At 32.0% G+C, this 144,179-nt stretch overlaps 6 protein-coding genes and 1 long non-coding RNA gene across 17 annotated transcripts; 4 read left to right on the top strand and 3 right to left on the bottom strand.

Annotated features, from left to right (window-relative positions):
* Positions 1 to 27,512: 27,512 nt before the first annotated feature.
* LOC148627027 (ribitol-5-phosphate xylosyltransferase 1-like) lies at positions 27,513 to 59,555 on the bottom strand. Its single transcript, XM_088565884.1, has 6 exons — positions 59,254 to 59,555; positions 51,678 to 51,857; positions 40,321 to 40,420; positions 34,364 to 34,669; positions 33,743 to 33,913; positions 27,513 to 32,585 (listed from the first exon to the last, which is right to left on the bottom strand). Exons 1-6 carry the CDS (start codon positions 59,390 to 59,392, stop codon positions 32,171 to 32,173), a joined length of 1,311 nt encoding a protein of 436 aa, XP_088422010.1. The 5' UTR covers positions 59,393 to 59,555; the 3' UTR covers positions 27,513 to 32,170.
* Positions 59,556 to 59,568: 13 nt separating this feature from the next.
* LOC148627026 (tRNA (guanine(6)-N(2))-methyltransferase THUMP3-like) lies at positions 59,569 to 77,880 on the top strand. Of its 2 annotated transcripts, XM_088565863.1 has the most exons (9): positions 59,570 to 59,785; positions 62,160 to 62,237; positions 63,651 to 64,474; positions 64,724 to 64,793; positions 68,951 to 69,066; positions 72,778 to 72,865; positions 75,596 to 75,609; positions 76,312 to 76,435; positions 77,544 to 77,880. In XM_088565863.1, the coding sequence occupies exons 1-9, from the start codon at positions 59,603 to 59,605 to the stop codon at positions 77,781 to 77,783; spliced, it is 1,737 nt and encodes a 578-aa protein (XP_088421989.1). In that variant the 5' UTR covers positions 59,570 to 59,602; the 3' UTR covers positions 77,784 to 77,880. The 2 variants fall into 2 exon arrangements, with proteins under 2 accessions (XP_088421997.1, XP_088421989.1); XM_088565871.1 differs by lacking the exon at positions 62,160 to 62,237 and having other exon boundaries at positions 59,569 to 59,785.
* Positions 77,881 to 80,198: 2,318 nt separating this feature from the next.
* Positions 80,199 to 89,503, bottom strand: LOC148627025 (uncharacterized). The gene is made up of 3 exons (XR_015919488.1): positions 89,345 to 89,503; positions 82,588 to 82,685; positions 80,199 to 82,191 (listed from the first exon to the last, which is right to left on the bottom strand). It is a non-coding gene; the product is annotated as an uncharacterized LOC148627025 (long non-coding RNA).
* A 3,822-nt stretch (positions 89,504 to 93,325) lies between these two features.
* LOC148627024 (uncharacterized) lies at positions 93,326 to 94,267 on the top strand. Its single transcript, XM_088564808.1, has one exon. The coding sequence runs from the start codon at positions 93,326 to 93,328 to the stop codon at positions 94,265 to 94,267; it is 942 nt and encodes a 313-aa protein (XP_088420934.1).
* A 3,467-nt stretch (positions 94,268 to 97,734) lies between these two features.
* Positions 97,735 to 119,570, top strand: LOC148627023 (DNA repair protein complementing XP-C cells-like). 8 transcript variants are annotated; one of them, XM_088565767.1, is made up of 23 exons: positions 97,736 to 97,811; positions 103,546 to 103,631; positions 103,957 to 105,145; positions 105,562 to 105,652; positions 105,974 to 106,058; positions 106,758 to 106,970; positions 109,130 to 109,192; positions 109,417 to 109,506; positions 109,924 to 110,288; positions 110,532 to 110,659; positions 111,224 to 111,274; positions 112,223 to 112,315; positions 112,809 to 112,964; positions 113,860 to 113,917; positions 114,213 to 114,324; positions 114,933 to 114,977; positions 115,496 to 115,540; positions 116,134 to 116,223; positions 116,537 to 116,618; positions 117,161 to 117,254; positions 117,663 to 117,756; positions 118,429 to 118,530; positions 119,325 to 119,570. In XM_088565767.1, exons 3-23 carry the CDS (start codon positions 103,981 to 103,983, stop codon positions 119,457 to 119,459), a joined length of 3,357 nt encoding a protein of 1,118 aa, XP_088421893.1. In that variant the 5' UTR covers positions 97,736 to 97,811; positions 103,546 to 103,631; positions 103,957 to 103,980; the 3' UTR covers positions 119,460 to 119,570. The 8 variants fall into 8 exon arrangements, 7 of the variants coding, with proteins under 7 accessions (XP_088421936.1, XP_088421893.1, XP_088421910.1 ...); XM_088565784.1 differs by having other exon boundaries at positions 97,753 to 97,811; positions 103,439 to 103,631; XM_088565801.1 differs by lacking the exon at positions 97,736 to 97,811 and adding an exon at positions 97,834 to 98,044.
* Positions 119,571 to 124,389: 4,819 nt separating this feature from the next.
* On the bottom strand, positions 124,390 to 131,747 carry LOC148627022 (ubiquinol-cytochrome c reductase complex assembly factor 6-like). 3 transcript variants are annotated; one of them, XM_088565842.1, is made up of 5 exons: positions 131,513 to 131,747; positions 128,728 to 128,802; positions 127,745 to 127,941; positions 127,418 to 127,480; positions 124,390 to 124,783 (listed from the first exon to the last, which is right to left on the bottom strand). In XM_088565842.1, the coding sequence occupies exons 3-5, from the start codon at positions 127,850 to 127,852 to the stop codon at positions 124,742 to 124,744; spliced, it is 213 nt and encodes a 70-aa protein (XP_088421968.1). In that variant the 5' UTR covers positions 127,853 to 127,941; positions 128,728 to 128,802; positions 131,513 to 131,747; the 3' UTR covers positions 124,390 to 124,741. The 3 variants fall into 3 exon arrangements, with proteins under 3 accessions (XP_088421968.1, XP_088421959.1, XP_088421978.1); XM_088565833.1 differs by lacking the exon at positions 128,728 to 128,802; XM_088565852.1 differs by lacking the exon at positions 128,728 to 128,802 and having other exon boundaries at positions 131,687 to 131,745.
* A 129-nt stretch (positions 131,748 to 131,876) lies between these two features.
* Positions 131,877 to 142,634, top strand: LOC148627021 (uncharacterized). Its single transcript, XM_088565754.1, has 8 exons — positions 131,877 to 132,000; positions 133,534 to 133,617; positions 133,977 to 134,160; positions 135,210 to 135,279; positions 137,019 to 137,151; positions 138,126 to 138,208; positions 138,560 to 138,636; positions 139,516 to 142,634. Exons 2-8 carry the CDS (start codon positions 133,535 to 133,537, stop codon positions 140,617 to 140,619), a joined length of 1,734 nt encoding a protein of 577 aa, XP_088421880.1. The 5' UTR covers positions 131,877 to 132,000; position 133,534; the 3' UTR covers positions 140,620 to 142,634.
* Positions 142,635 to 144,179: the final 1,545 nt, after the last annotated feature.

The following is a 144,179-nucleotide window of genomic DNA, read 5'->3' as shown; positions in this document are numbered from 1 at the left end:
TACAATTACAACAAAAAATATAAAATAACCAAAACAACACATACAGAATAGCAAAAGTAAATGAGCAACTCGGATTCCACTTAAAACTGGGAAAATGGATCAGGTAAGCGTCCTCTGCTTTTCTAGAATCACTCGCCGAGTTGCTCATAAAAAGTCAAGACGGGGGAGACAAAAGAGGAAAGGAAAACTAAGACACGTTGAACATATCAGTTTTCATGGTACAGATGGACCATATTTGAATGGAGAGTTTTTGCGAGACCAGTCAAGTGGTTTAGCCTTGACGTCCTAAATCTCGAGGTTATGCAATAGCCTTTTATAATTGAAAATTTTGGATGCAATTGGCAAAGTATAGGAATATTACATACTTGTTATTGATTTGCCCTTTAAATATGGGGAATTTTGTTGGTAACGTTTTTTCGATGGCGGATGTTAGCCAAATTAATTGCATCTATACCATTGTTGACAAAAGGTAGTGGAAGAAATGATCGTTTTTCTTGATCTTGACCTTTTACACAGACTGGTTTTATGAGTCTGTGGAAACCGATATCCAAAATTATGGCGACAAGTCTGTATAATGATGAGGTAGGTTCAGAAACAGGTTTGTCACGACTTATTTTGTAAAGGGAGTGTGGTAGAGTGAGAGGTTTAGAATAGAGTTTAGTTTGAAGTCCAAGCGGTTTTTGTATGAAAGGAAGAAGTATGTATCTTCGGTGACATATAGTGGCGATGGCCATGACTTCTTTTCCGTCTCGGATTTTTGTCAAATAAATTCATCACATTTATACTATTGTTATATTGACTGGAAAGGTTTCGTATACTTTTGATGTTGTCATTGAACCTGCAAGGTATTGCATTACCTAGACTGCATATCCAGTATTCCTCTCTTGCCCTACGATAGTTTTTTACTTAGGACGGGACTGTTCGTTGGATGGTAAATTTTTTTTTTCGAGAATACGAGCTTTCATAGATAGGATTGAACGATCTTGTTGATTAAATCGTTGAAAAACTGTCGGGAATTTGTTAGTATTAATTCCCGAATGATGACCGCACATTCGTTTGTTTAATCGTTCTTGTGTTTCACCGACATATACTAGACCGCATATAATCCATATATCAAGTTTGTCAATTTGCAGCTGAAGTCATCGTGACTGCTTGTGTGAAAGGTTATGTTCGTAAGGGTACTAGTGAAGAAAAAGTCGGTAATTAAAACGTTGCAAGTTTTAAAATGTATGGCATACTTCATTAAATCAAACACGGGTTGATATATTCATATTTTCAATGTTGTAGTCTTTTCGCTTTAAATTATGTAAATTTGAATTTTCTATACTCTCTGTGTTTTCAAAGTTACTATCCGGCTTGGACGAAACAGTGGTAGACTTTGTAGCCTTTGTTTTTCTGGTAAGTTGTAGGGAAATCCTCTCTGATGTTTTTTGAGAATTTGATTCGATACATATTTAAAATTCGTTCATTGCATATGTATGCTGCAAATATCATTATCCCTTGCATACTATTTAGTCCCGATATGGCCACGTACAGTGCAGTATTGTTTACAAAGAAGCTTACAAGAAGCAAAATCCATGAACATCCTGTTGTAATGAACAGTCTAATGTAAATCAATATCTCCTTTCGATTAGTTTCTGTGTTTTTCGTTAGTTTGGCAGTTAATTAGATTTTTCTTTTTAGTTTGCAAAATATAATTATGTATAATGTGAAATTTATCAAAAATGTTAAAACTAAAGGAACTAACACTGTGATTATAAAGCTATTAAATGCTGATACGAAGCATTTTCCATTTCGACCATAACCTAATGATGTCCTACCGGAAGTTCCGAAGAAAACAGCAATATTTGCTGATACAATGAATACCGAACATCCGTACACGCATAACAGGTAAATAAAAAATAAGCGACTTCCTTGTTGGTTATTGGCCATTGAAGTTAGTAATGTAGTTCCAAATATTTTGAACATGTGAACAGTACATACGGTAAAACTTCCAAAGCAGGACAACATAAAGAAATGAGTCATAGCACCAACTAACTGACAAATGATGTCGACTACGTCCTTTATCAAAATTAATATGAGATAAAACGTATGATACATGAATAACGAAAAGGTCATATTCATTAAATTCTTCCCGGGCAACGTTCCTAATATAGGAAAGAAGCAATATGTCATTTGTGTTAACAACAGGCAAATAAGCGAAATGACTGTGAAAAGTAGTATAATAATTGTGTTAACGTTATATCTGCTTTCCAGTTTGCTTAGAATGCGATCAAAATGCTTGATGCATATCCTAAGCTTTTTATCACTATCTATTACATACTCATAAAACTGTAAATCTTGTTCATATTTCAGCAAACGGACTTGATGACTTTCAGTATGAACCGTATACTCGTTTGATGAAAATAAAACATGTCGACAAGTGAGAAGCTCGGTAACTAAATGCTGTCAAGAACTCGGAAGACTTGTTGAGTTGACGGTTTCCTTATCAGATTGGTTTAGATAAAGACTTTTAAAATACAATTCAACTAAAATGTCAGCAAATGGTTCTTTCCGCAGACCATAAGTAATATTGACAAGAAGATTTTTCTGTGCTGATAATATCCTTTTCGATTTTAACTTTTATAAGGGCTACTTGGTTAAATGATGTTGTGTAAAGCATAGGGACCAATGTTATACAAAAATCAGAATGAACTTTGTACCTATTAAATATAAAGTCTTTCAGAACACCTGTAATATTAACAGCGTTGTTGATAGCCCTGAATGATAACGGGAGAATATATTGTAATTCCTTAGGATATCTATTCGTAGGAAGGATCATTTGACATAACTTATTCCGCCATTGTTTACCAATATAACAACCAATAGTCCTGCAAATATTCTGAAAAAAATAATTCAAGTAAATCATATTAATACACAGGCAAATGTGCCACACATTAGAATCATATGGTTTGCATCATATGATCATCATATGATCATCATATGAATCGAGCACCATATGATAATCATATGTTTCATATAACATATGATAATCGCATGGTTATCATATGATAATCACATGTTTTTTTTACAAACATATGATAATCACATGTTTTTTCACAAACATATGATTATCATATGTTTTCAAGCCCATATTATCATATGAGAATCATATGAATCGAGCGCCATATGATTATCATATGTGGCACATTTTGCTGTGTACGTATATAAATGTAAGCTTTATTTAAAATGCATGGACTGGGAATGAAAATGGCGGTGGAGTAAATTTTTAGAAACGTATTCATGATATATTTTTTAAACTACTTTAGTTCACATTTGATGAAACACAAAGAGATGTATGAGAATAAAAATATTAAAAAAATTCTATATTGCTGTTTGAATTAATTATTGAGATCAAAACTAAATGAACCTTCTTTTTAAGTGAAGAAATAAATAAACAAGAAAGTGATTCGAATGATCTAGTTGCACAACAAATACACAATTTATCGTATGAAAGTCTTGTTCACTTAAGTCTATCGTTATGGAAATGGGAATATCATATCTTCAAGCAGATCGAGGTGTCGACTAATTAATTTTCGGAGTAACACTGTTTATGTACAGGCAACATATCTTGTCCGAATAGCTTCTGTGTAAGCTTGTGAGTCTTATCTGGAAAATCAGCGAAATGGTCACAATTTCTTGAATAACAGGTTGACAGAAAAAAGTCTATACGATGGAGTAGCTGGAATGTTACTTAATTTGTACATAAGAAAGGACAACGGAAATATCAAAATAATCGCGTAAAAAATGAAGTTGAAGACTTCTATTTTTTGTCAATTTTGAGATTAAGGTCAAGACAAGAGGAAGAGGATGAGTGTGCCTATAGTGTCAAACTCTATGGGTTGATGAAATGCATAAAGCAACAACATAACCTATATGGTTAAAGCCAATACTATAGGATTGACGAAATTTCATAGCTGATGTCTGAGCAACTTTAGGATGGAGTTGGCCTCTTTCGAGTGTAGAAAATTATATGCGACAGATATGCACGATTGGTGATAATTGTGCTACATATTACTGAAAAAAAAACACGTCAATTATGTGGTCGTCACAAATATGTGTTTTTGTTAAAGACGTTTTTTGTAATAAGTTCAACTTGACTCGACTTTACACAGGACGAGTAATCAAGGGAACCAAGGTTATAACAGTAATCAAAAGAATGTAATCCAGGGACAAAGACCAGACATGGAAAACAGACATACACAACAAAGAACATAAAGTAACTAAAATCATACAAACAAAGTAACAAAAGCAAATGAGCAACTCGGACTCCACTAAAAACTGGGAGCATGGAAATTTGTACATCCGTTTTCCGTCCACATGGAAAAACAAGCATTGAACTAAAGCATTCAATCTTTTCGTTTCATTTCAGATGTGAAAAAAAAAAAAATAAGAAAGCTTTCAACAAAACTTAATGACAAAAGCAACGGATTTGTTTTTCCAAAATCAACTATCATTTCTTTTATCTCTAAATTTATAAGCTTTTCTGGAAACTTTCCTTAATACACCGATTTTCCAGATAGATTACATACATTCATAAATTTCCTCTTCGCTACAGTCGGGAGAATAAAAGTTGTTGCTAAAAATTGCTGGAATAAAGGACAATGACTTCCCAGTATCTGAGATTTCTCCATAACAACAGTCACAAAATGCGCGAACGTCATAGGATACAAAAACCCTCTTTCACTGCATCTAACCGTGTTACAAATTAAATTGATATTTTTATCATAGTATCTATACCCTGCAATATCAGCACATTGTTTAGAAACAAAGCCGTATTTACTTATCAACTGCACATCTTTGTCGTATGTTTCACATGCCCAGGATATTTCTATATCGGTACCATTAGTACATGTGAAATTGCTATCATTTTCGCAATAAGTGGAATCATCATCTTCTATCTCAGTTATATTACAATCTTCATACTTGCTTAGTTCAATTATATCGTTTGCGAAATTTTTCGAAAATATACTCAACGAAAGTGGGCGACTGCATTCCACATTGAACTTTACTTTTGCATCATTCACAACGCACAAATCATATTTTGAAATTATATCACCACCATCGTATTCATAATCTTTATAATGCTTTGTGTCTATAATCATGTATATCCTTTTGTTGAAATGGTGCATGTACATGGAGTACGGTCTTAATCTGTTTACCTCATATTTTGAATTGCAAACATAGCAATATATATTCTTATGAGGGAATGTTGCTTCAGATGTACCACCTTGCTTACAGGCGTATTTTACGTCATCGTTGGAATAATTATATGGACATGTACTGATCACTTTGTCATACGACTCCAATTGCATCGGTGGGTTGCACATGTAACAAAAAATATTTTATACGGATAAAATGTAGTACTAAATAAACGACAGGCATAATCGATATTATGGTTGTAATGTGTCCATGACCCTGTGACATTACACTGACTTATCAAATGCTAGTTCCCACATGGCTTTACATAGTTACAAACATGTGCATCTGGAGCAAAAGATATATCACAATCTTCCTTAATAGCAACATCGATTATTTCATCAAAAGTCAAAGAAGGATCGAATTCCATATCCCATTTCATATCTATCTGCCAAGATATCACATTATTGGCGCCATTACATAGAGCGCATTGGTTATTTTTAAAGGTGAGATGAGTGTTAGCTGATGTAACTGGTGGATTACGAATTTTATCATATATATATTGTTCAATGTTTCTGAACATTTCCTAGTCAGGTAATTGTCTGCCCCTTCTGGACACGATTTGATAAAATTGTATTTTTCATTGCTAAATATATGGTCAGATCTATTTGGATAATATATGATACTATCTAGACATAATTTCTGTGGATACTTGAATTCCGTTTCCGGACAACAGTTATCCTTAATCCAACAGAGTTCATCGTTAAAACAAACTGGACACGATCGTATATCATTAGATGACAAAGGAAGCTGAAAGGGTTATGATCATAGTCTGATGGTCCACACATTAGGGCGTAGTGGTATTGTATGTCAGACATGTTAAGTGTAAGACTTGTATAACCTAATGATGACACTACTATGGTTAATGATACTACAAATATTGTATCAATCTTCATATTGGAAACTTAATTCCTTGTATCTTATGCCCTGAAAGAAATGAGTGAAAAATAACCAGAATGTTTTTTTCAAGAAAAAGTTGATAAAGTTCTAAACTTTGTACATAAATCATACTTATGAAATTATTGTTCTACTTTACAACTGTCGAGACTTTACCTTTTATTTTTGACGATGAATGAGGGAAAATAACAAAATTACCGAACCGGCAGTCTAGGCAGTATTCAAAAGGGAAGTCTTTATATGTAATAGTCATAGTTTTCATTAAAATATTGTATTCCCGGTCATGCCATTGTAATAGATCTAGGAAAAAGTGCCGTAATATCCTGAGGCTGGATATTTCTTCGATATCCTAATGGAAGTGGACGACGAAAACGAACAGACGAAAATACTGTGTTGATAAATCTCTCAATGAGATGTTTATCAGATGCTTAATTGTTCATATATGTTTCAAAAGTGGTAGACGCATATTTCAAAGAAAAATTATCGGCATTCCAATCCAATGAAGATGAAAGCCCTCAAAGACTCGTGAAATGTAACTAGAAGACAAAAAAGTAAACTTACACTACCTTGGCACCAGGTTCCTATTCCCAGTTTTAATTATATACGGTCTGGATAATTTTTTTTTACGTTGTGGTTTTCGTTTCTAAAAATTGTTTTATATATACTGCCTCCCTTTGTCTTCTAGCTTTTTACATCGGTTTTCAAATTGCTGTCCTGATTAAGTAACAGGGAAATCAAGGGGCCAGAATTAGATCTGTTATCTAAGAAATATAATCCAAGGATAACAACTAAACAGGAAAAAAAACCAAACACAAAACAAGGAGCAAGAAATAACCAAACTAACAGAAATAAATTTAACAAACCGGACATTAACAAATGGGATCGTAGACTAGGTGCCCTCTGCTTTGCTAGATGTACCCACCGATTTGATCATAGAATGTCTCTCTCTCGGGGTAGACGTACGAGTAAAGACAAACTATGACACGGTAAACAGATTTGTTCTCTGGTGCAGATGAAAACACCATAACGAAGTACGAGTTAATAGTGATGACCCTAATACTTTGGTAGAGATGACTATAATCTTGTAGCAATATAAGACGTCTAGCATGGTACAAAAAGTTTGCGCAGTTTTCGGCATATCTGGCATATTATACGAGTTGTTATGAAGGTATGTTGCCACAGATGATAGGTAGGTTAACAATATGGAATGAGAAGTGATTCCTGCTGTATATTTTTGTCATATGTTTTCCCTTTCCATCTCTACGATATGAGGCTGCCTTTATAGTATCTGTAGTGTCCTTAATCTCATTTATTTTGGGATGGATACGAAATGCTAAATTACCGTTGATTATCCTTAGTAAAAACCAAATGAACGGGCAGACATCTAAATCTGCTGCAAACGGTTGAAAAATTAATTAGACTATTTAGAAAAGCTTAACCGTTTAACATATGAGGCATTAGTACTAAAATATATTTTTTTGATAATGATATATGCTTACCCATTACAATTCGACACCTACATGAAAATGATTTTCCGTTGCTGCCATTTTTCACAGATTTAAAAAACCAGCTTTCAGGACAATTTTAATAGCCATACATTGTCCTTAGATAAAGGTTTTAACGACAACTGATTGATTTGATATTTCAAATAGTCTTGTTTGCTTCTTATTGACTTTTAATTGATGGAAGAAAGTTTAAATGGGGCGAAATAAAAATAACACTTATAAACTTTTGTTATACTCATCCTAATCGATGTCATTGAATCGTTCAAAATTTACTATCAAGTCAGGGCAAAATAACAATCGTTGTTTTATCAAGGATCAAACAGGCTTTTTTAATGTTTGAAGTAAAGCAATGATATAAAGGGACTTAGTCATTGCTTAGAAAAACCAGATACAACACATAATTGTACTGGAACTTGAAACAAATAACACCACCGGGACTAAGTTATTACCAAAGTAGACCAGAACATCACGCAATTTTTGGAACTAAAAACAAAGCCAGAGAAACTAATTCAACGCCTACATGGTCTGAAACTAGCAATCCAAAAATACCGGTATGCTAAACCAAGTATCGCGCCCTTCTACTAGAACCTGCAAACAATGATTTGACATATATAACTAGACAAGTACCCAAAGAATCGACACAAAAAAAAACAAGCTATGTTATGTGCATCTACTAGTCCTAGCATCCAACAAATCGCCTCAGAAATCAAGATTAGCGCATCACGAAGGAACGCAGGTAAAAAATGAGAGTTGTGAGTTTCATTCAACTTCATTTTCGTGTTCATTTTTCTTCAGCAAGTGCTTACATGTGGCCTAATTATTATAATGAGCTATATCATGTCCAATACAGAACGCGTTGTTCAAACGAATGATTTGGAAATGATACGACTTTCAACGTAAGTTTAATACAAAAAAAATACCAATCAGATATATTGTAAATTTCCATATATTGTATAGGTGTTTCAACAGTAACCAAGGGAACCAATATTCTCGCGGAAATGAAAATCAAGAAAATATAATCAGGAACAAGGACCAGACAATGAAAGCAGATACACGCAACAAGGAACATAAAATAACAAATATAATGCGTACAAAGCAACAAAAGTAAATGAGGAACTCGGACACCACTTAAAACTGTTAGCATGGACATGGTTTACCAGTAGTGTAATCTAGACACTTGCCGAATCATTCATAAAAAGTCAAGTCCAGGATAGACAGGAGCAACCTCTCATCAGCAGCATTAGAATAAATATGGCTGAAATACAGACGCACTAATACCATTAAAGATTCGATCAAAATGATGTTTCAATTCACAAACAAGATAGATTGATTTCTTTTGTAATCACTTTTTGTTTTGCATTCTACTTGGCATTATATTAGTAAATTAGCAGGTTTCTCTTAAAATGCACCTAACATAAGCGTCTTATATCTGTTAAATCTGGCCATCAGTCTTTTTCACTTCACCAAAACACGTGTAAGTTGAAATAAAATTTCAAGGACATAACTCTACATAAAACACCCTTTAGTTACGTGCATAAAATGATCACATTGAAACAAACAAAGAAAAAAACATTAAAACAAAACAAAAAATAAAAAATAAAACAACAACAAAAATTAAAAAGACTAAAACACTAATTAAACAAAATACATTTAACAGTTAAACTTTATCTGACTTACCGTATTATAATACGTACCTACATGGAAATCAGTTTGACGTAATTCTAAAGTATCATTCAATAGTTATTCACTAAACACTTTCATCACTTTGTGTTTATTTTGATAAAACTAAAGTCATACCTGATATTTTCGTCATGCAACAAATAAAAATATCACTGCACCAATGATGTCGAAGGTAAATAATTTGTTAATCTTTGTATTCTTCTACATGTACACCTAAGAATCGTGCAAGTGAAATAGAATAAAGAGCAACTAGATAAGTAACCAAATATCTTCCTGAGGGCAATACTAAAGATAAAAATAGCTGTTCTTGATTATATTTAGCAATGAATATAGCATTTAACAGAGATTTTCAAAGTACAATGACCTAAAATGTTTTATTTTTCCTTTAGGCATACAATGTAGATTGAGACAACGAAACCCACAATTTATAACATAGACCCGAAGATACCAAATATAAAATATGTACAATAATAAAAACAAGAAATAGGACATCATTTCGGAACAACATATACAATATAGCAATCATTGAGATCACATTTTCAATTAAAAATGTCATTTTTTTTAATTTTGAATTTTTGAATTTTTAATATTGTTAACTATTATTGAAGTAGGGTAGCGATTTTCTTTTAACATAATAAAACTTAACACAACTCAAACAACGTAACGGGTTTTAGAAAAAGTGTGATGTACACATTAAATAGGTTCCATACAAGATTAAATATCTTGAGACGTATTACTTTTTGTTATAAAATATTTACTTTGCAGTAATTGCCAAACAACAAACATCTAAAGTCTGAAAAAAGCATATTTTAGTAGCTTAAAATCCTTGTCCCATGAATTCTGCAAGGGAGGTTAGTGCCATGGACTATTGATGGTTGGGAAAGTTATTGAGTTTGTCTTAATAGTATAGTATTAATTATATCGATAATATATTCCACTTTCTTTATATCATAATCACTATATATTTTGCCCATCCACTTTCCAAACGACAATAATTTTTTATTGGTTTTCAATTCATTTACAGGGATCACTGGTTGCATTTACACTTGGCTTATTACATTTTGCATGATTCTGAGGCAAACCTGTGTTTATGCCATTTAAGTATTTCCCTTGGTAGTTGAAGCAATTATACTGTTCTATTTATCTTTTGAACAAATAAAGCAAACAATCAGATGCAATCATCTTTAGAAATTAATATACAGAAACATATCTTATTTATTAATGCTTTGCATGTTTTGCCATGGAATGACCTATCAAACTTATTTGAATCTTGAATTTCTATTTGATATTGATAATATATCCACCATTGCTTAAACGTTTTAGTGGAGTCCGAGTTGCTCATTTGCTTTTGTTACTTTTTATGTATTATTTTAGTTACTTTATATACATTGTTGTGTATGTCTATTTGCCATGTCTGGTCTTTGTCTCTGGATTACATTTTTTTTATTACCGGTTTAACCTTGGTTCCCTTGATTACTCTTTAAAGGCTTAATTGTTAATGAGTAACATGCAAATAATATGTAAATAATAAGATACTAAATTGGAGGGACCGTATAATCAAAATATAACCTCAACTACCGAAGAATGTAACAATTAAACGAGTACTCAGAACTAACACAAAATAATTGAATTATTAGCATAAATGAAGAAAAACAATATATATATTGCATTTGTTATCTGCCGAGAATCTTGACAGCTGAAACAAACAAAAGATTATTTAAACAATATAAATGTATTGATACTTAATTTAAGCGGAAGTATCAAAATATTTTATGACTGCAACAACAATAATTTAACAACCATAACAAAATAAACACTAGTAAGTGACATGCATTTCCTGTCTAGAATGGTCACATTACTTTCATATTCGTACTGTCTAAATATTCTAATTATTATACAGATTTATAACAACGAATTTTGTTCATTCCTTGTTCAAACTTTTGTTTGGATAACACAGCAGTCCCAAAATGGATGGAGATTTGACACGTGAAAAACCCTGAACACTGTATTTATCTTGTTATGTGTGATTTCAAAACATCGAATTTCTTCACTTTAAGATTACATGTTCTTGTTTACAGACCGACAGCTAAGACTAATAAGTTTGTGTTTGTTGTTTCTGTTTTAACTTTTTAGCACTCCACGTAAGAATCATGCCAAGTGTGATTCATGGTTGGGAAGCATCTTGATATTTTGAAATGTTATAGTTAGCAGAAATTAACATGTGGCTTGTCATATAACTTGTGCTCATATAGAATGTACTGTAGAATTCGAAATTAAGGGAGATAATTCAATAAATGACACTAAAAACTATTGAATTTTTAGAGTGTATTATCTCCTATGTGCAGAGAGATTAGAATGAATGGTAATACATTTCATCATATAGAGCCCCAAAAAACTTGATAACAAAAATAAAAATGTGTAATCTTTTCAGGTGTATCACATATTACAGAATTTTGCATGAATCTTACAAAGACTTCTACTCAATTGCTGCCAATCATATGCGATGACCGTTTTGTTTTAACTCATTCAAAATATTTTGCTTAAGTATATGGTCATTTTCAATTGCACTGGAATCACTGAGTTTCGACCCGTTATACTATTCATTGTTCATGTTATATACTCAGTGATATTCGAAAAGTCCTCGTTTTAACTATACTCATAATCAAAATGAAGTGTTTGTTTTTCAGTAAGACATTTTTACTTACTGTAATAAACTGGAGTATATTTTAAAAATTGAGTTGAAAAGTTGAAAAAAAGTTTTCCAAAACATGATGTTATCAGATTAAATTATAAAGTGAAGATTAATGGAAGGTAAGGTGTCAAAGCTGCATCTTTCATGCTTCCCGTTAAAGGTCGATTCCGGTGCAAGAAGATGTAAACTGTCTATGAAACATGGAGATTGGTGACCATATTAGAATAAATACTTCTTATCGGTCAATCAGTTTGATCATAGAGACGTCCCCTAGAAATTTTCACATGACCATTTAATCCATGGGCAATGTACCTACATTGTCTTTGTGCAAAAGTCCCCTATCTAAAAAGTCGTCGAAATGCTCCGAATTTACAGAAAAGCGTATGAGTATGACAAGCTAAAGTGAACAAAAATGAGTGTTTTCTAATATTAAACAATGATTTTTAATATAACGAATTCATTTTTTTTATATTACAAATTTGATTTCTAATATTACAAAACTAATTTTTTTATATTAAAAATTCAATTGATTTTCTAATATTAAAAATGATTTTCTAATATCAGAAAAAGGATTTGTTGTATTCAATTACAATATTTTGATGTTAAAAAAATAATTTTCTAATATCAAAAAATGTGATTGACTTTGCAATATTGCAATGTGATTTTTTAATATTAGAAATTCATTATCTAATATTACAAATTCATTTTGTAACATTACTAAATGTGTGATGTTTTGTAATATTACTGAATCAGGAATATGTAATATTAGAAAAGGAATGTTTAATATTGTGAAAATCCAGAATGAATGGCCAAAATTTATGCTAAAAGTTAAAGAATATTTCGACTCACAAGAAATAAAATCGCTTGATAAGTATTCAATATAAATAAAAATATAGCCGAAAATAAACAGTTGTCGCTATTTCGCGCGTAAGACACAGCTAGACCCCAATATATTCCATATTCTCCTGATTTCCCTTTTAGAAATCCCCTTTCCCTTTTAATTAGATGTGGATAGATCAACACGCTTACTGAAATTAGATTTAATGCCACTTTGTACGCGGAATTTTGTGGAAAAAAATCAAACCACAAATATAGATTATGAAATCATTACTAACATTTTAATTAACATACTTTTGTCTTCAGTGTGGTGGTAAAGTGGTGTACACATTTTGAGAGAACATTTTTTATATCTTTTTTTGTGAAATTCAAATAAATCTAGCTGCAAATGTCTGCTGAATCCATCTTACAATTGTACTGTTATTGTTGTACAATCTGATTAATTAAAAGTCAAATTATTGTTAAAATTGCATGAATCACTTATTGTCTACCTTCGCTTGATTATCTACGATTGGAGACTATCTTCAGTGATCTACATAAAAGAACTTGAGATTAAAGACGCATTTATATTTTTTTCAACTCATATATGGCAAGCCAAAGTGGACAAAAATCAATATTTTGTAATATTAGAAATTCATTTTGCACTCAGAAAAATGTTTATGGTATAATTTTCTGAAATACAAGTGTCTTATCTCTTTATGTCTCCATCTACATCACTGTAATAGAATGAGAGATCGGGATCGTATAACAGTCGTTAATGTAGTAGTCTTAGACTGGGTCAGACACTGGTCACACTCCCGCCGTTCTGATGTTTTTGGTTGAAGGTTGTGCTTGACAACCAAACCGCCGTTTGCTTACATGACACTACATGTACATATATCTTAGGAGGAAGATGTTCCGATATAAATCTGAGACAGCTGTACCCCAAAATGTTTTTAAGCAGTTAGTCACATATAATGGTAGCTTTAAGCTTATCATATTATCTTGTATAATAAAGACATAAGTTTATTATATACCTTATGTTGCCTTTGTATATAAAATAGCGTTTCAATAAAAAGAACAAGTTGGTCATGGATAATAGACATGCAACGTCGGGGTTTTGATGTCGCTTTTAAATCGTTGACTTTAAATGAACTATGGTTTATTAATAATCTTCGTGCTTTTTTCCCGTGGGGGTGGTGGTGGGGTGAGGATTTCCTTCCGTTTCTGTTTTAGTTTTACTTCTTGTCTGAATTCTAAAATAAAATGATAAATTCTTAATTTGTTTACTATATTTTTATCGAATTTTCCGCTCTTACAAGCAATTAATGAGTCCTTGACATAAATCTACACATTATTTTTTCCAGCAATCTTGGTAATTCTTATGTATATCTTAACGCAAAATGCAAGATATCGACCATAAAGGGTAAATGTAATCTCTTTCGAGGGACATTGTACATAAAAGCTCTTTAACATTCATGATTTAGACTTAAAGGATCGAAGCTAGTATTAAGAAAACAACCATTATTTTCTTCCAAATTAGCAATTTTAAATCCCCGATAACAGACCATTTTAACACTCTAAAAACTTTGATCGAACTAATTTCTGGATGTTTTGAAAATATAAACAAAAATAACTGACATATAGCTTTTACATTTGTGAATTTAAATCAAGCTGTCTAGATATTCTTAAATGATTGATTTGCTAAAATTTTAATTGTTTTGAGATTTCTTTATATATGTTCAAATAAAAACAAATAAAACTCAATTAAACCAAAAACAAAACTAAAACAAACAAAAACAAAACACTAAAAACCCAAGCAAAAAAAAAACAAAACAAAACAAAACAAACAAACAAAAACAAAAATAAAAACAAAAAAACTTCAACTTCGCAAGAGTTACTAATTAAGATGATAAGGCATATTTATCAGAGAAAATCAATCTAATTCCTGGAACAAAATCAAATTATCATTAAAAGCAATTAGGAAAACTGGTCGGTATATTTGATTGTTTGTCTTTGTTTGTTTCTGTGTATACCCAAATTAGTTTGTGATTGTTTGTTAGTATCCATCCTTATAGCAAAATTATATTGTTAAAGACAACTAAAATTGTCATCTATTGCAACACCGCCTGCACAAAGTCAAGTGCCCTAGACCACTCGACCAGCTAGGTCAAGTTCATATTACTTGCGTTCTTGTGTGTCGTCTTTTTATCCTTATCTTCAGTTTTTTTTTATTTGTTTTTTTTTTTTTATCAATTTGACATATTTGAATTACCGAACTGCTGACACTTCGCTATTTTTTGCCGATATTTTGTTTGATTTTGTAAGTTCCTGATCGGACGTGTTTTTTTTCTTTCTTTGCCCATGAATTTCCCTACTATTTGTTACTCTAGTACATTTTTTAAAGAATCGACCCATGATTTGAACAATGTGTGTATTTCTTTTCTTTCATTACGTACGTTTCGTTTTATTTTTACTTAAACGCTATTATGATGAAAACATTTCAAACATCTTACAGATTAAAATGCCGTGAACATTCTCTAATGCAGTAACCTGTAAATGTAGCTTACAACCTGTTTCTATAATTAGCCTTAAACTATATTCAAAACATTTTCCATTAATGTAGAGATTTAAGAATTTATTATTCATTCCTTGTGAGTTGGAAAATTCAGCGTGTAGAACTTTTTACGAGTGCAGTAATTTAATTAGAAAACTAAATGCTCATGGCAGCTTTGTTAAAATTGTGAATTTAAACGTTGAATTATGGTTGCTCTTACGCCATTAATTTGTTAATTGTACTTGCTTCATATAAAAACACAAGGGCTTACCCTACCGGTGCACCTGGTCCTTGCTCCCAGTTTTTAGTGGAGTCCGAGTTGCTCATTTACTTTTGTTACTTTGTATGTATAATTTTAGTTACTGTGTGTTCTTTGTTGTATATGTCTGTTTTCCATGTCTGGTCTTTGTCCCTGGATTACATTCTTTTGATTACCGCTATAACCTTGGTTCCCATGATTACTCTTAAACTATTCAATTGAATTTTTCCCCTTTATTAATTTTATATCTAATTGTAGAAATAAATGTATGAAAATAACTGGGTAAAATGATTTGAAAAACAAACTAAAAGCCAAAAAATGAAAAAAAAAACACAAAATCCAACAGACAGGCAAATAAAACAAAACAAAAACAAGAACAAGAATTGAAACATAAAACAAAAGTGAAATGTCATAATAAAACAACACCTTCGCCATAGAAACTCCGCGCAATCATTACAAATGATATTCTTCACAAGTAATGGCAACATTAAATAATGATATCCAGACGTTTTAACAGATATTATATAATGGTCGTGGTGCTGATTACACACATTTCCTAGATAATGATATACGTAGTCTTAGACCAATTTGCACTTATTTCCATAATTTACATCATCAATATTTTACCACTGAATTGTGCATCAGGAAAGGATGTTACTCGATTAATACACACATTGACTAAAGTGCTACACGAAATATTATGGGTTTTCGGTAGATTATTCAAATCGTTGCAAATATCTATAAGATCTGCAAGTAAAATGTAAAACAATATGCATTTACTTTTATCATAGGAAATGCCGACCTTTCCATTGATCACTTTAAGTTCTCAAACGAATAAAACATTTCTTAATCATAATCGTAAGACAAAGTTGTCGGAATAAGGGTAACAACAAAATTACCGAAAATAATCCAATCCATGATCAAGTCCAATATAAATCTAGCAAAATAAATTAAAATCAATGATCCAACTTCTATAACAATTAAGTAAATTTAGCACATTAAAATAAAAAGATGTTTCCTCTCCAAGCACAAACTCTAAAAACTAATTATAGAAAAATAGAATGCAGCAGAAGTTACACCCTTTCTTAACTAACACTCATATTGAACCTATTCATTGTCTGTTAAATTCAAAATGTCACTGTTGTAGTCACGAACTCAAGATGGCAACCAAAACTGCAAAAGATTCTGTCAACGTTTATAATTTCAATATTAATTATAATGTAAACTTTAACTTAATGACTCTTGAAAAGATATATATTTCATCAGTGCAAGTTATCAAAAATTTGACCAAAATTTACTTTTAACAGATGGACAATACATCATAAACATATCTGTATGTAAAGTTAAAGGATTTAAAATCTTTTATATTTTTATTCTTTACGAGATTGTGTAGAAATTCAGTCCTGTATAAGTATAGAAAAAAAATCGTCTAGGAGAGGAGCACAGTCAGTGCCCATTAGAATGCCAACTTCTTGTTGGAAAGTAGCTCCTCAAAATGTGACATATGTGTTTAAAATGAGGAATCAAGCATATTGCAAACTTGCTTTTCTATATAGCACACACTTTACCCTTCTGTGATGTCTTAGAAAAATGTGTGGATTTGTAACCAGGAACAACGTATTTTATCGAATCAGCAAAAGATTTACGAATGAGGCATTTCTAACGAGAATTTCAATTTATCATGTGGTAAGGTAGCGTTAAGAGTTGGGAAGTCAAAAGTTGGGAGAAAACTTATTTTCGAAAAGCCACTACGGCAGGTATTGCAACTAGATTGCTGTCCATCCTTCACTACGGAAAATACCTTTTGTAATGTGAATTGACACCCCCTTCGTGGAGTAGGATGAAGATCCAAATATATACTTTAGGAATCCAATACAAGTAAGGTAAGTCCTTACATTTTATTTTGATGTATAGAGAAGACAAGAAGGACTTATGGTTGTTTAGGATTTCATCTTTATTAAAAGTAGTGCGAGGCATTACCTGGGATATTGCTATCAATGACCTATTCCTTAATAAGGCAATTAAGGTAATGGGTTTACAAACAAATTCATAAATATACCATGGTATGTACAAACATAAAATACAATTGTCTGATAGGAGAGAAATCAAGGGAATCAAGATTAGAGGTCACATCCCAGCCTCTAAAACAACTAAACAATGAAAGTAAACACATACAATAAATACATGAAATAACTTAAATAATACACACGTCAAGTCAAGTAATATTTATTTATGAGTCGCTACATAATTAAAACAAGCTACAATGCGGTTTTAAAATCAATATTACATACATAACACTACATGACATAGAAACATTTAAGACAAATAAAACGCATACAAACATAGACATATATAAGTAAAGCGGACACGTGCTATAAGGCATGCCATACAAGAAAAAACATTTAAGTGGCAGTCTTTCTAAAAATCAGACAGAAGGTGATTAATGCATGTCAAAAACCCACGAAATTCAGTTTTATATCCTGTTCAGAGACAGTTACTGGTTACATAATCAGTCTTAGTTTTTCATTTGGTTGTTGCGCTTTTGAGAAAGAAATTAATATATAGATTGTACATGGAATTTGCAATTTGCAATTTGCAAGAGTTATCGTTCTTGATTTGGCTACATTTGGTTGATTTTAGTGGGGGATGAATGTATGATTTTTTAAAAAGTGCAGAAAAGCTAATCGTTATATGAAAGTAAAGCATATGCAGACTGAAAAAGCATCTTTTGTTTTGATGGGTTTTTCTGCACCATGAATTACTTAAGCATTGGCAGTGTCTGCATTTTATATGGAATGGTATTTAATACAAGCTGAAATAAAGCATGTAAATAACAAAGACATGTATGATCCACCTGGTATGTCCTAGAGTCAAAACGATATGTGATATTTAAAAAAAATGTATTTACATACATCCCCTCCCACTTTCCAATGAGTCCCTTAAAATACTCCAACGACATCCCTTCCCTTAAGTCAAGGTATTTCCATAATCTTTTTGTATTTGGTTTGGATTGCAAGACGACATAATCACCTGATCTTCAGTTGTGGAATATTAGATTTAAGTAACAGCTGTTCATATGTTGACATGCATCATTATAGACAAGTCTTTATGCTCTTTCCTGAATGAGTAATCAAGGGAACCAATGGTCTAGTGGAAATAAAAAAAAAATGAAATCCAGGGACAAGGACTAGACATGGAAAACAGACAAACACGACAAAGAACATAAAATAACCAAACTGATACATACAAAGTAACAACAGTAAATGAGCAACTCAGACTCCATTAAAAACTGGGTACGTTTGGTGAATAGCTTTCCTTTACCATCGATATCCAAGTGTAGGTCAAGATATGACGTTGACTTCACAGTGTCACCCGAAACTAGGATGGTTAACCATAATACGTCATATGTATAGCGGAAACTGAGATTAAAGAATCTAGCTAAACAATGTCCTTTCCTTCGGATCAGATAAGTGTCATAAGAGTGAAGGTATATGTCAGTAAATAGCGGAGCAAATTTTGTTTCTATTGGAATGTCGACCGTTTGTTGAAAAACGGGTCCACCACACTCCTCAAATATGTTATCGATAAAAAAAATCCAGCATTTTGAATACATCTTCTTCGGTATATTTGGAAGATGATTTGGAATTAATTTTCACAAAATATGAGGAATCTCTACCAAGAACTATATATTTGTATCTAGGTGTACCATCTTTTTGGAGTTACAAGATGTATATTGTTTTTGAGTCGGGATTTTAACTGAGTATGCTGAATCGAAGTATAAATAGTTGAAGAATCATAGGTTTTAATGCTATTATATTCTGATAATAATCTTGAATTGAAGGTTTACAGAAGATCTTTCAAATTTTTCAGGATCCACATTGAATTAATACCACTACGGGAGTAACAAGCCAAGTGTTGTGTATGGAGACCCTCTTTGACACCTGTGAGTATAAAAGTATACAATTTTGAAATAGTTTTGGTGGTACATTTCGCAGATCCAGCTATGTTTTTATGGAGTTTAGGAATCCAGTACATAGATAATCACAAGCACCGTCTTTGGTAGAGCGACCGAAAGAGGATAGCACAGATTTATGGTTTTCCACTATCTCTTCGTTAGAGAGTGTAGTGGCAGTATATGTTTTATCACTGCTTTTGTTTTCTACGTCTACCTCTGATAATGAACATTGGATGTAATACGTTTTGCAGACAAGACAATAAGCAATTTTGTCTGCTGGCACTATAACATATTTGTCATGTATAATAGACAATGATTTTGCTACATCAGGGTCTTTGAAAACTGATGTAGCATTGCCATTCATTGACCTACTTAAAACTTTCCTATATTTCAGAACTAAAGACATCACAGCCTTTACCCACTCTGACAGAGAAAATACATTTTTAATATTACTAAATATTTTTTTGATATAAGAAAATATTTTTAATATTAGAAATTCATTTTGTAATATTAAAAATTAAATATTAAAAAAAATATAACAAATTAAATTTACAATATTACAAATTCAGTTTTTAATATTAGAAAATGAATTTCTAATATTAAAAAATCACTTTGCAATATTAAAAAATCAGTCACATTTTTTTTTAAATATAACAAAATGATTTCCTAATTTTATCACTCAATACAACAAATCCATTTTCTAATATTAGACACTCAATTTCTAATATCAAAGAATCTTTTTTTATATTTGAAATTCAACTGATTTTTTATATTAAAAAATCATTTTTTTTAATTTTGAAAACACTCATTGTTGTCAACTTTGGCTTGCCATATTCTTCCATGTTATTTAGATGAGTTCCAGTCCTTTTTTAGAACATTTAGCTGTTGATATGCTTATTGATATATTTTTGACACACGAGATTTGAAATTTAGACAAAAAAAGTTACCCCCAATTAACAGCTTTACTTCTTCATCAAATTTAATAATGTTACTATATATATCAAATGATATGTTTCGAAAGCCTTTTTGCCAATAGCTATTGCTTGTAATTTGTCTGGTTTAGTTTGCATTTGATTGTCACAGAACCATTTGATTAGTTCTTTGCTTTCATTTTCAAGAGTATGTTCTGTCTACAGTTTCAGCAGCACATGATAAGGTCACCTGCATAATTGTACTGATATAATTTACATAGAACCATAGGTAAATAAAGGTAAAAACAAAATTACCGAACACTGATCCGATTCATAATTAAGTCAAGTCCAAATTAAATCTGGCAAAATACATATTTCACCACGGGAGAAACTGGTACCGCAAAGGTCAGGATTTGGTACAGACATTTCAACTTAAAAAAATGTGAGTTAAATCTAGGTTTAACAGCGCGCTAAACCCCCTTCTTCCATTACGGCGTTAATATAGATGTGCTGATGAAATAGCATTTGCATGCTATTGCGTCATCATCGGTAAATCAGGGATCACATCAGCACAAAGAACAATTTACTAAAAAATGACACACTAGGACTCTATTAAAAACAGGGAGCATGGATCCGGTACACTGGAAGGTAAGCGTCCTTACTTTTGGAAAGTATACTCCGTAATTAATGATACATTTATCACGAAAATAGTATTTTGTAAACATGTAATGTAGACAAATCTTTATTTTCTACCTGAAAAAGTCTATGGAGACAAATATGTCCTAACTCAGGTGGCTAATCGCATTCTTTTTTTTAATCCTTAATAGTCGGATTCTGAAATAAGCTAAACATGAAATAGCTTGTACAAAGTTCCGTTTCCATAAGAAGAAACCTGCGAAAAGGCTAAATAAATCAAATGTAATGTGGAATGTTGATAATGGAAAAAAATGAGACTAGAATAAATGAAATTACAAAATTAATAAAAAGAGTCAGTACATGAGAACCAGGCATTTATGAACATTTTACTTTTGATAATAAAATTCTGAACTTTTAGAAAAAAACTCAATTATACATTAACACTAACAGGTACATCAAGTTCGATTGAAAATATGATTTCATTTTGTAGTAAAGTGTACTTGGGGCAAAAAGCAAAACATGGGAGGTTAATTCGACATGACCATAGGTGCAACTATTTGAGATGGAATCATAAAAAAAATCATTTATTTGACCTTGAGGTAAAAATTTAGGGCCAAAGGTCACTAACAATGGTACTCAACATATCGTTTGGAACTGATATACCCTTGCTCATGCAAAATATCAGAAGCCTACATTAAAAGACAAAAAAAAGTTACAGCCAAGGCTTTTCATGGCGAGGCCCTGATAGGGGACATTACAAGAATTACTACGGAACAGATGTTCGTAATGTGCATCACTGTTCATTAGCAATCTGGCATCATCGCGTACCAAAATAGAACAGATTTGGACATTTTAGCAGATGTCCCCGAATCCGATCTCTAAAAATTTGAGTGGAGTTTAATTCCCGGAATCTGTGGAAGTTTGTTCCACAGTTTAACTGATGGCGGCGGAAAGTATTTAGAATAGAAGTCTGTTCTTGAGCGAATTTCTTAACTGTTTTATGATTGTCTATTATATCTATTGCACGCACAAGGAAGGCCGACATTTAATTGTGTCCAGATCCCGGATCAAGTCTATCGAATGAAAGCGAAGAAGGGTATTTTTCCATTTTATCATTGCTTGGTTTATTATTAAATAATTACCCGAACTTGAATATGAATTTATTGAACACTGTTTCTGTTGCATATTTACGTGGGTTCTACAACTAGGAAGGAAAATTAGATGGAGACAACATATCATATGTTTCAACAGACATTGTGAATAAAAGCTAATTAACATTCATGATGAAGATTTAAAGGCTTGGAGAAAAGATTAGGAAAAGGCTATTTTATCTTCTCCTGTAGTAGTAGTTCTAATCCATGATAACATCATATTCCTATCACACTAAAGTGTTTTATTAATTGTCAAGGTATACTAACAACAAAGGTTATCAAATAGATTTTGTGGAAGCATGAAAAAAAAAATCAGTAAATAATATGGATACCCTAACATTGGATTCTATCTATCGATTCAAAGCACATTTATCGATATTATAATAAATAATATCCCTTATCCAGAAAAATTCTGTGTAAAATTAATTGCTATCTGCAAAAATGTCAATCATATGTTGATAGACAGTGATATCAAGGAGATTGGGGTTCAAGGACATAGGATTGGATGGATTAATGCTGATAATTTGATTAATGCCTCTTTTGAAATTGATCGAATCTTATGATTATATAGAAACAGTACAGCACGCATGTTTCAACCATAAAACTAGACTAATACTTTATTTTAATTGTTTGTATGATATAATATAAGAAAGACCCAATAATGAAACAAATTAATTTCAAGAAATTATAGATGTCCCTATAATGAGAAGTTCTACCAAGAATAATACAAGGAATGATGCATCAGTGTTTTACAGCCTTTGAATTACGTAATAATGCAAATTTTAAATATATAATTTGTAAATTAAATCAGGTCCCACGAGTCACCAGCAGTGGCATCGATCAAATTGTAATACCACTCATTATAATAATGAAAATTGCGATATAATGTACATGTGTTTCAGGAAGTAACCTCTCATCACCTGCATAATGATTACCAACAAAAATATATTTTAGAATGGAATTAGGACGTTTTTCTCTGGATATGTTTCGGTTAGAATTTCAATTGATTTTTTGCAATAGAGTGTCCTTTAAAACTGAGGGGAAAGATTAATCCTAGAAGAATATATATTTAGCAAGGATTTGTATATTTATGGTTCATAAAAAAACACAAGTCACTAATTTTGAGCCTCCTTGTTTTTAAACCAGTCAAAGAATGTCATATATCAAACAGAGAAATGAAAAGAACACATAATCTCTTCCTTGCCTTTAACTCTGTTTTTCATGTGCCATTCTCCTTTTTGTCTTGCATTATAGAAAGCCGGGATATTTTGTGTCCTTTAAATTTGGCATATTTGCCAAAACTGTTCGAAAAATAAATGAGTACAGGAAGATCGTACAAAGAATTGTTTTGAACCTAAACTGTCAAAATTTGTCAAAAATTGTATTTACTTCATACAAAAGTATCGCATTCTTAAATTTTTAGTTATGATTTAAACAATCAATTACACCTTAACCACAGGAATACAGAATTATCAAATAGTGGGAATACGTGGATAAAATCCTTGTAAATAAAAAGGGTGACATAGGAAGGATAAGTTACACATATCACAAATACACACAGAAATGCACATAGTTCAACCAACTAAAAATCAGCATACACTTCCGAAACCGTTAAGTACCAGAAGTACATCGCTGAGTATAATATCGAAATGTTGAAATTTTCTATTTTCTTATTTACAGATTTGCCAGTATGATAAATATGTTTTTTTGGTGTCCCTCTCTTGTCGATTTGATTTTACACTCTTTTAAGCGAACTTCATAGCAGGTTATGTTCAAAAGAAAGAACGACATTTCACTTAATCTATCAACCTCAGTCACGGAAAAATTGATAATTCGTTCACAGTGACTCTTTCCTTTTTGGTGAAGTTGTATAATATATAGAGTTTAGTCTCTGTTTTCTTGGTCAAGTCAATTTTCTTGATTATGGATACTATTTTCCTCGTCCTTGCATTTTCTTGCGAGATACAAACTTTAAGAGTGGAAATTCACAAAGATTATAATTGTCATGATAGACTATTGGAACCTTCATGCTGGTCAGGGTTAAGCTGATAAAGTGCATAGTAGATAACAACAAACGTTTGGCATTGCAATGGGAACAAATTGTGCTCCTCTACTCGCTGACTTATTCCGTCACTCTTATGAGGCTGACTTTATAGCTGATCTGATCAAAAAGAAGGAACATCCTTCAGTACGATCCTTTGATCTCAATTTCCGATATATAGATGGCATATTATTGTTAAAGAGTAATCAAGGGAACCAAGGTTATAGCAGTAATCAAAAGAATGTAATCCAGGGACAAAGTCCAGACATGGAAAACAGACATACACAACAAAGAACATAAAGTAACTAAAATCATACATACAAAGTAACAAAAGTAAATGAGCAACTCGGACTCCACTAAAAACTGGGAGCATGGACCAGGTGCACCGATAGGGTAAGCGTCCTCTGCTTTTCTAGAAACACTCGCCGAGTTGCTCATAAAAAGTCGAGTCCGGGGTAGACAAACGAGGAAAGGTGAACTATGACCCGTTGAATAAATCAGTTTTCATGGTGCTGATGGATACATCATAACGATGACGACCATAAAACTTCTGTAGTGATGACTTCAATCTTGTAGCAACATAACCCTGTTCCAGAAGCCTATTTGTTAGAGTTCTAGCGCGATACAAAAAGTCTGCGTAGTTTCGGCAAGCTCTGGCATAACGTATGAGTTGTGATATGAACACTCTATACGCAGGAGCCGAAGGGATGTTGCCACAGATGAAAGGAAAGTTTACAATTCTGAATGAAAAGTCATCACGTTTGTCGTAAAGTTTGGTCGATAGTTTTCCCTTATCATCGATTTCTAATTGTAGGTCAAGATATGAGGCTGACTTCACAGTGTCTGTAGTATCCTTTATCTCAAGTTATTTTGGGTAGATGCGATGTATCGAATCCCCGAAATTAGGATTGTTTAAAGATAATACATCATCTATATAGCGGAAACTGAGATTGAAGGATCTAGCCAAACGATATTCTTTCTTTCTGATCAGAACAGCTATAAAGTCAGTCTCATAAGAGTGAAGAAATAGGTCAGCAAGTAAAGGAGCACAATTTGTTCCCATTGGAATGCCGACCGATTAAACAATCCTGGTTTCAGGGATTTTATACATTGCATCTTCCCCGAAGAATTTGGGATAAAAGGTACTACAGACAGCGTAAAGTCATCTTGACATACGCTTAGAGATCGATGGGAAGATGACCAAACTAACCGACAAACGCGATGACTTTTCATTCCGTATTGTCAACTTTACTTTCATCTGTGACATCCCTTTATTGTCCCTACACAACATTTGCCATATCACGACTCGTATCTTATGTAAAAGATTGCCTTAAATACGCAGACTTTTTGTACCGCGCTAGATTTCTTAATATTCGGCTTCTTTAATAGGATTTTGTTGCTACAAGAATGAATTCGTCACTACAGAAGTTTTATGGTTGCCATTAGATCCCAGTTTTAGTGGAGTCCGAGTTGCTCATTTATTGTTGCTTCTCTGTACCTGTTATTTTGGTAATTTCATGTTCTTTATTGTGCGAGTCTTTATTCCTGGATTTCATTATTTCCGCTAAAATCTTGGTTCCCCGATTATTCTTTTTATTCTTGTGAATATAGGAGTATGAACAGAATCACAAATATTATATGATCTAAAATAAAACTAATTATAAATTTTTATTTTCAAAATTAATACAGGTTTTTTCTTATGTTTAAACTGAGGTCAATCTTTATTACTGATTTCAGAAATATAATGCGTAGATCAATAACTAAACATAACTAAAAATTTCATTTCTCATTTTTCACAAACCCGTCCAAAATTATTTTGCACTCGTACACTGTAATTATACTTAAATGATAAATAGACACTTTTTATCTATTTGATTTTTTCTCCATTTTCACTTGGTTAAATTTACTTCTCTTCACTTCCTGTTTGAAATGATTAACAAGTGTGTAAAATGGAACAAGCTTAACACATTTAATGTTTTCGACACATTCCGCAAAGCTCACATTTCCTAAATGCAAAGTATTACTTAACATTTAAAAAAAAGTAATTGATTTGAAGACGAAATCTTAATTTTGTTCGCAGCATCAACCTGAATAATTGCCCAAAGCATATTTACTGATTTTGAAAGAGTTAATTATACTTATCAAAATTTGCAGTATTACAAATTTCAAATACCAGAATCGCTGAGGCCTCATTGCTTGTATTGAACGTGGTAAAACTTTGGTATCCTATATCGACATTTTAAGTCTTGAGTATTTCTTGTATACAATTTTTTTTGGGGGGAGGGGGGAATTTAGACGTTCCTATATATTTGATTACAATTATTTTTTTTTGGATTCAGACGTTCCTATATATTTGATTACAATTATTTGGGGGGGGGGGATTTAGACGCTCCTATATATCTGATTACAATTATTTTGGGGGGGGGATTTAGACGTTCCTATATATTTGATTACAATTATGTTTGGGGGGGGATTTAGACGTTCCTATATATTTGATTACAATTATTTTGGGGGGGATTTAGACGTTCCTATATATTAGATTCAGAAATAACTTTTTCAGATCTATAACATAAGGTATTTTGATCATGAAGGAACCTTCCTTATTGTCAAAATCGCGCTTATGTTCAAGATCGGAGCTTTTTTAAATAAATGACCTGATGATTCTCACCTAAGAAACTGTGATACATTCTTGATCAGCATATTTGTTTGTGCTTTGCTTGTTGTTTATTTAAAATTGTCTATAAAAACCGTTAAGTCTTCTTCTTCCCGATTTTTTTTGAAGAAAAATAAGCTGTGTGTTTGAAATGTGAAATAAGGTGATAATTTTTTTTAGAAATACCAATGGGGGTTAAGCTAATACAAATGGCAATGTTCTTGGATGCATTATCTACGTGTACAACACATTTGTCAGGAGTTCGTGAAGTGTTTCATTAATATAATGACCTTTAAAACTGTTGGTTTTTTTACACTCATAAACTTGTTTATAATTAACAATAGGGCAATGTTTTCACACGCTCAAAAACGAAGTCAAATCCTCTTTCTTTTTTGGATACATTTTCTTCCATATTTCTCTTCTAAAATCTTTAGGATTTCAAACTTGATATAGACAACTACACATGTATATACCGTAGTTACATCATAAGTCTAGACAGGTATATGGCAGCAACATTCAACTAAAAATCTAATTTTATTTCCTTATACACTACTTCCATACAAGACTAATACTTAACAATGCTACACAAACAACCATTGAGACCGTAACAATTAACAATATCACACAGTTTATGATTGTTGCATTGTAATCATTCAAATATAAACAGGATGGGAATGGATGCAGTAAATGAATGTTTACCTCTGATCACTAATGAAGCGATATGTTTCAGCATGGCAATGTACAACATAATGAGGACACATTTATACCACTCTCAAACAATGACTTCATTCAACTTGTTTTTTTTTCTCCTCAAACTAAACAGGTTATTGTCCTTACAATTCTAATATTAAGCACATAAGATTGTTCCCACTGCTCACACTTGATGCAAATAAAATACAACAAATAATTTCTTTTAAATAAAGTTCCTAATGTTAGCTTAAAAATTACTTAAAATTCTTCCTGAAAAAAATAATGTCATTTTTTAGTAACTTTGCAATACTGATATACTCTAACTTCTTATCAAGCTAAGTTTAAGGTGTAACTCTATTTTGAATGAATGCTCTTTAGACTTATACTTTACAAAACAAAAACATAAAACAATTTAAACCATAATCATTATAAAAATATAATTGACACAAAATATTCTTGAGGTAATTTGTAAAAAATTAACATACAGAAAACAATTTACACAGCTGATAAAGATACAAACATCATTAATAAATTCTAAAGAAATAACAAAGAAAGAAACTGTCATGAGCACCAAGCTGTCTTCCCAAGACTAGAAATAATTTTGATTAAATCACATTTGAAGAAATGTGTCAATATATTGCTTTTTAAACTAAAAGTGTTCGTAGTATTTCAAGAAACAATGATGGATAAATACTTTACTTATTAATTTGTTTTCTTTAAATTTAATTCAAACAAGCAAAATTGATTTCAGTTTCACATTTACTATTTCCCTGTTGATAAATTCAAAGAGAAATAAAATTGTTCTTATTTAATATATCAATCACATGACTTCATTAATGTTTACCATAAATTAAAATGTTACATTTATACAATAGAAAAGGCTAAGCTAGAAATTACAAACATACTACAGTTAACAATTCATGAACAGTAGCTAATGACAATGTGTTAACATTGCTTCGTTGGAATGCATGACTTGATAGAAAAACTTTTTTAGTAAGGCTGCCAAAACATTAATGAAAAATATTCATGCACAATAATGAAATAATGAGACATGATGTTTACAAGGCAAATACAATAACCAAAATAAACTAACCTAAGCTACTTTAGCCTTGGCTAACATTTTTTTTTTTAACTGCCACCAAAAAGGGCAATTATAGTTTTCATAAAGATGTATCTAGATTCCTACCAGAAACATTTCTTACCAGGGGTAACAGCATGCTTTAGTTATATTTTTTAACATGTCAATCAGTCTACAGTTATGTACAAAATATTCACAGAAATCGTTGATATGTAACTAGCAGGAAAACTAAGTAATATATAACTATGATGTACCGACAGGAGGAAAACTATGTAATTTGTTACTATGATGTACAAACTTATAGGTTACTCAGCAACTAATTATGAGTAAAATTATTAACATATAACTTAAATGATACCTGTATAACTGGACATGTTTCACGAAACCAGAACAAAATTTGTTCAGTCTTCAAACAAAAAATCTCTTAAAATGATGAAATAATGTGATACCTCTATAAAAAATTAACAGATTGAAACATGAGAGTTGAATTTCTCTTCAGTTATAATATAAAAACAAGTTTTACATATCTTCTTGGACTGGAATGATTTTGTTTGTCATATTAGACTGTGTTAAATACCATTCTTTGTAAGAATCAGGCAATGGGTGGCATACTATTTCTTTCCATTTGGTGTTGTTAGCTTAAAATATATTCAATACATCTGGGAAACAACCAAAAAGCTATTTAAATTTATCCTGAAGCATCATCAGTGACAAATATATTTTTTACTGCTAATATAGGGAAAAGGTACAGAAAAATTTTCCAGCCATTCTTTCATAGCACATTTCAACTAAATATGACCTATCAATATCTTAAAAAGGCAAGCATTACAAACACGGTGGAGCTTATTTCTGGACGTTATGTGGTAAAAATACTTGGACAATGCAATAAAATCTCTGCATTTTTTTCTTCATGTGCCACACATTTTGCTGGACAGAGACATACTTAATTCCTTTTGGTTTCTTTCAAAAAAAGAGATTACAAAGTATTTGAAAAAGTACAGAAGGAAATTGATAAAACCATCTTCAATCAAGGGTTCACTTATCAAGGGTGTTAAAAATAAGATTTTACACATTATAAAACATCACACTATACTATATTAAATCTATGTTTAACTACTGATTAGAGTATCAAGTTATGTATAATATAGATTAACCAAAATAATGTAAATAATAAAATATAATGTGGAAGATAAAAAGTCAATTATCATTGACTTGGTGAGAAAAAAGTAGCTATTTTGTCAAAAAGCTAGCTTTCATTTATATTAACAATTAATATATATATATATACGACCACCTGTATATATGACTTTATTCTGATAGAACCATAATTGATAAAAATAAACTGATGTTTTAAACAGTTGTTGCGGTATATATTTTTTAAATTTACAGACTACAGTTTATCAAACCATGTTAAACAGTATCCAATATGTCATTAATTATTCTAATAAACTGACACAATTTTTTTAGTTTATATTTCTTCTTGTTACTGTTCTAGTTCATGATACTTCTATATTTAATTGTATTGCCCTTTTTGAAAAAAAAATGCATTTATAAATCTGTGAATTGGGCCATTATAACATTTTGTGCCTTATATGAACTTAATAAGAAAAAATAAACAAATAAGTAAAAAATAAACAAACTTAATAAAATTAAAATGAAAATACTAAAAAGGAATCTATTTTTTTACTTGTTTCTAATGTTAACCAAAAAAAATATTTCTTAATTTATGATTAAGAAAAGTTGAGCAAAACTTTAATGCAATATGTATTTTGTGATTGTCAATCATGAATTCACAGTAGAACCCACATACTCTAAGAAAATTAATTTAAGAGGAAGTATTGTGTAGAGAGTCAACATAAGAATGATCCCAAAGTCATATGTTGATAGTAATGTACAAACTATGTACAAGACAATATCCAAAAAAAGATGTCAATGCTTTCATCATGATTGTTTAAAATTCGAAATTGAAGGAAACGTTAAAAACTGTTATTAAAAGAAACAATGATGTAAATCAAACTCATTTATTATCTGAATTTACTGACTTGAGTGCAGACATTTGGTTGTTTTTTAAATTTCATAACAATCAAACAGGATAATAAATTCAAATTCAGTTCATTGAAAAGTTTTTCAATATGAAACCATTTATAACAAAAGGTATAAAAACTACACAATCTGCTAAATACAATGTTCTACATCAAATAAAAGATGGCAAGAGGGCTATAGTACAACCTCCATAATGTTCTCACTGTGACCTGTTTAAAGTCTTTAAGACATTTTTTTACATAGTAGACTTTGTAAATGACACATTTATACAATGTATACATGTAAAATAATTAGTGTTTACAATAACTTAGGCACAACCTTTAAATAATCAGATCACAGTGTTTACTTTTATGTAACATAATAGATACTTTTTCCTAGTGATACAAATCATACACAACATTAATCATGATACATATATCATCTTTTGCCAAGGTTTGTAGGAATATTTACAACTTACAAAAATCATTTTTGCCAGAAATCCAGACTGAGGTCAATATACAATCTTTGGATAAATACTCATATTAACCGTTGGAAAAATAAAATACTTGTTTGAAATGGGTTTTCGTTTACATGTATGAAATCAAAAGATGATATAATTTTTTGAGAATGAATATTAAGATTTCAAATGAGAAATTTGTCAAAATAGCTTTTTTTCCTTAATGGTATACAATTTTTGCCTGGGTCATATTTGATCAATCACTTCCTTTTAATATTTTAATATACATCATGTGTATATGTAATATTTTGATGAATTGGAAACAAATCAATGCAAAGTAACATGTTTAAAATTCCATTTTAACGTTGCATGCTAACCATTGAGGAAAGCAAATTTTTGTTTGTTTCATGATACAAGTCACATGCAACTTAATTCCACAGCATTGTGTCAATATCAATTACTTAGCCTCATGCAACAATCCATATACATAATCAACATTGCATGTATTTCAATCATATATCAATTTGTAAAGACAATTAAAAGTCCAACAATAAAAGAAAACAAGATGTTATAGCTTTCACATAAAACCATATCATCCTCAAAATACAATGAAATGTAACTTGAAACTAAACAATGAACTTTTCTTTAAAAAAAACATCATATCATGAATACACAGTATAAATACTAAGAAACAGCTTTAATTTTCTCATAAAATAAAATCAAATAGTTTACTATTGCTTATAGTTTAATTAAAACTAAAGTGTAAATTTATTGTCTTAAAAATCTAATACAAAATAAAATTGTACAATAAAATCACTTGTGTCGAGTGAATAGTATATAACATGTAACAAACATTCACTGAGACAATTGATGTTATACTTAAAATAGGCAGAAAAAAATGTAAAATTATAAGAAACTAAGCACAAACATCATTAAGCATTCAACTTAAAGAACTTTTCTTGTATGACATTTATGAAGTGTTCCCGTAACTTAGATTTAAAATTTTCATACCATAAAATGAGCTCTTTTCTTCTTTTTATTTTGTCCTGAGGACTAAGTTTTAATTCATTTGATAACACAGATCTTAATTCCTTCCAGTCTTTTACATAAAGCAAAGGAGCCTTCTCTTTTTTCAATAATCTAAAGGGCACATTATCTGAAAGTGAGCGTACTCCACAATTTCCTGGTGTCATGACATCCTCTACAACAGGAAGTGATCCTAGGGCCAAGGCTTCATATATTCTGTAACTTTCTGAGTTTATACCAACAGGACTAAGAGTTAGATCACTATTCTCCAAAGCTCGCATGTAATCTTCACTGCTCTGGTCTGTTTCTTGAGGTAACCACCTACAACATGATGTAAGCAATTAGTATAACATTAAGCACTGGCATATTACCAAACAGTGGATCTTTTTAAGCAATTCAAATCATAACAACTATTAAAATTGCACTAATCTGAACTGATACTTTTAAGTTCAACTTGGTAGAAGCTCCTCCTTTTAAATTGAAAAAAAAAAACAGTTTGTTGATTGCATGCTGCTCTCTGATAGCATATTTACTAACTGATGCTGTAGAGTGAGACTGGTGAAGTCTGATTTTGATACTCTCAGGTTAAGTATATGGATATTTTAGTATCATATATAATAAAGATACACTCATAGCAAATCTACTTGAAGTAATTTGAAATAAAAACAAGTAGTTCCGACATGTGAAGAAATCAACCCGCACTACTCTGTCCAAACTCTATGACCAAATGGAGTATATATCAAAAGTCACTTGAAAAATAATCTATGTTGAACTATGCCTCTGCAATTGAGTTGTTTATCGAATCATTTTCTCATGTTTCTGATGAAAATAGGTGTTTGGATTCTAATAAAAGATATACCAATTGTAGAATTTCAACAAAATAGCATTTAATCATAGAAAATTAACTGATGATTTTTTAGTTAACCCTAAAATGAGTGGGAAGATTAACTGGATAATTAATTGGAACATGTTGCAACATAATATCAATCTAATTAGCATATGCCTTTTTTTGCATTATGATTGTTCACTTTTTATGACCTGGGCCATGACAGTTTATACAACAGCATAAACTCTATGTACAAACCGAAAGCAAACATGGCTATATGGCTACCATCGCTTTGACAAAATATAGAGCCAATTTAAGGTGTGGAGTGAAAGTATCTGATTTATTCCATCAGCATCATATTTTCGAAAGGATATTTTCAATAGAATTTGGGTATCAGTAGCCCTATTAATTCGATTATTGAAATTGCCAATCATGTCACATGCCACCATTTGCAATGTCAATTTCAGGTTTGAATATCACTCAATGAAAAAACTATAAATATGTTGCAGATAGTTTTATCCAAAATCATTTATGGACGTGTAAAATCATACCATTCACTCACTATTTGTTTTGTTAGCAAGTTGTAGGATTTTATACATTAATTAAATCTGGAAAAAAAAGTATTTAATCCAATACTACAAAATGTACTTACATTTGTCGGCCTTTTACAGTACATAAGCTATGTATCCTGCTGCCCCTCAGAATATCTAACAAGACTTCTCTGGAGGAATTTCTATACACTGTTCCCATAAAATTACAGACATATTTTCTCTTGTTATAAATTGGTACCTCAGATCTCTGAAAGTTTGGGAATCCTCTGTACCTACAAATATAAAATCATACTTTCATAGTTCACAGAAACAACAATTTAATAAAATTGACAATGGAAAAAAAATTTCTATGTCAAAATTTTGATTTCATGTTTGATAAAACAGCAGAATTTTAATGAGGAATTTTCACTCAAATGTATTTGGATTTCCAACACGTCATAATTACTAATGCATATTTTTAGGGTGCTAACTCACGGAGGAAACAATGTACCAGTAAAGTAAAGAGGTTGAAAAATTCATAGTTTGCTCCATGAAATTAAGATTTGCTACAGTTTTGTGTGAAGACTGAAATGAAAGCCAAGCTTTTTTGACATCCAAAAATACTTAATTCTGAACAGGACATACAACTTTGTCCACTAGATATTCTCTAGCATAACAAAGCTTTGTATTGTGTGTTAAACCTCTTTACTTATGTTTATATAAAAGGGATTTTTGAAACTTACGTTGCAACCCCGAGGGGCCACTGATAGAAGTTTTTATCATCTATCTCAGGACTGTCATAAACAAGAAAGACATATTCCAACAGACCACCTTTCATCTTCATATATGGCTTTATCCAATCATTATTGCACTGTTCGTTGCCAAGCAACAATACAGCCACATGCTGCAATTCTTTAAATGAAGGGAGATAATCCAACCATTCTTTGGCAGAGGAAATTTTAGACTGTTCACGACCATTCAATACAAGTATCAGATTAACAACATCTTGAGGAACTCCATGTTTTGTGACTCCATGACCAACTTTATATCTGCAAAATATCAATACATAATGTTCAACATTTGTGTTTATAATAGTGCATATCTGCAATAAACATAACTCATATCATATATCACATTAAAGTCACAGAAAAGAATCTCTTCAGTCTGTAGAAATCATGTTTAATAAAAATATATTCTACACATACATGGCATATCAAGAATTTTCTTTGAAACAAAACTGACATACCACATATAAGATCAGGAAAACCTTTTATTGCAGAATATACTAGTAAATAAGTAGATCTATACAATAAATGGCTTTGTAGAAAAAATATTGATGGTAAAATATTTTTGTAGACTTGATACTAAGTATAGCACTTTAGAACAATATCATTTTCAGACAGCTATTTTTTATCATAATGATATGAAATCAAATGTATTCTAAATAGACTAATAATCATTAATTCTAACCATTAAAGCTCTTGGGCATAGTATAGTTTACAATACAGCCAATTTAAAACCATATTATTTACCTCTTATGGGTTCAAGTGCAGACTATTACTGCTATTATTTAAATCGTGCTGATACGATATGAATTTTATCAGAAACCCATAGAGAATAATTCATGGTTAACACAATCAAACATCAAACAAAACACAGTTTTCTCCTGATACAAGCTGAAGTCTGTCTTTTTTCAATGATAACAATAGCACCAATTAGTAAGTGAAATCATGATTTCTTTTTTTGACTAAAGTGGCAAACGACTCAGTTTCTGTACAAACAACAGGACTCGGAGGCAATATAGGCCTATAGGCAGTACAAATCTAATTTGTGTGAACAAATACTTGTCAAGCAATAAGAAGTTTTCCTCAGTAATTAGATCCTGGCGTAACCTAATGACAGTTGATGTGGCTATACAATGAACACAACAGAAAATTGGAAAATTCTTGAGAAATTCATGCATTATTCAAGTCACTCATCTATTCTGAGAAAATTAGCTAAATTTTTTCTTGCTTGTATATTAAGTCACAGCTTAGATGGACATATCAATTACACACCGACCAAAACAGAACATACTGTGAAGAAATTAATTAAAATGATATTAAATAACATAGAATGTTACAACTGACAGTTTATCAGGTATAAAATGACATAAATAAAAGCTTTGACAGGCCTGGACATCCTGTAATAAGTGTCTAATTGCAAGAAGAAAATGTGCCAAAAATGCAGATGCTGCCACAAGTTTTGACATAATTGGACACAAATTCTTATTTATTTTGAAAATTCTACCACCAGTATGACAGTGCTGGTTCTTAATTGGACATTTTGGATGCTCTTAAAGCCTTAAATTGAAGGTCTTCATCGGAATGAAAATTTTATTGAAAACATTAGCCTGACATTAAAGTATCAAATTTAATGCCATTTTATAGTTATTTGAAGACAGAAAACATTAATTCCGCTTGTCTGATACTCAGAAAGATAAGCCCTACAGTACTGATAATATCAAAGTACTGAAGTACTGAGTCAATGAAGCCTTCATATTTTGCTCTGTTTCTTACTGCACAATCATATTTCTAATCTTAAAAAAGGATTATAATATTTTAAACTATGGAAAGTAATATTTTTACCGTTCTTTATTTTAGAAGAATTTTTTTTTTCAAAGACTGTTTATTAGCTGAGTAGCCATGGCTTCTTGAGTTGACAAGACGAATGGGGAAAAATGACTCAAAACCTTTTCTTACTCTTCACACACACAGATTTGACGATACACATTTAAAAATTTATATTTAATTCTCTTACATGTTTTTTTTTGCTTTTTTATATCACTTCACTACATAGCTTTTGCTTTTACTTATCATAGAATTGAAGCAAATATTTATACAGCTCCAAGTTCTCCCTTAGTCATACATGGACAAAGACTCTTTAGTTAAACCACTGTTGAATCCTGTGTCCCTGTGTCAAAGCATGTAAATTTGCCATTTTTGGTGTCCAATTACTTACAAAATGAATTATGACCATACAATCAGACCAAAGCATCAACATAGTAGTTCACCCAAAACAAAGGTTCTTTCACCTCTACTAAACAGAGTTACTAACAAAGTCATAAAATGGAGCAGTCCTGAGAGACGCAGAAAGGGTATTCAAGGCTGTGATAGAAACAATCTGTATTTTCATGTCATTCAAATAACTTGTATCTTTCAGTACTCATGGACCCCATATATTTGTTTAAAGGCTAAATCAGATAACTATCAAGTCCTATCCCTATTAAATACAATGCTGTCAAAATATTCTAAATAAACAGAAACTGAAAACTTTTGGAAAATAACATTTTTACTATCTATTCAAATAGACTTAGACAAAAACAAGTATGTTACACAGTTTTCAACATGTATTGTTAATTGTAAATATGTGTATATGTATTAAGATGACAAACAATGATATGAATACATCAATTGAAACTAGATGTTTGTACTGTTTACAAGTAACACACTGTAAACAAGTCTTATCTTTCAAAAAAAAAGATAACCAACGCAGTAAAATTTGTTCTTTTTACTTATAATTTTCTACATTTCATTCTGGAAATACCTGCGTCGGAAAAAGAATACATGTTAGAAGTATATTTTGTATTTGTTGGTACATACAATGTATGTATTTCCTACTTGCAGAGCTCGGGATGCAGCCATATTTTATCCTGTTTTTGCAGAGTTACCTCCTGTAAGAGCAGGTGTAATTTCGAAGTCTCCCTAACTGATGTTCGGATTCGGGTGCAGAAAAAAGAGGTAACCCGGCCAAAGAAAATTTATGGCAGGGTCAGTAGAACAAGAAATTCCCTTTTGACTTTCAAGATTTTCTAAAGTATCGTCGATATCGGATGGAAAATCTTATGTGTTCCGAATAGACACCTGCTCCAAAGGGAGATAAGTGTTGACAAAATGTTGGTCCGCAAGTCTGGATTAGCATGCAATACCTATACTTTAGCTGTTGTTGCATAATTATAAATTGATTCAAAAAGTTCAAACCTTCTTAAGTTTGTAACATGAATATAACCATACATTACACAGCAAAAAAGGGTAAATTATCAGGACTATGAGCTCACGATAGATTCATACCTATTTATCATAACCTAACAGAGTACAAAGAACATTTTACAAATATTGTACATCAATGATAAAAAAAAAAAATTAAACAGGATTAATACAGGGTTGACTGGCAGAAAAAAAAGTATTCATTTTCCCTTCAATATTAAAATATATAAAACTTTGTCTCTCAAATACTATTTTCAGTTATTTTAAGTCTACATCTAAAAATTGTCAGGCAAATTAAAGAATATATTTAGATTTGTCATGATGCTCAAATGGAGAAATCCAAGATGGCGGGATGATGTGAGGGTACTAGCCGGGGCTACAGATACAGAAAAAAATATCCATTCTTTCCCTCAAGATAATCAAAACTTGTTCGCAAATACATTAGGGAGTGCTTTCGTGCAGTAACCTACCTTATTTAATCAAACTATTTCCCGAATGGCTTCCCCTTCACCTTCAGAAACTTTTCTTCTAAGGTCACGTGAGATATTCATACACATGAGTTAGCCGGTGACTGTAACAATTTTTCAAGATTTCGGAATTTGTTTCTTGGATATGTTCGTCCATACGACATTCTATCAAGTGACTGGGTCTGGTTTAATAAAATTATAATTAAATATTTCTAAAATCCTTTTGCTACTGAAGTTTTGACCAATCAGGACATTCTAAATGAAAAGATTTAATGAAAATTCAATTTATTGAAATAATCATTTTTTAATGAAACAAAGGCCTGGTTGTATAAGTATCTCAAGTAACTTTTTCCCCCCAATCTGAGCTCATCTTATTTATGTTTTAGACAAAACAGCTTTGCTTGAAGAAATAAGTAATTCCAAGTGATAAATCAATTTTAAACAGATATGTCACAAAAACTCCTATGATGCCTTTTGTATTTCAAATTTCAGTTTTGGATCCTGACTTTTTTTATTTGAAAAGTTTCTGCTTAAATAAGTAGTTACCGTGTTAAATATGCACTAAACCAGATAGAAATATACCTACCATAGAAAAGTTCAAAGACTTAAAGATGCAAAATTAATAACTAAGAAAAAAGGAAATAATTTGAAGAACTGGCATTTGATCAAACTTATTATTGAAGACAGATTAACGTTCTAATTACTTCCAATTAGGCTTGCAGACTTCAAAATTTGATTATATCATAATGGCTATTGCATAAGCTTCTAGATTTTTAACAGCCGTTATTTCTTTTACAAACAAACATTAAAAGCTTAAGAAATGTTTCTGAAGAGTCCTTGAATGACCCAGGTAACTAGTAAGACAGGCTTGGATATTCTATCTGCACATGTACTTTATTTCATAGATAAACTTAAAGGGTATTCTGAGTTAAATTACTCTAAAAATAGGGTCTAGGTCCATATACAGTGATACCTGTATAAACAAAACACTTCCTTTTAATCTGTTAGTTGTTTGTATTAGGCAGGTGTTATGTTTACATAGGTAATTACTTAAAACATGGTGCCTTTAAAACAGTCGACTTATCTAAAACTTTTTGGAAAATTAAGACTTAAGTCCATATTGCAAGATTTATTCAGGTACTATAGTACATGTAAAAGAAGTGGTTCTAGGATATCATCAAAGGGTATACATGTTCCAATTATTTGAAAACTAAATAAAAAATCTAGAGGGAAATTCAACTACCAAAGCCTAACTTTAGTTTCAACTCTATAACATCTCAAATCGCAAGTGTATTTGTGCATTTGAAGGTCATTTGTGCTTGACAAACTTTTGACACCAAAACAATTTATAACTGTTAATGAGATTTCAGCCAATATCAGTATATATCTATGAGAAAGTTAATTTCTAATTATCAAGTTTGGAAAAAAGCAATATAAATTATTGATAATTCAATGATAAATTTTTCGCTTGTTTCATTTTTCATGTAAAACATATCAATATCCTATATAGGAAGTTTGTCAGTAGACTAACAATAAATTGGCTATCACTCAATATAACCAACATATATCACACAATGTTTGACAAGTCTATGTACAGCATGTAAATCATATTTGTACTTTTTTAGAAAGTAAATTGGGAAATAAATGGTTTTAATTACCAATGTCAAACCTAGTATATATCACACCTTATCAGTTTTAAAGTACACATTGTTTCACTGATATTTGTATCCAATGCTATTTGATCATAGTTATCTAACAATATCAATGGAATAGAAGTTCCAATAATACTATGAAACAAGGTTTGTGAAGCATGGCATTATCTCCATGTAAAAATTATTCTAAGTATGTTCCCAAATTTGGTAAAAATATGTCGAACAATGTCGTGTTTCTAGACCTGTATTCAAAGGGTGTTATATGCATAAAGAATTACTGATGAGTGGTTTGAATTAGTGTGGATCTGAGGTGTAGGATCCTCAATTTCTGACCTAGTACCTTTGAAATTTGATTGACCAAAGTCCTTGATCTTCAATCCTTTTCACTGACACTCTATTGAGGACTTGTATGTTTTTTTCTAAAGTTGACCATTGATTTGAAATTTGGAAAAGACCAGTAACTATTTGAACCCCTATGACCATCAGTAGCATCATTCTTTTGTAACTTAGTCAGCAATGGATTATAATCTACAGGTATCTAAACATAACAGTTCACCTGAATTCAATGTTATCAATCTTTTTGACACCATAACTCCACTTTTTGGCATTTCCAATCTTCAGATCACCATCCAAGATATGTTCCCATAAATACTGACCTGGAAATAGAAACATATTTTCTACTATTAGTAATATATGTCTTATACATTAAAATGTAGGGAAAACATAAGTGAGGTTAAAGGTTCATTCATGGTTATAAAAGTACACAAGATGTAATAATTAATAGTAAGTAAAGGGATGATATTTATGTAAAGTAACTAAAAAACTCAGTCCAGAACTGTCATCTCCTTATATTGTGATGTATGTTACAACTACTTCTGGCTCTGCTTAAAGTAAAACAACAATGCATTTTTAATGTTGAATTGCACGAAGGCAATAAATGTGCTTCAACTTCAAAGGACAACCTGTCACAAATAGACCATAATAAAAGAATTTTATTGAACACATTCTTAGCACAATTACTTATTCAACACATATTTCAACTGCATATAAAATAAACAAAAGTGTATTTCAAGGGTGCAAAATTTATTTTTGGTCCAGCATATATTGTTTGTGTTGCTGATCAGTTGGCACTTCTTTCACATCTATTTCTAAAAATTTATGGCTTCAAATTTAAAATGAATGCAATGTTACCAAACTCTAACACAAACCCCAATGATACAACAAATAAATGTTCTCCACAGTATTATTCCAATAGAATGATCTTAACAATTAAAGTAAATATGTTTCAGCTGTAGTTGAATATAATCATAAAACACAATTCAAGAAGACAAAATGTTGGAAATAGGACCAAAATGTCAAATAAAGACCACGGGATGCTTTATAACTTATAGAAAAAAATTGTAAACCTTTTCCCTTCTGACTGCTACTTAAAGGTTTAGTGATAAAAATTTCTCTTCATGCATCATAAGTATTAAATATAAATAATCTTACACAACAGCAGCTGAGAATTTTCTGGATGACATGACACATGAAAGAGTTAATACGTTTGGAAAAGTAGGATATCAGCAAAATACATGTAAATATTTGATTAGTCAGCTGTAACGGTAAAGATAGACTACTATCTCAATAATAAAACATCATTAATAATAAAATGATATTACGTATCATTTGTATTTATACATGTAATTAGTGATGATTCTTCTCCTGTAATGATCTGCCTCCATGGAATCTACAAGTTCTAATTATACAACCAGCAAGATTGGTCTACAACTGAAGCTTAGCTAGACAAATGAACAGTTACTCAATTTATCCCAAAACATGATTATCTAAAACATAACAAATTAACTGAGGAAATATCTACATCCCTGACAAACTACATCAATTAATCAATCTTATAGAGACTGAAAATATCAAATTTATTTTGATTATAACAGGTTCATGATTGACACAGGGCATCTCTACAAAAATAAAAATCTTCTTTAATTTAGGTGTTTGGTTATTGCCCTAAATGTCTATGTTTGATTAGCTGGATGGACTAGACAAAATTAAATACATGATAGTAAGGTTTCCTTTCAGGCTAACAAAAAACAAAATTAAATTGAACTGACTTTTACAATAGCAGTTTTCATGATAATTTAACCTACAACAATATCAGCTGCATAAAAAACTGTTACTTCTAATAATTTAATTGACATTTGCACTGAAGAAAGACAAAGTTTTCTTCAGACAGAATACAACAATATGTTTGTCACAAGAAATGTCTATTTAAGTAGCTGAAGCAAATGTATTTCATAGCTCACTATTCTTAACTTAAAGAGACAGAATATATTCTAAGTAAAATAAACAGAAATGTACATTATACAAATTGTCACAAAAAAAAAAAACAAACATGACTGCTTTCAGTCCTCAAACATGGTCATCAACCTCATTTACTACAAAGAATCAATATCTATGTGGTATCCAGCAGTTAAAAGCCAGTTACCTAAAACAAAGGTCATGTCATCTATTTCTCCATTACACATACAGGAATCACATTCCAAATCCATTACTGCTATTATGTAAAAATATTTTGTCATTAACTTTTTATTTATGAATTCAAACTGAAACTATGGGGTTCTCCAAGCTCAGACATAGACTTAGTTTATACTTTTAAACATTAAGATTTTCAGTCAAGCCTTATCAATTTTAGTTCAAATCATTAAGAAACAAACTAGAAAGTAATTTGATTTGATCTGAAATGATACTTACATCCTCAAACACTTCCTTATAAAATGTTTGGCTAAATTTTATTAAGGAAATTCTCTGCTTCTGAAAGCATGTCCAGACATTTCAGTCTGGCTAACTTGACAAATACATCAGGAGCAATATCAGTTGCCAATAGCCTCTATGCATACATCCTATACATCCTTGTAATCAACAATTAACTGGATATTTATACAACAGAAAATGATCAAATCCATTTATCAAGCTATCAATTTATATTTTCCTCATGATAAATGATATATTTGCTCCTATTGACAGAGAATTCCTATGAGTAATGGCTGGTCACACCCTTAGAGTACACTGTGAAACCATCAATTTTACATTTAAGATAGATTTAGACAACAAAATTTACATACTAAACAGAAAATTTGAATGCTGAAAACATATACATTGTACAATGTATATGATTTGTCATCTTAGTATAAACCATAGGTGATTGAAAAAAAAGGTGATTATTTTTACAAAGTCAAATCATTGTCAACTCTACAATTGTGTGAAAAGACTTTAACTCTGTTTTATCAATAAATAAATTTGAGCTATGAAAGTTCAAAAGCAGTTTCATAAGGGATACATGAATCATCTTCTATTCTAAGTCTAGTGTGAAAAAAATATCAAGTAAGTCAAGAAATAAAAAAATTGGAAAAAAAAAATAAATTCCAGGTTTGATAAACTTCCTTCACCATCTACAATAAGTGCAGTCGTATCTCTGGGTCCTTCACATAGCCCCCCAAAAAATATGAATTTAAATTTTAGACATCAAACTTCAATTTCAACATCAGAGATAGACTTATGATATACATGTACATGTACCAAATGTCACCTGTAATACCAATACCTTTTTACTTACAAAATTGTACCTACAGAAAGCAGGTTTTTCATTATTTTTTTTCCAAATAAACTGGTGTAATGTACTAGAACAAAGTTATCATCTGTCCACTATCATCCTTGTACCAGAACAGGAATAAGTCAATGCTCAGAAATCAGAAGCATTGTCCTTTAACCAGGACGTTAAGACATTGTCCAAGAAGAAACCCTATGATAAGAACTAATCGGTCTTCAGACAACTTATCACCATTAAAAACAGCTGATTAACCAATAATCCATTAGCACCATTAGACTAAACCTCTCCATTTGACAAACCAAACGAGTACAAAATGTCTCGCAATCATTTGATTCATCAAATGGAGTGTATAAAATGGCTTGTTATACAATTATTTGATTGAATAACTTGAAAATATTAGTCTGTCTATGTCAGCAAACATCTGCTTGTTTATGTCAATGTTCATAGAATTAAGAAATCAATCAATGGTACTAAAATGATCAACTTCAAAATCAGCAAATGTCAGGAGTTGTTGTTATATCCCTTGGTGCTATAGATAGACTTTAAAAATATAAGAAGAGGACAAATTCCTCTGAAAGATTACAGAGATCACCATCTTGTCTGGGGAAAGATAGTAAAAAAAAAAAATTTGCACTAATAAAAAAGTACAAATATCAAAATCTTTTGGCAAATTTTAACATTTTTCCATCATCATTCTTATAGCCTGTTATTTTGTGTATCATTTCCATCATCGTTCTTATAGCCTGTTATTTTGTGTATCATTTCCATCATCGTCCTTATAGCCTGTTATTTTGTGTATCAGCTGGCTACTATCATGATACAAAATTTTCAAATGGGTTCACTGTGATATTCTACATGTATCTCAACTTCAAGACTCGGCCAATATTCTGTATATACATAAATGTATAATTAGAAGATGTAAGAGATATATTTTCAGAAACACTGACTGGTGATCAAAGAAACTAACATAACAGTTTTACTTATTATACTATCTCTCATTTTGATAATTGGAAAAGAAAATGTCCTTGTAATCAATGAGACTTCCTACATTTCTTCTTTGAAAAACTGATTACTTTTTTCTGCATTTAGACCCATAATTACATCAAAGTGTCTAAACATCTCCTGAAACAGAATTAATTATTGGACAGAATGTATTGTCATCAATCAACTCACTACAAATTACAGTAAATTGTATAAAGCTTGCAGAAAAGTCATTCTCTCTTGAGAGAACTTTCATCATATTTGGAAACTGCATAACATCATCAACTATCTGAGTGGTTCTCTATGAATTGTTTGACGTACTCAGAACAGAATGAATTGCTTTAAGGAATAAAATTTTAACATCACATGCAGTTATGTCGCAATAAAATTCAGAAATGCCATACTTCTCCAAGGCAAAGACTATAAAAGTATTTATTGCATTACGATAGTAATTTCAGCATCATTAGTGAACAGAGCAACTCTCAGAAAATCTTGTTCTAAACTAAGTACCTCAGGAGTGAAATCAAGAGAAACCATAATTTATTACAATAATAATAAATCATGACAAATGATAAATACATCTATGTATCATATGGTGCTGATAGAATTTCTTCATTTATTTCTCAAAATTAACTTCTACATGTCTAAGAAATAACATAGGTTTTTAGGCACAAATTAGTAAGAATCAATTATATCAGATAAGAAACAAAAAGCTGAAACTAGCAGAACTTGCAGATTTAAAATGTAGAAAATGGTATGTATGCAAATTGATCTACCTTTAGATTTCTAAATTAACACAGACAAATACCACACAACAATGCAAACTAAACATGAAAAAGAATTAGATGAACAACTGTTGACTCCATCAGAACCTGGAAGTACAGTAGTATGATTTTAAGAAAGAGAAGCATTTCTTCATCCTGTGCAGCTGCACTGCAAAATTATACAAGATGTTTCAGTTACAGATAATGGGTAAGAACTTCAGGAGATTACAAATATACTAAGGAAAAGATAAAAAACTAAAAGCATCTTGTTTTTATTGGCATGAGAACAACTATAACAATGACCATTACATTGTTGGGGTCAGGGAAGAGCCATGCCAAGATCTGTTTCTACTAGAAAATGACAGACACCAGGACTACCAACAGGCAAAAGAAACCATAAAGTACCGGTACATCTTATCTTAGATGGTGTAGTCATATACATGTACAGCATCAATTTCACAGAATCAGGTTGAGAACAGTGATATGTGTCCACCCCTATAATATATGTACCAGTATATATGCCATACTTCAGGATAATACTGTTTAAAAGTCCAGATTTTGTCATTTTATAATATATGATCTTTGTTAGATCTTTTTTTTTTTTTATGAACATGTCTTTTTTATTGCCTAATAAATAAAATTTAAAGGGAATTGAACAGAAGCACTGTTTAAAGATTTGCAAGCATCAATCAATTAATGCATTTTGATGTTATTTTTCTGCATAATGTGCAAAGATTCTTGTATCTTTTAATTTGTGCCCTTAAACTGTAAAGCAATCAAGGAAGTAATAAAAGACAATTCAATCTCCAAAAGGAGATAAACTTTTTCTTTCTCATAAACTGATATGATGAAAGTCTATATACATGCCATGAAATACATGTACATTGGTTACTTGAATCCGATCATTAAGTTTCAATGGTGATGAAGTGTATGTCTGCATTATGGGCCGGAGGTGTTTGAAAATCAATTATCATAAAAATAAAGTAGAATCATGTTACATAATGAAAGTTTTAAAAGTGCTATAACTGCATTCATAACATTACTATAGAGATGCTAAATATCACAAATAAGACCTAAGAAAAGAAAATATGTAAAAAAAGATTCTAAACAGCAAATCGATATTTCTATGCTGAGCCTGAAACGGCTCATTAAGCTGAGAGGAAGAACCATTATAACACTTCATAGATGATGTAACTTTACTTATTCAGATAAATTGTGTCTATTACAGCAATTATCCTCTTTAGATATTTTATTTTATCTTCAACAAAGTGAAAATTGTATGAAACAGAAATATATCTTTTTACCTTTTAGAAAGCTATGTGTCATTGATAATGGTACAGAATGCCATCATTAAATAATTAAACAAGAAATAACACTTCTTAATCAGTATACTATATGTGAATTGTATTTTTTTTTCTATTAACTGGTGGTTTTATACCAATAGCTCATTTTGGTAATCATGAGGTAAACAAGTATATGCTTTTCTGAATGATTAATTAAACTGTGCCCTCTTGTAGACTGATATAATATAAAAAATATCACTTGTATCCTTTTTACCTATCATTTCTCTGGCACATCATTTTATGAGCATCTTGAATTGGTACCTTAGAACCGGACTAAATGAAGTCTGTTTTGTCATAGATGGGCATATGGTAATAGTAAGTACTTTATTACTTCAACCAATAAACATCAAAGAAGTGATGGTACCATTTTCATCATATCACTATATTGGCCAGTACAGAATACAACATCAATCTTTTTTTTATATTATTGTGTATTATTACTTAAAAAATGATCCGTTGCATAAGGTACTGTATAGAGCAAAAATATAAATTCAAATTTGTAGTAGTACAATTGGCATTTGTTATGGTTTCATAAAATCTATATTACAAAATACACTTGTCTACAAAATAAAGAGATATAATATTTGAAGCTTTTTTCAAGCAAAACATACATAAACCATTAACCCACATTTACTGTCAATTATTCATGTTTTTAAATCGTAAAGTTTTCCCAGATGAAATCATAAGTATACTGGGAGATAAAATAAAAATGACTACAGTAAATTATTATTTGAATTAAAATGTGAAAAAGTTTGAGTGTAATACTGTTTGTGTAATGTTATTTTTTACATTTATAAATGGAGAACTATTGGTCTTGTGAGAGTTTAAATTGGACCCAAAGACAAAACATTAAATGAAGAAAGCCACAACATTTTCTTTAAATGAGGACAAACTTGGTAACATGTTTTTTTAAAATGTTCCCTCAAATACATTTAACTTGAAACTAGCAAAAATAGTTTAATCAGAATAAAAAGTCTTATTTCTGTTATTTTGAACAGACATGTTGTCCGAAATAAAGTATATATGCCCATAATATTTTAACTACTAGCCCAATCAACAAGTAAATTAAAAGTTAAACAATTTTGACTGAAAATGCTTAAAAGAGTTAGGTAGTTTTCCTACAAAAACTGAGCAATTTTCATTGGCTACAATAGTAACTACAATTGAAATTTTAGTGGATTTTATTATTGAAGGCCTATGCTATACATTTAAATTCCATATGATATCTTCTTACATGTTTTTCGTAAATTAGTCCAAAACATGTTTTTCATTAGTTCATGTTGGTCATAAATGTATGAAAAACATGTTACAATTTTGCCTATGTACAAAAATTCTGCATGTACATGTATCAGTAATTCAATAATAGGAAAGAGATCAGGCTGTTTTTCTCAGTAAAAAACTTTTGGGGAGTGAGAACCCATACATAGATATCCTTGACAACATTATAAGTCATTTCAATTCTTAATTCTCCAATATGATATGATCTGTTAAAATACAACATTATAATTTGTTTTACTGATACATGTCTGTACCTTTTGCATATAAAAAACATTATTCAGAAAGGTTAAAATGGCCAACCCAGAATTAAACAGAGACATCCACCACTATCTCAGGTCATCACGAATATTTAAAGAGAAGTTTTATGTTGATAGTGTGATTTATAGTAGATATTTGTATTTTTATGGGCTACTGAGTCCATACTGTGAAGAATAAGGTTCTCAATTACCACAAACAATATTGGTGTATTCAGCTGTTAAACAGTCTATCGAGAAGGTCAACAATTGGCACATTGTTGTTTAATAGTCTATATTTGATATAGGCAAAGATAACGATGTTTTTACTCAAGTTACATATAAGTGACAAACATCACAAACATTGCTATTGAACAGCATCAAAACGATCAATACTAAAACAGTTTTTTTTTTTCACAGAGAAGTCATTTTAATTCAAAAATTGGATTTTCTTAACTTTTATTCCAGTAAAAAATCCCTTCATTATGCTATAAAATAAATTTTTATATTATTGTATTTTCAAGAATGAAAAGTGTACCAACATGGCAATATTTATTTAATTGTAGAAACTATAACAGCAAAAAAGTCTTCATTTCCACATGTAAAAAGATTTATGTGCAATCTGCAGTCAAGCTATAGTGCCATAAAGATACGAAAAGTTAAGAGGCAGTTACATTAAATGGTAAAATAAGTTTCATATTTGAAACATTTTTCAAGGAGATTTATGATTTTTAGAACTGGTGTTACAAAATTGGTGTGTATTATCCTTAAATGAGTTTGGAATGCATGTTACATCAGAAACTGGTATTATGTCCCCAAGACTCAAGTAACAGTATCTTCTGCTGTGGTAAATTTGGTTATGCAATTTCAATGACTTACCAAACATTGCTATGCCATATACTTGTATGTCTGCTCCATGTGAAGCCTAATGTTGAGACTTACCAATATCTGCTATGCATATATACATGTATGTGTACTACACATACATATACTGTATGCATAGACTTCAAATGAGACTTACGAACAGCTGCTATGCTACATATGTCTGAAATATTTGAGCCTCAAATGCATGGGCTTTAACTGAGACTTACTAACAGCTACTATGCTACACTTACCCTACTGGTGCACCTGGTCCATGCTCCAAGTTTTTAGTGGAGTCTGAGTTGCTCATTTGCTTTTGTTACTTTGTATGTATAATTTTAGTTATTCTATGTTCTTTGTTGTGTATGTCTATTTGGTCTTTGTCCCTGGGTTACATTCTTTTGATTACTGTTATAACCTTGGTTCCCGTGATTACTCTCTCCTACAAATGTTTAATACATTCAGGCCTCAAGTCGAGACTTACCAACAGCTGCTATGCTACAAATGTCTAATGTATTTAGGCCTCAAGTCGAGACTTACCAACAGCCGCTATGCTATTTATGTCTAATAAATTTGAGCCTCAAGTCGAGACCTACCAACAGCTGTTATGCTCCATATATCTACTATATGCGTAGCCTTTAGCTGATTTACCAATATCTGTGCTCCAAGTCTACTATATGTGTAGCCTTAATTTGACTTACCAACATGGCAATATTTATTTAATTGTAGAAACTATAACAGCAAAAAAGTCTTCATTTCCACATGTAAAAAGATTTATGTGCAATCTGCAGTCAAGCTATAGTGCCATAAAGATACGAAAAGTTAAGAGGCAGTTACATTAAATGGTAAAATAAGTTTCATATTTGAAACATTTTTCAAGGAGATTTATGATTTTTAGAACTGGTGTTACAAAATTGGTGTGTATTATCCTTAAATGAGTTTGGAATGCATGTTACATCAGAAACTGGTATTATGTCCCCAAGACTCAAGTAACAGTATCTTCTGCTGTGGTAAATTTGGTTATGCAATTTCAATGACTTACCAAACATTGCTATGCCATATACTTGTATGTCTGCTCCATGTGAAGCCTAATGTTGAGACTTACCAATATCTGCTATGCATATATACATGTATGTGTACTACACATACATATACTGTATGCATAGACTTCAAATGAGACTTACGAACAGCTGCTATGCTACATATGTCTGAAATATTTGAGCCTCAAATGCATGGGCTTTAACTGAGACTTACTAACAGCTACTATGCTACACTTACCCTACTGGTGCACCTGGTCCATGCTCCAAGTTTTTAGTGGAGTCTGAGTTGCTCATTTGCTTTTGTTACTTTGTATGTATAATTTTAGTTATTCTATGTTCTTTGTTGTGTATGTCTATTTGGTCTTTGTCCCTGGGTTACATTCTTTTGATTACTGTTATAACCTTGGTTCCCGTGATTACTCTCTCCTACAAATGTTTAATACATTCAGGCCTCAAGTCGAGACTTACCAACAGCTGCTATGCTACAAATGTCTAATGTATTTAGGCCTCAAGTCGAGACTTACCAACAGCCGCTATGCTATTTATGTCTAATAAATTTGAGCCTCAAGTCGAGACCTACCAACAGCTGTTATGCTCCATATATCTACTATATGCGTAGCCTTTAGCTGATTTACCAATATCTGTGCTCCAAGTCTACTATATGTGTAGCCTTAATTTGACTTACCAACAGCTGCTATGCAACACATGTCTACTATACATTGTATGTGCAGTCTCAAGTTGAGACTCACCAACAACTGTTATGGTCCATGTCTACTATATGTGTAGCCTTCTGTTGACTTACCAATAGCTGTTATGGTCCATGTCTACTATATGTGTAGCCTTCTGTTGACTTACCAATAGCTGTTATGGTCCATGTCTACTATATGTGTAGCCAACTGTTGACTTACCAATAGCTGTTATGGTCCATGTCTACTATATGTGTAGCCAACTGTTGACTTACCAATAGCTGTTATGGTCCATGTCTACTATATGTGTAGCCTTCTGTTGACTTACCAATAGCTGTAATTCTCCATGTCTACTATATGTGTAGCCTTCTGTTGACTTACCAATAGCTGTTATTCTCCATGTCTACTATATGTGTAGCCTTCTGTTGACTTACCAACAGCTGTTATGGTCCATGTCTACTATATGTGTAGCCTTCTGTTGACTTACAAATAGCTGTTATGGTCCATGTCTACTATATGTGTAGCCAACTGTTGACTTACCAATAGCTGTTATGGTCCATGTCTACTATATGTGTAGCCAACTGTTGACTTACCAATAGCTGTTATGGTCCATGTCTACTATATGTGTAGCCTTCTGTTGACTTACCAATAGCTGTTATTCTCCATGTCTACTATATGTGTAGCCTTCTGTTGACTTACCAACAGCTGTTATGGTCCATGTCTACTATATGTGTAGCCTTCTGTTGACTTACCAATAGCTGTTATGGTCCATGTCTACTATATGTGTAGCCTTCTGTTGACTTACCAACAGCTGTTATGGTCCATGTCTACTATATGTGTAGCCTTCTGTTGACTTACCAACAGCTGTTATGGTCCATGTCTACTATATGTGTAGCCTTCTGTTGACTTACCAATAGCTGTTATGGTCCATGTCTACTATATGTGTAGCCTTCTGTTGACATACAAATAGCTGTTATGGTCCATGTCTACTATATGTGTAGCCTTCTGTTGACTTACCAATAGCTGTTATGGTCCATGTCTACTATATGTGTAGCCTTCTGTTGACTTACCAATAGCTGCTATTCTCCATGTCTACTATATGTGTAGCCTTCTGTTGACTTACCAATAGCTGCTATGCTCCATATATCTACTATATGTGTTGTTGTGTTTGTCAGCTTGTCAGACTTGATGTCCTCTTTGCTCCACAGAATCTTAGGAGGCTGATGTCTGTGGAGGTAGGAACCTTCCTTCTCAAATTCTTCTCCCCAGGGATTCCAGCCATTATCATCTTCCTCTGTAATTTCTATAAATGAAAATAGAAATTAAATGTTTAGTTCACAAGATTGCCTATGAAACTCAGAAAATATATTAACCAACTGTTGAGAAACATATTGCACCATACCTGCATCAGTGTTTAACAAGACCTAAAAAAAAACAATGTTATCATATTGCAACAATACTATATCCAGTATGACACCCCCCTCCCCCCAAAAGAAAACATGTATCACATTGTCCATGTTTCAAGGGTAGGACAATATCTGTTATGAATATTATAATTTCTAAGCCTTCAAGTAATACAGTGTATTTTGATGATAAATGAGTTTTTAGTCACCTTACTTATGATAATAACATATAAAACATGTATGAACATTGACCTATCATTAGTATAACTGTGTGCTTAAAGCATGTAAACATGCCGAGTACATAAATTCAAATAGCAGTATACAATATAATAGAAAGCAAAATTATAAGTTAAATATATATGTTAACAGATTTTTTTAAATTTAATATTCCCAATTTTTTTTCAGATTTGTGGACTCTTACATGTTATACTTCTGAGTGTGTGATATAGAACAGTGCTTTACTTTAGTAAGACAATACGATGGTGATAGAACAGTGCTTTAGTTTAGTAAGACAATAAGATGGTGAAAATGTCTTAAATATGAAAACAATCCCACGAAGAATAATTTTGTTGTATAAGTGTTAAAAAGTTTTAGTATATAATATTAATTAAAATGCAATAAATTTAATATTCTTTAAATGAATGTCTCCAAGAAATGTTTTTAGCAAATAACAATGTATGACAGTACACTAGTAGTCTGGCTTTTGTTAGTTCCATACATACATGTACATACAGTAGAAACAACAGATACATGTATATAGCCAAAAACTATATCTAAACAACTTGACCATTTTTACTGGAACCAGAATGTGCTGTATCAGTACCTGAAATATATTTTTTCATATGCCTTCATCAGAGTTAGAAATAGTAGTCTGCCCACCAGGCCAAGACTGGCTATTTTTCGGCAGGGCTGGCTAATTTTTGGGAAAAATTTATACAGCCATATAGTAAATACATGTGTATATTGAAAATTTGTATTCAGGGCTGGCTAGAATTTGAGTGAGTGTCCTACCCTCAGCAGCCTTCATTCATTATTATAACGACTCTAAGAAATTCTTTAGCCCTAACTATATATTTGATCTGTGTTAATTTTTTAAATTTAATTGCCAGGTTATACACAAGGTCTAAATGACCCAACTTTTTTAAGTTAAATACTTGAATGATGTCCTGATGAAATATTCATATCAACTCAAAATTATCCTATAGCTTTCACAGACTTCCACATGAGATAATTGCTTACATATCCAATTCACGATCAGCGTTTTACTTAATTTTCTTCTTGTATATATAGATGTACAGTACAGTATATACACATAAATGTCTTCAAAGATTTTGATTAGTATTTCATGTACAGTGTTGGGTTCAAGCTACAATTTCCTTGGGTTATTGTGTGATTTGATGAAAATTAAAACCCAGACATAATCTTGTAGCAGTAATCATAAATTACAATTGACACACTAAGATAAAGGCTTTCAATGAGAATTACCCTTTAAGAAATACAAAAATCAAAGAGGAAAATTTCAATGTTAATTTGAAGCACAACTTTTCATAAATGCTAAAAGCCATTCTAATTTGCTCCAATAATCCATGACTTGAATTTGAAATTGACTTCAAATGAAAATTTCCATTTTATTTGCTTCAGTCCAAACTGACAAGATACAAAAGCACTGTAATTCATTCTAGCTTAATTGGATGTGACATTTTAACGGAAGAGACATCAGAAGATCTACAAGACAGATAGATTAAAAGTCACCTTCATCCAAGAACTCATTTAAATGCAATACATCTAGGATTCATTTTTAGCAGAACTTTTATTCCTGGTGTTTTGAGGTCCTGTCATTCTATAAGGAATGAAATCAAATTGAAATGATGAAGCAATTTCCTTGTAGAAGTATTTTTTATGAGCACAATGGTAGTATCTTGAGATAAGATGATCTTATTTACAATTTATTTGATATTTATAAAATCAAAGCAAAAATCTTCCATATTAAAGAATGTACTGCAAATATGTGGTACCTCTATTTTTTTCCTTTATAACTCTATAAATATTCACCCAAGAGTTTATTATACCAAACCATGAGTACCATGTAAGAGCAGTAATATAACCTTAAAAACAAGTTAATGGATCTTACTCATTGGTCCATAAATTCATGTAATACTTGTCAGTTTAATGGGTGGAATTATGTCCCCTTTTTGTATGTTATCAAAATGGTGGAAAATTTAATTTTCTGCCTGCAGAAATTTTGATGGTTTCTACACACTAATTAAATTTTATGTTCAAATCAAATTAATTTCTATCTTTTCAGAGAAAGTCTAGACAATTTAAAAATAGAAATTAACTGGTTTTTAGGGACAATGTATGAAAATTTGATAAAGAAATTCACCCTCATAACATGCTTTTAGGTAATCAAATAAATGCATCCAAGGCTTTCATTAGTCTGTTTAAAAGTTTTTCTTCACATTAAAAGACTGTATAAAGGTTAATAAAACAACTGCTAGTGTTTTTGATTTACCATCACAACATTTAAGTACTATATCAAGTCTACAAAAAAATATATGTCCTGATAATGTTTTCATATTGTATTTTTTTCCGAACAAATATTGTCCAGATGTAGAGTATGTTTTAAAATAAAGAATTACATGTAACTATTTGTTACTTAATTTAATATTTCTATAAAATATGTTCTGGTAGTTGTTTCCGCTGTCTGTGGTTTGGTACAGACTTTGTTATACTATCTGACTGTGGTATGAGAAATTCAGAATATTTTTTTTTATCTATAGAAATTTACTGATATATATGTTTTAAACCTTTGCATAGATTGAATCAGGTTAAATTTAAGTTTAAAAATACGAAATCAAAACCAATCAGTTGAAGACATGTAGAATCAAAAAGTAGAATTTGATTTCCAAGGATTGAAGAATCATTGCATGACTGAAGTGACTTGTGGTGTTGTCATTTCCTGTGACAAATAATACTTCAACTTGCTCTATCACACTCAGATTTAATTATCGGTCAATACAAAACCAGGAAAAGCTGTCAAATATGAAAATTAATATTGATTTTAAATGCAATTTAGAGGAAAACTGTCATCAAATTTAAAGAAAGATCATGAAATCTAAGTATTTAGCAAATAAAGTAGGCTTATATAAATTTATGAAGTTAAAATTGAATATTAATACACTGATTGTGTCAATACCATTTGATAATGCAGATAAATAATTCATTACATTAACAACTCACATCTAGACATGTCTTACACAAGTATTATTCAAAATGAACAAAAAAAGACTGTGCATGCATATTAACATAAATTTCTGTCTGTTGAAGTAAATCATAGTTCCCTTCAATAGACAAATGAAATATACCCCAAAGTGTATTTACATATATGTAATGTAAGGTTCCGTTTATAATTGCTCCTCAAAATTGTGACACAAAAAAACAAGTGTTACATGTACTATTGGTATTACATATATGTAACATGAAGACAACCAATTAAATCTTGTCATTGAATAGCACTGAAAACTAAAATCAACTCTTCGAATTAAGTAATACATATATTGCAGATACATGTACATTGTTCCCATCCTTCTGAATGGATGACAATAGGACTATACATATACATGAATAATGTAATAGGACTGCATACATTGAACTGAGTGCTATCAAACAAATATTGCATGAAATCAAGATCATTCTGATGCAGTCAGTATACATTGTAGTTTCGCTTTTTACCCTTGACTTTAAAGATGCTCTTCCGTTCTGTTTCCCAATTGGCCAAATACTGATAACTTAGTTGTGTTAGAAAAAAATGTGTTGAAAATTAAAATTGCGTGCCATGTGTTATTTCCTGAATGAAATGTAGAAAATCATAAGTAAAAAGAACAAATTTTATTGCGTTGGCTATCTTTATTTTAAAGATAGTATTTGTTTTGGTTTTCCAAGCCTTTACCCCCTAAAAGTTCCATTTTCTTTTCCCTATAATACAGTCAATTTATTTCTCACTGCAGGTTCATGAATAATAAATGAAATTACAAGATATATGCAGCACAATTTCCTTTGTGATATCTCATATTTTCCATCTAGAAATCTGATCTTTCACTCTGTTATCTGTAGTAACCTGACCAAACTTAATCTTACTGTCATCACATCAATTTTTAATGAAATTAACAATGTTTATTATCTATTTTTTCCCTAATTCACAGTGTTATATAAGTAGGAAACATATAGATTAACAATATGAATCTCTCTGTATGTTATTACAATAATGTCACTTAATAATAATGCTTTAAATATAATATAACCACCACCAGAGTAATTTAGCCAGGGATCATGGAGATTCATTCTGTGTAATGACAGACATAAATAGACTAGCTAGAGGAAATTGATTCTGAATGCCCTGTCTCCATCATGGCCTTGTAATGCCAATGTTTGTTCTTCATCAAAACTAACAAGTTGGTTTGAGCCTTTACTATGTTTACTTTGAAGAAAGTTACAAACAAAGATTATAAACAGACACTAAAAAGTTACTTAACACAATGTAATTTTTAAAACAAACTATGACTTAATAGCACCACTGTGTATAAGTTGTCAAGTACATGTATGTACATGTATATCTTCATATTCCTGTTATGTACATGTATATTATCATATTCCTGTTATGTACATGTATATCATCATACTCCTGTTATGCACATATAGCAATGTAAATATAGGTCAAGAAGGACAATAGCTTTTATAATTACAACAGATTACACTTTTAAAAATAACATACATACAAAATGTACAAACTGCAACAAAATTGTAAAGAAATGGATTGTGTTCAAGGACATTTCAAGTATAATACTTTGTAATTAAATATTATATCAAAAAAGATATTTACAGCTGATAAGGAACTACATGTACTTTTTCATTAGTGCATTGAATGTGAACATATTTTTGCATTTAAATTTCTAGATAACAACAAATCAGTTCATAGGTGAAAAAGTCTTTCCTTCTGTGTAAGATTGGTATATATGAAAGTCACCTTAAAATGTTATGTAATCTAAGTCTTAAATTTAAGCTACTGTAGGTTTTACTTTTCACTTAGAGTTTTCTTTATATATAGTGATTTTATGCCAGGTAAAATACAATAAAACTGTATAAATATTTTTCTTCCCATCTACTTTACTATTTCAAAACAGTTTAGTCAGACAAAGGACTTTACTGAGATAAAGACTTAATTAAAATATGACATCTACATTGGTACATTAACAATGTTGATGTTATTGTACATCTACCAAAAGCCTTCCAAAGTACCGGTATTATTCACAGTACTTATTAATATTAGTTTAATCTGTCTTAAAATTTAATACATTTGTAGGTATCCAATATCTCACTTTTAGAATTTTTAACAACAAAAGGTTTAAGACCATCTGACATCTGTAATATTGGCCTAAAGGGATACACTGCATTCGGTATGATGACCCTGTTGGTATTTTTTTAAACTGTTATTTCATCCCAACCTGAATGCTTTGATTTTGAGACTGGAGAGATCTACAATGTACTGTACATAAACTGCTATATTTGCAGAGTCAGTACATATACATTTTGCCTACAATGGGCATTGTACAGTATGTCCTGAAAGGAGGCATTCTGGAATTTTAAGTACATGTACAATGTATGTGCAATGTACATTGTTTGTACATTTTCTCAACAAGTTAGTCTTTTTGAAATTTTATAAGGCAAGACCAAAGACAGTTTTCAGGAAGTCAGATAGTAAAGATATTACCCTTAGAAGTCAACACTTTTTCAGTTTTCTGAAGCAGAGAAATCAAATCGTTCATCCCAGACAGTAACATAAAAAACAACAGCTGCTGAGTGTGGTCATGAAACACCCACCTATCCCCAAAATCAAGAATAAATAAACCTGATTAAAACATGATTCATTATACATCTGTGTAAATAATTCAAACACAAGCAAATAACAATACTACATGTAATACTTATTATTATGATGCACTAAAACAACAAAATGGATTGTAACAAATTTGCACATTTGTCCTTATAAATACAATGTATATGAATCAAACGAAAGATCATGTTATTACATATAGAATCTACAACGATAACGAGTTGATTATGGAATTTCTCACCTCGAGTGAAATAGATTTTATAGTTTTAATCGCAAGGTTTGCCGAGCTATTCAAACTAAAAAAATTATTTCACGAGATGTGAGAAATTCATAATCAACAAGCTTTGAGTGTTGATTCTGTTTCTCAAATGCCCTAAAAACATAAAAAATATCCAAAAATGAAAAGCGTGCAAAAACATTATGATTCTGATTTGTAGGAAACATGTTGACGTCACACAAACGCAAATTTCAAAGGTTTTTTCACATCAAATCTTCATGAGTCCCTTCATAATTCTTATTAAAGGTAAGAAAACACCCAAATTATTTCATTTAACTGAAATAGAACTACAATGCCAATTGAGGCAATTCAAGATGGAGTCAAAGACAATCGATTTCTAAGCCAATTGAACTCTGAGAACAAAAAAGTCACTAGTGATGAGAACATTCATTTCCACACCGATCATGCGGTATGAAAATTGAAGCAAAATTAAAGAATGTGTTTTCCAGTACATGTACTATCAAAATAGTTTATTTTAATCCGTTTAACAGACTTTCAAACTATATATATAGCGGTATACGGTGTATATATATATCTTATCAGATTGTTCACAAACCAAAATAATATTTAATGTACATATTGAAACAGACTCTGCTGTAGGTTTTTGCTGCATTTATAATTGCAAATTTGTTCTTTTAAATTCTACAAAAAAGAGAAAACCTGCCATTCATTAAAATACATGTACAATGTACAGGTAAGAAGTTCGGAAATGCCAGTTTTAATTATTATGTGTCACCTATTTTGCTGTCTTACTAATTTTTTAATTTTAAAAGAGACTAAAAATTAACATGTGTTAATACATGTACATATATTAAGATAACATACATGCATTTTCAATTGTCACCTTTTTAAAAAAAAAATCATGTTTTAATTTTATGAGATGCTTTCTTATTACAAAATTAAAAAGCAAGTAAATAGTTAATTCTATTTATAAAGTATGTGCTCTAAACAACAGAAGAATTTGGTCTATTTAACAGGCAGATAATAAATTCTCCTATCTATACAACTATTACAAGGCTAACATAGTCATAAAAATGTTAAGTTTAAAACTAATTCTACATGTACATGTCTTTCTCTAAATTAAAACAAAGTATGAAGATCTATTTCAAACTACTTTCAAGAACTTTACCTGTTAGTGCTCTTATTCTCTGTAAATCGTATGTAGACTTTTCAAGTCTGTTAATAATCAACAGGTATCCTGTATAGAACGACACCACAAAATATGTGAAAAGGACGAAAAATGCCAGAAGTTTACAGTTCCACCTCATTTCGGAGCCATTAGGCTCGTGTATTTTTGATCCAGTCTTTTAATTTCACTTTTTTAATTCACATGTCGTTATGAATTCACAGTTATTTGTCAAACAACCACGTTTGAAAGTTTTTGTACCTGGCTTTGTGTATCGATTGTTTGGAAGTGGAATTCCCCCGGAAGTAAAAGGTGATAGTGTAAATCACGTGACAGCGTACAACACTCCAAGATGTCTGCGCCCATAGAGAAAACAACCGAGAGAAGCATGGATGACTGCTGTGAAATCGAAGCTACTGTCACCACAGGGTTGGAACCTACTGCTTTGGAAGAAGCTGTTGAGAAGCTTAATGCGGATGTTACGATTACGAGAGGTCGAATCATCATGAAAGTTCCAATGAAAAAAGTGAAAAAGGTCTTCTTGTTTTTATCATGATTCCATAGTCTAGACTCTAGTCCAAATAATTGTGTTGTGTTGGGAGGCTAATCATTTTTTTGTTTGGTCGTTTCCCTTCATGGCATTTACATGAAATTAAAAAACATGCCTCAACGAACATCAGGATTAACTGGACTAGCATGGTTCATTTGTGGTGATTTTGTGGACGGGTAGCCTCAACAGGTTAATCGTCCACACATGTGGTTTGAGTCAATAACACATGGAATCATGACATAAACGGTTCATCAACATTAGTGATGTGGAAATTGTGAGAAACTCTTTTTATATAAATGTATGCAAAATGATGCAAATACAATTAAAATTGTAACTGATGTAACAAATAATGATTAAAATTCATTCAGATTTAATACAAAATACACATTTAACAATCTTGAAAGACTATTTTGAACAAAGTTTGTACATTGAGAAAGAATGTTTTGGCACATGATTCAGTCTGGCACATTTTAAATCATAATGCCGCCATTCTAGACGGCAGATGTGAAACATATCCATTCACACTGGTTCTTCTTTTTAGAAACTAAAATTTTAAGAATATTCCATGTGTTTTTTAACACATGGGATATTTATATTTTCGACCAAGATTTAATTTTTTTTTTTTATTACATCTGGTAAAGACAATGCATTGACTTTGACACCAGTCATCATAACTTCTGTAACTTGTTCTTGTCTGACCAACATAAAACCTGTCCATTTTCAAGCACAAGGGCTTGCTCCCACTGTCAAATATGCAGTCAAACTTAAGTATATAACAAGGACAGGAAACTGTTCAGTTTATGAAATGTGAACACATTTCGCGATGACATTAAGAGTTGTACATTTGCAGATATTTTCGACAACATTTGTATAATGAATCATATGTTTTCGTCATGTTTCTGTATGTTTTTGACGCAAACCGGATGTGTGGACTATTAGCTTGAAGAGACTCCCTGCCACAAATGTGTGGACAGGGAGTCACTGCCATAGAACATTAACATAGAATAGACCCTTTTGTGCTAATTGTGGGATAGTTGATGAGCATGCCTAGAGCATACACTTCAGCAAGGAAAATTCTTTTGTTCTATCAAAGTCCTACCTTGCGGAAGTGTATATTGGGTATGCTCATGAACTTACCACAAAATGGTCAATTTCAAGTTTATACAAATCTTTTCAAAAATTAGTACACGTTACAGCTTTGCTAGAGACAGATTTTGAATCATTCATACATACCATATAATAATTTAACTTTTTAAGTCCCCAGGCACCTTATTTACAACTACAGATAGATAAAATAGGATTTACATGTTTGAATCATTCATTATATATAATATTTTAAAGTATTGTTGAAGATGCTGTACATAAATGTACATGAACTCCCTTTGTGCTTCTATTTTAACTAGAGTGTATAAGCATATGGGCATGTCATGTGCAGGAGAATCAAGTGAATTGAAACTTAGCTGTAGCAAAATTCCTCTAATCAGGGCTCCCAAAGCAAAGTTTGGGAACCTTATTGATTTTGTTCTATTTTTTCCACTCCGAAATTTTGTCCGACTGGGATGTCAGCAGATGTAAGGCGTGGTCTCATGAAACTTTGTACACATATGCAGTACCACCTGAAGTTATGTCTAAGCTTATCTAACAATATTTTGCCATTTGCCATGGAAACCGACTTTCCTGCCAAAAAGAAAAAAATTCCCTAAGGGTTAAAATGAAATGGTGAGTGAAAATTTGTTTGTTTTGAAAAGATTTAAAAGTCCCTAATGCCATGGCAACAGATTTTACCACCAAAATTTCAAAATGCTCTGATATGAATAAAATTTGGTTTTCAGGGGGAAATTAATATGCAGTATCCAAATATTTAGATTTTGAGTTTGGAGTCACAGATGATGTTGGTTTTGGGAGTCCTTCATGATCTTTCAGATTATAATAATCTCTTGTTGATAAACATTTTACTCAATATCCAGTCTCCTTTCAAAATAAAGTTCCTTTGAATTTGGTTGTCTTATTCACCATATCCATTCTCGTATTATTGACACAAGTACATTGAACATGAACATTATATGAACAAAATTGTAAATTCTGATTGCAGACCCATATGAAATTAAGAGTCCTATTTCACCAAGTTTTGGGCAAAATGTTATGCTGTTGTCTTTTGCATGTACCTGATACACTTTATAATGCAATAAATATACCAGTACAGGATATGGATTTTTTCCTGATTGAAAATCCCATTTGGAAATGAAGGAACAATTCCTGGTAAATCTATCAGAGCTATCATGTTTAAGTCTTTTTTTCTGTAGAGTTTTTTAGTTGGAGGGAGGATTTGCTTGTGTTACTTCTTCGATCTATTTTGCAGGTTTTGGAGCTTGGATGTGTTGATAATTGCTATGTCTTGATGACTAAAGAAAAAGATTTCCCTTTTAGTGATGATGAGGTACTCATATTATATACAAACAAAATACGAAATAATTTTCTTCCTCATCAAAATCAAGTGTATTGCCGGTAGGTCAGTTAGCAAATGAAAGTTTTTTCTGAATTCAGTCATCTATAATTGATTTTCAGTGTCACTTATATAAGGTTATATTGATTGACTAATTTTAGAAAAAAAGTGGGTTTCAAATAACTAATGTACATTTGTAGGAAACAAAAATGTAAAACATTCAAGTTTGAAACCAATGGTTTGTTAATCTTCAAAGATATATTTTAAAACACTTGATAAATGAACGCCTTCAATTAGTATTGCATTGAGTAACTAAACACATTCTTACAGTTCATGCATACTTTTAACAATTTGCCTAATATTACTAGGCAAGTTGTTAAATTCTTTGTAGGAAAAAAAACAAAGCTTACATTTTTGATAGAGGATGAACTCCTCATATTATCTGACTTTGGCAATTTTAGAATTTACATTAGCCCTTTGGATCACTAAATTTTGTTCTCAGGATGAAAAAAGTTGCAAATCTAGAACTTAGGCTGGATGATGCCATTTTGAAATCCAAATAAAAGTGGACAGGTATTTCAGCACCTGATATTTTTAAAAAAATTAATATTGTACAAAAACAGATGTATTTATTGCAAGTAATTGATGTCAAAACTCTTGATTATGACACTAAAACTTGTATGTTTTATGATATGTGGTAAAATGAACAAAACTTGTCTTGGCTGTATACTGTTTATCTTATATTGCATACCCTACATCACACCCCTGAATTAGCCTTATAAAATCAAATAACATATACTGAATGTTGATATCAATGCAGTGTTATTTCCTCAAATATTGTTTATTTAGATTTAAATATAACTTGTTTTTATATGCATTATAAATGACTGTGTAAACTCTATATTGTTTACCTTATATTGCATACCTTATATCATACCACTTATTAGTCTTAAAATGTTTAATAATACATACCAAATATTACATGTCAAAATCTGTATCACCATGGACCTATAGCATCTCACAGACTGTTGGCCTTTGGGGTGATACCGGAATCTCGGGTTGATACCACATATGATACAGAGTTTGGGGTGATACTGGAGTCTCGGGTTGATACCACATGTGATACAGATTTTGGGATGATACTTGAGTCTTGGGTTGATACCACATGTGATACAGATTTTGGGATGATACTTGAGTCTCGGGTTGATAGCACATGTGATACAGATTTTGGGATGATACTTGAGTCTCGGGTTGATACCACATGTGATACAGATTTTGACATGTACTATTCAGTATATATTATTAGATATGTAGCATAGAACATTGACAAACAGTCTAAATTAAAGAAAGTATTACGTTTATCTTACACAGCTTTAACAATACTGTTATCTTTTATAAATTTTTCAGCTTGAAAGTATGAGAAAACTTCGAGAACTTGTCAAAAGAGTAGATTGGGAAACAGGTTTGAGAGCATGGAGGGAAGTTTTTTCATTCAAGAATCACATCCCACACAAGCCTGATGTCATCCCAGATGTTCTTGGTCAACCTGAGCTGTCATCTAGAATACACAAACCTAAAAAGGGAGATAATGGTGGGAAAAAATCAAGGAGACAAAAAAGACAGGAAAAAAAAGAAAAGCGATTAGAAGAGAGAAAAAAGAGACAGGAACAAAACCATGAAAATAATGAAAATCATAGTTGTACAGAAACTGAAAATTTAGAACAAAAGTCCAACCATAATAGTTTCCAAGAACATGAGTGCTCAGAACATAGTGAAGAAAGTAAGGACATTGTTGATAAAGACCCCAAAACACTATCCAATGATCTGTCAAAAAGACTTGGGAATGAGGAATATGAAAGTCAAAGAAAATCAGAAAATTTGAATGACAGTTCTGCATCAAAGACAGATGCTATCTCTGAACCAGTGAACAAGAAACCAAAGCTGACAGAGTATAACCCAGAAAAACCTTCTTTTAGAGTGACTTGTCATAGAACAGGAGAAGGCCACAGTTTTGACTCAATGGGAGCACAATCTAACTTCGGAGGTGCTGTGTACAATTATTTTAAATGGAATGTATCTATGAAGGAGTTTGATTTTGAGGTGATGTTGTATATTGATGGCTCTGATGTAAAAGTTGGTTTAGCACTGACTAAACACAGTCTTCATCGCAGAAATACTACAGCATTTGGACCGACAACGCTCAGACCAACTATAGCTTACAATATGTTGAGGTATGGTTATACGTAATAGTAATTATCAGTATCTACAACTGGTAATTTACAAGCTATTTTATTTATGGAAATAGATCTCAAGTAAGTTGCTTACAATGTTATAGGTATATATAACAGATTTTATTGAAACTTTTTGAACTCTCTGTATCAGTACAATACGTAAAGAAGCCTTATTTTTTTTTTAAATTCAACGTGTCCTTTCTTAGAAAGGTATTATTAAAGTGATAACTTTTGTTCTCTTTTTTGTAGAATGTGTAAGATAAAACCCTATGAAATTGTCTGTGACCCAATGTGTGGTAGTGGAGTTATCCCTATACAGGTATGTGTTAATTATTTGTTTATATCTTTACATGTTATTGTTTTGTATAGTACTCTAAATTTAAGACAAAATGTTGTATTGTAAAAAAAACACAGTTCCTAAAGAATGGTAATGATTGATTTATATTTATGATTTTGCAACAAGAAAAATGTTCTCATTTTTTTATCAATATTGTAAAAAGGGGAAAAAATATTTTGAGTTCATAAATATCATAAATAATCTGTTACTAACATTTCGTGATTTTCGTGACATTTCTTACAGTAAGTTCTTCAGAAGTTTTTTGAAATTTATATTTAATTTTTTTTGTATTCATTTGGGAAATTGTAACGTTTCTTTCACATTTGAAATGGAATGTATGTCCTTATTGTTTAGCAGTTATTTTCATGTTTACTCTCCTTGGGTGAGAAAAGCAATTATCAGTCTTTAAGATCAAAATAAAAATCTCAAATTATCTGTCAGGAGTTTTATCCCCTGCTAAATACAAAGTGGCATAAATGTGTTAATGAGTAACAGGTAGAAATATATATGTATCAGCTGTTAAGGTTGGCATAACTATTGTATCAATGTTGATGAAGTTCCGACTAATTGAACAACTTGTTTAGAAATATACTGTTTGCTACCTAGAACACTAGAATTTTTCAGTGTATCAAACTTGGTATGCACTTGAGACTTCTTACCAAAAAAATAATTCATTAAATTCTTGCCCAGGTAATAGACCCTATGTTCATGTACCTGTGTGTTTATGAAATAAGGGTCATAATGCTGAATTAAAAAAAAAAACCATTTTAGCTATTTGCATATACCCCTGGTAAAATTGATTTTTCTCAACTTGTTTTCCCCTCAGTTAGTATAAGTTCCCAGGGGCGGATTCAGGTGGGGGCTTGGCGGGTGTGCATGTGCACCCCCCAATCTAAAATCCTGGATCCGCCCCTGGTTCCCTCATCATTGTGTAAAGATTACGATTCCTAATGAAAATGCTATGAGAAGTTACATTGGAAGGTTGGTTTGGGTTTAAGGTTATATGTATTTTTGAAAACAATTTTAAAAAAAAAATATTGTACAAGCAGGCAAACAGCAAACTGCATAAACACCAAAAGATTACACGTGTGTAAAAGAAATTAAAACCACTATGGTAGCATATGCATGCTGGCTCTGCCACTTTGAATCTGCACTTACAATTCTGCACAAGTTGATGATAGAATTTTGTGACCTATATATCAAACTATGTCAGACTTATTTATCCTCTAGTTCTGATCTTTTTATATCACCTGCAAACAAAGTTTGGGGTATATATGATTCACCCTGTCTGTCCACATTTCTCGTAAGCACAACTCAAAGCCAGCTCACAAGTGATTGTGATGACATTTTATAGGAAGATTGGGCATCATATATAGATGTGCATGAATGAATTCAGTTACTGTTGGAGCACTCAAATGGGAGATAATCCTACTTATAGTTTTATATGAAAAAACTTTTAAGTACAACTCATAATCCCCGCAATAGAACAATGACAGGTATAGTGAAACATAACAAATACACCAGCATAAATACAAATTAGTGTTTCAGAGAACAACCATAGGGAGTTAGTATAAGAAGGTTGTAGATGTGTTTGGTGGAATATAATTATTGTTGGAAGTCTCCTAGGGGAGATAATTGAGCTTATTGATTTCTCATTTAAGTGGACTTGAAGTAGTATTTTTAGTTATATATATTTTCAATTCATATATCGTTACTTTGATATTTTTGTCTATTCTTCTAAATTGTATTTCTCAGTATTTGTAATATACTTTGTAACTCCTACTGAGCAGAATTACTCCCATTAACACCCATATGATAGGGCCTATGTTTTCTCCCTGTTTACTTCCTGTTTGAATCCTTTCTGGTTTGCTTAACTTTAAAGAGATATAGAAATGAAACATAAATAATCTACCAAAAACATTTAAAAATATATTAACTATGAACCATACACAGGCAAATGTGCCACACATGAGGATCATATGGTTTGTATCATATGATTATCATATAAATTGAGCACCATATGATAATCATATGTTTCGGTTTACATATGACGACCACATGAGTTTGATTGATTGTCATATGTTTTCAAGCCAAAATTAACATATGAGAACCATATGACAATCATATTACTATCTATCATATGTTAAATATCATATGATTGTCATATGATTTCCTTATGATTATCATAAGAATCGAGCACCATATGCTTGTCTTATGTGGCACATTTGGCTGTGTAGATTGATACAAAAACTACAATGGCATACAACCAGTATCATTCAGCTCTTTGAAAACTATCTAACCAATAAATATGTAGAATTTGACATATTTTAATACATGAATGCCTTTTTTATACAACTGAAAACATTTGCAGATATTTATTGCTATTGTGATATCATTATCATCCTAGTCATTATGGTTTCCAGGCAATAACTTTAGTGTAAATATTTGTATTTTTAGACTCCTTTCAAACAGAATTCTCAAGGGATTTTGATGAATTTTATAGAAAGGTTTTGCATCATGTGTTGATGTGTATAAAGGAATATAATTACAGTCAGAGGACTCCAAATGGAGATAATCAAATTTAAGCATTTTATATATATATATTTTAATTGAATTTGGGATATTTTATTTTGTAGGCTTGCTCACAATATTTGTCTCAGATATAATTATTGTTTTAGGGGATATTTTGTTTACCATTTATTTACATCACCTTTGACCTCTGTCTTAGAACAGATTTTTTCATTTTTGTCCTTTGTATCAGTCTGAAAGTAACAGTACCAGAACATATAGAGTAATGAATTTAAAAGGATTTTTGTAAACATATCAATTTTCATGGATTTTTGTCTTGTGAATATATTTGTGGGCATCAATTTTTACATTTCAGAGTATGATGGGAGTTTTTTTTTTTTTGTTTTTTTTTTTATGAAGTTTTAAAGGTCAATTTCATGGATACCATTTTGCATGCTTTTTTGGTCCAATCCCAAAATAGAAAACAGTATAATTTACAGTATATCAGTTTTATCATATTTGTCACTGTCTTAAGACCAACCTTCAGATATATAAATATAAATAAAAGGAATTCAGTATCTTTGGTTAATGTGGAAAACATATTAAATATCAAAATAACTGTCATTATAAAAAGTATAGTGTATTCCCATGCCTGTCTGTATCCTGTGTCATAAAATGTCTGACTATGTATCAAATTATTGAAATTATCAAGTTTTACACCCATTTAAAGCAGAAACTGATCTTTGCTATCTTAGATAATGGGTTAATGATTATGTAGGATGACTTATATGAAGATCTATTATATGTGAATTAGGATAATGATGTTATTATGATATTTCTCTCTCTGTAGGGAACAGTAGTGGTGAAATTTGATATCTATTAGTATAGACATGGTATGGACATGTAGGCATCTTTACTTAATACTTATCAAGTCATAAAATCATAGACCAATCTTTATATTATAGTGCTGGAAGGTTAAGGTTCTGGTATATGAAAAAGTCTGAAAATATACATTGGTTCATTTATAATATGCATCATAAAAAACAAATTATGGTCTGTCTTAGTTTAACAATGCATAACTAGAGGCAACTTTTTTCTTCAGAAAACCATAATCTGTATATGAATTTGGTCTAAAATCTTTGAATTTAAAAGGTTCATTTGATAAAAGCTTGATTTCTAATTATAATACCCCAACCTCCCATTTCAAAAGCAGCCAGTAAGTGTATGTAGTGATCATGGTGTCCTTCTGTCTGTTTGTCCATCCACACCATTATTGTCCCATTTGTCTTGAACTCCTTATCCCTGACAGTTGATAAAATTTGGGAAAAGCTTTATACAGGTATGCTCTATTGTGTGATTCTATATCAGACTTGAATGATATTAACTTTTTTCTTTTGGAGCAATATGTGTGCTTTAATTGATTGGTTATTGTAAAGTTTATAAAGACAGTGTGGTTGACAGGAATAATTGGGTGTATGGTTTTACCATTAACATAAAATGTTCATTTCTGAAGGTGACATTTTCATCCGAAACACAGAATGTTACAGCCCCAAGTTGACACTGTCATCCTTTCAAGTGTCATTAAATTACATGTGATTTATGGATATTCAAAAATAACATGTTCATTACAGGCAGCTGTAGATTGGCCTGAGAGTATACACATCGCTGGAGAGATTGTTCACAGAGGTCTTAACAGAACCTTGGAAAATATAGACTTTGTCAACAAAGAACAAACAGACAAAGAAAAGTAAGGGGTATATTTAACAACTATACTGTCAAAGAAGGGGAGATAATTGTAAAATGTTCTTTAATGTAGCTGATTTTATAAAAGAATTTGCTTTTCCTGGAAAATTTGACTTAGTGGGGTATACATTATGCAACAAAGTGTGCAACTTCAAGTTGTATTATTTCTTGGAGAGCTATTAGTCATAAGAAGATTTTAGCTTACCTGGATCCAATGGTCAATGTTAGCTTATTACATCATTTTACACCTGTTGTCTGTCGTCTGTAAATTTTCACATTTTTCTCATCTATATGAAAACCAATTACCAATTTTAACCAAACTTTGCAGAAATGATATATGAGTTTTACAATAGATCAATCAAGCAAAATCTATCTAAGTCTCTGATTGGCAAATTTTTTCAAAGATCAACTTCTGAATCCATAGAGCCAATTTTAATATGACCACAAAAAAAATTTGAGGTTGTATATTGGTAGGGCACTGTCATCGTCATCCCTATACACTTGGTTTTCGTGTTACAACTTTATATCATGGTTCCAAACCACAAAAAGGGGCCTTTAACAAGCATTTCACAATATTCTATACCACAAAGGTAATGAATGATTTTTTTAAAAATTGTATTACAAGGTGCCATAATACAAAAGGAAGATCGGGATTAATTTTTTGGGTTGTGACTTGAGCCAAGAAAGATTAAGGCCACAAAGGGGTCAGAAACAATTATTATTTCTGATTTCTTGACCATAGCTTGTTTATTTCTGGTCTGATTTTGAAATATTTTTATACTAAATTCCTCATGAAAGCTCTTACCTGTGTTTTTTTTCTCAGATTTCAGACCCTTTTACAGTTTTCAAGGGGACTACCTTAAAAAAAATAATCTTTTTTTTTAATTTTTGGTGCAATTTTGAAGATTTTTTTTATTAGATTCCCCTAGAAAATCCCTACCTGCATTTTTGATATCAGATTTCAGATATTTCTTACAGTTTTCAAGATATAAGGGGCCAAAGGGGACCATGTCCCAACATTTGGACTTCGTAATTTTGGGTGCAAATTTTTTTTTTTTTTTTTTTTTTTTTTCTTTTTTTTTTTTTTTATCATTGGTTCCATATGAAAATCCCAACCTCAATACAAGAGCTTCAAGAAGTATGCTCACCAAATAACCCTATTATTTACTAGTATTTAGATTATGTGGTTTAAAATGACTCATGAATGCACCCTGAAGCATACCTTTATACTTAAACTGAATTTCAAAACATTGTGCAATATTGTGCCCAAATGAGTTGTGTTCAAAATGAACTGTAAGTCTCTTTAAATTGTGTCTACCCTTGCCTCAGGGGAAAAGAGTTTAACTGGTTGTGGTTGTCACATGCTGCCTTTGGCAAATCTTTTTATTGATACTTGGTAGGGTTGATGACCTCAATGCCCTCTACATGTGGTCCTCATTTTGTGTGGCTCATGTGGGTCAGCATTCCATGACGAAGGCATGTGTACCATTAGCATTCCACAAATCAGTAACAGATAAATCACAAAGTCATAGTTGGCTGCACATCTGCTGTTAATTGATTGGGGCTATTGGCACACACCTGTCAATTTCCAATACACAATTAGGAGACAGGTAGACCCAGACTGACTGCAATTTATAAGAGTTGACAATTTTTTATGTCCAACATTAAAAAATCATCATTGGTATTTGAAAAATTTGTTGGTCAATGACCAGCATTTTTGATCTCATCGGAGCCACGATTTCTGGATTCTGTATGCTCTGATTTCACTTTCAGTTTACTTTTATGTACTTCAGTATATAGGGGCAACTGTTTTACTGTACCTGTGGACAGGTGCAGCCTGCCCTGTGGTGTTAGGGTCTTCTTCATAGTTCATTAAAGACCCATGGGTGGCCTTGAGCTGACATTTTTCATCTTGGTGGGGTTGTAGTCTCTTTGACATATTTATCATTTCCATTCATGTTATATTGTTTTTTTGTTTACAGTGTATTATAAAAAAAGCAGTATATAATGACTGTACATCTTACCATTAATTGTTCTGTTATACTTTTGTTATCAGTGAGTCTTGTTTTGGTATGTGAATTTAAAAAATTGCATGTTATAGGTTTGATAACTAATTGACAGTCTTTCATAGTTATTGGTATCTGTTAGGATAGACATGCAAGAAAAAGACAAAGCATTGTTCTATTTATATTGAAGAGATATCTGGATTAACAATCATAATTGCTTATTCAGATATGTTATAATAAGAATGGAGAAAATCTCACAGGTAGAATTTTCACTACTGTTGAATCGTTCATGTACAAACCCAGATCCCATTGTGAAAAATATTAAAACAATAACGAAGACATGTAATAATTATAGATTTTTATACCATAAACATATCAATTTGCTTATTTTAGCAGATTCTCTGTAATGAACGTATTGATTTTGCAGTTTTTAAATAATAACTAGTGAATCATTGTGTTGCAGACTTTTTAGCTCACCTGGCCGAAATTGCCATCACTTGGTGTCTGTCGTCCGTCGTTGTCCGTCATCGTCATCGTCATCATCATCCATTAACAATTTTTTCAAAAATCTTCTCCCTTGAAAGTACTAAGAGGAATTATATGAAACTTTGCACAGATGTTCCTTAGGTTATCTTGCAAAAAATTTGTGTTTAGATTTGTAATCTGTTTGAAAACATGGCGACTGTTACTAAAAATAGAACATAGGGGTCAGACTGTAGTTTTTCGCTTATATCTCCAAAACAGTTAGGTAAGCCCAATTCTGACACTATGTAAAAGTGTTAAACATGATGAGATCTATCTGTGTTCAAATTTTCATTTTAATCTTTTCAGCTATTTAGGAGTTATTGTCCTTTTTCGATGTTTTTTTTTGCTATTTCTAACGTTATTTCTTTCAAAAATCTTCTCTGACACTATTTTTGATTCATCAAAAAACATGGCCGCCATTACTAAAAATAGAACATAGGGGTCAGACTGTAGATTTTCGATTATACATCTCCAAAACCGTTGGGTTTAGCCAAATTCTGACTGGGTAAAAGTGTTCAGCATGATGAGATCTATCTGTGGACAAATTTTTATTTTTATCTGTTAAGCCGTGTATTGATCCTTATGATAAGTCCTACCTTAAGTCTTCTTGGGTCAAAATTAATAGTAAAATTCTTGTTAAATTTATTGCCATTGAAAGACAAAATTTAACAAGGTGAGCAATTTAGGCTCCTGGGAGCCTCTTGTTTATGCTTATGTAATAAGCCAAAATTATATCTATCTCATAGATGCATCAAGTTATTTTCAGTTAGTTTTCACATCTTCTAGATTAAAATTCCATCAAATTGATGGATACTGGATTCTCCATACTTGCAGTGTGACTATTGCTGCTAGAGGAGTATGTCACTCACAGTTCTTTTATTGGAGTCCATAGTGTTAGTGCTTTAGTTTATTTGTGTGTTGTCTTGTTTTCCTTATCTTCATTTATTTATATAGTTGTATTTTATTCTGTTGGCTACATTGTGTAGATTGCTTCTGTTTCATCATTTCATGTTTTGGACATGTACTTAGGTTATGATATCCTTATTTTTATATGCTTTGGTATTTTTTTTGCCGATGATGTGTTCACCACTAAAATAAAATTACTTCACTATTAAAAAAATAACATTTATGTTTACAGTATTTTTATAAGAACTATAACATGCCATGCTATTCAATGATTTCAGACCCAAGATTAATGTACATGCCATCAGATGGGATGCATGTAATCTACCATTTAAAGATGACACAGTTGATGTCTTTATTACAGATTTGGTAGGTTTAAATTAAGATTATCTACTTGATGTGTTTTTCTTTTTATTTCTAAGCTCTTTATTGTGACTCTCTATATCCTTTATTTTGAATGAGGGATATACTGGATAGTGATGCTCATTTATGTACATCCCTCAAAACTTTTGGTTCCTGGATGATGTATAAATGACATTTAACCAAATCTTTCTTTAATTACCATGTTCTTTAAAATCAGATTAAGTTTGATTGTTTGCATTAATTATTCAGGAATTATTGCCTATTTCACTTGAAAACTTGGGATTTAGAATGATGAGTAATGTATAGTTCTCCTATTTAGATTTATCTTTAAACACTTTTTCACTCAAAATTTGGAATATATATATATATATATATACAGAAAACACCAGCACTCCAACAACATAAGTGTGATACCGTGTATTCATGAAAAACATTTAAAACCTTCTTCCTCCTGTATGACTAGATACAACAGTTTTTTTTTCTGTCTCTGTAAGCCAATAAAACCTTGTTATCTTAGAAAATTTCTTTTTATGTGAACTACAGACAGATTTTACATCATAATTCTATAGCATTTGGTTCTTATCAGACACAAACTAATTAATTAGTCATATGAAACGATTTCATCAATAATATTTCTGATTACTATGCATGAAAATATATTTGTTTTCATATTTTCCCTTTTTTTTATCTTATTCTTGGAAATTTCCTGAAAGTATTGAATGCTTAGATTCAGGCTTTCTGGAAGAAGGATCTTATTTAGATAAGACAGTAATTATAGAATTAATGGCTGAGTGGAGAAAAATTCAGAATTGAGATGTATATTGCACTAGTTCAAACATGTAGTCTTCATCAATATTAGAGGTAGTACAATATTAAATAAATTTCTAAAAGATTGCATTGTACCTATATAAAATTTATTACTATATAATAAAAAGAGTTATCGCATTTATATTGGTGTGTATTGCCCCTTGCAGAGTAATACTATTGCACTCACAAGCTTTTCCAATAATAATATGCTCGTGACCATTATTAACCAATTACCCAAAATACATTAAAATATGTCAAAAACTAACCAATTGATATGAATTCAAACAGGGCATCTATACAGGGCCAACATGAAAAAAGAGGGCCAATATGGATCAAACCAGGGCCAATACGGCATTACAATTTCCGGTCATTTGACACAGCCATTTTGAGTTAGAATTGGATTTCATGAACTTTGATCACCAGGACTAAAAGCTGCAGAAACACAAAAAAATATCTTCCATTTTATACAAAAACAATATTTAAGACTGAATAATGCAAATAAACCTACATGTTCTTGGTAAAACTCAAAAACAACTGTTCTACAAATCATCTAGTTGAGTAGGTTAATAATATATGTTAATAGATATGTAATTTCATATTGGCCCTGTTATAGGTTTGAGGTCTGTCATATTGGTGGAGATGGTCGTATTGGTCCCGAAGCATTGCCGAGGGCCAATACAGCTGTCAAGGCCAATGTGATTGACCGAAACCTATAACAGGGCCAATATAAAATTACATATTTATTGACAATTTTATTAACCAACTCAACTAGATGATTTGTAGATCAGTTGTTTTCGTGTTTTACCAAGAACATGTAAGTTTATTTGCATTAACCAAACTTTATGACAAATGTGATGATTTTTCATTCAGAATTGTGAACTTTCCTTTCATCTGTGGCAACATCCCTTCAGCACCTGTGTATGGAATGATCATATCACAACTCGATACGTTATGCCATGGCTTGCCGAAACTACGCAGACTTTTTGTATAGCGCTAGATCTCGAACAAATAGGCTTCTGGAACAGGGTTATGTTGCTACAAGATTGAAGTCATGACTACAGAAGTTTTATGGTTGTCATCATGAACTTGTGGATCATTATGGTGTATCCATTCGCACCATGAAAACTGATTTATTCAACGGGTCATAGTTTTCCTTTCCTCATTTGTCTACCCCGGACTTGACTTTTTATGAGCAACTCAGTGGGTGTTTCTAGAAAAGCAGAGGATGCTTATCCTACTGGTGCATCTAGTCCATGATCCCAGTTTTTAGTGGAGTCGGAGTTGCTCATTTGCTTTTGTTACTTTGTATGGATGATTTTAGTTACTTTATGTTCTTTGTGGTGTATGTCTGTTTTCCATCTCTGGTCTTTGTCCCTGGATTACATTCTTTTGATTACCGCTATGACCTTGGTTCCCTTGATTACTCTTAAATATTCTTTTTGTATAAAATGTTTGTGTTTTTGCAGCTTTAAGTGCTGGTGATCAAAGCTCATGAAATCCAATTCTAACTCTAAATGGTGATGTCAAGTGACCGGAAGTTACGATGCTGTATTGGCCCTGGTTTGATCTATATTGGCTGTCTTTTTTCATATTGGCTCTGTATAGATGCCCGGTTTGAATTCATATCAATTGGTCAGTTTTTGCCATATTTTAACATATTTTGGGTAGTTGGTTGATAATATTGTCAATATATATGTAATTTCATATTGGCCCTGTTATAGGTTTCGTTCAGTCATATTGGCTTCGACAGCCATATTGGCCCTTGGCGATGCCTTGGGACCAATACGACCGCCTCAATCAATATGACAGACCTCAAACCTATAACAGGGCCAATATGGAATTACATATTTATCAACATATAATATAATTGCATTAACTCTGTGATATTTTCTGGTAATATGCATTATTTCTTTTTTTTTTCTTTTTCAGCCATTTGGTATACGGTGAGTTGTCTTTAACATTTTGTATGTTTTCAGTCTGTTAAAAATTATCACATGTGCATTAAACACAAAACAGAAATGTCATTTAAAGAACATCTGATGCCAAAAAAACACAAGACAAAAGAGGCATGATAAATACCTACAGTGATAAATATCTTTCATAAAAAACACAACAAATGTAGCTACATGTGATCTTTGAATAAATGTGTTATTTGACATTAGCAATTATGCTGTATTAAAAAAAAGAAATTACCCCATAAATGTGTGTCTCTTTCAATCTAGAAATCACTAGATTCTTACTTAACTCCCAAATCATGGTTTTGGATTTAAATCCAACATCTTATTAAATTGGACATGTGAGCTACGTGTATTTGTTTTAGTCTAATTTCTGCTACTGTATAGTGGGTAATTTTTCAGGGTTCTATAATTTTTGCATATTTAAGTTGTCTTGTCTGAAAAAAAAAATCTGCATAATATTTACTGTGAGCTTAAGTACTTAATAAACCACTAAGCATCTGTTTAATTTAAATTAGAATCTGTAAAATTTTTGTATACTTTTCCCATTAATACTTGTGTGTTTTGTTCTAGTCTTTAAGTAAATCTGCTATTTGACATGTTCTCATTTTCACAACTTCTGTTGAATAATTTAGATTACATCAGATCATTTGGGATTTTGACTGTAAAAGAAGCATCAATATATTACAGGTTAGGTTCCAAAGCAGAGAATTCTACATTGTATCCCAGAGCATTGTATGAGATGTCTAGAGTGGCCAAAAGAAAAACTGGCAGAGTATGTCTCCTTACACAGGACAAAAAAGGAATTAATAAGGTATTGATTGTAAAGGTTGAGACACATCTACTGGTAAAACTGTTAACAAATGTTTGCTGTTTAACCAATAGTGATATTGTGCTCCAATGTGACATAGTTGTGGAGGGTAAAATGTTTTTGATGTCTGTCAATCTTTTTTCATTGCAACTCCTCTCAAACTACTGAACAGAATTTCATGAAACTTGGTATATAGTAAGGTAACAATATGTAGCTGTGCACATTTGTAGATGATTTTGACCCCTCAGATTTCATTTGAGTTATGCCCCTTTAAACTTACACTGCTGAAGCACCTTGTCATTGTAACTCCTTTCAAACTACTGAGCAAAATTTCATGAAACTTGGTATGTTTTTAGAACATATTATGTATACAAAGTATTACCAGAAATATTTTAGTTTCCTATCTGTCTGTTCTGCAAATCAGTTGTCCATACTTTTCTTTTGGTCGTGCTTACAGATATTCATTTTATATTTGGTACATTTTGTACACTGCTTAACCATGTTAACTTAAAGATCAAGTTCTAATTTGGTTCCACTTCATTATTTTTTTCGGCTAAGTTATGACTTTTGGAATTAGAAAATTGATGAAACTCAGTTTTACATAGTTTTTATTTTTTGGTCATGCTTGCAGATATTCATTTGATATTTTGTACATTTTTCTATGATGACAAATTACATATCAAGTATGAATTTTGTAGTGGATCATTAGTTGTATGCTGAGTGATGGCCCTTGGACTGTGGACTTAATGTGAAAACTCAGTTTTTCACACTTTACACACACAAGAATTATTCATGAATTTTACATTCTATTATTCTTCCAGTAAGGGACTTTGTATTGCATGGCAATATTCTTATAATGCTTGCTTACTCCTTATATTTTGGGTATGCTGATGTACTTATAAAGTTCTTTATTTGATAAGTTATTATTTTAACTTCTAGTTAGTAATATTCTCATTTTATTATACTTAATGAATGCTAAATACAGAAAAATTATCAATACAAGAACAAAAGTCAATATTCAATTACCACTGAAGTAAGTGCTAAGTGACACCATTTTCCTGTTAATCAAATATACGTCAATAAGCTAACAGTATTCCATTCTTCATCACAGGCCATGCAGATGGTATCTAAGTACTGGAAAAGGACAAATGCTGTTGGAATAAACATGGGAGGATTAGCAGCATGTGTGTACATGATGTACCGTAATATGGAGGTGTTTGACAAATCACAGCCTCTTGTATTTCCAAAGGAAGATACTTCACCTTTCAAAGGCAGCACAAAATCATGTATTCCTAAAGATGAAGGGCAATTTTATAAACAAGAAGACCTTAAAGAGTCATCTGAGCACTAAAATGAAGGTGCATCTAACCATTGGTTGTTAAAGTTTAAAAAATGTTTTTTTAAATGTAATCTCATTGGATACCAGTATTAAAATCTAGTGCGGATGATTTTTTTTCTTTTTGTCTATTGCCAGTAATAAAAATATGTCTGAATAAATATTGGACAAAGAAAGAGGGAAAATTTTGAAATGGTACAAAATTCAAATGTTTCCAACAAACTTGGCAGGTGTACAAGAAAAATAATTTTTGATAAAATGTTACAGTTCAAGTTTCAAATACTTTCGCAAAAATATGGATTTGAAACAAATGATATCATGAACGGTACAAACATATCCATGGCTCAAATCTAGTCTAATTTTTGGCAATAGTAATTGCCTTTAATACCTTACACATTTATTTGTTAAAGATTTACTTGTCCATTCTGATTTCTAAGTGTTATAAAAACATGTATCTTTGGAAGTTTGGGCCAGCTCCTGAAAGCTAGATTTTTGGGTTGTTGTACAGAAGAGGTATTGTGGTAGGTGATCTATTTTGAGTAGGCATATGGGTAGAATGTTGTGAATCATTGTCAATAAAAAGGAAACAAGTTGAGGGATCAGTGATAGAAAGTAGAGGGTATCAGTACATCATGCAGTGTTAGGTGGGTCCAAATGTATTTATGTTTAACCAATGTGACCTTTATTTTTCATTCAAGATATATAAAATATCCCCTTGGTCTATCCATATTTCTTGCAACTCTTTTCAAGTAAATTCATGGAAATGAATTCAGCGTTATACTAATGTTTTATATCATATTCAGATGTGCATGAAGTAAGATTTTGTAAGGTTAGCTGTTGTCTTTTTAAATCATGACTAAAGATAAGACACAATTTTTAGCAAGTTTAATACTTACAACCATAACTAACCATTATTTCCTCAGCTTTATTTGGACTTGTGTAGAATGGTATTGTTATAAGATTTATTGGTTCAATGACTGCTCAAACAAGGATGGGTCTTCAATGACACCCTATATAGGGGTCATGCAATATGTATATATGTAGGAGTCAGAAACACAAATGGATCAAAATGTGTTTGTCATATTAAGGAAGTGATGGTCTGAACTTGTAATACAGGTGTACAGCAGTTGTTCTAGGAAGTATAAAATATTCCTGATACATTAGTCCACTTGAAACATCACCCATAACACATCAACAAATTCATCATTTGAATTAAATAGCTGTGACACTCATAAGTAAAGCCAAAAATCATATTATCCATTAACAGAATTCATGACCTTCAGTATGCTAACATTTGGACTTTCTGACAACTACTGCTACATTCTATATAAATGCATAAAGCCAGCATTTTTATCACCACAGATACTGCATACTAACAGAAAGGCATGTCACACCCAGGTACAACCACTCAACTAATACCCAACTAGTCTACCACAGAAAGGCAAATCACACCCAGGCACAACCACTCAACTCGTACCCAACTAGTCGACCACAGAAAGGCATGTCACACCCAGGCACAACCACTCAACTTATACCCAACTAGTCGACCACAGAAAGGCATGTCACACCCAGGTACAACCACTCAACTCGTACCCAACTAGTTGACCACAGAAAGGCAAGTCACACCCAGACACAACCACTCAACTTGTACCCAACTAGTCGACCACAGAAAGGCATGTCACACCCAGCCACAACCACTCAACTCGTACCCAACTAGTTGACCACAGAAAGGCATGTTACACCCAGACACAACCATTCAACTTGTACCCAACTAGTCGACCACAGAAAGGCATGTCACACCCAGCCACAACCACTCAACTCGTACTCAACTAGTCGACCACAGAAAGGCATGTCACACCCAGGCACAACCACTCAACTCATATCCAACTAGTTGACCACAGAAAGGCATGTCACACCCAGTCACAACCACTCAACTTATACCCAACTAGTCTACCACAGAAAGGCATGTCACACCCAGGCACAACCACTCAACTCGTACCCAACTAGTTGACCACAGAAAGGCATGTCACACCCAGACACAACCACTCAACTTGTACCCAACTAGTCGACCACAGAAAGGCATGTGACACCCAACCACAACCACTCAACTCGTACCCAACTAGTCGACCACAGAAAGGCATGTTACACCCAGACACAACCATTCAACTTGTACCCAACTAGTTGAACACAGAAAGGCATGTCACACCCAGCCACAACCACTCAACTTGTCCTCAACTAGTCGACCACAGAAAAGCATGTCACACCCAGGCACAACCACTCAACTCGTATCCAACTAGTTGACCACAGAAAGGCATGTTACACCCAGACACAAACCACTCAACTCGTACCCAACAGTCAAATTTTTTTATGACTTGTTTATTTTCTCTGGCGGCACGCTCAATTTTTTGCTTAGTAAGGATTTAACTAAAGTTATGGTTTTTCTTGAGCGTTTATTTATTTCCAAAATCTTTTTAAGCAATGCAATTTACAACAGAGTCTTCTTTAAAATGTAAAACAGCTTTTTTTAAATGAGTTCCAAAAGAAAAATTCCTTATGTATTATAAAAAAGCATAAACATATCCAAAAAAAAGTACCACCATAATAAAGTAAGCTGGAAGCCTTAACTGAAGCACATGTGTAACAACTAACATGTACATAAAATTACAAAGAAAACATTTAAAAGCGAATTCAGTTGGTCACTCAATTGCTCAACATTGAAAGTTCAGCTTTTATTTGTACATTCTATAATTTTGTGACTTTCTAGAATAATTTCTATACCCAAGAATATTTTATTTTTAATTTTTAACAGAGTATTCTGTTTTGTATTTAAAAACATAATTAGAAGTAAAGTATGATTTGTATGATATTTTCAGTCCATCTCAATACAGTAGTCTCCCCTGAAGACAAAACAAAATAAGATTCTTCACTAAATCACTTAACAAGTTATGTGAGTGTATAAGCAGTATTGAATGTACCAGAAGATAATATGACCACTTTCTAATATTTATTGTCAAGCAATGTTAACATAAGCCGTATATGGTTAAACTGACGAAGCAAGATTCCCATTATTTTCTATATCCTTCATGGTTTTTTATTGTTTATCTCTTGCTCAAAAATTTGTATTTGTTGTGATAAGTTCTCTCTACTTAATTAAATATTACAAGTAGTGAAATATTTTTTAACCAAAATGTATTTGTGTGGCCTTAGGCATGAAAATGAAATACTGTTCCAACTTAATTTCACTTGAATTGAAATATTACTGCTTTTATTTTCAAAATCTTGCACGTTTTAAATACATTGCAATCACAAAGTCTAATATTTGCTTATTTATAAATGCAAGGATACTTTTGCCTGAGTTTTATATAAGAACTTATGTATACATGAAGAAAATATGTAATATTTTATGACCCATCTAAATTGTCAATACAATAATATGCACTTCCCAGTATTATTATTGCATAAAATCATTTCATTAATTTTTTTGTGTAAACATATGTACCTGTATCATATATTCTCAATCTCTGTTTCTGTCTAATTTTTAGGAAGAACAATATTTCACACTTGTTTAAATCTTTGAATTGAAATAGTAGATATGTGATATCTTTGTAATAAAATACTACTATATAAAGCTTGGTGTACCATTAATATCACCAATTAAAGTATCAATATGAACACAGGTGTGTATTACAAGACAATATTTAATTAAAACACTTACATAATCTTATTCAGAGGCTTAAATGTCGCCTTAAAAAATAAAACTGAATAAATCCGAAATAAAAACAACTTTAAACTTTAAATTAATACTACCATTGTAAAATGATCATTCTAAACAAAAACTGAACTTGAGTACTGCTCCTTTTTAGAGAAAATTATAGCTATAACAAAAATTGAATTGGACACTTGTGTTTCTGATGTAAAGAAATATCTGTGAGTTTTGAATTTCCATGTACATATATATGCAATATTGTTGGAAATGAAAATTTACAGAAGTATTGGGAACTCAAACATGTCTTAAAAGCTGATAACCAAGATCAAAATAAGTACATAAATACACATTTACATTTGTAAAAATTGGCTCTTAAAACTGCTTCCCTGGAGAAATCACAAAGAAATGTATAGTAAAACCATCTTTTATTATAAAACCATTTACTAACTTTGAATGGTATTTCCAACAATATAAAACAGTTTACACTTCTGACAGTATATACAGTATAGAAGACAGATAAATTAATCACATTCAAGTACCAGTCATAAAACAATAGTAAAACAATAAAACAGACAATAAAATATAAAAGAAACAATATTTGCACCTATGAAATGACTAACAACTAAGACTGCACCATTCTCCATCAACTATATCTAAAATGCTGCTGTAGCTGAGATTCTCATCTCCCCTTCGGTATTTACAGTATGTTGAACTGGCCTGAAAGAAAAGGTCAAAGGTTAACACAGTGAACATGATAGGACCATAAGAGGCTACAATAAAATTCAATCACAAAGTACTTAAACACAATTGCATAATACTAGTACATGTATATCTAAGTCATTAAGACCTGTATAATAGTATAGTGTGCACAAATAAAATAATTCTAGGGGACGTAACTCATCTTTATTGGAAAATTTTGTTAATTTCATGCAAATTTAGACAAAAATAAGAAAATACTAGCCTGGAACCTCCCTTTTTCTGGACCCCTCCCTTCTGAAAATCTGTGGCTACGCTCATGATAAATGTATGAGTTTGGAATGTTCCTTTACTCTGTTATGACTTAACTTTCTCCTAAATAAATGATTCTCAGATTTTCTTTCTGGTTATACCTACCCTTTATCAGGAAATGACACACGATTTCTTTTTTTGACATTTGCACCTCTCTTCCTCAGGGACATCCTCTAAAACAACCTCTATGTGCCTCCCACATCCTGAAAAAAACAGTATTTTTTTGCAATAGACATGATAGAAAATGAAAAAAAAAGTGCATAAAGAGAATAAAAAAAAAAAATAGTTCATCCTTCAATAGCAGAACTAAGATAAAATAAGATGCCTTGTGGATCACAGTTACCTGGTAGATGTGCCTGCAGAGGCTGAACCCTGAACAGATGCAACAAATATTGACATCATCTTTCAGGTTGATAAACCTCTGAGTTTTGATTGCTCTTATATTTTTGACACAGGATTAGATTTTGAACAGAATGGTGAAGGTCAAATATCATAAAAACATGCAATAAGACTTATAAAAGATTTATTAATGGACAGACAAACAGACGGACAGAAAATGTTATTTCTATAGATTCCAAAAATTTGTTTCTGGAAAGTATGATAAGATAAATTAAAGTGCTGTTAGCACTGTTTTTTTTTTATTCTAATTGATATTGTAGCATGAACAAAGTTTCAAAGAATAATTGTCAGAAACATATTTACAGGATATAAAAGATGAATTGAATGATATAAAATGAATTGCATTTGGACTATATTTTTGTGTAGTGTTCAGAACTAATAGGGAAGTTCCTGGCATGAACCGGCAACATGAGGTATTTTGATCATAAAGGATCAAAACCCAAAAACCTATAACAATCGAAATAAAAAATTCACAGTGATGTGGCATTGTGTCAAAGTTTCATTGAGTAACAGTTTAAAGATGGGAAACTGCTAATTCTTGTATGAATAAAGTTCCATATTCCAAAATTTTATGTATAATCCTAAAATGTAAAATCAAAAAGGAGCTTACATCTAATAGAAATAAACAATTCAACAAAGTTTCATGAACATTGCTTTCAGTGTTATTGTGAAAATATTAGAAATCTCCTCTTTCATTTAAAATGAAGACAAAAAACTTGAAAATGGAAAATCAGAAATTAATTACAAGCTTACATCAGTAAAAATATAGTATTTTACTACATGTATTTTTCAAAGGTTCGTGAAAAAGAATGCAACCACTATTGATTTATAGTCCCATATACTGTGAAATTCCCCCTATCTTTAAATCCCATGACTCAAAATAAAAAAAAAACGATTATAAAAATTAAATGGGAGCTTACCATCAAAATCAATAAACGACTCACCAAAGTTTCACTGGAATCACTGCCAGTGAGTTATAGTCCAAAAACAGAAATAACCTCATTAAAGAGTGAATGAAGTCCCATTAATCAAAATGAAAAATTGGAAATTTATAAAAAAAAAAAATCAACAGGGAGCTCATATCAATTAAAGGAAACAATTCACAAAAATTGGAGGAAGCATTTTTGAGTTATTATTGTGCACAGTGGGAACAAAGGAAGAATGGACATCTGTATACCATAATATGTCCCATCTAGAAAGATGGGCATATTATAATAAGAAATTTCAGCCAGGAAAAAATACAAATATTTCAAACATTAAATTTTTAATGTCATCTATGTACTTGTGAAACAGGGATGGGGTAATTGTAATCAGTAATCGTAATCTGCTGTTATTCATTACACTTTCACAAGTAATTGCATGTAATTAGTAATCATTGTTATTCATGATTATATGTAATAATATATAAACGATTACTGGGTGAAAAAGTGGTGTGTCATGATTACTTTTAGATTACATTTTGATTAAATTACCAAAAAAAATCCTGTAAAAAAAAAAGATTATCAAGGAGTATTCCCCTTTTATCAAACTTAACATTTTAATTGATTTTAGCAACTGAAAATGGAGATTGACTATTAAACATCCTATTTAGTAGAATATATACTGATACAATGTAAAAGCTTTTTCTTAAAGAGTAATCAAGGGAACCAAGATTATAGCGGTAATCAAAAGAATGTAATCCAGGGACAAAGACCAGATATGGAAAACAGACATACACAACAAAGAACATAAAGTAACTAAAATCACACATACAAAGTAACAAAAGCAAATGAGCAACTCGGACTCCACTAAAAACTGGGAGCATGAACCAAGTGCACAGTTAGGGTAAGCGTCCTCTGCTTCTCTACAAACACCCGCTGAGTTGCTCATAAAAAGTCAAGTCCGGGGTAGATAAACGAAGAAAGGAAAACTATGACCCGTTGAATAAATCAGTTTTCATGGTGCAGATGGATATGCCATAACAATCCACGAGTTCATGATGACGACCATAAAACTTCTGTAGTGATGACTTCAGTTTTGTAGCAACATAACCCTGTTCCAGAAGCCTATTTGTTAGAGTTTTAGCGTGATACAAAAAGTCTGTGTAGTTTTGGCAAGCTCTGGCATAACGTATGAGTTGAGATATGAACACTCCATACACAGGTGCTGAAGGGATGTTGCCACAAATAAAAGAAAAGTTGACAATTCTGAATGAAAAGTCATCACGTTTGTCGTAAAGTTTGGTCAATAGTTTTCCTTTTCCATCAATTTAATTTGGTCAAGATATGAGGCTGACTTCACAGTGTCTGTAGTATCCTTTATCTCAAGTTCTTTGGGGTAGATGTGATGTATCAAATCCCCGAAATTAGGATTGTTTAAAGATATTATGTCATCTATATAGCAGAAACTGAAATTAGAGGATCTAGCCAAACGATATTCTTTCTTTCAGATCAGATCAGCTGTAAAGTCAGCCTCATAAGAGTGAAGAAATAGGTCAGCAAATAAAGGAGCACAATTTGTTCCCATTGGAATGCTGACCATTTGTTGAAAAACATGTCCACCACACTGGACAAATATGTTGTTGAATAAAAATTTCAGCATTTTATACAAATCTTCCTCTGTATATTTGGAAGATGATTTGGAATTATTTCTTACAAAGTATGAGGAATCTCTACCAAAAAATGTATATAATTAGGTGTACCATCTTTTTTGGAAAAACAATGATGTATAATGTTTTTAAGTCTAGATTTTAACTGAGTATGGGAAATAGAAGTATACAGTGTTGAAAATTCTTAGGTTTTAATGCTATTGTATTCAGATAATAGTCTTGAACTGATTGTCTCCAACAGATCTTTTGAATTTTTCAGGATCCACATTGAGTTAATACCACTACGGGAGTAACAAGTGTTGTGGTAGGACTGCTGACCCTCTTTGACAGTTGTGAGTATCGAAGTTAAAAGTTTTGAAAGAGGTTTGTTGGTACATTTTGCAGATCCAGCTATGAAACGCTGTTTAAAATTGATAAATCCTAACTATGAAAATCACCACTATTCATCAAAAGAACCCTAAAGTATAAATTGTGATACTATGTACTTAACAGGAAATACCAAAAAAGCAATTATTTCACTGAAGTATAAATACTATATGGGTTTTTATATTGAAATGTATGTCAATTGAAGTGAATTTTCAGTGGAGTAGAGGTACATGTTAAAATGCATTTGAGTCAAAACGTTTAATATGAGTGACTGCAATTATCTTGATTCCGACAGAAAGCTTTTATTGCTACATGATGATGCCTACAATTTTTAGTGCATCATTTGCAATATTCCAGAATTTGGTGTTGGAAAAATTGAGTCACAGATATCTAGACTTGTGACCCTGTTGGGTACAAATATAGGCTTTAACTAAAGAAGAATCTGTGGATATTCTATGTCAACAAATTGATTCATAAATGGGAGTTATGAAAGAACTTGAAAATCATCTTGAATTTGAGTAGGAATGGACCCTCTTAAACTAAATGACTATTGTTCATAGAAGCATTCCAGAAATTAAAAAAAAAATCATTGAGAGCCTTTGTCATACGGATCATTTTATTAATTAAAATTTACCGACTTTCTAATACAATTTTCAAATTATAAGCCCCAAAAGTATGACAATTGTCAAAAATAACTCTCTTAGAGAGGCAGAAAGAGTAATCAAGGGAACCAAGGTTATAGAAAACATCATTTATATGCCATGAGGCACTATAACATTTGCCATTAATTATTCATATTTACTGTTCTTTTTATGTCTATTTATACCCCCACAAGTTTGGGGGTATATACATGTAGGTTTCACCCAGTCTGCCTGTCCGCAACTATTTTCTTAGCAGCTTACAGCATTGTTACACATGAAACTTTGTGGGATGCAATATAACCACATGGAGATGTGCAAACTGTCAGGAATTTAATTTTGGGCAAAAATAGTAGAAATGGCAGGTGATGGACTTGAGCATTTTTCAGCAATATTCGGTCTGATGTATTGTCCACAATACCTCCTCAACGACTGGCAGATTTGTTATGAAACATTGTAAGTGTTCATCTATCAATCAAGCAACTAAAATTCAAGATGCTTTTATGTATACTCTTGTTTACCCATTCAAGAAAAAAATGAAAGGCTAGATTTATCCTTGTCCTAATATTTTTTGTTTACATATAAAAAAATCATTTTGGCACTTTGCCCCATAGGACAAAAAGGCAGGAACTATTTCCATTTAAAATAAAAAGGCAGGATGGAAAATTTGATCCTAGCTCCCACTAGAAATCAGATTGCTGCTCCCTAACATTTAATTTTTTTTTTCTAACTTGTACTTTAATTTACATGCATGGTTTCTGAGTAATTAAAATGACTGCTTGATTTAAATGCATGTCACTTAACAGAAATTCAAACTCAAAATTTGTTTCAACTTGTAATACATATATTAAATTTCTCAGTTATACTTGAAAGCTGTGAAATTCAGGGAAACAAATTTTATATAAATTCATTGGCCAGAACTCTTAAATGGGAATTCATGATTTTGAAGTTGTAGACCTTGCCATTTTTGGTCAATTTTACACCCTGCTAGATTTTACATATCTGCTTCCATACTTGAGCAATTTGCAAAGAAATAGAAATACAGTATGACCCCTATGTTGTAATTTTTAACACTGTTGGCCATAGTAGAGTGGTTATTTAAGAACAAATCTTGTCATTTCATTGCAAAATCAATAGTGGTTTCAGGAAAGAAGATGGAAAAAGTTAACAATTCCAGATACCAAGTGAGAGCAATAGCTTACAAGGAACTACCATAATGGCTTAGCTTCAAGTATTTTAAATTACATGAAACTATGTGACTTTTGTTCAAAAACTTCCAGGTATCATATGCTCAGCTCATTTTCAGTGATGCATATTTAAGCACTTGATCATTTTCAACTTAAATTTATATTAACCGGAAAATGATCCATTATTTGGTATTTGAAATTTAAATTCATGCAAGGGTAGAGTTATAAAATATCCTATAAAAACGGTAAACTTAAACACACCTTTCTTAGGTTACATCTTTACTGAATGACTTGATCAACTGTCACATCTAACACAAAGACTGACTTTTCGCTATTTAAATGCCAGAATTTTGCCCAAGGCTAAACAATGATATATTGTACAAGTGTGTTCAACATTGCTATTGACACATATCTAAACAAAAATATATCAGATAGCTTTATGTACCAGTACAGTTTTGTCACTAAAAACTAAAGAGTTTTGTATTCTGTTTCAAATAGTTTTGCTGTTCAAAGTGACACACCTTTATTTTTTTTTTTTGGGGGGGGGGGGTAAAAATAAAAATAAAAAAAACATGTTAAAGACTTAGCTTTCATATAACACACCAAATTTTATCAATAGGTCAAGCAAACAGAATCATATATGTAGATAATGGACTTGTACAAAAGATTAAACAAGCTTAAAATGTTCCTTTCAGGAATTATTAAACCATGTCAAATCTTGTTTACTTTAAGACTCTGTAATCAAATGGTTTTCTACTCTATTCTTTTTTGTACAATGTACATTTGTATTTAAAACTGGATAAATTCTTTGAGGTGTAAGTAATGTGGATATAAAATATTGTAACACCTCAGTATTGATCTAGAAGAAAATTATGCTGAAATATAAAGTTCTGGACTCCAAGTTTAATATAATGTATAACTTACACACTTAAGAAGGGTGTTCACATTAGCTGCTTGTGGTGCTGTTGTATAGTTAAACCAAAGAAAGTCCTTCATTCTTACAGTGACTGATTTAAGGGAGTCTGGGGGTTGGACCCCCTTTTTATTGAGAATTTTGTTAATTTGTGTGGCAAAAATTAGCAAATTAGTCTGGATCCCTCTCCAATTTTTAAAAAAAAAATATGAATCATTAACCCATCCCCTTATTTAATAAATTCCTAGACCACACCTGCACTTCATAGAAAATCTTTTTTTAGAACTATTATAAATTGAATCAAACACATGATGTTCAATTTTTTTCTTACAAATGTGTATATATACCAGTATATATGTTCTTAAACCCAAAAAGGAACTTGTAAAAGTATTAATTATTACGGTTATTTTACACAAAAGTTAAGGATACAGGATTTCAGGTTTTGTGTGCATAATATTTGAAAAATCAGGATTCCATACTAAACATTTTTACTCAAGTTTAGGGAGGGGATATGCCTGCATGGATATGTATCCATGCCTGACTTGAACTGTTAATGTGTACATGTATGTACAGTATAAAAATGCACATTAAGTTTTCTTTATTTCAAAAACAATCAAACTGGGATTCTCTTTTTGTAAGTTACAAATTATTTTTTCTGATACTATTTTTTACTTTTTTTATTCTTAAAGAATAAAGCATCATTTTACAAAATCTTCAACTGCACTCTGTCTCTGACTGCACTACTTATCAAATTTAATTTTAAATCATTTACCTGTCCAGGTCATCTTCTGACATTTTTTGCATCTCACTTTAACACACATCCTTTACTCTCTGGCATTGCACCCAGTAGGATATAACCAACCGATCAACCTGGTTGAGGTCACAAAATAGGACGCTCTAAATTTTTACCTGACATGTGCACATGTGACAGAACAGGTGAGAACGGTCTCACTAATTACCGACAAGAAACGTCAAGAAGCAACAAGAAATTGATTTAGCGACAAGAAGTTTGAATTAGCGGCAAGAAACTAAAAAATACCGACAAGAGGAGAGAGACTATATTTATTTGCTGTTTGAATTATAAAAAAAAAATGAAAAAATAGAAATAATTGTAAGAAGTTATAAATCCCTGGTTATACTTTAAAAAAAATTGTACATGCAAAGTTGATAAAAACAGACATTAATACATATTAATGTCTGGTAAAAATTTGCCATATCAGGTTTAAAATTTCGAGAAACTAATATTAATCATATAGATCATTTTAAATGACATTTTAAAATACAATAAAGAAATAAATTGATGAAAAGGGTGAAAAATAACGTAATTTGCAAAGATTTTAGTTTAAAAATGCCATGTTTTTATCAAAAGATTAAGATATATATTATCTATTTCTTTGATGTTATATGCTATTTTTATTTTCAAAAAATATTTGAAATCATTCTTAACGAATGAAGATATGTCAGGATTCTAGATCATTCTAAATTCCGATATATTTGTATATTTACGCATATCGGCCGATCGGATTACTTAAGTTATGACATTCATCCACGTGCCGGCCAACAAGGTGTTAATCACTGACTTGTGGTGGCACGTGGGCTTTAACCCGGCACATGGGTCGTTAAATTGTTAATTGAGGTAGTTATTATATTAATTACCTCAAAGAAGCCACTCACCCTTTCATCTCACAATCAAGAGTTTTGGTAGCTAGAATTGTTGTGTTAACCTTCAGAATCAAACACACTGATTCTTTTGATGTAAAAATTAAAAACAATATTGGCCGTAATAAGTTTTTTCTAGCATTATAATTTATGAAGCCATAGACCAGAAAACTAAGTAAAGTAAAAACACTGTTGATGATTCAAAGTGTGGTTGTTTTGTTAGTCATTTACGTTAAAAAGGTTACTAGTACAGGACCTGTTTTCCTACCAAGCTGACTGAAGCCAAAACTTAACTGATCTTATACATGCATTCAATACACCCAAGATGAATATAATGGTGGGCTTGAAGTCATATACTAATTCGTCTCATTCAAGTTTATTCAGTATCAATCTTCCAAAGGTCTACAACAAAGATGAGATACCCGTCTCAAGTACACATATTCCTAGAGAAGATGAAATTTCAAAATGGAGTCATTTGTCGCACATTAAATGGCAGTCACCGGATTGTGAAGTAGGTCTGATGATTGGAAATAACGTTCCGAATGCATATATGCCATTAGACATGGCTACAGGTTGCAGTGGATCACCTCACGCTACTAGAACTAGATTAGGATGGATCATTTGGAATGTAATCAGAGACTTTGACGAAACAGAACAGGTTGTGAAATCGAGCGCAATTGATGACTTTTATTTAGAAATTCTTTGAACTATGATTTCCGGGAAAGAATCATCGATGATAAATTGGAAAATTCTGTCGAAGATAAGAAGTTCTAAGAATTAGTGAACAAGTCACTCAACTTCAAGAACGGTCACTACGAGATAGGTTTACCATTTCGAGATCCATATATGACTCTTCCTTCCGAATAATGCATATCAGGGAAAGAAACGTTTGAAAGGACTGAAAACAAAGTTTGCCACAAATCCGAAATTCAAAGAAGATTATATCGAGTTCATGAATAAGCTCATTGAGAAAGGTTATATGGAAATCGTCCCACTAGAAGATTTGGACAGAAATGGTGGCCGAGTTTGGTATCTGCCTCATCACGGAGTGTATCACGCACAGAAAAATAAGATCCGTGTAGTCTTTGACTGCTCAGCAACCTATATGGGCATTTCGTTGAATTCACAGTTACTCCAAGACCCAAACCTGACGAACAATTTACTTGGCGTTCTTTTACGATTCAGAGAGGAACATGTGGCTATTCTAGGAGATATTGAAGCGATGTTCCATCAGGTTAGAGTTCCTGTGATAGATAGAGATTGTCTTAGATCCTTTTGGTGGCCGAATGGCAATGTAGTTGAAAATCCCGTTGAGTACAGAATGACCGTCCATCTGTTTGGGGCAACGTCCTCACCAACATGTTGTAACTTTGCGTTGAAACAGACTGTTGAAGATTATGCACACAGATATCATCCGTCTGTATCGAAAATTATGACAAACAGTATGTATGTCGATGACTGTCTTACATCTGTGGAATCCGAGGGCAAAGCAATCGATGTTATTAGAGATGTGACTTCTATGTGCAAAAATGGCAGATTTAAAATGACTAAATGGATCAGTAATATGCCGTCCGTTATAGACACGATACCTGAAGATGATCGAGCTAAAGATGTTCAGCACTGGAACCTTGATGATGACTTACCTGTAGAACGAGCTCTCGGTGTACAATGGAACATGGAAACTGACTGTTTTGAATTCAGTTAATGAATGAACTTAAATGTAAGGACAAACCAACGACTAGACGGAATGTTCTATCGATTACAAGTTCAATCTACGACCCTATGGGAATGATATCACCATTTGTGCTCACAGCGAAGTCTATTTTACAACGATTGTGTACGAAGGGTTACAGTTGGGATCAAGAGCTCACTGGAGCCGAGCTTAAACAATGGACTGACTGGCTAGCTCAACTTAGCGAACTAGAAAATATACAACTACCGAGATGTTACAAGTCCACAGATATAACAGAGATCGAATCTTGTCAACTGCATTGTTTCTCCGATGCTAGTGAAACAGGGTATGGAATGGTTTTCTATATTAGACTTGTTGACAATGCGAATAGAATCAATTGTGCATTTGTACTTGGAAAATCTAGAGTTAATCCCCTCAAGAAAATTACGATACCGCGACTTGAGCTCGCCGCCGCTGCGAAGGCTGTCAGGTTAAGTAAAGTTATTGTTGATGAATTGAATTACACAATCGACCAAATTCTATTCTGGACAGACAGTATGTCCGTTTTGCGTTATATTCACAATCTGAAATCACGATTTCAAACTTTTGTTGCTAACAGACTAGAAGTTATTCAGGAAGTAACAAAACCTGAGCAATGGAAATATGTCAATACGAAAGTCAACCCAGCGGACACTGCGCCTAGGGGAATGAAAGCCTCACACTTCAAGACAAACACGGCATGGCTAAATGGTCCGGATTTTCTTTGGAAAACGGAATGTGAGTGGCCAAAACAAGAGATAGACATTTCAATTCCCGATTCCGATTGCGAAATAAAGGAAACAGTTAATACACTTATAACGGAACCGAATTATGACATACTTGACAAATTGATGACTCGATATTCAGATTGGATGAAACTAAAACGAGTAGTGTGTAGAATTTTGATATTCTTCGATCTTCTGAAAGGACGATGTGACAAAGCGAAAACTGAAACGAAACGAAACCTGATCATGACGTATATGATTAAAGAAATGTATTATCCGATATATCCAGAAACAACATTTCGCCGATGAAATAGATTCTCTATCTAGTGATTCGAAGAAAACTTTAAAGAAAACATCCAAACTATACAAACTGGATCCGTATATAGATTATGACGGCATATTGAGAGTAGGTGGTAGATTAGACCGAGCGGAAATACCTTACGATATGAAACATCCGATTATACTGCCAAAGAATTCGAATATTTCGATGTTGATTATCAATGACATTCATCGTGCGATAGGACATCTTGGCAGAAATTCGATTCTATCAGAACTTAGAAAACGATACTGGATAATCGGTGCAAGTTCACTTACAAAAAGAATGTTATCGAAGTGCGTCACGTGCAGGAGATATCAGGGACCATTACTCGAACAAAAGATGGCTGATCTGCCAGCAGAGAGACTTCAACCGGATAAACCTGCGTTTTCTATGGTTGGCGTTGATTTCTTCGGACCGTTCTACATCAAGAAATGTAGGAATACTGTTAAAAGGTATGGAATGATATTAACTTGTATGTCTGTACGTGCAGTACATCTGGAAATAGTACATTCAATGGACACGGATTCATGTGTCAATGCAATAAGACGTTTTATTGCCCGGAGAGGTGTACCCGAACTTATCCGATCTGACAACGGAACGAATCTGATAGGTGCAGAACGAGAAATGCGAGAGGAAATTCTTAGATGGAACATTGACAAGATTGAAAGTTTCATGACTCAAAATTGTATAAGATGGGAATTCAATCCACCATCGGCTTCCCATTTCGGAGGAATTTGGGAGCGGCTAATTCGATCAGTGAGAAAGATCCTGTATTCAGTAATCAAAGAACAGAACATCAGACTAGACGATGACGGACTTATGACATTTATGTGCGAAGTTGAATCAATACTAAACAACCGCCCACTTACCGGCATATCCGACAGTGGGAACGACATCAATGTTCTCACGCCAAATCATCTGCTCTTATTACGCCCAGGAGAATATTTTCCTCCTGGAACATTCTGTAAAACAGACAGTTACGTACGAAGACGTTGGAGACAAATACAATACTTGACTGATTTATTTTGGAGAAGGTGGACATCAGAATACATACCATCCCTACAGAAAAGGCAAAAGTGGATTAATGAGAAAAGAAACGTCGAAATAGGCGATGTTGTAATAATACAAGACAATTGTCCGAGAAACTATTGTAACTTAGGTCGAATAATCGAAGTGTTCAAAAACAATGGCGGATTCGTACGTTCAGCGAAAGTGAAGACAGCTACGACATTAACTAGACCAATTGCGAAACTGTGTATGTTGGTAGAGAATGACCAATAGAACAGTATAAAGACTATTAAATGTTTGTGCACCAGAAACTTTTTGATTTCTGACTTTGATTAAGAGTTTATTTTTTGTTTTAATTGACTTTTTCACTTTGGCTCGTATTAATAATTTTGATAATTGTGTTTTATGACCACAATTAAGGGGCCGGAATGTTGAGACCAAAGTGTTTGATTTTGGTGATTGATTGATTTCACACAATTTGCATAGAATTATATGTTACATTGGTTTATATCCCTTTAAAAAAGCTTACTCTTAAATGAAAACAATGAAGGTCACGTATCTATTTCGATGAAGAATTATCAGAATGATCACTTTTGAGGGTTTATTGAGTCTACCAATACGGTATGTACATTTATGTTTCTTGAAAACCCGTTTGATATGTGTATTTTATATATGCATAATGTTTTTGATATATTGTTCTAGATATTGACTTGTGGCTATATTTATCCGAGGTGTCCTTTTCCATGTAAATGTTTAAATGTCCAGAGACAATAACAACACCAAACTTATATTTTGTCATTCCACACAAATAATACATATTTATTTCTAAAGTTACTCTCTCTTAAACGGGTCACGTCCGATTTTTCCATCTGTGGACTTGTAACATCTTGGTAGTTGTATATTTTCTAGTTTGCTAAGTTGAGCTAGCCAATCAGTCCATTGTTTAAGCTCGGCTCCAGTGAGCTCTTGATCCCAACTGTAACCCTTCGTACACAATCGTTGTGGAATAGATTTCGCTGTGAGCACAAATGGTGATATTATTCCCATAGGGTCGTAGATTGAACTTGTAATCGATAGAACATTCCGTCTAGTCGTTGGTTTGTCCTTACATTTAAGTTCATTCATTAACTGAATTCAAAACAGTCAGTTTCCATGTTCCATTGTACACCGAGAGCTCGTTCTACAGGTAAGTCATCATCAAGGTTCCAGTGCTGAACATCTTTAGCTCGATCATCTTCAGGTATCGAGTCTATAACGGACGGCATATTACTGATCCATTTAGTCATTTTAAATCCGCCATTTTTGCACATAGAAGTCACATCTCTAATAACATCGATTGCTTTGCCCTCGGATTCCACAGATGTAAGACAGTCATCGACAAACATACTGTTTGTCATAATTTTCGATACAGACGGATGATATCTGTGTGCATAATCTTCAACAGTCTGTTTCAACGCAAAGTTACAACATATTGGCGAGGACGTTGCCCCAAACAGATGGACGGTCATTCTGTACTCAACGGGATTTTCAACTACATTGCCATTCGGCCACCAAAAGAATCTAAGACAATCTCTATCTATCACAGGAACTCTAACCTGATGGAACATCGCTTCAATATCTCCTAGAATAGCCACATGTTCCTCTCTGAATCGTAAAAGAACGCCAAGTAAATTGTTTGTCAGGTTTGGGCCTTGGAGTAACTGTGAATTCAACGAAATGCTCATATAGGTTGCTGAGCAGTCAAAGACTACACGGATCTTATTTTTCTGTGCGTGATACACTCCGTGATGAGACAGATACCAAACTCGGCCACCATTTCTGTCCAAATCTTCTAGTGGGACGATTTCCATATAACCTTTCTCAATGAGCTTATTCATGAACTCGATATAATCTTCTTTGAATTTCGGATTTGTGGCAAACTTTGTTTTCAGTCCTTTCAAACGTTGTTTTCCCTGATATGCATTATTCGGAAGGAAGAGTCATATATGGATCTCGAAATGGTAAACCTATCTCGTAGTGACCATTCTTGAAGTTGAGCGACTTGTTCACTAATTCTAAGAACTTCTTATCTTCGACAGAATTTTCCAATTTATCATCGATGATTCTTTCCGGGAAATCATAGTTCAAAGAATTTCTAAATAATTGTTCAAGTCTCGAATTGTCTTCATCAATAGCTTCAATAGACATCAATTGAACTGGTGAATCCTAAAACAAGTGCTTGTGCCAGAAAGCCTGGCCAGAGGAAACGCATAAGGTCGGCAAAAAAACAATCAGCTAAGAAGCAAAAGCTTCATTAGTACGAGAAAATGGATGTGGCAAATACAACTCCTGCACCCTTCAACACAATCAGTGAATGTTGTATATATGTTTATATGTAATTATTAATAAAAATAATAATAAAAAAAAATAAAAATAAAAATAAAAATAAATAATCGCATGACAAAAGACAAATATACAAAATTTAGAAATCCATAAATGATATTCGCAAATTTTAACATGAAAATGATTTGAGTAAAATTCAAAGCTTATCTTTATTAGTATAATTTAAAATTCAAAGAAAATGTGTCTTTGTTTTTTTGTTTTTTGTTTTTGCTTTATACTCATTCCAAATTGGTAAAGCGCTCCGGGTGACACTAACAAAAATAAAATAAAAATTATAAAACACAAGTTACTTCAATATCTAAATTAAAAAATTGAACAAATTACAAATTCATAAAACAAAGATAATCCGAAGAAATAATTTGGTCTTTTAAATTTGTATTTAATTCCGCTATTTTTTGCAAAGCATTACTGATGATACTTCAAAAGTCGAAACACGTGCCTCAAAATGTTTTAAGCATTTTTATTTCATTTTAAAATTTAAAAATGAAATTGAGAAAAAAACAAAACAGCAATCATTTTAGAACTTTGGTCAACTTTAAGCACGTGTATAAAGCAAAAACCACACTAAAATGATATAATTCCGCTATTTTTTTGACAAAGCGTTACTGATGAGACTTCAATAGTCGATCAACGTGCCTGAAAATTTTTAAACACGTTTCCTTCATTTTAAACAAACAAACAAAAAATAAATAAATTAAAAAAAAAAAAAAAACAAAAAAAACAAAACACACACAACAATCATTTTGGAACTTTGGTTAACTTTAAGCACATGTATAAAGCTCAAACCACAATAAAATATAGCATCGGAAATTTTGATATATACAGATGGGTAACTTCACTATTAAAGTCACAAAATTTATTTGGCTCAAAGAATCATTTCCTCTTCATTCTTTTGTCACTAACTTTTGTATTTTAAACCTTACATAGCAAATTCATATCAACTATGCATGTACAAAAGTTTTTTTTAATATAACTTCTTACAATCTTCTCCATTTTCAGTTCTCCTATTTAAAAATATACATATTTTTTTCATCTTTTTATTATTCAAACAGCAAATAGATATAGTCTATCTCCTGTTGTCGGTATTTTTTTTAGTTTCTTGTAGTTAATTCAAAGTTTCTTGTCGCTAATTCAAATTCCTTGTCGCTTCTTGTCGGCAATTAGTGAGACCCGGTGAGAATAATAAAAACTATAGTCTCTAAACAAGGAGATAAATATAGTCCACTATAAAAATTCTTGTGCTCTAAACAACTTAAAATTTGCATTACAACCAACGTAAATAACATTTTAATTTTTGTTTAGCGCATATATACATTAAAATTACCTTTAAATTTGAAGTTTATTTATACGAATTCGTTTAGAGATTACTAAATGAAAATTATGTAAACAGTGACATGTGCCCGGAAAAATATTAGTTAATCAGTTACTGTAACAGGTTCTGAAATTTACTAGATTTTAGTCTGTAACGCACATGTATGCGCATGCTGTTTTGTTATATATATATATATCCAGTATTTCCTTAACAAGTGGTGTATTTTACGGCGACAGAGAATTGGGGAAAGGGGGAGATAATCCCAATGTGAACTGTGAAAAGATTTGTTTATTTACATGTATCAGAAACTTTGTTATTCTCTTTTTCAAACATCTTGGTACTCCAAGATCTAGGAGGTGAATCTTTATATGTGCCTTTGGTTTATTAATTATTTATTTCTATTTACATGAACACATTTACAATTTACAATGAATAGTTCAAGCACATGCAGTGGCTTGTAATAGTTGTATACATCTATAATCTAGTGAGTATTCAAGCCTCAAGGTCTTGAATAGGGTTTGTAAGTGTAGTTCTAGTTTCAGTTTCCTTTCCAGAATTTCCAATGTAAAATATATTGAAATCCAAAGACTGATCTATATTTTATTGTTTACTTCTAGGAGATTGAAACACTGCGCCACAATGCAAAATCTTGTATTTTATGCTTATATTAACATTTTTATCCTGTTGCTTAGGTCACTCATTCAAGGATTTCCTTGCCGGAAGAGTTATGGATACAATCCAGCATAACTCATAGCGATCTGTATCGTCCCGTATCTTACCGTATTATATCCATAATGATTCGTAATGGTACATAGTAATACTTCGTTTTCTGTGACAAGTTTTGAACACGTTCTAAATTTTACCATGGAAGAAAAACCGTAGCATAACCCTACTTTACCGTATAAGCTCGTACTAACCCGTTTTCATCCCTTTTAAAACCGTATTGTTCCCTACTAATTCGTAGATTAGTAATTGTCAAGGACTTGTACGGTTACTAATGAATAAGTATGTACTGGCACAGTTACACTACGTTATTGCTAAGGACAGAGAACAGTGTTCAATGAATGTGTAACGGAAAGGTACGACCCCATTACATTGAATTACGGATTGCTGAGGGTCAGAAAGGTTTCCCAAGTATCAGTCCTAAATGAACCATCAACAACTCATATTTGCAGTTAATTGGATTGGTCTTGATATTAATATGAATTGAAACGCAAGAACAATGACTGAACTTCTTGATGACACATGTAGTGAGGACCAGAGGCAGAGAAGATGGTGGAATAGGGACTGGCTTCTCAGAAGACCTATCCATGGGCAGTATGGCTGAGCTTAGATTAGAAAATCCAGCGGCATATAAGAACTTAGTGAGGGTAGATCCACAATTGTTTCAGGAATTTCTTATGTCATTGGTCCTAGGATTACTAAGAAGAACACCTGGTATAGGCATCCATCGATCCTGAATTGAGGCTAGCAATCACATTGAGATATTTGGCTACAGGGGACAGTTGCTGAACATTGATGTATGGTTTGGGGTTGCTCACAACACAGTAAGTTGTATTGTTCGAGATATTTGCGAGGCTATTGTTTCAATATATACCGAAGATGTTATCAAGACCCCTGTTGAGTCTGAACAATGGCAGGCTATAGCTTAGCAGTTTCAAGCAAGATGGCAGTTTCCCCATACACTTAGTGCTCTGGATGGCTAACATGTGGCCATACGGTGTCCTCCGAAGGGAGGTTCCCTCTACTACAACTACAGAGGATATCATTCAGTAGTTCTGATGGCTCTCATTGACACTGGTTACAAATTTCGATGAGTGAATATTGGTGCACAAGGTAGGTGCTCTGATGCTCAGATCTGGAATCAATGTGATTTGAAGAAAGCTATTGAAAGAGGATTAATTGGCATGCCAGCTGCATCACTTCTGCCAGATCTTCCAGGGGAATCGTATCAGACCGTGGTTTTCTGTAGTAACCCTTACCTATACCATAGCAACACATTGTTTCACTGTAGTGAATACATCCTGGCATGTATCCAGGAGTCTGAGTTGTTTATTTGCTTTTTTTACTTTGTAGGTACATTGTATTATTTTAGTTACCGTACTTTATGTTCTTTGTTGTGTAGTATGTCTGTTTTCCATGTCTTGACTTTTTTCCTGGATTACATTCTTTTGATTACCACTAGAACCTTGGTTCCCTTGATTACTCTTCCATTGGTATTAAACCGTGTTATGACCGTATTGTACCGTGTCATTCCGTATCAATTATAGCCATTTTACTGAATTGTCCTTGATGGGTCCATCCAAATCCATAGTCCCACTGTCCTTTAGTTGTATTGGATCCGTATCGAACAACGCCAGCTGGATTTTCTGGGGTCACTAAAAGATATTTGGCTTTAAATATTGAAGCCAATAATACGTTAATGACGAATCTCCATGCATTTGAATGGTAGATGAGAACCCATTATCGTGAAACCACAGATTCACAGGACGAAACTTACATATCCTATACTCACTGAACTTGAGCCACTGTGGTTAAAGCAGTCAAAATAAAACATATCAACAAAGAGACAATACATATATCACACCCGGAGTGACCTTGCATTTATTTTAAAAAGTGATATTATGGGACTGAATTTCAGAATTTTATCCTTAAGCTAAATTAAGTAAGTACTGAAAATTTACACTTGCTAAATTTAAGTTTAGTTATTTCTGGACTTAACATATATGACATATAAAATTCCACTAGCAAATTTTAGCAATTGGAAATAATTTTTACTAGCAAAACTGAATTTCAACTTGCATTTAGCAAGTATTTCCCCTTATATTTGATCCCTAAAAATGACAAAATAAATTCTGTGAAATATTTGCTTAGGTACTTAGTGCACATCTTAGCATCTGCCAAAATTAGAATCACCAAAATTTGTCACATACTTTTTTGCCCCAAAATCCCCAAATTTTACTCTTGCCAAAATTATCTGATATACAGTAATTTGTCTTAATTGAAGACATTCTTCAATATAGTTGGAGAAATTTAATATAACAACTGAATCATTGTTAAGCATTTATAGCATACATTTTATAATAGATGAATAACTGTGATATTTATTTATTAAACATTTTGTTAAATTTAAATACCAGCTTTTCTCTTGTATCTTGACAAGCATCACATTTTATAAGAAAATGAATTTCGTCTTCAATTTCACTATTATTACAAATGGAGACAACATACATAGAACCCTGAATGATCAATCAAATCCTGTAGCAGCTATCTTCTTTATTAGTAAAAACTCTTCTTTTAAATGATCTTTTGATCGGATAAACCAGAGCATTTTAAATATTTTTTTTATTTTCAAAGGTATTTACAATTGAAAAATATGGATTTTTCCATCTGGGTAGTTTGCATGGCTTCCAATCAATTTAAATTCCTTTAGTTAACCAATCTAATTCAAGTGTGAAGTCACACCGAAAATAAGAATATTAGTCCCTGGGCTGGGAGGGTCCACCGTGCACCCCCCACTCATCAACTTCATGGTGATTTTTAGGTACCTTTATACCTCCCATTACCAAATCAATTTGTCGCCAAAGAATATTCTCAGATTCTTTTTCATTATTGTCATATTGAAACCGAAAATAACTTTCATGAAATGAGTAAATTTGTTAAATACATCGTTAATTAAAACAATGGTACCCAAAATGTCTTTTTTACATAAATTATGTGCTAAAAATTTACATTTTGGTTCATGTTTAGGTATTCTTGTCATGGGTTGGGGTGGCAATTTTTCACCTAATTGGACTTGGAAAAATTCAAATATTTATTACATGGGCTCATTACATAGCTAAGACACCATATAATTGTATTTAAATATACAAAAGCTTACTTGAAGTACGGTATTTGAAAAAAAATGCCAATTATAGGTGAAATGGACAGAAAAATGAATATTATTGTCATATTGAAACTGAATAATACGCACCTGAAATGATAAGATATGTTGAATACATCGATAATTAAAACAACAGTGCCCAACTTGTCTATTGTACACCGTTTATATATCAATAGTTAACATTTGGGTTCAAGTTGAGGTATTTTATTAATGGGTAGGGATGGCAATTTTTCACCTAACTTGACTAAGAAAAGTTCAAATATTTATTACTTGGGCTCATTTCGAAGCTAAGATACTATATTAATATACACAAAATCTTGATTAAAATACAGTATTTTGAAAAAAGGGAAATAACGTGTGATATAGAAGAAATTTCGAAATTCTGAAAATTCCCCTTTTTATGATTTTATAGTTATTGTAACCCTAAAACCTTTAATTGATCAGATATATTGGGAACATCATTATCTTAATTGTGAATGCCTAAAATTGTGAGTTTTTGAGTGTCAGTATGCTATGAATAAGAATTCTGTTTGATACTAAGACCAGTTTTGTAGGGGTAGGGGTAATATTTTCAACATTTTTGAAAATCCTTTTTTTTTATGTTTTTTATGGTTTATTTCTGTAGAAAATTAAATTATCTATCAAGTGATACCAAATTTGAGACATTTTAGTTGAGCAATAACTTGAAAAGTTGAATTCGTGTGACTTTTGACCGAAAAATCGAAAATCCCATTTTTCACATTTTTTGATAAATTCTGACTACGAAAATTTTCAAAAATCATCAAAAGAACCCCAGAAGTACAAATTGTGATAATACTAAACAGAAAATACCAAATAAGCCATTTTTAACTGAAGCATAAATACTGTAGCAATATTGATATTGAAAATTATGTCAATTTAAGTGATTTTTCGGCGGGGTAGGGGTACATTTTTTTCATTTTACCAATAAACCTGGTAAAGTTGAAACAAGGGGCTACATGATGATATATACATATGTCTGTTTTCTTCATTCTGTAGAAATGAGAAGTACAAAGAATAAAAAAACTTAAAAAATGATTTTTTGCCTCAACAAGGTATAAAAATTAGCCAAAAAATAAAAAAAATGCTTCAGTTCATTTTTTGGCGACAAAAATATTCTTAAATGGAGATATAAGGGTACCTGAAAATCATATTTTGGTTGATGAGTGGGGGGAGGGGGTGCACAGGGGGTTATCTCAACCCACGTACTATATCCAGGTTATTTCAGAATCTGGGTCTTGTTCGCCCTAGTACCTGTTTGCTGTATTACTTTTTTCACCCAGAGTCTGTTTGCCAAATTTTTCTATGATTTATATTATTATATATATTTGTTGTTGCATTTGAAAGCATACTTTGCAGTTGCAGTAACCATGAATATTGAAAATAAATCGAATACTATACTGTACATTAATTTGTATTATCAATTAAGATAAATGTTATTTGAGTATAAATACCTCCATTCCTCATAGGGCAAAACCTAATATCATGTTAGAAACAACCCACTTATCAAAATTAAATGACAATAGGTCATCTATTATAATTGGTAATAAATTTGCTTATACTTGAAGGCAGTTAGATGATTGATCTCTTTGGTCTTTTCTTAGAATTTATTTCTAGACAACAGCAGTCCTTTTTCACAAATAATCTGAAGTGTAAAATTAGTCGTATGTTACCACATCATAATAGATCAAAGTATTGTGACATCATAACTTAAGAAAGATCACTTACGATTTTTTGTGAAACTAACCACAGACTTTCATTTTTTAAGATAGAACTATTTTAAAGTAATGAACCATACATGTTGTTTTGTCTTAACCAACAGGAATATGCTCAACTTCCTATATTACAGCACATCCTAACTGCATACATCATGTTCCTCTCAACATCACTTCTGACAGAAAGATTTTAAGCTATCCATGTTTTGACAGATGATCTACATATTTTGTATTAATATAGGAAGTTGCTGAAGCCTTGTTTGTAGCGGTATTTCATTTAAAATTGATTACCCATACTAAAATATTCACAGGACGGCAGTTGCTTGTGTAAGTGTAAATGTCAAAATAATGATTAAAAAATAACTTAACTGTTTGTTTGTTTACTTATTGTCAAAAGGTACAAGGCACCTGTAAGCCTTTGTGTAGCATGTGATGTTCCTTCAAAATTGTCTAACCATTTACAATATTGTCTTCATTTCCTTTTCTTCACTTTTTCCAAGGATGAATGTTCTAATAGCTAACATATTTTATCATAGATTTAATTGGACAATTGGCAAAAAATTGTAATGAATTGTTAATTTGCTATAAATGTTTTCATTATAATCAAGTTTTGCTATATTTCTTTGTATCATAAGACTGTAATACATTTTAGAGTTATCTCTATTGGTTAAGAAGAATGCCTAGTAAGAAAAGAATCACTTCCTCAAAGAAAGAGCAGGAGTTTAATGATGCTTTAAAGGACACAAGATCATCCCCTATTAATGGTGTAGGTGGAAAGGATAAACTTCAGAAGCATCAAAATGTGGAAGAAAAAAGCATAAGTGGACTAAAAGATGGTGATAAGAAGAGAAATAAAAGAAATGATAGAAGTAGAGGAGATGGTGGAAATTGTATGTCAAATGAAACAAGTAATGAAGTTTCATCAAAATTAAAGAAAAAAAATGATATGTTAACTACTGGTAATGGATGTATCAAAAAGAGAAAAGTGAAAAGCAAAAACTTAGATCAAGAAGGCAAAAATGATATTGATGGAGAATGTGTACAGATTAATGTGATCTCTGATCAGAAATCTGAACTTCAGCCTTGGCCTCAGAGGAAAAAAATGGAAGATAAAAACCCGATACAATCTCAAAGGAATAAAAATCGTAATTGTGGTAAAGCTAAAAGTTCTGATAAATTACTTTACATGGAAGAAAAAAGGCAAAAGTTAATGGGAAATAAGACAAGTCATAAGACCAAAAGGTCAGATGATCTAGAAGATTTTGAACCTTCTAAGAAACCAAAGTTAGAACTGAAAGATGGAGTTGGTGGTAAAAGGAAGAGTGTCAGTAAGCAAGATGTTGTTTTGCTCAACACTTTGAAAGAGAAAAAAGAGAAACGGAAAAGTACAAATAGTGTTAAGAACAAGGAACCACTTTATACTGAAAATGAAGATGTCAGTGTCTCTGATAAGAAAAAGAGGAAACTAGGTAACGATGAACCAAAGGAAAAACAACGTGGAAGAGTAAAGAGTAAGAAAAAAGGAATTGCCAGAAAGAAAATAAATGATTTCAATATTCCCAGTGGAAACATTGAAGTCATGTCTGATAATCCCTCCGAAGAGGAACTTGGGGGAAGCAGTAAATGTGAAATTATTGATTCACAAAATCAGATCCAAACTAAACCTAAGGTAAAAGTAGACATGGGAGATGTGACGTCTGTCTTACTGATGATGGAGGGTAATTCTAAAGACCAGTTTGGTAACAAAGCAGTTCCAGGTCCCTCAGGAATACAGAAAAAGGATGATGAATTGATGGAAGATTCCAGTGAAGAGGAAGAGTCTGATTGGGAAGAGGTAGAAGGTACATGTACATGTATTTTTTATAGCAATACATTGATTGACTTAGTGAATATTGTTTGTAACATGATTCTGAATTATTAATGTATATATACATAGATCTAGAGCTACTCTGGTATAGTATTCTATTTATTATTCTATTATGTATGAAAAGTTCATTGTATTTTGTGTCAGGGAAAAAGTCATGTTTAACATTGATTCTGTGACATTGTCAAGTAACTGTGTCAAATTTTTCTTAGTAACAGTTTTTAGTTTTCATAGTAACTATGAATGTGATATACATTCAATTTTATCTGTAAAATTAGTATGGTAATGAGTTATTTTAATGTGATCAAAATAGTTTTAATTGGAACATTCCCTTTTTACACAATATCATGTTAATGTACAGGAATAGATTTCTAACGTCTGTAAATCTTTTAGCCTTACAAGATCATGACAGCCCAAAGAAATCCCAAATACCTTCAGGACCTATTGAAATAACTCTTGATGCACCAGAACTTATCAAGAGAAGGTATATATGTACATGTAATTGTATTCTTAAACATATAAAAACGAAATCGTACTTTTTATTAGTACCGGTATATAAGTATCAATACAAAAAGAAATTGTGCCATCAAATATATGTAGCAAACTTGCAAATGTAGCAGGGTAGGCAAACAATTACAAAATCAGCATTATTTGTAGTTTACATGACCTGTATGTGAAGTAGTTCAAATCAGTTCCAAATGAAGTTCTCAAATTATAATGTGTGAGCATTTTTATTTCTTTTATTTTCATGATGACCAAAATATGAAAATAAATCATTTTATTTAAAACATAATTGTTGTTTTAGAAAGAAGAAAAGTTTTGATATAAAAGCATACTTTCAAAGACTTGCCAACAGATTTGAAAAAGAACAACGGGAAAACATTCACAAGGTATAAAGAATGGTATAGTTAATTGCACAAGGTATAAAGAATGGTATAGTTTATTGCACAAGGTATAAAGAATGGTATAGTTTATTGTACAAGGTATAAAGAGTGGCACATATTTATGTATCTTAGCATTATGCATCCAGATACTACAAAATAGATCTCATTAGTTTGATAAAAAAAATACTCCCTAAGACTAATGTATAAATAAGTCCAATTTTTTGTGAGGTATTTTTCAATTTTGAAAGCAGTAAGTAGTCTGTCTTATATGTTTCTAAGATAGGAGATATTGTATTGTATTGTAGATTTGGAGGCATCTGTTGTGTCGTATATTTGACAGAACTTTGCAAACGGAATTAACTGAGGATGCCTCAGGGGAGCCAGTATATAGATATGGCTTTGTCAACTCTAGATTGAGAATGACACATCTTCAAATGCACTACATTTTTCTCAATTCTTATGTAACTTGTCTGTGGAAAACAAGTAAAATATCTTAAAAACAAATTCTGTGCATGCATAGGAAGTTTGAGACAGACAATCATGGACTTGATGCCCTGCAATTTATAGTGTTATCCAGTGACATTCTGCGTTACAAAGAATTTTGCAGTAGAATTTTAAACATTCGTCTTAAAATATTATTACAGTGATTGTTTTACATGTACCAAACTCTATTATTATGAATTTATCACTGTAACTGTTTTGCAGGTACACCTGATGTGTTTGTTGTGTAGAGGAATGTACGTGAACAGACTATTAGACAATGATCTACTGAGAGCCCAGGCTCTGTCTGTTCTGCCACACCAGTTTACATCAGTACCTAAACACCAATACACACCAATGATGTTGTGTAAAGTTCTCACATGGTTTCAGACTAGGTTTCCATTCATGACAAATCATGATAAACATCTTTTGAATCTGGTCAGTGTATTTTAGTGTCAGTATCTGTAAGAATCAGGCACTGGCTGAAACATGGTATGAAAAAAAACACACCATTTTATAGTTTAATTTGACTTTTTTCATTATTTTTTCTTGATAATTGGAGTTCGGGACCAAACAGGGTCAGAATCAAGCACTTTTTCATAATATACAAAAATAACTTAAAGGTGAGTGAATCTCTATGATTATTTTATCTTGATTATTTAATAATCAAGGAAAACAGACAAGATTTTCCATATCGTGCTGGACCATTGAGTTCCAATTTCATTGAAATGCACTGAAAATCAGCATTTCATGGGCAGATACCTCATTTTTCTACATTTAAGATTCTATTGAAAAATTTTTGAGCAAATCCAATGCTGAGATCAAGTAATGGTCTTTTCAAAGAGAGAACGCATCTTAATTTTCAGATCTGTAGGGTTTCGACATGCATGTTTCTGATTTTTTCCATTTTGCCTGATTCTTACAAATACTTACACTTAAACAAGAAAAAAGTCATTTAAATATTTGTATACTTTGCAAACTGTGTCTTGCTTATTTTTGCTTACATTTTCTCTATTTTATTTCTACCAGAAGGTTCATAATTAATGAAATTAAATTAATCATATTTTTAGCTCACCTGGCCAAAGGCCATGTGATCTATTGCCATCACTTGGTTTCCGTCATTGTTGTCTGTCGTCATTAACAATTTTTAAAAACTCTTCTCCTCTGACACTACTTGACTAATTGGAACCAAACTTGGTATGAGTGTTCCTTGGGGTATCCTGCTTAGAACTGATGTGGGGATATTTGATCCAAGGCTGCCATGACTAAAAATAGATCATAGAGGTCAGACAGTATTTTTCTGCATATTATATGTCCAAAACTGTTAGGTTTAGCAAAATTCTGACTATATAAAAGTGTTCAGCATGATGAGATCTACATATGGATAAATTTTCATTTTAATCTGTGAAGCCATGGTGGAGTTATTGCCTTTTTTCAACTTTTTATTGCTATTTTTAATGTTATTTCTTTCAAAAATCTTCTCCTCTGACACTATTTGACCAATTGGAACCAAATTTGGTATGAATGTTCCTTGGGGTATCCAGCATAGAAACGATGTGGGTATTTTTGATCCATCAAAAAACAAGGCTGTCGTTACTAAAAATAAAACATAGGGGTCAGACAATATTATATGTCCAAAACTGTTTGCTTTAGCCAAATTCTTTCAATTGCTGAATGATCCTTATTGTAAGATTTCAAAGTCTAGAAGGGATCAATGTTGTCAAAACGACTCCTTGTAAGAGTTATTTCCTTGGAAGATGAAAAATGATGTTTTTTTTCACAGTTTGCAGCCAGTATCTTAAACTATTAATTGCTGAAATGATCCTTATGATTAGTCCTACCGAAATCTTTTTGAGTCAAAATTGTTGGACAACACCTTGTTAAATTTTTTGCCCTTAAAAGACAAAAATAAAAGATAAAGAAAAGATAAAATACATCCAGAAGAGGCATAAATGATGCTCTAAAACGCTATCTCCGCGGAGCTTTGGGGGGCTATGCCCCCCTGGGCCCCCTACCAGGGCTCCCCCAGACCCCCTGCCATAATTTTGCCTACACTTCAATTTGGCCTCAGCTACGCACCTGACTGCTTCACCAATTGCAATGAAACTTGGTGTGGTTGTTTCTTAAGGTATTCTGCACTAACTGAATGTTCAAATTTTTTAAATGTTGAAAAACAGGGTTGCTGTTACTAAAAATGGAACACAGGGGTCAAAATACAGGTTTTTGCAAATAACTTAAAATCTCTTGAATATAGCAAAATTTGACAGGGGTAATTATATTCACCAACAGACCTATGCCAACATTTTCAAAATGATTGATCAACTGATGTCGAAGTTATTGCCTTTGAAACAGATTTTTGTTGTTTTTCATGTTTATAACTTTGAAATTCTTCTCTGAAACCATGCAATAAAATTAAATGAAAGTTGACATCATTGTTCCTTAGGGTATCCTTAGTTTTCTAGTACATATATTATTCTTAATAGCATTCCACTGAGCAGTTAAGTGCTATATAAAACTATATATGTAGAGTAGACAAAGTAGCAGTTTCTGTTCCTTGGGGAGAAATTATTTTTAATTGGTGCAATGTTTATTTGTAGCGAGAAAGCATTGGAGAGAGCTTCAGATTATCAACAGTTGTATCACACTTAGAGAGAGCACTGGTTTGTATCAAATAATCTTGTGTGAAGTTAATGGTTAATATTCTTTACTGTCATGCTTTATTTTCTTGTTTTATTACATGATGATATGCTTGTTTATCTGGTTATTTAAGATGACATAAATCTGTTTTATGTTGAAATGATTGTCAAAGACCGTTAAAAATAACTTATTGACAAAAAGTTATTATATAATGGAAACTGTTTCATCTGTTTACTTCCCTATACAGGTATTGATCGTCTTACTGAGAAGTCTTGGACTAGTGACAAGAATAGTTATGTCTCTACAGCCTTTTCCACTGAAGCCAACAATTGCAAAGGTAGGTCACTTTATTGTACAGTAAGTCAGGTGTGGGTATCCTAAAAAAATTCTTTAATTCCTTGAGTTTTTTTCCTCAAATCTTTAGTTCCAAGTGATATGACAGGTCTAAAATTTGGGCTGAGGAGAACTTGAAGAAAATTCGATATTTTTTCTATTAACTGAGCCTTAAACTGTGATATAGACTTCCATCCATCGTTGTTAATGTTAAAGGTATTTTAACATTTAAAATGTCATTGAAATGATTTTTGATTCAATCTTGGCTTCTGCACATAATTTACCAAATGAATAGTGAGATATCAGTTATAATTTTCATTACCTATTTCTATATATAGTGGTTGAATTCAACACTTATTATATGATACCTAGAATTTCAGAGAGAAAACAAATTGTTTGAAATATCTTGTTTACCCTTAAGGTTTTTGGTAGACAAGCCTCTAGTAAAAAGAAACCTATAAATTCAAAAAAGAAACCGTCCAAGGTTTCTAAAGGCAAGGAAAAGAAAACAAGTGTTAAAAACACCAAGAACAAAAATGCTGAGGAAGAAACAAAGTCACAGTATTTCAAAGATCAGGACAAATCTCTCAGGTCAAGGGGTTCGAAGGTCAAGCCAAAAAGTTACAAGGACAGTGAAGAAGATTTAGACTCAAAAGATGAGTTTATTCCAGGCAGTGATGATGGTGACGGAGAGCTCGTTGTAGACTACAGTAATGGAAAGAGAAAAAAAAGCAAAGGAAGAAGGAAAGAACCTAAAACCCCAAAAACTAAGAATGAAAATACAGGGTGTGTATTTTTTAGTTTTATTTAATAGAAAATTTATATGAGTTACATGCATAATTCTAGAAAAGTGCTGATAAATTCATTAGTAAATTAAAGTGCCTTTATCACAAAGTATACAGTGATGAACTTTTTAAAAATGTGTTGAGATTTTATATATTACAGTTAATAATTGATAGACACTTTAGACAAACCAATTGGATTATGTCACAAGTAAACTACATACACATTATTAACTTTACTTCACAGGTCAGATGAGGATTTTGAAGATGAGCAGTTCACTCCTCGTAGTCCAGTGACTCTAGTAAAGAACGTTATTGCGAGATCTAAAAACAGAAAAATTCTTTCTGACGATTCTGACGTGGAAGAAATTAATGGTAATATTTACTGTACTATTCCTATTTTAAGAATTTGAAGATGTACAATGGTAATTTATGAATACCAAGAAATGTTATCCCAAGAAGTATTTTTATTGCAGTATGTGTTCTACCATGGAAATATTTTCTAATATTGGTGCATACATTTTTTTATGGTATGTCCAAGCTAGTTGTAAGAACCTGATGTTTTTATGTTGTCTATGGCATCATTATTTTGTATTTGTAATAATGCAATATTGGAATTTATTGCTTATTATTAGTTCATTCCAGAAGTAAATATGATGGTGCTATACAATACCTTTTTCTATTATTGGCAGTATTATATCCATTTCTTTTCATTCATTGGCTGTTACTAATGTGTGAACATTTTGACTCAACCTGTATGTAGGGACTAGTGATTCAACTCATTTAAATTTAAGTGAATCACTTTCATGTATAAACAATTGCTTAAGTTATTTTTTGCAATATTTTCATCCAGCAAAATACTTCAGTTGTGTCTTCCTAAAAATTAACTTGTACTAGGCTGTGTTTTATTTTATATTTCATTGTTGTACAAATATACAGGTGGAGATACGTGGACCGAAGTGTACCTAGAAAAAGAAGATCAGTGGTATTGTAAGTAATTTGTACATGATATTGTGAGTGTTTTTTAACTGTTATAAATGATTTGCAATATTGTATAATCCCAAAGTATATACAAGTATTTTGAGTGGGGCTTTACATTATTTATTGTTTGTTGGTAACATAATTGCTGTTATTATTTGCATCATATTGAAATGGGCATGTATCCTAAATGACAATGTATGAAACTTATTTCATTGTCATTTCAGTGTATATGCCCATTTCCTTATGATACATCTCCCAGCCATCAACTCCCAAAATACTAACAGCTATGTCACCAGACATTTGACAAAACCATTCTTATTTAAAATACTGATTCAATTACATTTCTGCAGACAACTCAACTAAAATATAATGTACATGAAGTGCTAGACCTCTGTCAATAGATCTGTTATTATTGTTCATGATTTTACATCTTTAATATAGTAATGTTGTAAAACTCCTGACTTCACACTATTGTTTCTGTGATTCTTCTAAGAATCCTACATCTCTGTGTAACACTGGGGAAACTATTTTATGTCTTTTAGTTGGAATTAAAACTTCAAAAATCAAGTATACACTGCTTTGTACTAGATTCCCAGTTTTTATCATCATGTTTACTTGAAATTTCTTAAAGAAGCAGATTATTAGAAGTCTTCTGTCCCCTTTCTTAGACTGAGGATATTTTTGTTCCATTTTGCCAATAGGTGACAACCACAAATTTTAAATATTTTGGTGTAACTGCACCAGAAACCTCCTTTTAAAATTGTTTTACTAATATAGTGTAATAAAGAGGAAGCAAATTAGTTTTCTTGATGAATAAATACACAAAATTGAATTATGAAATAAGAACTTGAGCTGTTTTGATTATCCTAAATACAATATTTTATAAAATAGATATAGTTGAATATTGTTATATCATGTATCAAAATGTTCTACATTGATAATTGTTTTACATTCCAGGTATTAGTTCCTTGAGTGGCACAATGATGAAACCTCATGTTATAGAGAGCCAAGCAACAAAACCAGTTCAATATGTTTATGGCTTTGATAATGGTATGTTCTGTTTATTTTTCACTAACTGACTCTTGTACTAAACTTTTGTATAATTAAGATAGTGGTTATTGAAACATTTTTTTTTTTAAAATCTGGACATTTAAAAAAAATATTTTATGTTGTCAGTATGATAAGCAAGAAGGACTTGTTGACTACTGTATTTTAATTGGCACAGATATTAGATATGTATTATTTACTGTACAATTCCCTAACCCCATTCTCTATAGACATGCTTGATTTATATAGACTTGAACTGTAGGATTATCTCTGATCTTTGTGACTGTTGTAAGTGTTGCCAAATATTTGTCACTATTAGAATATTATTAACACAAATTATCACTAAAAGGTTTTACAAATATTTGTACAAGGTACAATAGCCTTTGTAACTGTTTAGGATATTTTATTGATTGTTAAGTTGTAAGATTTGTTCAGAATTAACTTTGAAGTTTTGTTGTCTGAATTTATTTTTGAATTGTTTTACTCAAAATTTTAGATGGTTACATTAAAGATGTGACACCACGTTATGCCTCTAAATGGTTGACGGAAACCAGGAAACTGAGAGTTAACTCTGATTGGTTGGAGGAGACAATAGAACCATATAAGTGTCCAGATTCTGACCTTCATCTCAAAGAGAATAATGCTATTCAAGGTCAGTTCTTTAAGCTTCAGCACCTACGTATGGATTGTTCATATCACAACTCATACATTATGCCAGAGCTTGCCGAAACTACGCAGACTTTTTGTATTGCACTAGAACTCTAACAAATAGGCTTCTGGAACAGGGTTATGTTGTTACAAGATTGAAGTCATCACTACAGAAGTTTAATAGTCATCATGAACTCGTGGATCGTTATGGTGTATCCATCTGCACCATGAAAAGTGATTTATTCAACAGGTCATAGTTTTCCTTTCCTTGTCTGTCTACCCTGGACTTGACTTTTTATGAGCAACTCGACGGGTGTTTCTAGAAAACAGAGGACACTTACCCTACCAGTGCACCTGGTCTATGCTCCCAGTTTTTAGTGGAGTCCGAGTTGCTCATTTACTTTTGTTACTTTGTATGTATGATCTTAGTTTCTTTCTGTTCTTTGTTGTGTATGTTTGTTTTCCATGTCTGGTCTTTGTCCGTGGATTACATTCTTTCGATTACAGCTATAACCTTGGTTCCCTTGATTACTCTTTAAGTATAACTCCATACTTCAAATTTGACATCTGCTTGAAAAGAAGTAATGTAATTCAGGCTTTAATTTTGTTCCTACATAGTATTGTGGATTATCATTATCTTATATACTTGAAAGTTTGCTACAAAGGGCTTTTTAATGGTAATAAGCATATTTGTAGGTTTTTATTGTTATCTTGTTAAACATGTACCACGTTAAAAACACTCAATCTAACTCTTAGTCAGTATTAATCATTTTACATCAAGTTACAGCAAATGGAAATAACATCACAGAACCTACACATATTATTGTTGGTGGGTTACCAATTGTTGTGGAGTATTATTGATATCAATGAATGGACAATTTTATTGTTTTGTTTTACAGCCAAGCTTGTATCACAACCAATGCCTACTAGTGTGTCTGAGTTGAAAAATCATCCATTGTAAGTATGGTATCAAGTTTGTAATTAAAGTTCTACATTTTACATCAATTCTTCACTATAGTAGTAAGAGCTACTTTGAAAAAAAAAATTGATGAATCATGATAAGAATAAATTCTAAATTGGGAACAAATGATTGACTTAAAAACAAGTTGTGTTAATACTTCATGAAGAAAGTCAAAACTTTATAAAACAAATGGCATTTTTATTACTAAGGTTTGTGGACAGATATGACAAAAATAAGGTAACCCCATTTTGCTGAAAATTAACTACGTTTATGATATAATGAACATTTTAGATATGTTTTGAAAAGACATTTGTTAAAATTTGAGGCCATATACCCTAACTCAGCCATACCTGTTGGATACATTAAGAATGAACCTGTATATGCCAGAGAATGTGTTCATGTTGTGAGTATTCTCTCTAATATACTCTACTTCATACGATGGATAAATAATAAAATTAATTCTGTTTTTTCTTTCATGGAAGACTGTAAAATTACATCTTAATGGTGGAAGTTTTTTTTTTAGCTCATAATAATTATAATTTTGGCAGTTGAAATAATTTATAAAACTCTGGTGTTTTGCAAGGAGCAGAAACTGCTCATTCATCCAAGAGAACCTGAGTTCATGGCTGGTTTTTGTTTGGGTTCATGATGTTTGCTTTTCTTTGTTCCTGTGTGTGTTTTGTAATTTTGTTTTGGGTGTCGTCTTGCCCAAGGATTTATGTCCTTGTGTCGTCAGGTTTACTACTGGTACTTATTCATAAAACCATTTTCTTACAATGTAAAATTTCATTTAATGTCCTGACTTATGCTCTTTTCAGACCCTCAAATATGTAGTCACTTGGGGGTTGTAATTCCAGTTATAAGTCTTAATTCATAGTTCATTCCATTTCACTTTTATCTTCATCAAATTCATAGTTAAAAAAACTTACTAATTTCCCATTATCTGAATTGATTTTTTCCTCAAATTATGATCACATGTAAAATCTGAAATGTAATACTGTGAATATTTAGCTTCACTCCAGAGAAAACTGGCTTAAAGAAGGAAGAGCAGTTAGGGTGAGTATTTAAGAAGATACATGTTTTTTCGGATTTACTCTTAATATATATATATTTTGCATAATGCATGGTTTTGTTATGTGCAGAAGACTTCTGACAGTTAATTTGGTTAGGTACTGGTGAATTCTTTTGCTCTGAAATAAATGCTTACAATTTCCATCGTCGAAGTAATGTTATAATTAGTTAAAATGTTCAAGTGTTTTTTCATTTATATTCGAAAACTAAATATCATTTCAGATTGTAGTTTAATCATGCTACAATTACACACATTTCTGAAATTTTATGCTTGAATTTTCAATATCAATAAGACAGAGAAAACAAAGCTCCAATCATCTGTTTGTGCTGGTGTTAGTTCAACTTGATTTTTTATATCAACACAGAAACTATGTAAAATTCAGGAGTTGTCTCCATAAAGTTTAGCAGCTTGTAAAATCCATTTGATATGAAACCTATTCCCATGATTTCTATGAATTAATGCTAATTTTGGATGCAATTGTTGAATGGTTTATGTTTTACAGGTTGGTGAAGACCCATATAAGATGGTGAAATCTAGAGCAAGATGGGTATTGAAAAAAATTTTAATAATAATATTATAATTTTAATCTGAATAGCTTCCAGTCTGTTGGTCGGTCATACTCGGGCTAAGCACACCAGGCACTTGTTTAGTAATTATTCATGTATTTACTTAGTACCTTTAAATAATGAAAGGTACTTATGTTTAAATTTTGACATCTCTTATCTTCCTTTTTGACTCACTTGATGGATGACAATATTGGTGTTAACATATATTCATTTTATTTGATTTATTTACAAAATGATGTGTACTAGTAACATGAATACCTTTAATTAAAACTCAGTAGTCTAATTGGGTATTACACATATAATGTATGACTTGATCTTTCATCAAAAAACTTTAAAACAAAAGTTCAATTACCTAGTAAATGTATTTCCACTTTCAGGTAAACAATACATTATGTATGTCTATTCTTAGCAACAGAATTACCAGTAATCTTATGTAGTTTTGAACACATCACAGTACATTTTTGTAATTCGTTAATTTCGTGAGATTTAACTCCAAATGCAATTTATCATATGAGCACAAGCTATGAATCACATCATTTTAGTATATACTTGTCAATTTTTCCATTGTTTTTAGAATCGTAAGAAAGAGAATCCTGATGCATTGGACCTAGAAACATTTGGTTATTGGCAGACTGAGGAGTATATACCCCCACCTGCTTATAATGTAAGTAATTATACCAGCTTGTAATGTAAGAAACACAGCCTGCTTGAAATATAATACTACCTGCTGATAATGGAAGTAATACTGGAACTACCTGCTTGTTATTTAAGTAACACACCTTGCCTATAATGTAAAACTGTCATAACATTGGTAAAGCATTACAAATACTTGTTAGGTACTGGATGTTCAAATATCACTAAAGCTGTGGATGCAATGACCACTTGTCAGAATATCAAAACATGCACTTAAGGTTTTTTTTATTGTAAAGTTACAAATTCAAAATTGCATGATTACTCTTTCTATTTTAATTTGACAGGGAAAAGTACCACGAAATGGTTATGGAAATATTGAGCTCTTCAAACTATCAATGTTGCCAGCAGGGTCTGTACATTTGAGATGTAAGTTACTTTAAAAACAACAGTATTTCACGAAACACCATAGATATGTGTCACGTAAACTGTTTTGACCATCTTGAATGCCTATATGTACACAGCCAAATGTGCCACATATGATAATCATATGTTTGTGAAAAACATATGATTATCATATGATTACCATGCGACAATCATATGTTTACCAAAACATATGATTATCATATGGTGCTCAATTTATATGATTAACATATGATACAAACCATATGATTCTCATGTGTGGTACATTTGCCTGAGTACATGTATTTAAAATTATCTGAGTTAATAGAATTGTTGATAAGCCAAAACTTCATAACCAATTATGGCAAGGATTTGAAGTTTGGTACATGTATACATCTTCATCAGTTTTAGTTGAATTTTAAGGGTTGGCAGGGGCAATGTTTTACACAATATCTGCCAATGCTAAACAGAGGGAATTGTTCTTGAACTTCCTTTTTCATGTTTCTAGTTTTAAGTATTCTTAACAGACCTCATGATTATTTTGATACTACTTTAAATTTTCTTTTTAGTACCTGGATTAAACAAAGTAGCAAAGAAACTGGATATAGACTGTGTCCCTGCTATGACTGGTTGGGACACTCATTGTGGATATTCTCATCCCATGTAAGTTTTCAGTTGTTTGGTTAAAACATATTTTCTTTTGTTCTATTAATCTAAATAATGATGTACATTCCTGCCTGAATGATCACTTAGATAGATGTTGCTTATTTTGATATTAAAGTTTAAAATACTTTAGTGATTTTTGGATTAAGGTCATAATGGGTTTTGATTTAAGGTCTGCAAAGCTTGGAATTAAAAAAAAAATGTCCATGCTTGGAATTTCCATGCCTGTCTGTCTGTCCGTCTCTCCCTTGTCGACAGATCCTGTAAGTGCAACTCCTCCTAAACTGCTTGATGAAACTTCATATGTAGATACAGATAAAGAAAGATAGTTAATGTTTTATGCAATGCTAATCCACCTCATTTTATATTTTTTATAAGGGTTGATATAAAGTAAATGAATATTTATAGATTAGATGGGTTTGTTGTATGTGAAGAGTTCAAAGATCTGTTAATCGCTGCTTGGGATGAAGATCAAGAGATACAGAAACAAAGAGAAGATGAAGTAATCATTTTGATTTTATGATTGAAAGTCTCTAAATCAGAATGCCTAGTACATTTGCCAGATTTGTCATATTTTACCCGAGTTTTAATCCTGAGCTTAAAAATACTGTTTTGGCATTGTCTTTCCTAAATGTGTTCAATTTAGAATATGGTACACAGCCAAATGTGCCACATATGATAATCATATGGAGCTCGATCCATATGATAATCATATGACAATCATATGATATTGAACAAATAATAGTCATATGATTATCATATGATTCTCATGTGGTAATTTTGGCTTAAAAACATATGACAATCATATGTTTGTGAAAAACATATGATTATCATATGATGCTTGATTTATATAATAATCATATGATGCAAACCATATGATTCTCATGTGTGGCACATTTGCCTGTGTATCCAGTCCTATAAGTGCTTCTATGAACGGAATTTTTTTATTTCCAAAACCTTTTTTTTAAATTTAACTATAATAAAATGACTATTTGAATACAAAATACCATTGCCACTGGAAATTATTCAGCACTTAGACGAACTGCTTATTATGAAAGATTAAGCATTGTGTATAGATTGTTGTAAAAAAAACTTGTCTTCTATATTATATGGAATTAATACCTTAAAATACATGTACATCTAGGAATTTCATTTGTTACATTTTTTTTTTCAGAAAAGAGAAAAGAGGGTGATACAGAACTGGACTCTGTTGACAAAGGGATTGCTTATTAAGGAGAGGTTAAAGAGAAAATATCTTTTACAATCACATTTACAAGTTAGTATATTTATTTTTGCTGATATGCCAGTCTTTTGATGGATGTAACCAAGAATGATTTTCCTTATGAACATTTACCATCATACTGCAACACATTTCTACAAGCATTCTGAGAGTATTGCATTAATATGAAGTTCCCCAAATGAAGAAAACACTGTTGATGAGAAAACAATTTGAACTTCATGCGCAAGTTGTTAATGAGAAAAATGTCAAAAACTGAGGCTCTCATTTATTTTTTAAGTTCAAGGGTCACAACTCAACAAAAAATGATTGAACTGGGACAAAATTCTAACTTGATCTGAACCTTGTCAGTATAAAGAAATGTACCAAAAACCAAATGAATGTATGTAAGCATTACAAAAAAAGTGTAGAAAACTTACCGGTAGTTCTTAGTCCAAGGGCCATAACAAGATTCTAACTTGATCTATAACTTATTAGGATAAAGCAATGTACCAAAAAATCAAGTGAACATCAGCAATCATGACCAAAATAAGTGTGGAAAATGAATTTGCTGGACTGACAGATAGATGCCAACCTTAAATCCCATTTAGTGAAAGTTACAAGTTAAAATAATCACAGAACTGACTTTTAGATCTATGTTTTCAGAACTGGTATGCATGCTCCATATATGTACTAAGACATTAAAATAGGCTCATTGCTGTCACCGTATCATTAAAACTTACCTGTATATAGAGCTTATTAAAGATTGTCATTGATACCTCTCCCCCTAAGAAAACAAAAAACGAAAAACAAACATTACCTAGCCAATATAGAATATTTAATTTTTTTTTTAGGAGAGCACAGAAAAGTCCAACCAAGAAACTGGCTGTGGTGAAAAAGCTGATGATGTATCTCTTGCATGGCCAATGAACAAAGCAGGGAGTGAAGCCCTCAGCAATGCTAAACATTTTAAGTCAGAAACAATGTAAAGCTGGACTTCCGACAGATATATTGTATGTTTTAATTTTGTAACTTATACATTGAAGAAATATTTTGTTATTCATACATTTTGAGGATTATAAATCAAACATTACATTTCATTGATTTTTCAACACTTGTTTTTAAGGTTGTATTATGGTATACCAGAATCCATCCTTTGTTCACACTACCACTCAAAAATGCTGCCTCCTATTTTTGTGAAATTATATTGAATTGTTTAGTTTGATTGTTGTTAGCTCCCTTTCAATTTCTATAGATGTCCAATATTGGTTTTTGAGTTATGGGACTCAAATTTGTAAAAAAAAAAAAATTTCTGTGATTTTCTGTTTATGGACAATATGAACTCAAAAACACTTGCAGCTTCTTCTTGTCATTCACCATTACACCGCCAGTCTCCTCAACAAATCTGGCTGTCTTCTGTAGGTCTTCCACAGGTCCATACAGTTTCTCTGTAATGAGGGTTGGTTTATCCCATATCTTCTCTCTCTGTGCCTGGTGTAACTTGCATGTCTGCAGAAAGTGTTCTGTATTCTGCTCTGCTTCTCCACAGGGACACATAGGTGATGGTAATACCTTCAAAACTTTGTACATATGTCGGTTGAGTTTGTTGTGTCCTGTTCTGAGCCTGAAGATTGTAGTTTGCTCAAATCTTTTTAGTTGATGGTAGCTACCTTGCTTCTGAGGGGTATTGTGCAGAGACTTGATGATGGTCTTCATCTCTGTGTAGCAGACAGGATTTTCATCTTGCTGTTGTTGAGTGCCTTCCTTTGCTAGCTTATCTGCTTTTTCAATTCCATTGATTCCACAATGTGAAGGTATCCTCTGTGGCAGTTTTATGGCTCTTGATGGAATTAATAGGTCTTTCAAGTTGTGGTAGTTTGTTGTTGGTCAGTGCTTGTATTATGGAGAGGGCATCTGTTAGGAATACTAGTTGCATATTTTCTGCGGTTTCCTTGATATAATTTGCCGCATGGATGAGTGCTTCTTCTTCAGCCTTGTAGTTGGAGCAATGTAATCCTGTTGGTATTGCCATTGACTGTTGTACTCAATTCAGGTATTCTATGTAGATACCGGCCTCTCCTTTTGTTGTCGCATTTGTGGCTGAACCGACTGTGTAAACTCTTGTCCTGAATTCTGATGGATACTCTTCTTCCAGCATGCTCATTGTTACGGTTTTTCTGACGATGTTTGATTGTTCATCTTTGGCACTGAGTAACAGAACTGTTGTCTGAATGGTTACATTGTCCTCCTTCTCTGCACATAGATTGTCATTCATTTTAAAATTGATAGGTTTGACATGCGTAGGTAGATGTTCTTGGTGTTTTCTTTACAATGCTCTTGTTTCTAGAGAGAAGCTGGATCTTTTGAGTCTGCCTGAGGATAGTTGTTTCAGTCTCTCATTCATTGGGTGGTTTTGTAAGCATTGCTATTTGGTGGCCTGTATCATAGCTTTACGTTCTCTTCTTTTACTTAATGGTGGTGTGTTTGTAATTTCCTCCATACTAGCAATAGGTGTTGATTTCATGGCTCCTGTGATGATGCGGAATGCCTGATTCTGGATTTTATCTAGAGTCTGATGGTGAGACTTAGCTGCTGTCATCCAAGCACTAGAGCCATATTCTAGATGTGGGCATACATTTCCTTCGTAGACAAATATCAAAATTTTCTCATTAGCACCCCAGTTAGTACCAGCAAGTTTTCTCATGATGTTTAGTTTTCGTCTGGCTTTGGCTTCTGCTGTCATTATATGCTGTTTCCATGTAAGTCTTTTATCGAAGGTTATATAGAGATATGTTTGCTGATCTTGCATTGTGATATGGATGTCATCCATGGTCAGTTTGACAGATTGGGTTTTAGATGAGAGTGTAAAGAGGGTTGCTGTTGTTTTCTCACTATTGATGGTAACACACCACTCATTGGCCCATTTGACTACCATATTTAATGCTGTTTGTATCCTGTACCTTGCAGTAGTTGCATACTCTTCAGAGCACCGGAGGACTGCGTAGAGTGCTGATTGTACACCATTTGGTAGCTCTGGAACTAGGTCATTCATATAGAGTATGAAGAGAGTAGTTGGCAATACTCCTCCCTGTGGTACACCCTGTTTTAGAAGTATTTTTCGGCTATGCTTCCCATCTACAAGTACTCTTGCCCTTCTATTGTACAGATATGAGTTGGTCCATTTGTACAAATCTAAGAAGTTTCACAAGAAGGTCATCTTTCCAAACTTTGTCAAATGCTCTCTGAAGATCTACAGACAACTAGCGTTACTTTCTTTGATTGAAATGCATCCTCGACTACTTGAGATAGATGTGTTGTCTGATCTGTGCTCTTGTACTGTCTAAAACCATCTTGTTCATGACCAAGAATGTTCGCCAATTCCAAGTATTTCTGTAGGCACTTGTTGATTATATGCTCCATTAATTTGCAGCAACTGCTTGTTAGGCTAATTGGGCGGTAGCTTGAGGCTTTTGACTTGTTCTTTCCAACATTGAGGGACTTGACCTTGTCTCCAGCACAGGTTGAGAATCTCTAGCAAAGTTGTTAATGCTAAGGTGCCAAGGTGTTGAAGCATTTCATTGGTGATGTTATCTGGACCTGGTGCCTTTTTCATTTTCATTTTTCTGATGGCTGCCTTCATCTCAAACATGGTGATATCTCTCTGCAAAGTGTTGGTACCTTTGATCTTTCTCTCAATTCAGTTCTTACTTATTTTTTCTGTGATGGTGGTATATCAGTATTGCTTTCTTTCTCATAGCCTTTAGCAAATTCATTTGCTGTCACATTCGCTATGGTTGTTTCTCCTTCAACTTCTAGCGTGATTTTTTCACCTTTGCTTCCCTCATCATTCAGTGCTTTTGTCAAGTTCCAAAGCTTTTTTGTATCTTTTTCCATATCCATAGATGATGTTTTCTCTCTCCACCCTTTTCTTTGACATTCTATCTTTATTCTTAGATGTTTTGCCTTGCACTTTCGGAGTTTGATGTTATTTTCCTGACTGGGATTTAGTTTTGCTTCATCCCTTGCCCTTGTGAGTGCTTTGTGTGTTGCCTGTATCTCACTGGAACACTTGCAGCAATTTCAATGAATTTGTCTCTTTTAATACTGTCAGAAGAAATCTCCCTTTTTATTTTTGAAAATTTGTGATTTTAAGATTTAGTGTTGTAGGATATTACTCATACAGAAGGGAGATTTCTACAGTTTTCAAACTATAACTCAATATTGGTTGCACTTTTTTCCTGAATCTTTAATGAAATGTTTCTTTTAATTGCTGTTAGCTTCCTTTTAATTTTTATAAATTTCTGATATTTCATTTTTAAGTTATTGGACTTAACTCATGAAAATAATTTTCATGGAACTTTATTTATTTATAGATTATTTCTATTAGTGCAAGCTCCTTTTAGATTTTTTTATAATTTGGATTTTACATTTTTGAGTTATGGAACTTAATTCATAGAAATATGGGGCTTTAACTCAAAAACGCTCCCATTATATGTTACATTGTTTTTGTTGATTTATTTTTATCTTCACTTTGACTTTTGTTCATCATACCTTACTGAAACAAGTCTGTGATGTTTAGAAAGCACTTTGTCTGTTCATGATATCTTCACATATGAAAGTTATTTGACTGCTTCAATTCCTGTCAAAATATTATCCTGTGTTATATATTTAATCGCATTCAAAATTGAGAGTTGCATCAAGCTAGAATTTTGTGCCCATATATGTCCTGTCTGTTTAGGGTTCAACTTCTGTGTGCTGCTTAGTCTGATAAAATAACAGCATTCCAATTCTCCACGAAAAAAAAGTGTGGAAAACTTTAAATTAACTGAAATTTACAAAGTCCAAGGGCCATAACTTTTGTAAAAATCAATCAACCGTAACCAGAGTCGAACTTACTGAAACTTCTTGTAGTAAAACTACATACAAAATATAAAATTAATTGGTAAAAGCATAACAAAAAAAAAAGTGCAGAAAACTGTAAATTCACTGAAATTTTCTAAGTCCCAAGGGCCGTAGCTTCTGTTAAAATCATTCAACCATAACCAAAGTCAAACTTAATCTGTAACTCTTCATAATAAGGCCACATACCAAAAAAAAACTTATTTGGTGAAAGCATTACAAAAAAAAGCATGAAAAATGCAAACGGATGCCGGACATATTCATTTCTCCTTGATGTGTAGCAGGGGACAAAAAATTAGTTGTAGCTTAAAAAATTAGGAGATGTGGTATGAATGCCAATGATATGTTCATCCACCAAATGCATTGGAATGGTACTTTTTATCGATGCTGTATTGCCCTTGCCAATAGTATTGTTGATGTTAATCGTGAAATGGTGATGTATTGTGTGGTACCCTGTTTTTATTGACAAATGTTTATCCTTCTGTTCCTTCTCAAATGATTCCCAGGTGACATCTTTGGGAGGATGAGAGAATTTTTTCATACTTAGCACAATCGTCCAGTACAATAATGTCAGATGGGTTTTCAACACAATCCCAAAAGTGGTCTTCAGAGAAATATAAAACAATTTTCTGCCAATCAAAATATTGTTTTTTTTTAAATCTTCATTTAAAAATTGTGGAACAAATGACACTTTTGTGAAAAATGTGATTGACTGCAATTAGACTTCCCAAAAGGAATGTAAATTTTATGCAATGACCTCTACAAAATCATTTGAAAACTTCTTACACAAAAGCACTCAATAGTTATATCTTATGTAAAGTCAGCTAAACCTTGGAAACCTTTTTATGAAAGTGATAACAAATTTAGAATACACAGCTGCATTTTTATGAGTCCTGTAAATTGTACGACTTGTGTCTTGATCAAACATTTACATCCTGCTTACTGATAGTTACATGTAAGGAAGGTAGGGGTATTTTTGTTCACATTTCTTTCAGCTTGAAAGTGATTCATAACAATTAATTTTCTTTTAAAAAACAATTTTATTATTTTAAACTTTGGATGTGCAGAAAGATGTTTTTCACCTATTCATATTTTATTTTCATACAGTTTCCATCTTGTAAATTAAAACGGGTAAGAAGCTACACGTATGACTTAAGTCTACAGATAAGTTCATCATGTACCCTTATGGTAAATGTCCACTAATTTTCCCAATCTATAATGGTACTGGGTTGTCATATGAATATGAATGTACATCCTTCTGCACCAGCATATAAGATCCATCACACACATAAATATCATTCACTAAAAATATGACATATTCACAAAACTATGATATAGTTATTATGAATGTAAATGACTTGGATGACTACTTTCAGGAACCAGCTTTTTCCATAGAGTTAAAATTCTTGGTATCCTGAAAATATATAAATAAATCATTGTACTCATATTAATACTTATCAAATGAAATGCTACTGGTACAAAAGTTATGGTAATAAAATCTTAACTTTTAATTGAACATGGTATATCTTTCAACAAATGTGGACTCAATTTCATATCAACCTTCCATCTGACAGTGACTACAGACAAACATGTGTATCTTAAAAAGGTATAAGGCCTAGCATGCCCTAAATATGATACATAAATATTATGTAAAATTAAATCAATTTAATTACTTCTGTTGAACCCTATACATTTGGGGACCAATGTGGACACAAGATTTATATTGGACACAGTTTTTATTATGGACAGACTATGCACTTTTAACACACAATTTGCTGTCATGTCTAAAACACCTAACTCAAAAAAACAATCAGTACTGTTTTTTGTTTACATTAAAATAACAGATCACGATTAATCCCTGACAATGTGCACATTGCCACACTGAGTTTCATAACAATCCTGCAAGTCCTTGCGGAGGAGTTGTGGACAAAGCATCAGACAAAGTTTTGCTGAAAAATTTGTAAGTTCCAATGGTCATCATTTCTACAATTTTTGTTTAAATATGAATTTCTGACCAATATGCACATCTCTATATGGTAATCTAACACCCCATAAAGTTTCATAATAATCCTGCAAGTCCTTAAGGAGCAGTTGTGAACAACACATCAGACAAAGTTTTGCTGAAATATGTGTAAGTTCCAACAGCCATCATTTCTACAATTTTTGTTCAAACATAAATTCCTGACAATTTGCACATATCCATATCCATATGGTAATCTAACATCCCATTAAGTTTCATAACAACCCTGCAAGCCATTGAAGATAAGTTGTGAACAACACATGAGACCAAGTTTTGCTGAAAAATGTTTTAGTCCAACAGCTGTCATTTCTACAACTTTTGCCCAAACTTTAATTCCTGACAATATGCAAATCTACATATGGTAACACCCTATTCAGTTTCATAATAATCTTGCAAGTCGTTGAGGAGAAGTTGCGGACAATGCATCAGACCGAGTTTTGTTGAAAAATGATTAAGTTCCAACTGCCTCATTTATACAATTTTTGTCCAAACAATAAATTCCTGATAAAACGCACATCTCCATATGGTAATCTAATACCCCATTAAGTTTGATAACAATCCTGCAAGTCGTTAAGAGGAGTTGTGGACAACAAACGAGACCAAGTGCTTTAGTTCAACAGCCGTCATTTCTACAGTTTTTGCCCAAACATAAATTCCTGACAATATGCAAATATCCATAAGGTAATCTAACACCCCATTAAATTTCATGACAATTCTGTATTCATAAAAGGCAAAGATCATATTGTGCTAGGGAAACCCCTAAAAAAAGACATTCAAATCAACAGAAATAGGAGGTTCACATTTTCAATATTTGATAAATGTACATGTATAAATGTTTCATTAAATTCCATTTAATGGTGTAGGGGTAAAGGGGTTTTCTATTAAGAGAAGTTTACCCCTTTGTGTAATATAACTACATGAAGAAGTTTGACACCCCTATCACTGTACATTGTAATCTATAGTAAGGGGGCAGGATGGCAGAGTATCAAAAGTTAAGGGACTGGACTTGAAATCACAAGGTCGACACTGCTGTGGGTTCAAGACCCACATGTGTCCAGTTTCCAGGCACCTACTCTTGCCTGGGGGTTTCACCAAATTTCTAACTTGGAATATCAGGCTTTTTCCCCCAAAGCCTGATGACCATGGGAAAACTCATACAGGCCACATTATCATACATCTCTGCATCAATGAAAATGCTTTACAGAGATTCAGTTAATTGTTGACTTATACACACAAATGTATTCACAGACATTAAATAAAATTTACAGTTACCTTAATACCACCACTTAGCAAGCGGGGATATAAAAATTGTGCTGTACAAACTGGGTATCCACAGTTCATTTTAGTTACAGAGAAGTTGACATAGTGAATTATTAATTGGATTATTAAGTGTCAGTCTCTGTAAGAATCAGGCAGTGGGTGAAACATAGTATAAAAAAACCACCATTTTGAAAATTTGATTGGACTCATTGCACAATCAGAATCAAGGAAAACATATCACTGTGATAAATGTCATTGAAATGTACTGAAAATAAACATTTCAAGGGCAGATAAGTCTATTATAAACCTCATTTTTCTAACATTCTATTGAAAAATTTCTGGTCTTTTCAAATAGAGAAAGCATCCTTGAGTGAAATTATATTATCAGATCAGTGGGGTTTTGACCTGCATGTTTCTGATTTTCCCCATTTTTCCTGACTCTTACAAAAATTACACTTTAAAGAATGTTATTAAATAGTACACAGGGCTTAACATTAGAGTGCTGAATTTAGTAAAGAGCAGTAGCAGTCATTTTGATCAACACTAATATGATACAGGTAAACAATACCCATGTACAACAGAGGTCTTCTTCTGTTTCACATATTATGAAAATACATTCATGAGTTAGTAGTTACATTTGTACATACATATACATCAAATATGGAATGCTCTTACGGTATTTTCATGTTGGTAGGATTATAAGAAATAAGTTATTCAACATTTAAGAATAGCTGGGTTATGCACAATAATTAACAAAATGGCAATTACCTGCTTTCTTGCTTCCTCTGCTAAAAGTTTTCTCTTTTCTATTTGTACTAAGAAGTCCATATCCTGAAAAAATCAAAATGTACTTATCCATAAGACACTTACAGGCATATTACCTGTTTATAACCACTGGGTTCAAAGAATTGAAAGACAGGGAAAGATATAATAAATAGCTTGTTTGTTTGTTTGTTGGGGTTTAACGTCCGAGCAGCAATATTTCAGCTATAACCAGTACATTTTACAGCCAAGATTGGTGTCTTTTCTTAGGCTTAGAATTTTTTTTAAGAATAATGTTTACTGAGTTCTAGAAAATATGTACAACAAACTTACATCCAATGGCCTATATATAGCATGAACCATCTGTGACCCTGCAGCCATTGATATAACAGCACCCAAGGTTACTTTGAAGTACTGAGACCAGGTAACCCCAAGTGGCATTTCTTATTCAGCAAATTTCTTTGCCTTCCTCTCTGATTCAATTTCTTCCAAAGCTTTCTGGTGTGCTTGGTTTCTCTTATAAACTGTGTCTGAAATAATCATAATAAATGTAATTTGATGCAGACCAGTTTAAAAATATGGAGACCATACTACATAGTAAATAAAATGCTTCACAGGATGTGGCTTGATAGGACTACTGAGGTCAAACTATGAGCAGTCAGGGCGACTAGAGACACACCATTCAAGCTTCATATAGAGCTGAATTTTGACTGTGATTAAATATTTGACACATGATAAGAATTTGACCAGAATCAACGTGGTCTCTTTTACATAAATTCTTTCAGTCATAACCCCCAAAATCAATCAAAGCCTTTCTTTGGAGGTACTGTATATGTACATGTATGGCACCCTGTGGTACAATTTCAAAGAGATTCATTCACTTTCATAAATATTATAGTAGATTTATGATCCATAGAACAGGAAAATGTACTGGTGAGTCTGGCTCCTTATTCTTAAACAGCTAAAATGTAAGTAACAACCCCAAAAATCAGTCCCTGCCTTCATTTGGTGGTATTCCACCTTGTGACCTCAGCATCTAAGATATCTGTTCCCTTAATGTCAAGTTATTTTCTATACATCATAAAAATTCTTGTTTCAGCCCCTTAAATCCTAAATGGTTAAAGTTGCAACCCCCAAAATCAATCCAAGCCTTCCTTGTGGTACAACTTCAAAGAGATCTATTCAATTATAGTCAAATTATTGACTGGACATAATGAAAATGCTGGTTTCTGGGCTGTTTTGTCCCTTAATAAGACCGATCTCAGCCTTCCTTATTAAGTACGACACCTTGTAATATAATTTCATAAAATCCATACATTTACAATATATACTCCAGTGAATATGAAATACCACATGACCAATGGACACATCTGGTAAAAACGTCTTTGGTCCTGTAAAAAAATTGGTTTTTCTTTAGTTGCCCAAATAAAAGAAAAGTTCAAAATATGAGATTCGGTCTGGTAATCTTAAAAGCAATTTTGCATACACTGTACTCAAGTTATTGCCTGGAAGTCAAATGTCTATGGACACCAGAGAATGATGACATGATATATGTACAATCATACCACAAATTTTTGGTGGTCGTATAAAACTACATGTATATAAGCATGGTTAAAATTCGTCCTATTGAACATTCCCAAAATTTCTTCTTTTTTTATGTGATCGAACAAAATTTGTTTTGCACCTTTTAGACTAACTTGAAAAATAGACTGAAAGTCAATAGTCATACAGTAACTCTAATCAGTGTGAAGAAAAATACATCTGTCACAGAATACATTTAATTACATCCAAAGTGCCTTAGTATAACACACAAGTCCTACTTAAGGTGTGAAATATTGGACATAAATTATATGACTGGTTAAAATATATTTTTAAAAAGTATTTTCCCCTTAGTTGTAAAATATTTTTATACCGGTACTTGGACTCTATTTTTAATTTAATATTCAACTGTTGGTTTCATTGTAAATAAAAAAAAAAATATGTGTAGTACTGGTCACTTCTTTGAATAAAATAGGCTTGGTAGGTTGGAATTTGTTTTTAAATCAACTCACAGGGTTGGCTTGAAAAGTGGCTAAATACTGCAGGATGAACGCCCAAGTTTTCACTGAAAACATTGATTACAACAATTGATCACCTAGACAATCATCACAAAGAAGGAATGAAACATCAACAGGCTGTAAATTTATGGCTTTCAGTTGTCTAATGGCCATAGCTGCAAGAGTGCACAGCCATTGTTGTTTACTATGTAAATACCTAGTCTAGTCCAGAAAAGTCATAAAAATATCCAGATTATCCAAGTGGGTAGAGTCGGTTGGTTTTTTTAATTTATTTTTTTCATTTTGGAAATAGAAGTATAGAGTTGACAGTAAAAAACTAGGATCGGTCGAGCGACTGTAACACACATATTTTTTTCATTAGGCCTAAATACATTGAAGCCTTAAATTTATTGGGAAGCTGACCCTGTTTATACAGTGAAAAATTAATGTAATAATAATGCTTTGCATTCATCTCAACTTTCAAGATCATAAATTACCAACAATGTACCTGTACTATAAGATGTATTGAAAAAAGTGTTTAAATACTGCAACTTAGATGTACAAATATTACAGATAACAAGATAAGCTTTAAAAAAACACACAGCTAAGTTTGAATAATACTCGTTCAAAATACTTTTCAGTTACAGATTAAAAGAAGTACAAATGTACATGTAAGTACCATCTAGGGGTCTACAAAATAAAGTGACAAAAAATGACTAAGTTTAATATGCTAAAAAGGCAGGGGAAAAAATTATCAAGTTTCTCCGCAGTATATGCACAAATCCGTATGAGGTGCATATTTTAGATATGTACATTTGTATTTAAACACTGTGCAAAGATTGAACGATATTGGTTACATACTTTTTGAGTCATACATTAAATAAAGTACATAATAAATGAACTTGATGGAAATTAAATCAGAAATATTACAGCATATACTGTATAGTGGAAACTCAAGGGTATCACTATGGACAAAGTTGAATTGGATAACATACATGTATTTCCACAAAATAGAGCTACAAATACAAGAAGGCATGAATTCAAATTACACAAATATATGATATGGCTAAAATATTCTAAATGCTGAACAAAATGTAGAAGTTTTTCTTAAAGTTCAGAAGTTTATTATCAAAAGTAAAAGGTTTATAAATGCTTGACTTCCATGTACTGCATCTCTACACTAATTTTGTAATTCCATTTTTGTTTTTCTATTTGTTTGTCTTATTTACTAGTCAATTATAAAAATCATTCCACATGCATCTTATTTATAAGAATATTCTTGCAAGTTTACTCTTAAGGACACAGAACTTTGTATAAGCTATCTAGCTTCTTTCCAAATCCTGCCATGAGTTTGTATGTACATGTAAATGTGTATACAGTATTTGCTTGTGCTTATATACTTGAATAAATATGTTTAAACTAAATTATACAAAAAAACACTACCGGACAAATAGGAGAAAACTTAGTTCTCCCAAGGAGTGGTGGACCATTTGAATGCATTGCCACTGTGAAATACATTATGTAAATGCAACAACTGTAAATAGTTTTAAGAAAAGGCTAAACTCCTGCTGGAAACATATTGATGTCAACTTTGTTCTGACTTTTACTAACCAGTAGCTTGAATTAGTAATAGAAATGTAACAGTGATGGATATGAGAGGGTACAATAAAGAAATGTATAAGTGATATCTCAAGAAAAAGGAACAAGTACGTAACTCCAACCCCCTAAGCATGATAGAAAAAATGCTGTTCGTTATATTACATGAACACTTAACTTACACACAAAATTGCTCGCATGAGAATTTAAAAATTTAGTTGAGAACCCATTCTATTCTACATTTTTAGCATGTTGAATTTAAGTTAACAACTTTTGTCACAAGTTACGTACAATTCATAATTGTTGTAAACCGTTTCTTTCTTTTTTTTTAATCCAACAACCTCTTTGTAAGTCTGATAAACAGAAACATAAGAGCAAGGAGTTAAATAAATAAATCCTTGATCAAAGGAACTACAAATGCACATTATCAAAGCTAGCAAAATGGTGGCATCAGAACAAGGGAACCTACAGAAGTTCGTCTCTCCGACTGTCCAATTTATCATACAAAATTCGAGTCCTGCGCCAGCGAGAAAAAATACAGGTATTATTCTATAAATTCCTAATCTTTCCTTTCCCGGTATAAGAGAAAATAATTGTGTCAGTAATCTACTGCGAGAAAAGGCCATTTGAGAATCAAAGTGACCTTCGTAACAATCCTCCCATGGACGCAGCCATCTTGCCAATAGAACCGAAATTAAGTAGTAAACAGTTTTCTCATTGGTCAATGGACATCAAATACACCAATCATTTGATAAGTTCCTAAACATCCCGTCGACAATATTATTACGATTTTGTCAAACGCAAATTGATTGGTTTCGTTATATGACCTTTGCCTTGACCAATCCAATGAAATGAATGGAAAATTCGGAAACAAAGCGACCAGAATATTGACCAAGCTTTTTATGGCAGTTTATGTTGGAAAGATGAATGATTGAAACGACCAAGCTGTTTGCTAACGTAATTCCATAGAACATTTCTTTAAGTCATGGCATTGCAACCCATTTCATATCTGAATTTGCAGCCAGTGCTGCTTTGAAGGCAAGATCTTTCTTTGTTGACAATCAGAATCACTCAGTTAAGTTTTACAAATTCATATTAATGCACAGGCATTTGTCCCAGAAAAGGTTTAGGGATATATTCCTTTTCTGAGACAACTTCCATTGATTACAAGTGTACTGCTTATGACAGAACCATTTTTTTAATCACACAATAGTCAATACTGTCAATGGGGTAATTCAGAGTTCTTGAAATTACATAGCCTCAAACTCTAGGAAAGTCACCAGGGTTCGCCATGAGCTGTTTTAGCATGACAAACCGCCATGGTTAAAAAGTCAGCACCATGATTAACTTTAATTACCATCATCGGCATAGAATTATTTTATGCCTGAAAAACCCATCAATTACGGACTCGGTGTATATAAACCATTGACATATTTATGACTGAAACCTATCAGAAAATAATTATGACAGTGCCGACAAGATTATTAGTTACTCTACAAATTAATTTTAGGGGAAGTTTCAATCAAATGAAAATATTTATGGTGAGCCAATCAAAACTGATTATGGTCAAAGGTAACTCAAACTTGTCCAAATGCATGTGGCTATTTTTAAATGCAAAGTTGAATGAAGGTTGAATATAAAAGCATTTTCAACATGAAGAAACTGATTTACCTAATCAAGGAACATATAAAATCCCCCGAAAAATGTTTATTCCATCTGATACTGGCTAAAACACTTTGAATTGAAAATAAAATGGCTGGCTTTTGTTTACAATTCCATGCTGTTCTTCCTCAAATGTCACATGTTTTAGCCGGAAAATAGAAACTAAAATTCCCCAAGTCTAGTTATAGTACAAATATCAGGATGAAAAAAGTGACTTTTCAATGTATATATGCTTTGATTTATATAAGAGCTGGTTTCATGACTGTAGATGGGGTTTCTGTTATGAAAGAACTTTATATTTATTACCCTCCCCCCATGTCAACTTCTTTGATTCATGCACATATATTTTTGTTCTAACATATATATGCTGGTTTCATTGTAATTGGCAATTTACACTTTTTCCAGCAACATATTTTTTTTAAGGCCAGGGTAATTTATTAACAAAATATTTGTAATGCTAAAGAATGAAAGTTACAATGACGAGAAAATAGGAAAGAATGCACTACTGAAATAAATATCATATTCTAAAAAAATCCAAAAATTATAAAAGGGAAAATTTTTACATCTTGAATGCTTCTGCATCAGCAAAAATTGTGATGTAAAATTTTCCTCAATGGTTAAATTTTCATCCATGGAGAACCCAGAGTCACTGGAAACCCGAATCAACAATAAACACAATACTACTAGCAGTTTCTGACATGTTTACTTAATTTCAAATTTTCTTGCTTTTTGTTTTGCATAATATATGTATCTGATCATAACATTTAAGGAATATCTTTTGGTTTAGTTCCTGTTCTTATACCATCACAGGTTCATTTTTTTTTTCAGAATGAATGTAGCCAATTTGTCAGAAGGTATGATGCCATATCCAATGCCTGATATTAAAACAGAAATAAAAGAAGAATGTGATGGGTATGTGTGACTAGATATTTAGTAAAACAGTCATTTGCTTGAATAAGACAATGCCTCAGTCTCATTAGTACCTGTACAACAACAGGAAACAACAAATGAATTAGGTTATCTCTCTCCTGTATATATCTGTGAAATTGTTTCAATTCCTTTGCAAATTAAATATGAAACTTACATTATATATTAGACATGATGACTTTTTGATGCATAAAACTTAAATGGACCATAATTTATAACAGTTGTTGCCATTTGGTCATAAAAATTATTAGTGTAAGGCTGATTATAGTTAGCAAACTGATCAAATGTACTGTACAATAACCTCATACTATAGAAGCATTATATCCATTTTTCTTTTCATGCAGAGAACCTCCTAAAAAGAAAAGAGGAAGGAAGAAAGGTAGCAAAAATCAGAACAAGAAACAAACAACCATTACTGACACCATGCCTATTAGGAAGAAGAGAGACAGATTTAACGGGATGCCAGAGGAAGAAGTCGTCAAACGAGTCTTGCCAGATCATTTGACTCCTGATTTAGATATTGTAATTGTAAGTTTGTACTTAAAATGAGTGCAAGTTTACAGCAACTGTAAGGTCTCTTACATGCTGCACAATATCAAAGCAATCTATTGATGACGGTACAGTACACTCAGGCACATTTGTTTCTTCAACACTCGTCAGAGTTTTAAATCTTTGTTAGTCAGAGAAACATGGTGTCAGTCAGATTTTTTCTCAATGAAAAATGAGTTTTACACCCACCCAGCTGGGACATCGTATATTCTGGTTGTTAATTGTGTTAAACAAAACTTATCATTAAAGTAAAGATACATGTAGGTTGTATTTGAAGCATACTTTAATTAAGAAATGTATCAGAGTTAACTTGAAGCATTTTTAGCGGTCGAACACTACCGGCCGAGGTCACTGTCTCCTCATTATTTGGGTGAGTAATCAAGGGAACAAAGATTCTAGCGGAAATCGGAAAAATGTAATCCAGGGACAAAGACCAGACATGGAAAACAGACAAACACAACAAAGAACATTAGTAATTAAAGAACAAAGTAATTGAGATAATACATACAAAGAAACAAATGTAAATGAGCAGTTCAGACTCCACTAAAAACTGGGAGCATGGACCAGGTGCACTAGTAGGGTAAGTGTCCTCTGCTTTTCTAGAAACACCTACTGAGTTGCTCATAAAAAGTCAAATCTGGGGTACAAGTGGACAACGTGTTGTAACTTATAATTATTACTGACAATGTATGAAGTCCTGATTATAGGCTTTAACTTTGCAATTCTTATGTGCATACTATTTAGGTGGCTTGGGACCTGTGAGTAGTTTCTTTTATTTCTGGAAAAGCTGTTCAATTGTTTCAATCAGAAACAAAAGGCGTCACCAGACTGTTTTTTCAAGTCCGTCACTACTTATTTGCTCATAACTAAAAGAGCACCTTGCTTGTTGGAAATGTTCCTGATTAAGGTATTTGTTTCCAAACTCACGACTAATGTGATAACAGTTATAATGGTAACATTTCCAATCTAATATACCAGTAACAATGTAATAGAGCATTTAATGTTTAATGTTATTTTTTTTTAATCAGGTTGGTATAAATCCAGGGCTTTGTGCTGCATATGTTGGTCATCACTATGCTGGACCAGGAAATCATTTCTGTATGTACAACTTTCTTAAAAATACTTAAAATGTCCGGGTATGAAGTAATATGAAAACTAAAGATGCTTAACTGAGTCTTTGGGAAAAAAATCTACATCAAATTTTCAAAATTTTAATGATATATTAAACTCCTTTATAGCCTAGTAGTTTTTTTTATCTTGCATCTTCTCATATTATTAACAAAATAGTCTTATCTAGTGTTACAAGACCTAAGACCTAGTCCAAATATTAGTATGCTATTTAATCATTCAAAGAACTTGGGAAAATTCCCATTAAAATGTTTTACAGATTTAGCAAATTAATATGTAAAATATTAACTTTTTTGTATTGCCAAGGTACTGTGAAAGTATGTTAATTTGTGGATACCAATTTTCGCAGATTCTTGAATCGTGGTTTTGAGATTTTCAGTATACACATCAATGAACATCTCCTTTTCGATGGGAACCAAATTTCGTCGATTGGCCTTCCTACAAAAACCACAAAAATTGGTACCCCACGAACAAAAGTACTTTCACAGTATTACTCTTTAAGTCCGTGACAGCATCCACGTTTAAATTTTCATGTTCAGTTTTCTGATTAGGTTAGTTTAATATGAACCACTTGTATTAGGTCAATCAGTTACATTAGCATCACTATACGACAATTCTGTATCCATTTAATGCATCTGCAGTCATCGTCTTTTGACTTCGAAATTTCTAAAATTTCATGTTAAGATTTTATGTTTAGTAGTCTGATTTAAACATGAATCACTTGTACTGGGTCAGTTATATACATTCTGTACAGTCGAACTTCACTCGCTCGAACTGGGATGGCTCGAACACCCGGGATTTCTTGAACACAATTCAAAATACCAAAATTTTCTCCTATATAATCAATATAAATAACCATGGATTTCTCGAACACTTGAACTGACTAGTCAGTCCATTCGGTAGTAAATCTTAGAGAATAACCATCACTAACTCGAACTCATTAGCCATTTTGTCAGCTTGGATAATAAAAGGTGTGAAAACCTGAAACCCTATCATCATTCAGTGTCATTTTAGTTAATTACAGCTAATACTTGAGTCATCACTAATTAGGTAGTTTTGATCTTAACATAGTACTGATTAAAGTTCGAGAATGTTCCGAAGTTGGGATGATGAAAGCATGAAAGAAAATCTGATAAAAACAAATTATTGACCAAGGAACTCAAACGTCTTTCAAAGCTAACACAGCATTTTTAATGTCCACAAATCAACATAATCTTCGGAAAGCAAATGAAAAGGATCCACGAACTAACACAATTTCATAAGAAGTAAGCAATTTCTAATGATAAAGTTGAACTTAGATTGGCAACGAAAAAAATTCGGAAAAAATATTCGAACTTCAATTTCTCAAACTCCCAATAACTCGAACACATTTCAATGGTCCCTTGGAGTTTGAGTTACCGAGGTTTGACTGTAGTTGCATAAACATATGTCACAGTATCATATTTCTTTCAGGCATATGCCCCCATAGTTACAGTCTATTTTCTTCGAAATTTCATGTTACTGAAACATATATTCATCACAGTAATGCAAACAATAAACTATACCTGAGTAATCTGTCCTGTTTGGTGGGGCCAAATTGTTGTATTGATAGTTTTCCATAATATTAGAATGAGTAACCATATCACCATCAATAATATTTGACAGACTAGAAATGTCTCTGTGATAACAGATATTTTAAAGATATCATGCTCTTTTACTATTTTCTTCAGGGAAATGTATGTTCTTGTCAGGACTTATACCTGAGCCTTTAACAGCATATGATGACTATAAACTGCTGAACTTTGGAATAGGATTTACTAACATTGTTGCTAGAACAACCAGAGGAAGTGCTGATTTATCTAGGTAAATTGAATATTAATACCACAATGTACAGATGTATGTAGGTATATCTAATAAGTAATAACACAATGTACAAATGTGGTTGGAGAATATATTTTAATGCAGTAAAATTCATTAAAGTGTTTAGGCCCGGTCCACAAAACTTGGAAGAATACCTTTTGTCTGTGTATATTTAAAACTCTTGTTCTATCATGCAATCCTTTGATTGTTTTTAAACCTTTTTTTAAGTATTTTTGTTCCCCACCGCAAATGGTGTAAGTCTTGTGTGCATTCATCTGTACGTCACATTCAACTTTGTGGACCTATCTCATCAGATTTTGATCCAATTCATTAGGATTGTTAGTCACCATATGTAGTTTCTTATGTTGCGTCCATCAATTTGATTTGAGAATTATTACAGGAGTTATGGGACTTTGTTGAATTTGTACAATCACTATAGGAACACGTTGTAGACACAACTCCTCTGAAACTGGTTGACAGATCTTGTTCCAATTTTGTGGAATTGTTAGTCACAATATTTAGTAAATTTATATTGCACTGCGATTTTGTTTAAAATTTTACAGGTGTTATGGTACTTTTGCACTACATTTTTTTTTGCGACAGCAGGGGATGTGATTACTCGCAGCAATCTTGTTCAGATTTATTGGCAATGGAGAAGTTTCTGAATGTCTGCTCATTTTTTTCTTGAGGGTTTTGATATCACAGAAGGTGTTTTAAATGCCAGGTTATATATACATATAGTAGCAGGGTATTGTCTAAAGTGATTGCTTATATTATTTTTGATAAAAACCTGACATTTTTTCCTAGATTATCTTAGTCTTAAATTACTCAATTTACCTCCATAACTTGAGGGTTTTCTTAAAATGAGAAACTGGCTGTTAATTTTACTATGTTGCTCTAGTTTCACTGTAAAATAAAACTAATTTATTATAATATCAACAAATCTAAAAGTTGTATAAATGCCTATTTAAAATTAGGAAGGAGATAAAGGAAGGTGCTCAAATTTTGACAGAGAAATTGAAGAAATATAAACCAAAGATTGCTGTTTTCAATGGGAAAGGTTTGTATTTTGAATGATAGAATTAAATTAATTTTAAAGACTGGGTTCTGAACAATTTTTCTGCCATACCCCTTTTGGTGATAAGGGGCTAAAAGGAAAAAAAAATGTCTTATCATTAGCATTGATAGGAAAAATTTCTTGTTGATCTGATTTTTATGATGCAGATGTCAATCTGTTCCATTTGAAATTCTATTTTTTATTTTTTAACTGGGTAGGCTTATCTTTAACCATATAACAATCCCTGCCTGCATTTTTCAATCTGAACCTCTAGAAATAATCCATAGATAGCATTCAAAATAGAAAGGAGAAATGGTTCCTTACTTATTATGACATTGTTTCCATAATTTTCAGGTATATATGAAGTATTTGTTGGACATAAGAATTTTGCTATTGGTAAACAGCCTGAAGTCTTGCCAGGGACTGAAACTGTAAGTGTAAGATTTACCAGACCATTCTTATATACACATGGATAAATTTCAATCTGTTAATCTTCAAGATTTTAAGTACCATTCTTCATAAGAATCAGGCAATAAGTGGCACATAATTTTTTTTTTTATAATTTTGTCTTTTTTGCCTGAAATCATGCGAATATATTAAATACATCTAGGAAACTACCAAAAAGCCATTAAAATTAGTCCTGAGGTATCAGTAATGTAGATTTTTTTTTCTTCTTATACAGAAAAAAAAACCGCAGAAAATTTTTGTCATATTTCCACTGTGCATTTCAACTATCAAGTTGACCTATCAATATCTCAAAAAAACAAACTTTACTAACACTTTCTTGATTATTTCTGATGGTTTCAAGATATAAGTACTTGGATAATGCAATAAAATTTCTGCTTATTTTTCATGTTTCACACTTAATACATATTTTGCCTAATTCTTAGAGAGTGGATTACTTCATCCTTCACATGCTGGGCCTAAACATGTCAAAAATATATGTTGCAACTTTTCCTGTGTATGTCTTTTTGCAGTCTTGCATCTCAAGTTTCTTAAACAGCACACATTTTCTGACATGGTGAATGAACATAAAGCCATAATTTCTGATAGGGCATTCTTAAAATAGCGACTCTGTGTCATAATTCCAATTTTTACTATGAAGTAATAACTTCAATAAGTCATGTTGTTAATGTAGAGACATAATCAAAAATGCCTTTTTTGTTGACACGTGAAACAACTCCATTCACTTCTTGAAAACAGAGCATTATGATCTACATTGTACTATTATAGTAGTATGTTGTGAAATGAATGAGAAAAAAGGATATTTGAAGTTCCACTTTGTTTTATTGCCTTACTTTTTTCAACAGACTGTATATGTGATGCCGTCTTCCAGTGCCAGATGTTCACAACTTCCTAGAGCAGTAGACAAGGTGCCATTTTATGCTTCATTAAAAAAGTTAAGAGATTACCTAAGAGGAGATCTGAAAGAACTTAGTGACTCTGAAGTATGTTTTCCTGATTTGGAGTTAAAGATTGTGAAGAAGGAGCCTAAACAAGAAATCAAAGAAGACATGGAGGAATCATGTTGCATGCAAAACATTCCAAATTCTCAAAATGGACATGCTGGTTACCCACCAACAAACATGCACATAAAACAGGAAGCAGGTTTCAACCCCATGAGTACTTCATCTCAGGATTGTATATCTACCTCCAGTCAACAGTACTATAACAACCAAAGCAATTATAGTAACCATGGAAATGAACTTGTTTCATATCAGATGAATCCCCAATCAAGGGGAGATCAACCACAGAATTATATGGGGCAAAATTCAATGGGAGCTAATTCCATCCAGATGTCTCAGGTCATGGTTCAAGGTCAAGTATCTCAACAGAATTTCCATATGTATCAAGGCTCTGCACAATCATACAGCACTGGTCATTCATCAGGGGCATTTGCATTCCAACAATCCATACAGGTCAATGGCATTAATCATCAGGCTTCTAGTCAGGTTATGGTTCAAAGTTCTTTCCAAGGATCACAGTATCCATCAACAGGTTACAACCAAAACATGATGAATCAAGGCAGCTATATGAACTACAACAACCAGGGACAGCCAATGTATAATCAGGAAAGTTACAGTCAGAACTCCCAAGGATCTCAATTCAACAATGATGTGACTTTTATGGGATTTTCTCATGGCCAAGAAGGACAAGATCAGACAAACTATAACCAATCATTTAATTTTGTTAAACCTGAGCCAAAAGACTTCAGTGACCACCAATCCAGTAGTTGTTGTAATGGTCAAGGTCAATATACTAGTTCATCCCTACAACATGACAGTCAAATGACAGGATATCATGATCAGCAAAGTCACATGACTCAGAACTGTTTGCCAGTAACTCATATCAAAGAAGAACCTAAAGACTTAAATGATCTGACTGGCAACTCTTGTCAAAGTATAAACCTGTAAAATAAATGTTGACATATCTTGATATCCTTTAATTCCAGTTTGTTACCAGTATTTTACTGATTAGAATACCTCATTTAATAGATATCCATGGCAATATTATTCATTACTGTTCCTAAGTTTGGATCCATGATTTGTATAGTTGTCTAAAAATTAGAGGTTGATGTTTACATTCTTTAAATTATTGTGCATTTAATCACATACGTAGAATTGATAATTCAAGAATGTATTAAAGTTGAAAAGTATGTGGATTAAACAGATCAAAGAAAAAATTATGACTGGATATGATGATTTACATTAACGATGTTTGCTTCTCATGTTTGGCCATTTTTGTAAGATTTTCGAACTCCTTACCATATACATGTACTCATGTGCATGCATGATGTCAGTAAAAATAGTTTAAATACCATATACATGTGCATGCACATGTGTACATGTATGTGGTATTTGAACTATTTATATTGACATCAGACTACAAAGCTTTATGATTTTCAAATTGCATTCAAAAACAAATCATCAGCTTGTGATAAAATATATATTCAACTTAACATGGATCCAACTTTGCTTCTATGAATTAATGGGTACTTAAATGATCTCAACTTTTAAACCGTATACTATTTATTGTAGTAATAATTCTGAAGTTAATTAATTTCTCAAGAAAAAGGCTATATGCTGTCATTAGATAATTAGAGAATGACAATGTAATTTAGTGGTGTAAGAATTTGTTAACACATATGAATAATTTAGTCAACAAAAATATAATTGTTTGATGATTCTCATGCCATTTGTCATTTCTGTTTTGGGTGTTTGCAATTTTCCTTTTTAAGCACATTTTAATACATTTTGTAAGATGAAAGCAAACCACATCCATTATCATTCTTTGTCTTTAAATAAGAATTTTTTTTATGTGCTAATTACGCCATTAGAAATAAAAAAAAAAGATTAAATTTTTAATGTGATTTTAATTTGGTTGTGTCAGAATGTTGTTGCTCATTTCAGTAACAGTTTTAAGTGTGACAGTTGAATCAATTGGCTCTTTCCAATATATGAGTGTGTAAATGGTATGTTATAAATGGTGGTGTTTTGAAGAAAATTTTCTCTACTGTATATTCAGAAATTGTTTTAAAAACTTTATTGTTGATTTTGTGTCAGGAAGTTGAATAATTTGATAATCTTCAACATTTTTTTCCATAGCATTACATTAATGCAGTTCCATTTCAAGTTTGAAGAAATGATCCCAAATAAAAAAAATAATTTTTGAATTTTATTGTAGATATATTTATGACTTTGATGTATATTTAATCATTGTGGTATAATTTATTTAAGGTGCTAGTTAAAAGTACAGTGTACTTACATTACATATATTTGAATTATTTGCTAGTTATGTTTTATTTTGTTTTTGGCTTTTTTTTTATTGTAAATAATTTGTGTGTCATTTTTTTACATGATAATGCTGATTTATTATTTTTTTGTTATATACAGGCAAATATTTTTCATGTGAAATTCATGTTAATTAAGGTTCACATGAAATTCATGTTAATCAAGCTTCATGTGAAATTCACATGAAATTAACATGATTTTCATGTGAACATTTTGTGTGAATTTCATGTGAAGGCTCCATTTACCAGAATTTCATTTGAACTCTGTCACTTAGTTTATTTGCTCAATTCAGGTGAAATCATGTGAAATTGGTGTGAAAATCATGTGAAAAAATTTTGCCTGTGTAACATTAAGTTATTATGTCCTCTCCAAGTGTCTGCTTGTAAATACACTGTAAGTAAATGTAGTTTGTATAGCACAATGTGTATTGTACCTCAGCTGTTTATTGCATTTATTTATTGAAAATGTCACTATCGATTTTTGATATTGACACAGAATATTTTGAAATATTTATTATATATTCAGCATTTTTTCTCTAAAGTTCTATGATATTTATATCAGAGCATTATGTTTCTGAAGAAAAAATCAAAGTGAACATGATTTAATATTAAACAAAACTTATATCTAACAAAACAGTTTGATTGTGTTTCATTTCCTTGGTTAAAGTCATTTTTGTTTGATCAGTTTCTTGTATTTTCAAAAAAGTGGACTTTTAAAATTTTAAATTTGGACTTTAAGATGAATTCTGTCACAAACCAGACACTACATGGTATGTGAGAATTATATATGTACAATGTCTAATACGCTAAGTACAAAATAAATGAGGAAGCAACCATTTAAGGAAAACATCCATATCAACACAAAGCACAATGAAAGGACTGCCTTTCATCAAACACAACCATTGTCACATGTGCATATAAAATAGATGTGATTATGCAGTTTGAGGATGAACTAGAAGTTCAAATTTGTAGGGCATGTAAAAAGTTAGCTACTTCTAAACACTCGTGTGGTTGAAGTTGTATTCCTCCAATATCCAGAAACGGTCAGTCCAGTTTTTCTGTTAATTTTCTTTACCACTTGAAGAGATACGAATTTGTTTTGATCATAGAGATAAAAATTTACATGCACTTCAATGTGTTATTAAATTGAAAAAAAAAATAGAGTTAAATACTATGTATCTTCCTTTTACACACTAGCTATTGTTTCTGTGTGACCAACTTTTAGCACCAGCCAAGACGAAGTTGATGTCTCTATCACAAATGGTATGGCACATTAATTGTTTATGGCTTTGTGGAGACAGGACTTGGATATTATGTTTTAAAGTGATAATACCACTTGCAGAGTTGAACGAACTTAAATTGCTTAAATCTACACAGAAAAGAAAATACTGTATTAGAGAAGTACATTACACATTATGTCTAGTTCATTTATATCTTGTCTTTCCTCTTATCATCGATGTAATTAGTCAACATTGCATTACATAACCCTATATCTGTTATAAAATTTTCCCCTAAAAAAGAAACACTTTTCTTAAAAAAATCTTTGACTGAAAGTGACGACACATCTACAATCTTTTTGTGGCAATAAAATACTAAGGAGATCTACTAATACTACAGTAAATACTTAAAAAACTTTATTCATCTAAGTAAAAATGAAGTTTTTTCATGTTTAAACTGTATGTATATATTGGCCCTAGATTGTCTACCCAATTACTGTTGAGCGTAATGGCGGATATCTTTGCACGGTTGTCTGTTATTGCTATTACTATCCAATTATAGAAATATGTCTATTTCCCCAAAAATGTTTAAACAAAACATTCTGTCCTTTACATAAACATGAATTAAAACCACCTGTTTTAAGTTTTAACTATGTATGTATTGACCTAATCAGATTTAGCCATTTACTGATTTAACGTAATGCCGAACATACTCAGTAAGATAACTGGCAACGTCACTGCCTTTGTTATAAAATGATAAAAATACACATCTCTTCAATTATGATGATAAGACAAAACACATTCAGACCAAATCATCGCGAAATTGACGATACCTACCAATGTTTGATAAGAAAGAAACATAATACGACGACAAGACCCACTGTCACAGACAAGAAAATAACAACCAAAGACTTTACTGAAAAAAGAACATCAACACTTATCCCAAAAGAACTTGAGATAAAGGATA

The sequence above is a fragment of the Perna viridis genome, chromosome 1 (genome assembly GCF_037379345.1).
Source record: "Perna viridis isolate PV_CMFRI_1.1 ecotype Kerala chromosome 1, ASM3737934v1, whole genome shotgun sequence".
NCBI classification, from domain to species: domain Eukaryota; kingdom Metazoa; phylum Mollusca; class Bivalvia; order Mytilida; family Mytilidae; genus Perna; species Perna viridis.
The sequence above is the reverse complement of the archived record's forward strand: the minus strand, read 5'-3'. Positions and strand labels throughout refer to the sequence as shown.

Coding starts and splice junctions, on each gene's coding strand:
- LOC148627027 (XM_088565884.1), bottom strand. CDS start 59,392: ATGAGGTGGAACTGTAAACTTCTGGCATTTTTCGTCCTTTTCACATAT. Junction 51,858..59,253: donor GAGAATAAGAGCACTAACAG/GTAAAGTTCTTG, acceptor TTTCATTTATAG/AAATTACAGAGGAAGATGAT. Junction 32,586..33,742: donor ACTGTAAAAGGCCGACAAAT/GTAAGTACATTT, acceptor ATCATGTTGTAG/GTGGTTACCTCAAGAAACAG.
- LOC148627026 (XM_088565863.1), top strand. CDS start 59,603: ATGTCTGCGCCCATAGAGAAAACAACCGAGAGAAGCATGGATGACTGC. Junction 62,238..63,650: donor TCCCTTTTAGTGATGATGAG/GTACTCATATTA, acceptor TAAATTTTTCAG/CTTGAAAGTATGAGAAAACT. Junction 69,067..72,777: donor GAACAAACAGACAAAGAAAA/GTAAGGGGTATA, acceptor CAATGATTTCAG/ACCCAAGATTAATGTACATG.
- LOC148627024 (XM_088564808.1), top strand. CDS start 93,326: ATGGCTGATCTGCCAGCAGAGAGACTTCAACCGGATAAACCTGCGTTT.
- LOC148627023 (XM_088565810.1), top strand. CDS start 103,981: ATGCCTAGTAAGAAAAGAATCACTTCCTCAAAGAAAGAGCAGGAGTTT. Junction 114,325..114,932: donor CCAGAGAATGTGTTCATGTT/GTGAGTATTCTC, acceptor GTGAATATTTAG/CTTCACTCCAGAGAAAACTG. Junction 117,255..117,662: donor TGTGGATATTCTCATCCCAT/GTAAGTTTTCAG, acceptor GAATATTTATAG/ATTAGATGGGTTTGTTGTAT.
- LOC148627022 (XM_088565842.1), bottom strand. CDS start 127,852: ATGCCACTTGGGGTTACCTGGTCTCAGTACTTCAAAGTAACCTTGGGT. Junction 127,481..127,744: donor CTATATATAGGCCATTGGAT/GTAAGTTTGTTG, acceptor TGATTTTTTCAG/GATATGGACTTCTTAGTACA. Junction 124,784..127,417: donor CAGAGGAAGCAAGAAAGCAG/GTAATTGCCATT, acceptor ATATATTTTCAG/GATACCAAGAATTTTAACTC.
- LOC148627021 (XM_088565754.1), top strand. CDS start 133,535: ATGAATGTAGCCAATTTGTCAGAAGGTATGATGCCATATCCAATGCCT. Junction 133,618..133,976: donor ATAAAAGAAGAATGTGATGG/GTATGTGTGACT, acceptor CTTTTCATGCAG/AGAACCTCCTAAAAAGAAAA. Junction 137,152..138,125: donor GGAAGTGCTGATTTATCTAG/GTAAATTGAATA, acceptor ATTTAAAATTAG/GAAGGAGATAAAGGAAGGTG.